General features: G+C 46.6%; 3 protein-coding genes across 3 annotated transcripts; 2 read left to right on the top strand and 1 right to left on the bottom strand.

Annotated features, from left to right (window-relative positions):
* The first annotated feature begins 9408 nt into the window (after positions 1-9408).
* LOC144601844 (rhodopsin) lies at positions 9409-28541 on the top strand. Its single transcript, XM_078414325.1, has 5 exons — positions 9409-9887; positions 19773-19941; positions 22618-22783; positions 24365-24604; positions 28005-28541. Exons 1-5 carry the CDS (start codon positions 9527-9529, stop codon positions 28131-28133), a joined length of 1065 nt encoding a protein of 354 aa, XP_078270451.1. The 5' UTR covers positions 9409-9526; the 3' UTR covers positions 28134-28541.
* A 3806-nt stretch (positions 28542-32347) lies between these two features.
* LOC144601639 (uncharacterized) lies at positions 32348-36882 on the top strand. Its single transcript, XM_078413870.1, has 5 exons — positions 32348-32444; positions 33269-33531; positions 34406-34520; positions 35902-35963; positions 36461-36882. Exons 1-5 carry the CDS (start codon positions 32348-32350, stop codon positions 36779-36781), a joined length of 858 nt encoding a protein of 285 aa, XP_078269996.1. The 3' UTR covers positions 36782-36882.
* Positions 36883-37008: 126 nt separating this feature from the next.
* Positions 37009-106490, bottom strand: plxnd1 (plexin D1). The gene is made up of 36 exons (XM_078414324.1): positions 105129-106490; positions 98685-98861; positions 98190-98318; positions 95408-95508; positions 92896-93028; positions 89595-89775; positions 87351-87459; positions 85670-85781; positions 84499-84606; positions 83806-83892; positions 82902-82995; positions 82260-82423; positions 81324-81475; positions 80860-80959; positions 78333-78472; positions 75730-75900; positions 74883-74973; positions 73503-73712; positions 69908-70054; positions 69257-69371; positions 68350-68457; positions 65673-65785; positions 64731-64853; positions 64138-64268; positions 58003-58201; positions 56942-57088; positions 55210-55366; positions 53215-53318; positions 51617-51680; positions 50998-51032; positions 47207-47311; positions 45180-45343; positions 44062-44209; positions 40503-40643; positions 40203-40277; positions 37009-39783 (listed from the first exon to the last, which is right to left on the bottom strand). Exons 1-36 carry the CDS (start codon positions 106344-106346, stop codon positions 39667-39669), a joined length of 5670 nt encoding a protein of 1889 aa, XP_078270450.1. The 5' UTR covers positions 106347-106490; the 3' UTR covers positions 37009-39666.
* Positions 106491-109766: the final 3276 nt, after the last annotated feature.

Genomic DNA, 109766 nt, shown 5'->3' with positions numbered 1-109766 from the left:
ACCGAAGATCTCGGAGAAAACCCACGCAGGTCACGGGGAGAACGTACAAACTCCTTACAGTGCAGCACCCGTAGTCAGGATCGAACCTGAGTCTCCGGCGCTGCATTCGCTGTAAAGCAGCAACTCTACCGCTGCGCTACCGTGCCGCCCTCAGACTCCCATAAGAAACTGAAGTCAAAGGAAGCCTTGATGACTACATTGCTGCACAGGTCTACGAAGGAGCGTACCTCCCTCTAGATGCTTGCTGCTCACTCATTAGGATACCAAAAGCACATAATGAAAAGAGGAATTAAATAAAAAATATTTATCTGTGCTTACTAATAATTATAAATTAAATTGTTATTAAATGTTCATCAACCTTTTACCTGACTGGCAAAAGTGCTGCCATTAAAATCTAATTTACTGTGAGTGCTGCTGCTGTTTTCTAATACGAAATGTGCAGCATAGTTTTAGTGCGGTGAACTAAAGGAACTAAAGAAGGCATGTTGCAGGGTGATTGGTCATCCAGTTGAATTGTACATGCTGAGTGTGCCAATACATCTTGCAGACGGACGTGCCAATGAGAATCTTGCTTGCCATGGAAATCATGCTTTTGTTCGCTAGGTTTGTGCGGTGCTTGCAAACATGAGCAGTTACTCAAGTTTCCATTGTGTTGTGTTAAAAAGCAAATGCTAATTGACACAGTTTCTTGACCCTTTAGAGTGCTTGATTTAGATGCTCATGTTAATAAGCACTCACTGATCTCATTATGATGAATAAAGAATTTGTCCCTTGGAATAAACCATTGAGCATTATGTTTGCAGCAGTAAGAGGATAATAAGAATTATTCATTTGACCTTGGATACAAGGAGAGTTAGATTGGAGTAGCTGTCAGCCTGATCATATTGACTTTCATAAACTCTTCAAACTGGCAGTATAGTTTCATTTGCAAATCACAAACACATTTTTGGGATATGATTTTACATTGATGTAAATACATAATGAGAAAATGTATACATTTTATTATTCTATAATTTTTTATCAGAACTCTTACAATTTTAATCTGTTGTAAACTCCCATCACATTCATAGACATCCTACTGACACCAAGATGTACTGAGAAACACCTTATGTTTTAGTTTTCTCGTTTAGAGATACAGCATAGAAACGGGTCCTTCAGCCCATTGTCCATGTCAACCATTTTGACCTGTTCACAGTAGTTCTATGTTATTCCACTTTTGCATCCACTCCCTACAGACTAGAGGCAATTTACAGTGGCCAATTAACCTACAAACCCACACATCTTTGAGATGTGGGAGGAAACCGGAGCAGCCTGAGGAATTCCTGCAATCATAGGCAGAACGTGCAAACTCCACACACAGCACGTGAGGTCAGGATAGAATCTGGGTGTCTGGCACTGTGGGGCAGCTGCTCTACCAGCTGGTCAAGTTAATTATTTTAAATACATTGTACAGACCCATATATGGTGGAGTTCCTTCCCTGTATCTATTTTATTGAAACCTGTACAGGTGAAACTGTAGAGGTGAATCCTGCCACACCTCACCTTATCAGGCAGTGTTTGTGTCTCTGCTAGAGGACAGGAGATTGAGAGAAGCAGCCTAGAGTGGGCAAGGCAGTCAAGGTTTAGGGCACATCCCCCCCCCCCCCCCTAATCTCTGTAGGGTGAGTGGATGGAATCATAATATGATTCAATGGTTCTTTATTATCACGTGTACCAAGGCGTAATGAAATTCTTTTTTGCATAGTTATTATTACCATACATAAATATAATCCTAGATTAAGTACGTATAGAAGTACGTAGATTAAGAATGTATAGATACAGTCCACTGAATCCATGTGCAAGTCGCCAAATTTTGGTGCCATTTTCAAAGTCCCAGCTGCAGTTGGCCACAAAGACCCGTTGCAGCCATCGCCATCCAGCAAACCGTCGTTCCTCTCCTCGCCCAACCACCTTCAGCTTTGTGCCCCGTGGGCGTCTCACAGCTGACCCTGAGGGCGTGGACGGTAACACCCCGGTTCTTCTTACTGGTCCTTTGTTCTCGTGTCTGTCGCCTCCACCCTTCTCTCCAGTCTTCGTTGAGAGCATCTGCTGCACGGCCTGTTGGGAGTTTAGTTGTGGCTATAGTTGCTGACATTGCACCCAGGTCTTGAGGCCAGTGCCCATCTAATATGTACACTGTAAATAGATTAGAACATAGAACAGTACAGCACATGAGCAGGCCCTATGGTGCACTATGTCTCTGCAAAAAATAATTCCAAAACTATCTGGACTTGGAACCCAAGATTTCTCTGTACATCAGTGCTGCTCAGGGTCATGCCATGAATTATATATTTTCTCTTTACATTTGACCTCCCATTTGGGGATCTTATTGAAACATAAGATTATTAAGGGATTGGACACGTTAGAGGCAGGAAACATGTTCCCAATGTTGGGGGAGTCCAGAACCAGGGGCCACAGTTTAAGAATAAGGGGTAGGTCATTTAGAACAGAGATGAGGAAAAACCTTCTCAGTCAGAGAGTTGTAAACCTGTGGAATTTTCTGCCTCAGAAGGCAGTGGAGGCCAATTCTCTGGATGCTTTCAAGAGAGAGCAAAATTGAGCTCTTAAAGATAGTGGAGTCATGGGGTATGGAGAGAAGGCAGGAGCGGGGTACTGATTGTGAATGATCAGCCATGATCACATTGAATGGTGGTGCTGGCTCGAAGGGCCGAATGACCTACTCCTGCACCTATTGTCTATTGCCTGCATTAAACTCCATCTGCTATTTCTGTATCTGATCTACATCCTTTGACAGCCTACATCTATATACTTTGACAGCCTGACTCACAGTCTTGGTGTATCTGCAACCTTACTAACCAACCCGCCTATGTTTATGTTCGTTATTCATAAATATCACAAACAACAGAGGTCTCAGCACAGATTCCTCACAGACCTCCAGTCTGAATCTTGTCATTCCATCGCAACTCTCTGTCTTCTATCAGTAAACCAGTTCTGAATCCATGTGACCAAGTTACTGTTAATCCCATGCATCTTCATCTTCTGGATTAGCCTACCATGGGGACTTTATTGAATTACCAAAATTCATGTCGACAACACCCTCATAGATCATCTTTGCCATCGCCTCAGAATATTCAATCATTAATAAGACATGACCTGCTGGGTACAAAGCCATGCTAACTGTCCCTAATTAACCTATTCTCTTCCACATGGTAGTAAATCCTATCCCGATGAACTCCAATAGCTTCCCTACCACTGACAAGAGGCACACTGTGCCATAATTCCTTGGATTCTCTCCATTTCCCTACTTAAATAAAGGAACAATATTAGCTTTTGAGCAGTCTTCCAGGACATCACCTGCTTAGTTTAGTTTAAAGATACAGTGCGTGAACGTGCCCTTCGGCCCACTGAGTCCGTGCCGACCAGCGATCCCCGTACACTGGCCCTATCTTACACACCAGGGAAAATTTACAAATTTTACAAACATAATTTCATAAATTACAAATGAATTAATTTCATAAATTACAATCATTTCCATCCAGGACCCCAGCAGCCCTTCCAGGTGAGACAAAAGTTCAAATGTACCTCTTCAAACCTTGTCTAGTGCATTAGTTTAGTTTAGTTTACTTTAGAGATACAGCGCAGAAACAGGCCCTTCTCCCCACCGAGTCGGTGGCGACGAGTGATCCCCGCACACTTACACTATCCTACACACACTAGGGACAATTTACAATTATACCAAGCCAATTAATCTAAATCTGTACGGCTTTGGAATGTGGGTGGAAATCAGACACCCGGTGAAATTCCATGCAGGTCACGGGGAGAACGTACAAACTGTACAGATAGCACCCGTTGTCAGGATTGAACCCGGGTCTAAGGTGCTGTAAGGCAGCAACTCTATCGCTGCACACCGTGCCGCTATTAAGAACTTCTGAAGTGACCTCCTTTACATTGGCGAGACCAAGCGTAGACTAGGCAACTGTTCTGCCGACGCTTGCACTCAAGGCGTGTTGGGTCTCACTGTTGCTAACGCATTGTAGCTCCACTTGCTCTTCCATCACCATTCTTCATGTCCTTGAGTCCTCTGTTGCCAGAGTGAGGCCACATATAAACTGGAGGATCAGCACCTCATATTCTGCTTGGGAAGCTTACAATGCAACAGTATGAACACTGGATTCTCCAAAGTCAAGTATTACTGCCCCACCCCCTCTTTCCTGTGCCATCCATTCCAGTCACCTTGTTTCTTTCCCCATTATACGTTCATCTGCTACCCCTGAGTCCCCATTTTCCTTTCCCCCTCTTGCCCTGTCCTTTTCTATCCACATCCCTCCCTCCAGCTTTACATTTAGTTCCTCCATTCATTTTCTGATACCCTTTCATCTTCCTTTCACCTCTAGCCTTTGTAGCTTACTTCACTCATCTTCCAATCAACCCCCCCCCCCTCACCTCTTTCCACCATCTGTCACTATCCAGGCTTTGTCCTACCTCTACCACTTTTCCAGATTCCTCTCCTCTACTGCAATTAATCTGTAGAAGGGTCCCAATCCAAAATGTTGCCTGCCCATTTGCTCCCCGGATGCTGCTGACTCACTAATTTCCTCCAACACTTTGTCTTTTGTTCAAGGTATATTGAGGGTTGGATAAAGAGGAAAAAGGAAGCATAGGACAGGTACGAGGAATCAATCACAGGAGAGACTGTTCAAGAGTATAAAAAGTGTAGAGCAATGCTTGAAAAGGAAATTTAGAAGGTAAAGGGGTCTTGAGAGATCATTGGAAGATTGGAATAAGGTAAGTTTGAAGATATTCTTTGAATACATTAAGGACATAAGAATAGTAAACCCATTAGTGTTCCACAAGGGCAACCTGTGGAACCAGAAGGTAGAAGACCTAATACTTGGTTATCATTGGTATTCACAAAGGAAACAGACTGTGTCATTGGAGACTTCAGTGAGGGAGTAGATGAAAGGCTGGTGCAGGTCTTTATAAATAAAGAGGAGGTGCTTGATGCATCAGCATGCTTAAAGAAGGATAAATCCACCGGGATGAATGGGATCCATCCCAGTCTGACAGAGGAGGGAAGAGAAGAGGTTGTTGTGGTTCTGGCTGCAAGTATTAAAATATTCACAAGACACAGATGACTGGGTGGCCAATTTGATCCCTGTTTTCAAGAAAAGGCAGCAAGGAAAACTGCGAGCCTAACATCAGATGTGGGGAAATATCGAGGAACAGGATTAATGATCACTAATCAGTGCCAGGCAAGATGGTTTTGACAGGCACGGATTCTTCACCCAGAGAGTGAATAAGTATCAGGAATCCACTGATGGAGAAATCAGTTGAAGCCAAGAATCAAGAGTGTTTAATTGTCATTAAACAACAGAACAATGATATACTAATTCTAGTGCTAAGTATACTAAGCTGGGTTGCTGGCAGCTTTCAAGAAGTGTTTAGATGAACACATAAATCTCGTAGGCATAGAAGGCTATGGACTAAGTGCTAGGCAATGGGGTGAATACAAAAGGATGCCCACTGGATGGTACAGGCAATTTGGGCCATTCTATAATATCTTCCACCATTAAAGGCTTTGTTTTCTCTGGAGCTGTTGTCCTGTTCTGAGGTGCATGACAAGTCCCTGTGGCTCCAGAAGAGAAGGGTTTTATTTTCACATAATTTTAAGAAGGCTTTGTACATGACCATAAATCTCCTTTAGGAACTGGCCTTGAAGACAGTTGAGTACTTCTGTTGTCTCTCCTCGACAAGGGTGCAATCCACTGATCAGATGGGACAGGTGAAGGTGCTCCTGCAGGATCCATGTTTGATCTACAGCCTGACACTAGAGTTCAGATCTGCCAGAGTCATCATCACCTCTGCGCCTGCTGACAACACTGGAAGGATAACAATCAGGGAGAGGTACAACTGATAAGCTTCCAGACTATCCTTGACATCATGTATGGAGACTGCTGAGACTAACAATCATACAGAAGCCAATGATCCTCATGTGTTGATGTTGCTCAGTCAGACTTTCCCATATTTTCTTTCAACAAGAAGATGACAATTTAATCAATTTTCAATACATTGAATCTTTGCTGGTTTTCAAAACATTCCTCCCAATCATTTCTACCATTTCTTCCCCAATTTAGTGCCTTCCGCCAAGGTCCCGACCTATCATTATTCATAACCATCTTAAAAGTTGGGGAGGCACAATGAACAACAGACAATAGACAATAGACAATAGGTGCAGGAGTAGGCCATTCAGCCCTTCGAGCCAGCACCGCCATTCAATGCGATCATGGCTGATCACTATCAATCAGTACCCCGTTCCTGCCTTCTCCCCATACAGATGCTGGTGTACAAAAAAAAGATACAAAGTACTGGAGTAATTCAGCAGATCCTGACCCAAACATCACCTATCCATGTTCTCCAGAGGTGCTGCCTGTTCTGCTGAGTTACTCCAGCACTTTGGGTATTTAAAAAAAAAAACTTATGGAGTTGTGATCACTGTTGCCAAATTGCCTTTCCACTGAAACTCCAGTCATCTGGCCAGGCTCGTTATGGTCCCTCCTCGAGTAGGACTATCCACCAACTATTTCAGGAAACCTTGTTGGATGCACCTAACAAATTCTGTCACACCAAAACATTTAGTACTAAGTCCCAGGCAATATTGGGGACGCTAAAATTGCCCAAAACGCCAATTATGTTGCCGCAATCTATCCACATATCTGTTCTTCTATCTCCCACTGGCTTTTGGGAGGCCTAAACTATAATCTCATTAGAGTGATCGCATCTTTCTTATATATGAGCTACCCATATCGCCTCTGGATGAATATTCCAGTGTATCCTTTCAGAGTGCCATAATGACATTCTCCCTGATTAGCAAAACAACTCCTCCACCACTTTTACCTCCTTCTCTATTACGCCTAAAAGATCAAAACCTTGGAACGCGGAGATGCTAGTCCTGTCCCTCTTGCAACTAAGTCTCCATAATGGCCACAGCATCATAGTTCCAAATTCTAGTTCCAGGCTGTAAATTCATCAGCACCATATTCCTTAACTTCTCCCTTCCTGTCCTTTGTTTGAGATTCACTAGTTCTAGCCTCCATCTTCCTAGCAATCCTTCCATTGGTTGTCACCCTCCTGTCACTCTAGTTTAAACCAAGTTGCACTAGTGAGCCTCCTGCAAGGATGTTGGTCCCCCTCCAGCTCAGCTGCAACTACTTCAGGTGTACTGGTCACCTGCCCCAGAAGAGATCCCAATGGTCCAAAAGACTAAATCCTGGCCTGCTGCACCAACTCCTCAGCCATGCCTTAATCTATCCTATATTCATATTCCTGCCATGTGAATCTGTGGAATTCTCTGCCTCAGAAGGCAGTGGGGGCCAATTCTCTGAATGCATTCAAGAGAGAGCTAGATAGAGCTCTTAAGGATAGCGGAGTCAGGTGGTATGGGGAGAAGGCAGGAACGGGGTACTGATTGAGAATGATCAGCCATGATCACATTGAATGGCGGTGCCGTTCCTGCCTTCTCCCCATACCCCCTAAGCTTCACAGCTTCAAGTTCCAAGTAATAGATGTCTCCAGCAATTTGTCCTGGACCAGCCACATTAAAGCTTTAACAAAGAAGGCACACCAATGCTTCTACTATCTTAGAAGGCTGCGGAAGTTCAGCATGTCTCCAACAACTCTCACCAACTTCTACAGATGCGCCGTAGAAAACATTTTATTGGGATGCATCACAGCATGGTTCAGGAACAGCTCTATCCAAGACCACAAGAAATTGCAGAGAGCTGTGGTTGTAGCTCAGACCATCAAAGAATCTAATGTCCCTCCTATCGATTCCATCTACACTTCATGCTGTCTCGACAGACTGCCAGTATAATCAAGAACCACTCTCACCTCGGTCATTCCCTCTTCTCCCCTTTCCCATCAGGCAAGAGGGACAGGTTTGAAAATGCATGCCTCTAGATTCATGAACAATTTCTTTCCAGCTGTTATCAGGCAACTGAAAGGTCCTTTCACCAGCTAGAGTGCATCCTGACCTCCAATCTGCCTCACTGGAGATCTTTGAACTATATTTAATCGGACTTTATTTTACCATAGTTATACAGTATGGAAACAGGCCTCTTCGGACCAACGTACCCACACTGACCAACATGACCCATTTATACCTGCCTGCATTTGGCCCATACCCTTCCAAACCTATATATGATGAAGATATGATGAAGCCTGGGAGATTTATTCACCTTCAACACCTCCTCGACTGTAATACTGACTGTCCTTAAGACACTTCCATGAATTGTCCCAAGTTTCACAGTCTTCGTATCTTTTTTTGCAATAAACACAGAAGAGAAATACCCATTAAGGACCTTGCCCATCTCCTTCACCTCCACACAGTGATAACCGCTTAGGTTTCTAAGAAGCCCTATTCGCTCTCTCATCACCCTCTTTCCCTTAATGTATGTAAAATCTATTTGGATTTCCCTTCATGTTATCTGCTAGAGCTATCTCCTGTCCCCTAATTTTTAGGCTTCTGATTTCCTTCTTAAGTATGCTCCTCAGTTCCCAAAACTCCTCTAGGGATGCACTTGATCCCAGTTTCCTATACCTGTCCATGCCTCTTTTTTCCTGAGGAGAGCCTCAATTTCTCTTGTCATCCAAGCTTCTTACTCCCACCTGTTTTACCCTTCACTCCAACAGGAACATACATGCCCTGAACTCTTGTCAACTCACTTTAAAGCATCCCACTTTCCGGACGTTCCTTGACCTGCAAACATCACTGAAAGTCAACACAGGTGGGCATGGTGGGAAGAAGGTGTATGCTGTGTGGATCTTCATCAGTCAGGGCATTAAGTACAACAGTTGGGACCTAATGTTACACTTGTATAAAACATAGGTTAGACAGCTTTTGGAGTATTGTGTACAGTTCTGGATGTAATTAAGTTCAAGAAGGCATTGAAAAGATTCAGAAGGACTGGAACGCCTGAGCTGTAATGAAACTAGGCAGGCTAGACTTGTATTCCCTTGAGCAAAGGAGGTTGGGGGGTGACTTTAAATAAGTTGATAATATCATGAGGTGCTCGCAGTCTTTCTCCCAGGGTAGGGCGTCTAAAACGAGAGGCCATAAGTGTAAGGTGGAGGGGGACGATTTAAATGGGACCCGATGGAAACCCTTTCCACAAACACCAACACGCGTTGCCATGTACTCGTTTGTCGGTGAAATGTTCTGCGCCTGACTCCTTCGGCGAAGGGTTTTGCCGCCTTCCAGCTGGCGCTGTGAACGTTAATAACTTGATGAGTTTATCATATTGTCTGATGCCGGCTGGATTATTATGGTCGTACGCTGGCCTAAATTGCGTTCTGCTGACAAGCAGGCCAGGTTAATCTGGGGCTTCGACTTTATAAAGGGGCAGGGAGCCCCCGGCGAGCAGACAGTCACTGTAGCAAGCGGCGCCGGTTTGTTTACACGCCCCCCATCCCCTGGGGTGCAGAGAAGGAGACATTTTGCATCTGCCCAGTCCCACAACCAACAGCAGCCATGAACGGCACCGAGGGGGAGAATTTCTACGTGCCCATGGTCAACAAGACGGGAGTAGTGAGGAGCCCGTTCGAGTACCCCCAGTATTACCTGGCCGAACCGTGGAAGTACTCGATGCTTGGCGCCTACATGGTCTTCCTCATTATCACCGGCCTCCCGGTCAACTTCCTCACCCTTTTCGTCACCATCCAACACAAGAAGCTGCGGCAGCCCCTCAACTACATCCTGCTCAACCTGGCCGTGGCGAATCTCTTCATGATCTTCGGTGGCTTCCCCTCCACCGTCGTCGCCTCAATGAACGGCTACTTCATCTTCGGACCCACGGCCTGCAACCTCGAGGGCTTCTTCGCCACGCTCGGCGGTAAGTGGTCGGACTCCTCCCGTCCCGCGCACCGAGCACCGAGCACATGGTCTGGGTCACCGCTCCCGCCGAGCAGCGCTCAGTTGGCCCGGGGGGGGGGGGGTGGAAGGGGTGAGCTGCTGGATGGGACGTGGGCCGGGCCGGGCCGGGGAAGGGGACACGGGACACGGGACCCGCGGCGCATTCAAACCGCACCGCGGGCATCGAATGGCTGGTGGGAAACATTCGGCCCTTCGAGCCAGCACCGCCATTCAATGTGACCATGGCTGATCATCCACAATCAGTACCCCGTTCCCACATTTTCCCCATATCGCTTGATCCCTTTAGCCCGAAGAGCTAAATCTAAAGGGCTTGTCCCACTTAGGCGATCTTTTTTGGCGACTGCCGGCGACTGTCAAAGTCGTAGCAGATCGCCGAACTTTTCATTTATCCCAGACGACAATGACCACATTGCCGAGTCAGGTCGAGATTACAGCGTCTTCTGAAACATCGCGAAAATTCCCACGCTGTCAATGCTTCTGGTTTTCGCTGAAATTACTGACAAGTCGGTAAGTACTTGAGAGTTTTGAACCATAACACCTTTGTATGGGTTACTTAAAAACCAAGCTTCACTGTAACAAGGAATAAACTGGATTTACTTCCAGTTTACTAATAGCTGTATTAAAAAATAATAATTTTAAAAGTGGTCCAGTGGATTTTTGTGAAAAGTGTGTGGGCATTCTTTGAAAATGTAAGAGAGATGTATATCTAGTTTCTGGGTTGAATATCTGGGTTTGGAGCCCACTTTAAATGTAATGGCTGAGGCCAAAAACATCGCGAAAATTCCCACGCTTACCTGACCGTCAAACTGTCGCCTCCAATCTACCTGTCAAATGTCCTGACGGTAAATAAATTGGTTAAACACAAGCATTTTATGGTATTTTGAAATGACTTTACTTATTTTGTGCTTCTAAATGCATCTTAAGAAAACCTAGCAAACCTGGGGACAGCAGGCGACAGCGCCCGCAATAAACTACGATACCTGGCGTCAAGCCAGCTGTCGCCGAGAAACTTCAAGCCGTTTGATTTCTCAGCGACGCGCCGAGATCCACTACGATCCACTACGATCTTTGGAAAAGTCCTCACGATCATGCCCGCGACACCCCAGCGAACTGTCGGCGACAGCCTAGTCGCCGGCAGTCGCCTTAAAATCGCCTAAGTGGGACAGGCCCTTAAGAGTAGAAACAGTAGGAGACTCAGTAGAGTCCAAATGCGGGAATCTGAAGCAAAAATAAACTAATTGCTGGATAAATTCAGTGGGCCGGGCAGCATCTGTGGAGGAAAATGGACAGACAATGTTTTGGGTGGGGTCTCCTCTTGCCCCCACCCCATTGCTTCGTCTCTCTCTCTACCAGCTATTTCTCCTCTGCTCCATCAATGTGGACCAGGTCTGGAACCAAAATATCATCTGTCCATTTCCCTCCACAAATGCCTCCTGACCCGCTGAGTTCCTCCAGCAATTTGTTTCATGGTCAGGAAACAATAGGGAGACGGGTGGCGCTGGGGTAGTGGAGTGAAAATAAGGAATTGGTGGGTGTAGGTGTGACTGCAGGAAGACTAAACTGGTCTTAGACCGAGATGAATTAGAATAGATGGAGTAAATGTCAGAGTACATCCTTACTTCGCACAACCAATCACTCTGAAATTTACGGTATTCGGATGGACTGCTTAGGCGCCAAAATGACCAGCTCTTGGTCGGAGAAGAATCTTCAGTCAGCAGTCGACTGATAAAAAATTGCACACGACAACTGACTCACTTAATCTGGGCTCACTTCCAACGAAGGTGATGTTGGAGGACTCTCCCTAGAAAATTTGAACAGTCAGCTTTACTGGTGCCGATTATCTTATTGCAACATTTAAAACTGATTTGCAGAGATTTACTGATTAAGGTGTGCGTGGAGCGCAGAGTATTTGGATTACAGATTAGTGCTGGGGAAGGTCGTGTCATTGACGAAGCCGGAAGATGTTCTGGGCGAGGAGAGGAGTGAAATGATGGGTTGATGGAAAATTAAATTGATGCAAACGGAAATAAATTAATAAAAAATAAAAATGATTAATTTGCTAATCGTTTCAAAATCAAGGCACATCCTCCTCTTACATCTGATTTAAATCATACATTCACAGTTTCCACAAGTTGCATTACCATCAATCAGTGGACTACTTGTCAGTGAGTCGCTGGGTGTCGAGCTGAAGAGAAGGAACATTACGGAGACCTTATTTTGATATTTGAGATCAGGGATGGATTGTGTGCTCTGACACCTTGAACACAAGAGCTGCACATCACCTCACCTCTTGCAGCTGTGAGAGGGTGCGGGTCAGTGGGTGCAAGGCTGGGGTGACTGCCTTGAGTACGTGTCTCTGGTGCCGTCCCGGAGCAGTGTTGTTGGACACTGACTGTGTCAGGTGTGCTGCCTTCCCATGAGATGTTAACCTGTTGGTCCCGTCAAAGATCCCAAAGTACTCCTCATGCGCTTTGTGCCTACTTTTTACCAGTGTCAACACTCCCAAAACACTTTATTGCTTGAACTCGCATGGGTCCCAGCTATGCCTGTCTTTTTGTGGGTTACGTCAAACTTGTTTCAGGTGTACACTGCCCTAACCCCCAACTCTTTCTCCGCTACATCGACGACTGCATTGGGACCGCCTTCCGCACCCAGGCAGAACTCGTGGATTTTAGTAACTTTACCACTAACTTTCACCCTGCCCTCAAATTCACCTGGACTATCTCTCACATCTCTCCGCCCTTTCTTGATCTCTCTGTCTCCATCACAGGGGACAAACTATCAACTGATATCTATTATAAACCAACTGGCCCCTACTGTTATGTAGACCACACCTTCCCCCCCCCCCCCCCCCCCCCCAACCTTATTCTTGCCAAAACGCTATTCCCTACTTTCAATTCCTTCGTCTCCACCACATCTGCTCCCAAGATGAGACTTTCCATTCTAGGACATCCAAGATGCCTTCTTTCTTTAGTAAACATGGTTTTCCGCAGGCTGTCATAGATGGATCCCTCACCTACGTCTCTTCCATGTCCTGTAGTCTGCTATTGCTTCCCCCTTCCCACAGATGGAACAAGGATAGAGGTCCCCTGGTCCTCCCCTTTCACCCCTCCAGCCTCTGCATCCAACACATCATACTGTGACATTTTTGTCACCTCCAACGTGATCCCACCACTAGTCACATCTTCCCATCTTCACCCCTTTCCATCTTCCGCATAGACCGCTCCCTCCTCAATTCTTTGGTTCACTCATCCCTTCCCCCCAAACCAACCCCTCCCTAGGTACTTATCCAGCAACTGAAGGAGATGTAACCTGTGTCCTTTATCTCCATCTAGGGGTTCAGCAATCCTTCCAGATGACATGCACACCTCCTCTAAACTGCATCCGGTATTCTTGATGTGTCCTCCTGACATCAGCAAGACCAAGTGTGGACTCAGTGACCATTTCGCTGAACACTTACGCTTGGTCCGCCAAGGCCTATTGGATCTCCTGGTTGCTAACTATTTTAACTCCCCTTCCCATTCCCATACTGACCTTTCTGTTCTGGGCTTCCTTCATTGTCAGAGTGAGGCCACATGCAGACTGGAGGAACAGCACCTCATATCTTATAACCCAACAGTATGAACATTGAATTCTCCAAGTTTAGGTAACCTGTGTCCTTTATTGGTCGCAAGGACATTTCATGTGGCTATGTGGTATATTACATTAACCCAACTTACCAGGAGGCAGAAAGAAGTTGTTTAGCTGCAGGATCCATATTGGCTCTTGGTCCCATAACCCCTCTGCTATTTCACTGAACTCTTGCAACATTGCCTGTTATTAACTACCCTCTACTTATTTTTGCCATTGAGCTGCATGAAGGGGTAATTTCCATCAGCTGATCTATGGGATTTGGAAGGAAACCAGAACGTTGGTGGGAAACCTGCTTAATTGCAGGAGTGCATACAAACTTCATGCAGATAGGATGCTGGTTTGGATGGGTCCCTGCAGCAGAGAGACGTCCTTCCTCTGGTGAATTGGAAGAGGACCAATCAGAAGGAGCTTGGGATGGGAGGGGAGATTCAGTTGCTGTGGGCCCTCTCAGGATCAGTGAAACAAGGAAGAAAATGGAGAAGGCCCTGGTTAGTATAAGAGTCAAAAGAACTACCCTACCACCTCCATCCTCTCCCTCTTATCCATTCTGCCCACACTCCACACCAACCTACCCACATTCTTCACTCTCCTACCAATATCCACCCACCTTCCCAACCACCATCTACCCACTTCCTCTACCCCCACCTTTCAGTCTTTCCTACCCTCCCATCACACTTCCCCACAATCTCCCCCCAATTTACCCATTTTCTTTTCCTCTGCTGTGCGGTAGGAGGGAAGAACCCTGCTGCCGTCCCAACCTTCATCACTCATTGCAAGCTCACTGCAAATAATTAAGCAAATAAAAATCACAACCTCCTCTTAAATGGTTTCCTGAACTATTTTCTGTCAGGCCACAAGAAGCACTAAACTGAAACAAGAAGAGGGTTGGAAAGAAGACAACTTGGAAAGCAAAATCGATGAACAAAATGATTCAAAGTATATAAAAAGTAACTGAGATATTTTAGGATCATAAACATCTGAATGTGTGAGTGGGATGAACAAGCAAAGATGTACAAATATTTTGGTTTCACCATGTAGAAATTACAGCAGTCTTTATACAAAGTGACCCCATTTCAGGGTACCATAATGTTTGGGACACAAAGATGTCATGTAAATGAAAGTAATCATGTTTAGTATTTTGTTGCATATGCTTTGCATGCAATGACTGCTTGAAGTCTGCGATTCATGGACATCACCAGTTGCTGGGTGTCTTCTCTGGTGATGTTCTGCCAGGCCTGTATTGCAGCCATCTTTAGCTTATTCTTGTTTTGGGGGCTAGTCCCCTTCAGTTTTCTCTTCAGCATATAAAAGGCATGTTCAATTGGGTTCAGATCTGGCGATTGACTTGAACACTCAAGAATTGACCATTTTTTAGCTTTGAAAAACTCCTTTATTGCTTTAGCAGTATGTTTGGGATCATTGTCATGCTGTAGAATGAACCGCCGGCCAATAAATTTGAGGCATTTGTTTGAACTTGAGCAGATAGGATGTGTCTATTTACATCAGAATTCATTACGCTACTACCATCAGCAGTTGTACCATCAATGAAGATAAGTGAGCCAGTACCTTCAGCAGCCATACATGCCCAGGCCATAACACCCCCACCACCGTGTTTCACTGATGAGGTGTGGTATGCTTTGGATCTTGGGCAGTTCCTTCTCTCCTCCATACTTTGCTCTTGCCATCACTCTGATATAAGTTAATCTTCGTCTCATCTGTCCACAAGACCTTTTTGCAGGACTAGGGTTGCTGTTTTAAGTACTTCTTGGCAAACTGTAACCTGGCCATTCAATTTTTACGGCTAACCAGTGGTTTGCATTTTGCAGTGTAGCCTCTGTATTTCTGTTCATGAAGTCTTCTGCAGACAGTGGTCATTGACAAATCCACACATGACTGCTGAAGAGTGTTTCTGGTCTGCCGGACAGGTGTTTGGGGATTTTTCTATATAATAGAGAGAATAATTCTGTCATCAGTTGTGGAGGTCTTCCTTGGCCTGCCAGTCCCTTTGTGATTAGTAAGCTCACCAGTGCTCTCTTTCTTCTTAATGGTGTTCCAAACAGTTGATTTTGGTAAGCCTAAGGTTTGGCTGATGTCTCTAACAGTTTTATTCTTGTTTCTCAGTCTCATAATGGCTTCTTTGACATGAATTGGCACAACATTGGTCCTCATGTTGATAAACAGCAATAAAAGTTTCCAAAGGTGATGGAAAGACTGGAGGAAAGACTAGGTGCTGAGAGCTCTCTTATACCTGCATTAAGGAGGCAATTATTACGCACCTGATCAATTACAAACACCTGTGAAGCCATGTGTCCCAAACATTATGGTGCCATGAAATGGGGGGGGGGGGGGGGGACTATTTATAAACACAACTGTAATTTCTACATGGTGAAACCAAAATGTAAAAAAATGGCCTTTATTAAAATCTGGCAATGTGCATTTTAACCACATGTGATTTTTTCTATTACGAATCTCAAATTGTGCAGTACAGAGGCAAATAAATACATAATGGTCTTTGCCCCAAACATTATGGAGGGCACTATATATCCCTTTCTCGGGCTTTACATTTCACTCCTCTTTGCTCCTTATGTAAATTGGCCAGTGTGTGTATCCAATGACCAGTCACACTGTATTTTTGGCAGTGTTGTTAAAGACAACAAATCTTTGTCTTTACCTGATCTCCTGGTTGCAAAACACTTTAATTCTCTTTCCCATTCCCACACAGACCTTTTTGTTCTAGGTCTACTTGTCAGAGTGAGGCTAAATGCAAAGTGGAGGAACAGCATCTCATATTTTGCTTGGGCAGCTTCCAGTCCATTGGTATGAATATTGATTTCTCTCACTTCAGGTAGCCCCGGCATTCCCTCTCTCTCTATCCCTCCCCCACCCATCGCACCAACTTCTCATTTTCACCCAACAAACAGCTAACAATGGACTGTTTCCTTTATCATCGTTATTTTATTGCATATCTTTTATTCATTGTTCTTTATCTTTCTACATTGTCTATATCTCTCGTTTCCCTTATCCTTAACCAGTCTGAAGAAAGGTCTCGACCCGAAACGTCACCCATTCCATCTCCCCAGAGATGCTGCCTGTCCCGCTGAGTTACTCCAGGTTTTTGTGTCTATCTTCGGTTTAAACCGGCATCTGCATTCCTTCCTACACAAATCTTTGTTTAAGTTGGGCAGTGTGTGTATCAGACAGCCAGTCCTGGTGTAGGTGTGATGGGGTGTGTATCAGACAACCAGTCCTGGTGTAAGTTGTTCAGTGTGTGTATCAGACAACCAATTACAGTGCAATTTAGGCAGTGTGTCTATCAGACAACTAGTCACCATGTTGGTTGGGCAGTGTGTTAAATTTTGCTGTATTGCCATTGATCCTTTATGATTTTATCTTCAATTTCTGAATCTAATTGTCATCGCACCCAACTGTGCAACCCTCCACCCCTGGGACACACATCCAAAATACTCTTAACACATTTCACATGGCTATTTTCATTCATGATATTCCCCAAACTAAACGGTTTCCATGGATGCATCTTTTTTGTCAGTCAAGCAGTTGTCACATCAGACACCAGCTTCCAAAATGCCTAGGGTAAGAATCTATGGATTCATCCATGAAAAACGTTCACCACGCACATGATGAATTTGACAATATGGTGCAGATTTATTGGAAAGCCTGGAGGTTTGGTTTAGAGGTGTATGGCATTAAGGAGGGTTTATATCATTTAAAGTGTATCTCCTGTGGGACATAGATTGTGTGAGGGCATGTTGGATGTGAATTATTCATGGTTTAATCTCTGCACTATGGTAACTTGCATAACTTACACATGATGTGTAAGTTTTGAGGAGATCGGATGTGCACATTCTGCATTGTGCAAACAGGCAGTGTGTAGAAAGTGAATGGTGCAATTGTGCTTGTCTAAAGTGCAAGGTCTAAATCAGGCGTGTGTGAGTCTTGTGAGGTATAATCGTGTATGAAATAACTCCATAATGCTAATCCTGCGCCGTGTAAATTGTACTCAGTGGACCTCTTGCACAGCTTAAATCTGGCCAGGTATGGTGTTCTTTAACATGGTGCAAATCATTCGGAGGAAATCATGTACCATCTAATTGTGGAGTGTAACTTTTAACTTAAAATTGTGCATTGTGTAAATGGGGTAGCATGTAACTCTGGAGTGCCTGTCTTGTAAACAGTGTATTATGTTCATCATTCAGTCTGAGTTCCAGCAGAAACCATGTTTGTACAACTCGTGCATCATCTAAGCCAGGTGGTATACAATCCTTGCACAGCGTCAACTGATCAGATTGCAATTCTAGCTGGTATCTAAATCAGATAGTAAGTCATTTTTATCTAGTCTCAATCTCGTATACATGAAATCTTGCTTAATGAAAGGAGATATGTAAATATGCATGCGACAAATAATGAATGGTGTACAACTCACAATGTACATTCTGGATAACATACTTGTTGCATGATGTAGATCCTGCACATCATTTGTTCTACATGAGGCAGATCTCGCACTTTTGTACATTCAGTATAATGTAAAAATTGCATATATACTTTGCATGGTGTAAATATTAAATAGAGACAATCTTGCATCGAGTTATTCCCTCATGGTGTAAACCTTGCAATGTTGTTGCTGGTGTTGAATGAGTTGGCCTGTTCTTGTGTTGTATATCTCTATAAATCTGTGGCATAGATCTTGCATTGTATAAAATCAACATAATGTAAGTCCTGCAGGGTGTTGATTCTTCGTGTGTAAATCCTCCGAGCTGTAAATAAATGCTAGACGGTGTAAATATTGCACTTACTGTTGCAGCATGCTACAAATTTGAAAGGTAGAAATCCAACTTTGTGTAAACAATAAATGGAGTAAAACCCGCATTGCTTTTTTCTGCATGGTGTTGATTCTGCATGTTGTTGATTCTGCATGATGAACATTCTGCATGATGTTAAATCCCACATGGATTTGATTCTGTATGGTGTCACTTCTGCATACTGTTTAATCCTGCATGATGTTTAATCCTGCATGTTTACATTCTGCACGATGTACATTCTGCATGGTGTACAATCCTTCATGGAGTAAATTCTGCATGTACTTTCTGCATGTTGTGAATTGTGCATGTAATTTCTGCATGTTGTAAATTTTACATGCTTTCTAATCTAATTGGTGTAAATTCGACAAAGTGTAAATTCTACAGTGTACATTCCACACAATATAAATACTGCATGGTATAGATTCTGCAAATGTAATTCTTGAAGGCTGTAAATACCGGATGGTGTAAATTTTGCTATGGTTGTTGCCATGTGGTACAACTTCTTTCTGGTGTAAAACCTCTGGAAATGAAACACTAAGGGGGCATAGCTATAAGATGATAAGGGGAGAATTTAATAGAGATGAGCGGGGCAAAAATATTTATACGGAGAGTGGTGGAACACATTGCCAGGAGTTGTGGTGGAAGGAGATACGGTAGTGGTGTTTGAGAGGCTTTTAGATATAGGCACATGGAAGTGCAAAGAATAAAGGGAGATGGATCATGTACAGGCAAATGAGACCAGTTTAACTTGACATCATGTCTGGCACAAACACGAACACAACGTCCTGTGTTGTACTGTTCATGTTCTTTGTCCCCTGTCTCTCGAGATCTTGTGCTTTTCAAAATATCTGGAAGTTACCTGTGTCGTCTGTGAAGACGGAACCAAAATTGTTCTGCCCTTTGTTCCCAATGGCAATTTCCCTGCCTCTGACCTGTATTTGTATTCACAAACTTTTCCTTGCCATGTATTTATAGCTGTTCTAGTTCATTTTTGTCATGGAGTCGTGTTTGCCTCCTACTGTCTTTGGCTCTGTTGCAGGTGATGTCATTGTACTTATTGTTACTCTCTTTGTTGGAGGTGGTATTGTTTTGGAAACTGTGGACATTGTCTTGTATTGAAGAAGGCAAGTTAATTTGTTGGAGCTGATGCTATCATGTGTGTTGGATATGATGCTGTTTTTCTGTTTGGAAGTCATGTTGTCATTGGTTCTTGGTGTTTGCTGTACATGACTGAATGGTTTTGGAGATGCTGTTGTCTTTAGAGGTGACTTTGCTGCCGGGTTTCTCGATTTTATCCTGTATGGGCTTAGGAGCGGAAATGATTTGGTGTTTCTTCCAAGTGCTTTTGTAACCGCATGAATTAACCACCTTTCCTCTCTGATTCTGTCCCTCAGGTGAAGTCTCTCTTTGGTGCCTTGTGGTTCTCGCCATTGAACGCTATATGGTTGTTTGTAAACCTATGAGCAACTTCCGATTTGGCAGCCAACATGCCATCATTGGCGTTGTTTTCACATGGATCATGGCCCTCTCTTGTGCATTCCCCCCTCTTGTCGGATGGTCCAGGTAGTGATACTTTGTAATTCCCTTATTGTCCTTCACCTCCCACCTTGTTTCTCATTTCACAGGAATCCTCCACCACAGCTAAGTTACTTCTCAACATTAGCAAAAAAGCAACGTGCTGAAGAAACCCAGTGGGTCAGGCAGCATCTGTGGAGGGAATGAACAGATAACATTTTGGGTCAGGACCCTTCTTCAGCCTAATTGAATTAGTGGGGAGAAAGCTGGAAAATAGAGGTGGGAGCATGACAGAGCCTGGCAAGTGCTAGGTCGGTACAGGTGACAGGAGGTATGATGGGCAGATGGATGAAGTAGGTGACAAAAGTTAGAAATGAAAAAGGAGACAAAAGGGTATCAAATAAGGAGAGAAGTGGAAGAGTGAAATATAAAGCTGGAAGGAGGGATATAAAGGAGGGATACAAGTGGAATGGGACAGGGAAGAGAGGGGGGATAAAAGGGAACCATGGGACTTGGGAATGGGTGATGTGTGTACGGAGGACGCGAAAGGAGCAGGGTGAAAGGGATGGTGAGAGGAATGTGTGTGTGCTGGGCTGGGGGGATGGAAGGGAAAAGAGAGGGGGGTAGCGGGAGCATTACTTGAAATTGGGTAGACCTCAATGGTAACAACATTGGGTTCCGCCACTTTGCGTGAGGCTTCACTCTGACAAAGGAGGAGATCAAAGATAGACACAAAAAGCCGGAGTAACTCAGCGGGACAGGCAGCATCTCTGGAGAGAAGGAGTGGGTGACATTTTAGGTCAAGACCCTTCTTCATATCATCATATCATATCATATATATACAGCCGGAAACAGGCCTTTTCGGCCCACCAAGTCCGTGCCGCCCAGCGATCCCCGTACATTAACACTATCCTACACCCACTAGGGACAATTTTTACATTTACCCAGCCAATTAACCTACATACCTGTACGTCTTTGGAGTGTGGGAGGAAACCGAAGATCTCGGAGAAAACCCACGCAGGTCACGGGGAGAACGTACAAACTCCTTACAGTACAGCACCCGTAGTGAGGATCGAACCTGAGTTTCCGGCGCTGCATTCGCTGTAAAGCAGCAACTCTACCACTGCGCTACCGTACCGCTTCAGAATAGATCAAAGTAATTTAGGTCTATTGAAATATGAAGGGGGATTAAAATAGTTAGCAATGCAGGAGATCCAGCAGTCCTTGCCAGACAGAGCATGTGTCAGGTGAAATAGTCATCTAGCCTCATCGAGCCAAACAGTCTTGCTATTGCAAAGGAGACCATATCAGAAACACCGAATGCAGTAGGCGAGGTTGGAAGAGATGCTTGGAAGGCATCGCTGTGTCCATGCGATGGCCCATGGCTGCACTATCTTGAAGGAAGTGAGAGGAGCCAAAAGAAAAGTTATTGAGGGTGACAAGTTCTACCTGGAAGAAGAGTGTTAGTAGAGGGCAAATGATTGGACCTCTGTTCTAAGCGGATCTGGAGGCCCTGAGGCTTTCTGGTGGGGAACGGAGGTGTAAATGGACTGGATGTCCACAGTAAAGAAGAGGCAGCAGGGGCCTAGGAATTGAAAGTTTTTGAAGTAGTGAGGAGCGTCTGTGTAGGTCAGAAGGGACAGGTCAAGGAGGCACAACTCACAATTGAGTTATTTGGAAATTAGTTTTGTGGGGCAGGAGCGGCAGTAATAATAATGGGTCTGCCATTGCAGTCCGGTTTGTGGAATTTAGGAAAGAGTTGGAAATGGGCAGTGTGGGGTTGGGGTATTATAAGGGTGGAGGCCGTGGAGGGTTAGATCACCGGAGACTTATTTCCCAACATATTCGGCGTCTCATCTGCATCTGATCTCTTGCACCAGAATTGTACTGTCTGAATAAATAGTTGAAATCTAATTAAAGTTCTTAAAGTAGACCCCATCAGAATTACTTACATAAATCAGCCTCCAGTGTCCATACCAGCGTCCATGGACCAATTGCATTAGTCCCATCTCCCTTCTCATTGTTTCCTTTTCTCCTGTAACATATTCTCCCTCACACATGCCCATCAACTTTCCTATGAATCTTTTGCCATTTGCACTACACTAGGAGTAATTTACCATGCCAACCAACCAACTCCACATAGACAGCCCCAGAGGTCAGTACTGAACTTAACTTCTTAGAGCTGTGAAGCAGCAGCACTAGCCATTGGCATCACTGTGTGCACCCCTTGGGACCAACGTACTCATTCCAAACAACTAGCCTAAGGTGCCAGTTTTAAGGCAGTTGAGCATTCCTGCCACTGAATTAACTGGTCCAAGGGAAGCTCCATCTCAATGACTAAGCTAGAAGGTTTAGCCTGACCCCGTAGGCAGTACTAACGGATGGCTCCATTTCATAGGTCTCGTTTCCGTGCAAGAGGCATGCTCAATGAAGGCCCGTTCAATGCTTCATTGCATATGAATATTCCATTGCATTAATTTTGAGATGTCTTACCTGCATCTGAACTAATATTTATTCCTGACCAAACTTGATAAAAACAGACTGGTCATTTTATTACTGATGTTTGAAATAGCTTTTTTTGTGAGTAAACCGATAACCACACTCAGCACATGACAATAGTGATTAAGGGCAGCTGTCATTTATTTGGGACTTTCTGAGCTTGTGAAAGGCTCTGTATATACATTTGCCTTGGTTTCTTTAACCTGGAGTCCATTTTCTTTGTAGGTATATCCCAGAGGGACTACAGACTTCGTGTGGGGTTGACTACTATACCTTGAAGCCTGAAGTGAATAATGAATCCTTTGTCATCTATATGTTCGTCGTCCATTTCAGTATTCCGCTGACAATTATATTCTTTTGCTACGGGCGTCTGGTCTGCACAGTCAAACAGGTACATTTATAAATTCTCTGTGTGAACACATACTAAAGCAGTCTTTAGTCTCCAGAAGTCATGTGGTTTGGATATGGGATCACTGAAGGCAGGAAGTTTTATAACAGTATAACAGAACTTTATTGTCATTCGGTGACTCCAAACACCCCCTCACTGTGATGGAAGGCAACAAAACTTCCACTCTCTTCCCCCCCGCGCCCATGGACAGGCAGCTCGACCCCTACCGAGGCAACCGACACGCACAGGGGATGGAAGGCCCCGCGGCCGAGCCGCACCGGGCACGGAAACGTCCCGCGGCCGAGCCGCGCCGGCGATGTTAAGTCCAGCGGCCGCGCCGCGCCGGGCGATGGAAGGCACCGCGGCCGCTGCTAAGTCCCGCGGCCGAGCCGCACCGGGCACTGAAACGTCCCGCCGCCAAGCCGCGCCGGCGATGTTAAGTCCAGTGGCCGAGCCGCACCGGGCACTGAAACGTCCCGCCGCCAAGCCGCGCCGGCGATGTTAAGTCCAGCGGCCGAGCCGCACCGGGCACTGAAACGTCCCGCGGCTGAGCCGCGCCGGCGATGTTAAGTCCCGCAGCCGAGCCGCACCGGGCGATGGAAGGCCCCGCGGCCGCGCCGGGCGCTGACCTGTTCCGCGGCCGAGCCGCACCGGGCGATGGAAGGCCCCGCGGCAGAGCCGCACCGAGCACTGAACCGTCCCGCGGCCATATCGGGCAATGGAAGGCCCCGCGGCCGAGCCGCGCCGGGCACTGTTAGGTCCCGCGGCCGAGCCGCGCCGGCGATGTTAAGTCCAGCGGCTGAGCTGGAAGGCCCCGCGGGCGGTGGAAGGCCCCGCGGCCGAGCTGCGCCCCGGGGAAGAGACCCAATAAAAGAAAGGTTTCCCCCATCCCACCCCACCCCACCCCCCCACACCCCCCCCACACATACACAGCCAAAAACAGTAACAAAAACCATCCCAACACCGACACACACAAAAAAAAGACAAACAGACTGCCAGAGAGCCGCAGCCGTTGGGCGCAGCCACACGTGACCATGCAGTGTTAATTTGGTGGCAATTCCCGAAAAGACATTTATGCCTTTGAACCTTTCACGGTTATTTTATCTACTGTTGGTTTATTGAACTCACTTTCTGAACTTTGCCAATTGGACTTGTGACCATAACCACTAGACCATGACTATGAGTGCTCTCTGTATGGAGTTTGTACGTTCTCCGTGTGGCCGCGTGGGTTTTCTCTGGGTGTTGCGGTTTCCTCCCACATTCTAAATGTGTGCAGATTTGTAGGTTAATTGGTTTATGTAAATTGTCCCTAGTATCTAGGGTAGAACTAGTGTACGGGTGATCATTGGTCAGCATGGATTTGGTGGGCCGAAGGGCCTGTTTCCATGCTGTATCTCTAAACTAAACTTTACTTCGAGCAGTGACTTGCCCTCTGAGTCACGGCCAGTGTGAATGAGGCATCAAGTAGCGTACAGATCTCAGGGCCCTGTGCCTGGCTCAGCTGATTCCTGAAGCAGGCTGTGTGGATGTTGAGACACGTACTCATGAACCAGTTTCTCCCTTTGCCCTCTTTTTTATCCATAGGCTGCAGCTCAGCAACAAGAGTCAGAGTCCACTCAGAGGGCTGAGAGGGAAGTCACCCGCATGGTGGTCATCATGGTTATCGCCTTCCTGATCTGTTGGTTGCCCTATGCTGGAACAGCTTTTTACAACTTTGTCAATCAGGGCTGCGAGTTTTCCCCAATCTTAATGACCGTACCTGCTTTCTTTGCCAAAAGCTCAGCTCTCTACAACCCTCTCATTTACATCCTGATGAACAAACAGGTATGTGTCCAACATTAACTTATTCATCATCTCTCTCCCTCCCTCTCCCTCTCTCTCTCTGAACCCGAATATCCCTGGCACTGCATATAGCTATCCCAGTCCCTCTCTGTCTTGGTGTGTAACCTCATTGTCAATTAACTTAAAACTGAACCGTAAATTTGGGTACCAACCTGTGAGATGGGTGGCCAAATTTGAAAGTTGTTAAATTATAACAAAATACCACAGTATTAAAAATGGGCCTAACTATGATCCTTTTGAGCTAATTTGTCTTTGACTTTCAAAATTTGAAGAAAAAAAAACCGTGGATTTTTAAAATATACATAAATGAGAAAAATATAGAAACCTTTCATCGATTTCGATGTTAATTTACTAGAAATTAAATCTACTCTAAATCTAAATCTAAAATCTAAATTTGCTCAGAACCAAAAGCATCTGTGCAGACAGGGGCATGCTTTCAACGATACATGATATTTTCTCGAACTCGTTCACTTTCGATTCCCTTCGCTACAGTGCACACACTTTACAACAACATAGCAACAAGCAATGGAAGTTTAACGGAATTTAAACATTTCTGTAGTAAACTAGAAGCAACATTTACGAGAAAATAATGAAAAAGTGCAAAAAGATTTTTACTAACCAATGATCACAAGCAAAAAAAAAAGTGAATACAGCGTTCTTCAGAGCTCAGAGTGACCACTGGGACACTGTCTCTGATACTGATTTCTAAGCTCCCTTGCAAAATGCCAGGACGTAACCCACCACGAGACCTGTAGTTCAGGTCAGGGTCATTACAACGGGTTGTTTGACTTTTTTTTTAAAATCACGACAAGTGCAAAAAAAAGTTTTCTAGGTCAGAAAACGGGAAGGACAACAGAATTAGACCATCGATAAAATAGGTGAGCAAACTACATTTTTATTTCATGATTTTAAGTTCTATTCATTATTAAGTATTTCAATGGAAAGCTTAAACAAAACATAAACAATTAAAAAGAAACAATAAATATAAAAACAGTTGCACTGCTTTTAAATCACACATATCACACGAGGCCAAAGGGCGGGGGGGGGCACTGCAACTCACATGTTGCTGCAAAAACTCTAGGCGCCAGAACACCATCAAATCAGGTGATAAATTATAAAAATCATAAACATAATCGGAATTTGGCTGTACAGTTATTTAATTACAAAATTAATATGATCTTTCTGTTATAAATAAGCCTAAGGATTTGATGAGATCCTGCGTGAAAAAATGTCACAAAAAAGGCTAGAAAACACAGGGACATATCTGATATTTTTCTTTGTAAAAACAGATTTATTTATTTTAGCTTCATCTCATTATTTTGGCTATACACCATGATCTATACTAGTTAAAATACAGGATATGAAACAATGGGATTATTAAATTAAAAAACAGGAAAATAAGCTGCAAGTTTGGAGACCGTCAGTTTCACTACTGAGTGCTGTATTTACGGAAACACTCATATCCCTGCAGCACAGATCCCTGCAGAACTCCACTGCGTACAGACCTCCAACTAAAATATCTACCTTCCACCACATCACTCTGTATTCTATGAATAAGCCAGTTCTGAATCCATAAAGGAAAGTCATTGTGAATCCCGTACATCTTAATCTTCTAGATCAGCCTACCATGAGAAATCATCAAAATCCTTGCTAATATCCATCCACTGCATTTCTTTAATCAGTCTCCTTCACTGCCTCCTCAAAAATACTCAATCAAGTCAGACACAATCTGCTGCATACAAAGCCATGCTGGCTATCCCTAAGCAGCCCATTCGCTTCCAAATGAGAGCAAATCCTATCTTGAGGAATTCTTTCCAATAGTTTCCCTATCACTGATGTGAGGCTCATTGACCTATAGTTCTCTGGATTCTCACCACTTCCTTTCTTAAACAAAGGAACAACATTGGCGACTCTTCAGTCTTCTGTGACCTTGCCAGTAGCTAGAAAAGAAACAACCATCCTGGTCAAGGCCCCCACAATGTCCTCTCTTGCCTCCTTCAATAACCTGGGATAGATCCATCCCATCAGACCCAGGCAACGTATCCATCTTAATGCTCTTCAAGAGCTTCAGCACCACCTCCTTCTCAATCTCAATCTCGCCTAGCATATTTATATTCTCCACACTGATCTTGCTGGCCTTCAACTCCATCTCTTTAGTGAATACAGATGCAGAGTACTCGTTTAGTACCTCCCCTACATCTTCCGACTCCGTGCTTAGATTCCCTCCTTTATCTTTCAGCAGTCCTACCTTCTCCCTGGTCATCCTCTTATTTTTAACATGTGTACAAAAGTCTTTGGGATTTTCCTTAATTGTACTCACCAATGACATTTCATGGCCGCTTTTCCCCCCTCTAATTGCCTGCTTCGGTTCTTTCCTACTCACTTCATATTCCTCACAAGTACTGTGTGATGCTATCTTCTTAAACCTGACATACGCTTCATTTTCTTCCTGACCAAGTTTACAATCCCTTTGGTCATCCACATTTCTCTCACCTTGCCGTACTTATATCTCCTCCTTACTAGAATGTTCTGATCCTGCACTTTGATCAGCTGGCACTGATTAGTAAAGCAACTCCGTCACCTAGTTTATCCCTCTCTCGCACTAATGAAACACCGAAACCCAGGCATGTTGAACTGTCAGTCATGTCCCTTTCACAACTAAGTTTCTGTAATGGCCACAACATCATAATTCCAAGCACTAATCCAGGCTTTAGTTCTTCACCTTTACCCATAATACTCCTTGCTTTGAAGTAAACACACTTTAGCCCTTAATTATCCCCATATACATGAACTTCCTGCCTGTCCTTCCTTTGAGACTTGTTTCATAAGCCCTTCTCCTCTCTCTAGTTCTCCCTCTGTGTCAGTTCTCTCTCTCACTCTCTCTCTCTCTCTGTTCCTCTTCTCTGTGTTCCTTTTTCTCTTTCCTTGCTTCCCTCTGAGCTATCCATGTCCTCCAGAGATGTTGCCTGACCTGCTGTGTAACAACAGCACTTTTTTGTTCTAAGCAAGATTCCAGCATCTGCCGATCCCTGCGACTACAACCTTTTAAATCCCCCCTTGTCTCGCTCTCTCTGTATTCCTGACTTTCTCTTTATTCCTTTCTTCCCATCTCTCTCTCTCTCTCTGTTCCTTGTCTTCCTCCAGCTCTGTCTTTTCTCGGGATCTGCACCCTTCCTGTGTACTATCCTCCACTATGCAGTGACCTTGCATTACTTCCTAGTTCCCAATACTTGCTTGGAAAATGAGATCCTCTTCCAATTTCTAAGTTGAGTATGTTAGTGGCTTTCGAGACAAGTCACAAAGGTCCTGATATTGCTCTCAGATCTGGCTCTCCCTGGACTTATTGTTGGGTACAGAATAATTCTCTCCTTCTCTCCCATAGTTCCGTAACTGCATGATCACCACTCTTTGCTGTGGCAAGAACCCATTCGAAGAGGAGGAATCCGCCTCAGCCAGTGCCAGCAAGACAGAGGCTTCGTCCGTCTCCTCCAGCCAGGTGGCCCCTGCGTAAACCCTCAGCTCGGCCAATTCAATGGAGCCAGATGCTGGCACTGCACCTCCATGCTGCCCCTTCCAAACAAACTGATTGTGTTGAGGTTTGAAGGCCCAAGATTTCCAAACCCAGAGAATTTCAGCAGCATCAGATAGTGGAACTTTCCAACTGCGTAACAAATACTTGAGCAGAGCCAATCATTTCATCCTGAGCTTTGTGATAAAACTACGAGTCCAATGGTGAACATCCGAACCAGCTATGTTGTGAAGATGTTGTAAAGTGTTTCGTACAAGCTGTCAGACATGGTCTCCCGCATTTCCCATTCTTTATTAAGTCCAAATGCTTTGTAAAAATCACCTCTTATCAGTCCTTTTAGCCCAATGTAATCTAGCAGATTTAGAACCAATACTAGTTAATAAAGAGCACATTGCAAATAGCCTGTCTTCTGGCATTATTTCTGTGTAAAGCTGCCTCTGGAGGTTACATTCGTTCCTTGGTGGGCTCCTAACTCTAATAAAGCCCAAGATAGAAACAAAAAGCTGGAGTAATTCAGCCGGTCAGAGTTAAGTCCAGGTCTTTCTTCCTATTGGAGAATCAGAGCTCTCTCAAATCATCTTCTCCCCCCTCACTTACTCTGGTAATATTTTCATGATGTCTCCATTGTGGCTTTTGCCACTTTGAAATTAGTTTCCCTAAGTTCGTCCCTGCTCCCAATAGGTTGAGGTGAAATCATCAACCGTTGCATCTTGCACTGAACTACCTTCTCCCTGGGCCCAGCCTTTCCCATACACCATGCCCCTGCCCTATCTCCCCCACCCCTAGTCCGTTTCCTCACCTCGTCCATCTCTGTCGACCCCTTCAGGAAATTCTCCCCCCTCCCCGGTCCATCTCCCCACCTCAGTCCATCGATACTTAACAGACAAAACTAAACAGCTGCAAGCAACCAGATTTAGTCTGGCTTCTTACTCTTCTTCTTCAATCGAGTCATAGTCGTAGAGCACAGAAACAGGCACTTTGGCCAACTAATCCATTTGCCTTACCAAGCTACTCCCACTTGCCTGTGCATGTCCCATATTCCCCTAAACCTTTCCTGTCCATGTATCTGTCCAAGTGTCTTTTAAATGTTGTAATTGGACCTGTCTCTATCACTTCCCCTGGAAGCTCATTCCTTATACCCACCACCCTCTGTGTGAAACATTTGCCCCTCAGGTCTTTTTAAAGTTTTCCCCCTCTTACCTTAAACTTATTCCCTCTAGTTTTAGATACTGATACCCTGATGAAAAGACCGTGTCTGTTCACATTATCTATACCTACTTGAGGGGAAAAAGACCCAGTCTATCCGACCTCCTCTTATAACTCAAAATCTCCAGGTCGGTTATCTCAATTTTTTTCTGCCATTTTCCAGTTTCAAGACATCCTTCCTATAACAGGGCTACCAGAACTATGCAGTTCACCAAATGACATCCTATCTGCTGTACTTAATACCCTGACTGATTAAGCGCAAGTATTGCCCACTCTACCTGTGTCACCATCTCCATGGAACTATGTGCCTGCACTTCTACATCTCTCTATTCCACAACACTCCCTCTAGCCCCACCATTTACTGTGTAAGGAAACATCTTGCATTTATCTGAATTAAACTCCATGTGCCATTCCTTGGCCCATTGGCTTTTCCCAAATTTGGAACTTCAACTTTTCCATTATATTAAGACTAATAGAATTATGGTCCCTGATCCCAAAGTGCTTCCCCACTGACACTTTAGTCTCCTGCTCTGCCTCATTTTCTGAGAGAGGATTGAGTTTTGGCCTTTCTCTAATTGAGTCAACTGTATAGTGATTGAAAATGTTTTCCTGAATACACTTAATAAATTCCACCCCTTCCAAGTCCTTAATAAAATGCGGTCCCAGGTGATATTTGGAAAGTTAAGATCCCCCACTATTACAACCCTCAGTCTAGCAGCTGTCTATGGTTTCCCTACATATTTCCTCCACTAATTCCGACTGACTATTAGGGGCCTATAGCACAATCACATCAAAGTGACCACCTTGTTCCTATTTCTCAGTCCCCCCCTCCCCCCCCCCCCATGTAACCTCATTGAACTATTCCCCAAAATACCTTCTCTAAGTATCACCATGATGCTCCCCCTAATCAAAAATGTAACACCCCCTCCTCTCTTAATTCCATTTTTATCCCTCCTGTAGCATTTGCACCTTGGAACATTGAGCTGCCAGTCCTGTCCCTTAAAAGAAGGTTAAAGGATTCACTGCAGGAATATTGTAAAACAGCAAGACAACATGAATGGTGCACACTGTCCTGTCCTGGGTACTACCATGACAAATAAGAAGGGCACTCATTTGTCAGTGTGGTGCTCCCGTGAAGTTTGCCAAGGGTTTGTGGCACTGTGGGGTTGTCTTTCTTTCCTTCCGTCATTCCAATATCTTCGCATTAGCCACTGACCAGAACCTCTGCTGCGTCATCCATGTAAACACTATGGCTATGAGAACATGTCAGGGATCAGATCCTGCAGTGAATGACTCACCTGACACTCCAGGGCCTTCCCAGCATTAACAAGGTACACATCAGGCAAGTGTAGTGACCTCAGCTCCAGCAGCTCTCAAGAAGCTCAACACTCTCCAGGACAAAGATCCCGCTTGATTGTTGCCGCATCCACCACCCTTGTCATTCATTCCCTCCATCACAATAACTGCAGTGAGCACCATCTGCAAAATGACTGCAGCTACTCATCCAGGCTACTCCGACAACATCTTCAAAACCCTTGACTTCTGCAGCAAGAAGGGCAAGGGCAAGAGCAGCAGACGCATGGGAATACCGCCAACACCTTCAGTACGCCGACCTGACTACGATACTCCGCCGGCAACTCCCAGACGAGCAGCTGTGGTAAGCAGAAGGCTGAAGACAGAAGCCACAAAATCAGACTGCAGCCCAACAGAGTAGTGGGTGTATGGTAATCACAGGAACTGTTAGGCCTCAGCCAGAGAATGGACAACCTAATACTTCTACAGGGAACAGGTTGGGGTTGCTGACAAGCATGTGTAGGGCGAAAGGAAGACTTCACAAGTCTTCCAGGATGTAAGTTTGATGAAGTCAACAGATACCAGGAAGCTCCCATTATTTGGGTTACCCAGAATCCTTGGTCCTCAACATTACCTTAGTTAAATATCTATAATAAAAAAATGAAATTTAGTCAGAGATACAACATGGAAACAAGTCCCTCGGCCCAAGACCATGCCAACCATTCACACTGCTTCATTGGGATCCCAATATCTCATCCACTCCCTCTACATTAGGAGCAATTTACAGAGGCAAATTAACCTGAAAACGCACACCTCGTTAGGATGTGGAAGGAAAGCCAGGAATCCAAAGGAAACCCACTCAGTCACTGGGAGACCATGCAAACTCCACACAAACAGTACCCAAGGTCAGGATCGAACACAGGTCTCTGGTGCTGTGAGGCAGCAGGTCTACCAGCTGCACCACTGTGCTACCCCTAAATTGAGTCAATACATGATTCAGTAAGTGGGCATTCAAGCCCTCACTCAGAGTGCACTCTGTATGCTTGCTGCTGTCAGTTTGTTAAGGGTTGTTCAACATGGAGGACCATGGATTCATCAGCTGAGGGATGATGGCAGGTGATCATCAGGAGGAGCTTTCCCTGCCCATGTGTGAGCTGACCATGATTTGGGGGGTCAATGAAACAAACATTGATGTTAAACTCCTATGGGAATGAGGCAGTTTAAGTGGGACAGTCAGTTCATCAAGCAGGAAGAGTCGCTGTTCTTGATACCAAGTAATTCAAGAGCATCAACAGGTATTGCCTTTAAATAATTTGATCAAGACAGTAAATACAAAAAGACAGAATCAATTCCAGAAACCACTGAACAAAAGGCAATATTGATGGTGACAAGTTCTGTTGATGGTAAAATCACCTTTTTAAATAACCCATAATTGTGATTTGAAGTTTGGATTCTGCTGATGCAATTGAATTGAATTGAATTGAATTGAATTGAGCCAGAGCCAGCACCACCCCTACTTGTTTATTTCTATTAATCTCTCAGTAAGGAAGAGCTCAGCACACTTATCTACACCTAAAGCAAACTCATTGGTAGATTCAATGAGGTTCAAGTTTAAGCCAATCAGAGACAAACTCAGTGTGACTCACTCAGTATATAGGCAGCCTCCAACTCGGGCATCTATTGCACTGTTAATCATCATGACGCCCACGAAAGCAACAGGCAGTCCAGCCAGTGGCTCTCAAGCAACTGGTGTGAAGGTGGTCCCGTCTGGGAGCCGACAACTCTCTCTTGCAGGTAGGGGCCGATTGGGTGTACTTGTTCCCTGGGCAGGAGGATTGGAGAAAACACTAGGCCCAAACATTTCCATTTAATCCAGACTCTTCTACAGGTGGCATATAACCTGGAGCAACCTAACTCAGTGCAGGCTGATGTGTTGCTATAAAGCCTTTTTTGGTAAAGTTTTAAGTAGTTTCTAGATTTGTCTCCTTGATGATTTTTGTTTCAGAATTATTTTATTCTGTGGGTCTCTTTTTGTATTCACTATCTTGATGCAATAGTTACACGTGCTGATGGATGCTCTTGAATAACTCCTTGGCATCAGGAATAGTAACTCTTCCTGCTTGAGAAACTGACTGTCCCATTCAACCTGTTCATCTCTGTACAATTTTAACGTAACACCATCCAATCTGATTTATATACTCCTTAAACTACTTCTTGGTGTTAATACCCAGTTAGGTTTAAATATTGGAAAATAATGTAAGTTATCTCAATCTGCTTCAAAAAGTAACTTTTGCAGTTGATATACCTTTATTAAAAGTTTAATTAAAACCTGCTGTATCTTCATGTGAACGCTACACTGAAACTGTGGTTAATATTTCAAATTGAGGTCCTGTAATTTCTCCCACACCTGTGGCCCAACTGCTATACTTGGCCTTCCCCTGGATTGTGGATTCATAACTGTTCTCCCTCCATTACCTTCTCCTTTGATAAACAATGTGATTCCGTTCAATAACTAGTTTTTTTAATCTGTTGGGCCTAGAATTGGAAAGCAAAATCGTCTGTAACAAAGTTGTCAACCCCCATTCTCCTCCTCTCCTCAACACTTGTTTGTCTTCCAGCGACTAGCAGGAGAACCAGTGTTATGTTGCGGTACAAACGCCCTCCCATTTTAGAAATGATAGTGAAGGCCTTGGAGAATACCAATGATCGCAAAGGTACTTCAGTGCCAGCTATAAAGAACTACATTCTCTCGGCTTACCCAACAGTGAGTCCCATCCTTCTCAAAACCAATCTGAAGAGAGCCTTGAGTGTCGGTCTTGAAAAGGGTGTTCTCATCAGGCCTGCAAGCTCAAAAGCAACTGGAGCGACAGGACGATTCAAGGTAAGCATGTTCTCTACAACTGCATGTTGCTCCTTTTAACTAATTACACCCATTGTCCAGCTGAATGAATAGAAACTTCACAAAGTGACTGCACTTGAGATTTAAAAAAATATTTGTTGTAATGGTGAATGCCATTCAACTTGGCTTAAAACTACAAATGCTTTTGATCCTTGTTATCTCAATTATTTGCTTCAATCCAATTAGGCCCCAATGCAATTTGCCATTAATTTGAATGCTCTGGAAGCTTTTGACCTGCTAACACTTTCTGACATTCACCTTGAATGTGATGTATTTGGATGATTAGAAATCAATTGTTGTGATTTTTGCATGAACACTGTACTGAACTCTGACTTGCAGAATGATGTCTACTCTGGAACCGGCATGTTTTGGCCTATTTTGCAAGATAAGGGGGAGTTCATTTACAGCTTCAGGTTGGGAATTTCTTCTGAGGATGGTGAATCTCTGTAGGCTAGACCACCTTTGAGTGGTATTTACGAGGATGTAGATACATTTTTGAAAAAATGAATTGAGGGCTGTGGGCAAGAGTTGATGCCTGGAGCTGATCCACTGACCTTAAATGATGGAACAAGCTTGGGGGGGTAGTCTGCTGTGTATTTTCCCTGCATCCATTTTGTATTTAAAGACACTGGGTGTCCAATGGGGATGCTAAATGTTGTCATGGAAACCACTCCAGCAATAATTCTGCTTTTTGCATGTTTAACAGTGCTGAAGTCCCCAGCCCACCAACCTTTCTATTCCACCCCCATCAATGCATTCACAGCTATTTTACTGATTCATAACCCTAAATTAAATAGTTTCTAAATTGAAGTGATTTTGCATGATGTATCTGAAATCTTTTGTTACCACTTCCCAGCTTGCAGCTAATAAAGCAGTGAAGAGCCCCAAAGAAAACAGCAATCCAAATGTTGACTCTACAAAAACAGATCTAAAGGTCAAAGTCAAGACAACTGAAGCTGATAAAAGATCAGGTAATGATACTCGATTCCCTCTGTTCATCCAAACTTGTTCCAACAATTGAGCCAACTATTTGATATTTTCTTTGTCTGATCCTTTATCCATGTTTCTGGGTTGAACAAGCTTTCAAATGCTCCTGTGTTTGTCTATGGAATCCAATGGCTATATATGCTCTCTTGTCCCCAAGAGTGGTGGAGTGGATAGATTGGTAACTCTAAAATCAAATGGAATTTGTAGCCTATAGTCTCCTCTATTGCCATGTGAAAGGGCCAGCCAAAAAGAGTGAAAGACAGGATGTTGGAGCATTGAACAGATCTAGATACAAGTACTTTGTTCCTTAAATGGCAACATGGGAAGACTGGGTGGTGAAGGCAAGTAAGTTGTAAACCTTCAGTTGAGGCATTGTGTGCAAGTTGAAGTTGTACCACACTACAGGAACAATGTGATTAAGCTGCAGAAAAAGTTCATAAGATATTGCTCGGGTTTGGAGGTCTTGAGTTATAGGGTGAGATGGGATAGTTTGACAGCATGGCAACAGATCCTTCAGCCCAACTTGCCCAACTGACTAATGTGCCCCATCTACACTAGTCACTTGCCTGTGTTTGGCTGATATCTTTCTAAACCTTTCCTTGTATCTGTCCAAACTTTCTATAAATATTGATAGTACCTGCCTCCACTACTGTACCTCATCTGGTAGCTTATCCAATTTACCTACACCCTTTTGTGTATTAAAATAGTTACCCCTTGGGTTTCTATTAAATCTATTTCTTCCTCCTTTTCCCACCCTTCATCTTAAACCTATATCCTCTGGTTCTTGATACAACTACTCTGGTTAAGAGAGTGTGCATTTATTCCTCATGATCAAATACACCTTCCTAAGATCATCCCTCTCCCTGCACACATCCAGCTGCAGTCCAAGGAATACAATCCTAGCCCACTGAACCTCTCCCATTAGCTTAGGCCCTCAAGCCCATGGCTACATCCTTCACTTGCAGAAAGTGAGAGGAGTCGAAGTTGAGGGTGATGAAACAATCTGCCAAGCAGAGAGTAACAGAGGGGAAGTGATTGGGTCTCTATAACGAAGAACTGGTGGGCCCCAAGACCTTCCTGGTGAGGAACTGGGGTGTAAGGGACTGCATATCCATGGTAATGAAATGGCAATGGGGGGCTCAGAATTGAGAGTTATTGAAGTGAGGTATCCTGGATGTAGGTCAGAGGGATTGGACAAGATGAGATAAAATTGAGGTGTTTGGAAATCTGTTCTGTGTGACAGGATCAGGCAGAAACAATCGGTCTGCCAGGGCAGTCCTGTTAACACTTGTCTGTCATATTGTACTCTAACTCACAAATGTGACCTCGTAAAGAAAACTCCCAACCAGCTTAATGTCTTTGCAGATTCAAAAAAGCCAAAGAAGTCAGCAGATCCTTCAAATAAAAAAGGAGTGGAATCTGGGAAAGTAAGTGATTTTTTTATAAAGTCTCCCTTTGGCATCTAAACTCAAATGTTGTTGAAGGTGAGCTTGGGCCTTGCCTCCAGGCTCTGCTACTTGCTGATCTGATTTCCACATTTAGAGGATTGTGAGGTTTGGTGCTCTAGAGATGGCCACCACCCTCCCCCAATGCACAAAGATGTCACTATTCTTGTGCCCTTCCAGACTCTGTATTGCGGTGTAGAGATCAAATGTTGTCAATGTAAAGGTTGCAGTGTCTTCCACATTAAGAATCTATCCACTTCAATCCTATAAATTTCTACCTGGTGGGGAAAAATGTGATGGTTCATGATGGGATGGATGTCAAAATTTCCACTGAAAGGTAGGCCAGCTGTGTAGCTATACACCTGCTCATTTTGTGTTAATTCGTGCTTGTACATTTGTGGCTTGATTTAGGACTGTCAGATTAGTTTAAAATCTCATTGCTTGGAAGGCTTTGCTAAAGCAAATTCTCCTGATTGTAGGCATTGGGGAAAGGCAAGTCAGAAGATGCCAAGAAATTGCCCAAGAAGCCATCTGATAAACTGCCAAAAGCTGAAGGAAAGAAAGTAGTGAATAAAAAACCTGCACAGCCTTTGGGAACAGTGAAAACAGGTAAAGCTGTGAAAAAGGGAGGGGGACCTTCAGAAACCTTGCCAAAGAAGGCTTTGAAAGAGCCATCATCTGACCCTAAGAAAGGCCCAAAGAGCCAAGGACGAAAAGGAGAATCAAGCAAGGCACAGAAACCAAGTCCAGAAGAGCCTCAACCAGTCACCAGTAAGGCTGGGTCAAGGAGAGGCTTCTGATGGACAAGATCACCACAGGGTGCACTCTGTCTGCTGGGCAGGGAGCAATACTCCAAACAAATGAATAGCAGCTTGACATTTTATGTATTTTGTATATTTCTTCAATAAAGTTCTCACCAGATGTCTTCTGAATCCTCCTCTTTAAGCCCAAATGGCTTGTTTCTGCACTGGATCTCCAAAACTAAAAATCTCCAAACACGAAGACTGAGAAAGCCAGTGTATGTAAACATTTAATTAAAACAAAAGGCAGGCAAGAGCTGGTTTAACATGGTACAATTCATCACACACACTCCTCTGTAGTGTAACTGTTTCAGTTACATTGTAAACATGCTGCAAGAACGGTGCCACTTACACCAGACTGCTAGGCACTACATCAACTCGTCCCACAGACCATGAAGTGGATACAAATGGCTTTGTGAAAACGAGGGACTCCATCTGTCCATGCCATCTCTGCTAGGTAATGATGTGAAGTATTCAGAGTATAAAGCCAATTTAATGATGTGAAATGCATGTTTCGTTGGTGAGTTCAGGAAATCCCTTTGAGATGCTGATCCAAGTTTCATGTGATCTGTCCTCCCATTGACCCTATCTGAATATTTCAGCAAGACCTAAATGTCAGCAGGTCTCTAGGCTGGGCGTCAACACAGAATGCAGGTGCTGCCCTAGTCTCTGCTGAATAGTACAAGCCAGACTCGCAGCCAGAGCCCTGGTTCCGCGAGCATCAGGATCAGCCAACACTACTAGCATGATCACCTTGTGTTGGTTCTGAACACACGTGGGTCCTGCCATCCTTTGCTGGCAAGGAATATGAAGGCAGTTTTACCAACGCAGTAGGAGCACACCCTGCATGAACACATCTGCTCTCGAGCACATTGGAAACTTGTCTGTTTTGTCTTGGCAAAGCAAGTGGTTCCATCAACTGATGCAAAAGCCCCTTCCTCTGAATATCTCCAGGTAACTCATCTTGAGTGCATGTGCATGCACCTCAGTCAGGCCTCTATTTACTGCGTACTTGCAAAATTTCAGTTTCCCACAGATAATAAATAGTTGCTCTTTGCTTATGGTTATTGTTGCACGGAACTATGATGGCCAGGACTGGTGGGCTGGTTATAGGGACCAGTGTGATGCTGGGACTAGTGGATGGGTTGTGAATGGATGGTGACGGCTCCCACAGCCATGCTACTCCCAGTGTGATTGGGGGTTAATCTGTGAACATTACACTCTTGATATTACCTTGAGCAGTGACCCTGAGTAAGAGTAGCTCAGTGAGTGACACTGAAGAAGCAGAAAAATATGTTGACTTTAGTACAATGGAAGGATTATATTGGGTCACTAAGAATGAAGGTTCATTATTGGTGCCTTACATTTATGCCTTAATGTGTCAGCTGTTCTAGTGAAAGGGAGAGGTACTGAGAAGTGCAAGTGTTACTACTGCTGATTAATCTATACTTGTAATACTTTTTTTTTTAAATGGGGGTAGCCCCAAACACGTGCATCAAGAAGCAAGGACAGGAAATGTTCCACTGGCTGAGCCAGTGACTTGAAATGGCTAAACGACTATTATACCTGAAACAGGAAGCTTGGGGAGCAAGTCTAACCAAGAAAAGTACTGTTGACGATTGAAATATTTGACTTTAAAAATTGCATCAGCTCTGCTCTATCTTGCAGATCCTTTTTCAACATCAGTGCTACTAGTTCATCTGCAATGTCAGTGAAGGTTAGTAGAAGTAGAAAATCTCAGTATTGTTTTTCAATAGATATTTGTATTGGATAAATTAGGGAGGGCACCTGTCAGCCTGTGACCTCACCCCTATTTTCCACCGCCCTTTGATGTGGCCTGGATGTGCTTCAGACTACAGACTGTACTGACGCACCACGTTGGAGTGAAGGCTTGGGCTTTATCAGCAACAAGCCCTCTGTTCTACCCTTCTACTGCAGTACCACTGCCTGCTGGGAAGGGATGGAGGTCGATTTTCCTCCTGACAGCAGAACTCCTGCCTTGTCCTGCAGGGGCCAACTGCCCTTTCCCTATCCTCCCCCCACACACATAAGACTGCAGCAAGGTTTAAACAAGCCCTCCCACTGCTTGAATCGCAGGAGATGGGTTCGTAGCTGGCTTGGTTAGTAGCAGAGTTTATAAAATAAAACAGCACATCAAATGGAAGCTTTGATTTCAAGACGTAGCAGTCAGCAGGTAGGCTCAGGACACTGGGTCAGCTGCTGAAACAAACTGCACAATATGAAAGTAATAAAATCTCATTTACAAATCACTGCCTCAGATTCAAGCCCAAGGTCAGAAATGATCCCCTGAGAATGTGGCTCCAGTGATAGCCACCCTATTCCCCAACCCTTGCACCAATCTCCTTTTGTTATTCTACTGTGGAATTAAGGTTCTCTGTACAGTGCCCTATGCTCCTTCAGAATGAACAGTGCTCTCGGCAGTAGTATTGGTCTAGACCATATCCTCCGCTCCCGCCCATGTCTTCTCTAATTATATCGGACAACTTTCGCACCACTCAGCGAGGACGCTCACAGTAGCTGGTTGTGCAGTCGTGGCCTCTCCCTGTTTAAAGGACCTCTCTTCCTCACTTTATATTTCCCCCCACCTCCATGCTGAACTTTGCATATTCTCTAATCAAGACAGCATACACTGTACTCACGATCAACCCCAGACATACCACTTTGAGTCTTGCCACCTACAGCATTGAGAAAACATACCTGCACTAACTCATGCTGCCACACCAGTTGACATGGGTGTGAAGCTCTGTGGGCTACTGAAGCCATCGGATCATTAAAGGGCAGCATGTTGTGGTAAGAAACTATCTGTAGAAGGCTTTGTGTTGGAAGGGCAGGTCCTAGTCATTCATTCTGTAAACGTTCACCAGCTATGCCTCACTACAACACTCATAAATGTTGTCCTCCATCAGTGCAATGACTTGCTCAAACTTGTGTTGCATTTGCATGCGTCTGGTCGTTGAGTTTAATTCCAAGGCATTCATCACCTGGAGGGAGAGGGGAAAGAGCATGAGTCTGAAGTTTGTTATGTGACCGGTCAACAGCATTGAACATTCACAAAGGGTCTTTCTGAAACTCATCCAATGCATCTAACATAAATCATTGACAAAATCGATGCTGGGCTTGTGTGGGAGCTTTCATGTCACTCTATGCCTGTGTACAGGTGACTACTGAAGTGCATGGTTGGGAGTGAATGTGCATCTGTCACTGTGACAACGTTTTTGTAAGTTCATGAGTCTGTGTGTGTCCCAGACTGAGTGAGTCTCATGGCTAGTGTTTGAGTGAGTGAGTGACATGAGGTGGGCTGTCAAAGAGCAAGCCTGCCTCTTTTTCTTGACTTGATTTGCTATAATAGTGCGTTCTGAAGAGTTGAAACATTTTGGAAATATAATGTTGGTGGACTTACCTGATTGCGATATCGCTTGGCATACTTATAGATTTCAGCCAATGCAAAATTGGTATTAAATTCATGTTGGTGTTTCTGTAAAGAAAGTAATGAAAATGTTTTTTAAAAATTGCAGCTTACTCCCCCCCAAGCCCTGAAGTATCCTCTTATTTAACATAACTTATCCATGGAGAAAACTGAGCAATATCCCGATATGAAGTTGAATGAATTACACTTGCTGTGCAGCGGTAGTGCTGTTTGAAATTTCCTGCTGTGTTGCCTCCTGCTGCTCTGCTCTGCTCTTACATTCTCTTTACTCACCCGGGATTCCTCTGCCAGGTGAGCATTCATTTCTTGTTCACTCAGTGTGATCATTTCCTGGATTTCTCTGTAATATCTCTGCACGGCCTTCTTGTATTCAGGGATTTCTTTGGCATACAGGAGTTTATTTGTTGGCGAATCCTAATGGAAGCAAGAAAAGGAACATGAGGATTACCAAGTGCTGCATCAAATGGCCTCTCATCAAGGGCGAGAAACTATCTGTTGAAGGCTATGTTGGAAGGGACAGATAGTTTAAGGACCTGGGATTTGTTGGCCATCCACAGCTACTTCTAGTATTATCATGAAGCAATACCATAATGATTCAATGAGCTCCAAACTGTGCTTGGGTTTGTCGCTCTGTCACAAAATGGTAGCACAAACTCCACCTGAGGCCCAGCACAGCTGGAATCTTGGCATTTGTTTAATCTTGAGCAAAACACACAGAATTGGGGGAGCTCAACCGTCAGGCAACATCTATGGGGGAAATGGAAGGGCAATGTTTTGGGTCAGGACCCTTCTTCAGAATGATAGTATAGAGGAGAGATAGCTGGAATGGAGAGATAGGGTTGGGACAAAGCCTGGCAAATGATAAGAGAATACAGCTGAGGGAAAGGGGTGATTTGCAAATGGGTGGAGTAAATGGGCGGCACTGTGGCGCAGCGGTAGAGTTGCTGCCTTACAGCGAATGCAGCGCCGGAGACTCGGGTTCGATCCTGACTACGGGCGCCGTCTGTATGGAGTTTGTACGTTCTTCCCGTGACCTGCGTGGGTTTTCTCCGAGATCTTCGGTTTCCTCCCGCACTCCAAAGACGTACAGGTATGTGGGTTAATTGGCTGGGCAAATGTTTTTTTAAAAATTGCCCCTAGTGTGTGTAGGATAGTGTTAATGTGCGGGGATCGCTGGGCGGCGCGGACTCGGTGGGCCGAAGGGCCTGTTTCCGCGCTGTATCTCTAAATCTAAAAGAAATGACAAGGGCCCACGGTGAAAAGCAGCCAAATGGTGTCAGATAAGGAGAGAAGAGTGAAATATAATGCCAGAAGGAGAGATATATTTGGCGGGAGACAGGAGGGGTAAAAGGTAAATAAGGGACACGGGGATGGGAGATGAATGTACAAAGGAAGGGAAAGTTTGACTGCTGTCTGTAAATCACTCCTGTCAGTCTGTTTTTCTAGGTTTTTGTACAAGAAGCTTGAATACAAAAAGGTACAAAAGGATTGGGAGATAAATAACACCAGAACAAGAAGAGGAAATAGAAGCAAATTAAATGAGGAGACGAGAGGTCCAAAGGGTATAGCCACAACTAGAGGACATAGGTTTAAAGTGAGGGGAGAAAGATTAAATCGGAACCAAGGGGGAGCATTTTCACATTGAAGGTGGTGGGTATATGGAATGAGCTGCGAGAGGAGGTAGTTGAGGCAGGTACAATAACAACATTTTTAAAAAACTTGGACAGATGCATGGATAGGAAAAGTTCTTAATGGATATGAACCAAGGTAAAAATAGTAAATTGAAGCTCCATTTTCAATAGAACAACTACAAGTTTGGCTCTGATGATTGGAATCAAAGCTTGGCAATGCACTGTGTTCAAGGTGGAGATATTTCAGCTGCTCTCCAGGTACATTCCCATGAGGGGAAAAGCTGTGCATCCTCTGCAATTGGATCCTTGACTTCCTCATCCATAGATCAGTCTGTTCGAATTGGTAGAAATACTTCTTCCTCTTTAACAATCAGTACGGGAGCACCTCAAGGCTGCGTGCTCAGCCCCCTGATCTACTCACTCTCTACTCATGACTGTGTATCCGGACACAGTGCAAACTCCATCTTCAAGTTCGCCGACGACACCACCGTTGTTGGATGAATTGCAGATGGTGATGGTCAGAGTGTAGAAGTGAGATCGACCGATTGACCAAGTGGTGTCAGCACAACAACCTGGCTCTCAATATCAGTAAAACCAATGAACTGATTGTGGACTTTGGAAGAGGAAAGATGAGGACCCACAATCCTGTTTATATCAACAGGACGATGGTGGAGAGAGTCAAAAACTTCAAATTCATGGGTGTGTATATTTCTGAAGATTTTTCCTGGAACCACCACACTAATGCAATTATAAATTAAGCACATCAACACCTCTACTTCCTGAGAAGATTACGGAGATTCGGTATGTCAGAGAGGATTCTCTTGAACTTCTACAGGTGTACGGCAGAGAGCATATTGACTGGTTGATCACGGCCTGGTTCAGCAACTTGAACGCCCGGAAGTGGAAAAGACTGCAAAAAGTTGTGAACACTGCCCAGTCCATCATCGGCTCTGACCTCCCCACCATCGAAGGGATTTATCGGAGACGCTGCCTCAAAAAGGCAGCCAACATCATCAGAGACCCACACCATCCTGGCCACATGCTCATTTCACCCCTGCCATTAGGAAGAAGGTACAGGAGCCTGAAAACTGTAACGTCCAGGTTCAGGAACAGCTTCTTCCCAACAGCCGTCAGGCTATTAAACACTACAACCTCAAATAAGCTCTAAACTACAATAGACTATATTATTATTGCACTACTATTGTTTGGTGTGTGTGTGTGTGTGCATATACATATATTATTTACACTGAACTTTTTTTTTCTTTCTCGTTTATCATATTGTTTACAGTATTCTATGTTTACATATTCTGTTGTGCTGCAGCAAGTAAGAATTTCATTGTTTTATCTGGGACACATGACAATAAAAAACTTTTGACTCTTGGAGAAAGCTAGTATGCAAATTGTGTCAAACTAATGATGTGATATGAAGGAACAGGGAGGATGGTTGAGTGAATCACACTGTACACAGACTTCCAGATTATATTTGTATGATGTCATATTATAGCTTTGTCGTGAAGAAGGAAGGCCATGGAGAGACAATTGGATCAGTAATAGTATTCATAGATTGGAAGTGAAAAATTATGCTTTGGACCAGAGAGACGTGTACAGTGATGTTCCCATTGGTGGGTCCTGACCCGAAACGTCACCTATCCATGTCCTCCAATGATGCTGCCTGATCCACTGAGTTACTCCAGCAGTTTGCCTCTTTTACAAACCAGCATCTGCAGTTCCTTGTTTCTACGTTGTTCTCCCTGGAATAGAGGAAATTGTGTGGATACCTGAAACAAGGATTTAAAGGGATTTGACAGGGTGGACAGAGAAAAATTGCTCCCTTTGGTGAAGGGTTCAGCAATGGAGGGTCGTAGAACAAAAGTGATTGGCAAAAAAACTAACACTGACATGCGGATTTTTTTTGTTGTGGTGAGTGATTGAAAGCTAGAATGCATTGGTGGGGGAGTAGTGAAGGTAGATTAAAATATAGCATCAAAAGGGAGTAGGTTACATATTGAAATTAAAGAATTTGCTGTGGATGGGGAGTGGCACCTGTGTTTCATTATGAGATAGAACAGGTCTGATGGAGCAAATGGTCTCCTTGCATGTTGTTGCTCATTCTTGACATCTGTTATTTTATCTGCAAACCAACCCAGCATATAAACTAGATTTGAGCTTCCCGGCTGGGATCAACAGATCGAATATTGTACCTTTCCCAACTGCAGGTCCGAGATAGAACAGGCATCGATGAAGGCCTGGGCTATCACTGACAGACAGGCATCCATGTGGTCCGTCTTCTCGATGTCAAACACAAACTGAGGATTCTTTAGGATATTCACCCAGAAGCGTAGAGGCAAGCTGGAAGAGGAGAAATCAGACATCATGTCGTCACTGTTCTGAGGACAGGCAACTTACTCCAGAACACACACAGCACACATTAGGAAAAGATCCATTGCTCACAGCCTTGATGCTGACTTTGCTGCCAAGCCTCTGCCTGGGTCAAGCAGGCTAGTGTTGGCAGGGAAACCTTTGGAACAACATTTCAATTAAAAAAAATCACACAGACCTCATGAAATGCAAATCACCTGAGAACAAGAGCAAGGAAAAAGGTAATTTTAGGAATTCAAACTAGGTTAGGATTTTCACAGTGAATAGTTTATCTCTGGGGAGTACATAGAATGTAGAACACGGTACAGCACAGGAATTGAGTATAGAAGTTGGGATGTTATGTTGGTATTGCACAAGATGGTGAGACTGCACTTGGAGTATTATGTTCAGTTTTGGTCACCATGCTACAAAAAAAAGCCCGAAAGAGTGCAGAACGTTTACACGGATATTGTCCAGACCTAGCGGACTGAGATATAGGGAGAGCTTAGGACTTTTTTCCTTAGAGCACAGGACACTAAGGGATGAACTCATAGAGGTGCATAAATCATGAGGATAAATGAAATACTCTCGGTGAATACTCTCTTCAATTTCGACAGGTGTACAGTAGAGAGCATATTGACTGGTTACATTATGGACTGATTCAGCATCTCGAACGCCCAGGAACGAAGAAAGTTGCAAAAAGTGCGGAACACTGCCCAGTCCATCACAGGTACTGACCTCCCCACCATTGAAGGGATCGACAAGAATAGCTGCCTCAAAAAGGCAGCCAGGATCATCAGAGACCCACAGCACCCTGGCCACACTCTCATTCACTTCTGCCATTGGGAAGAAGAGATAGGAGCCTGAAAACTGTAATGTCCAGATTCAGGAGCAGCTTCATCCCTCCAACCATCAGGCTATTAAACACTACAACCTACAACCTCCTGGGCCGAAGACTCACCTGTTTGTTTTCCAGATGTGAAGGGTGTCTGGGTCAGAAGTGCCCCGTTTCTCAGCTTGCTCCTCCAGGAAATCAAAGAAATATTTCACTGCAAAGGGAGGTTTCACTGTGTGGATACCAAGCACCGCACAGAACAAATCATCCAGGAACTTCTGCAGCGTGCCCTGGAACAAGAAGGGGAAAGGGCGCACGAGACAATGAGGATAAATAAATGTTTTGGTGAAAAGCACAGTGAGCAAGGAGTCCAAGGTAGTGGTGCAGGTGAGTATTGGTAGGTCAGGCATAGGGGAATTACTGGACTACAGGTGTAGTTGTGTTGGCGAATTGTTGGATGGAGAAAGGGATGCAGGGGTATGGCAGGGCTACTGGTCATAGAGCATGGAATCAGGCCCTTTAGCCCAACTTGCCGACACTGGCCAACATGTCTCACCTACACCAGTCTCCCCAGCCTGTGTTTGGCCCATATCCCTCCAAACCAGTCCTATCTGTCTACATTCTATCTTTGTCCTGCCCCCTCCCCTGACATCAGTCTGAAGAAGGGTCTTGACCCAAAATGTCACCCAGTCCTTCTCTCCAGAGATGCTGCCTGACTCCAGCATTTTGTGTCTACCAGTCCTATCCATGTACCTTTAACTGTTTCTTAAATGTTGTGATAGTCCCTCTTAAATAAAGGTACAAAGTTTGCCACCGTCAGTCTTCTCATATCTCAATTTAAGTGTTACTCTATGGGCAGCACAATGGGGCAGCTGGTAGAGCTGCTGCCTCACAGCACCAGAAACCCAGGTTCGATCCAAATCTCAGATGCTGTCAGTGTGGTGTTTGCACATTCTCCCTGTGACTGAGTGGGTTTCCTCCAGGTGCTCAGTGCTTCTTCCCAAATCCCAAATGGGTTTGGAGGTTAATTGGCCTCTCTAAAATTGCCCTGAATGTGTAGGGATTGGATGCAAAAGTAAGATACATAGAAATCAAGTGAATGGGTGATCAATGGTCGACGTGGACTTGGTCAGCTGATGGGCCTGTTTCCAAGCTGCATCTCTAAACTAAACTAAAATTGGAGAATCCAAAGTTCGTACCATAGCGTTGTAGGCTACCCAAGCGGAGTTTTGGTGCAGTTCCTTCAGCTTGTGTTTGGCTGCACTCCTCTGGAGGGAGTGTAGATACTATTGCTCCATTTAAGAAACATTTCTACAGGTACAGGGATAGGATAGGTTTAGAGGGAAATGGGCCAAATACAGGCAAGTGAGACTAGTGTAGATGGGGCATGTTGGTCGGCGTGGGCAAGTTGGGCCGGAGGCCTGTTTCCTAGCTCTATTACTCTGTCTCTATGAGTGGTCTCTGCAGAGGGTAGAAAAGTGTGTGAATGGGAACATAGAGTATAGCACAGGAACTGGCCCTTTGACCCACAATGTCTGTACCAAATATGATGCCAAGACCAACTCTTACCTGCCTGCACATATTCCATATCCATCCATTCCTTGCATATCCATGGGCCAATCCAATAGTCTTAAATGTCTCTAAGAGACTGATAAATGCCACTATCATATCTGCCGACATCACCACCCCCAGCAGCACATTTCAGACACTCATTACTACCCTCTGTGTAAAGAACCTATCCCACACATCTTCTTTAAAGATTGTTCCTCTCACCTTAAAGCTATGCCCTCCAGTGTTTGAGATTCTGACTGTCTACCCTATTTATGCCCCTCATATTTTATATACTTCCAGGCCTCTACTTAACCTCTGGATAATGTGACTGGTGTTGAGGGTCACATTGAAAGTGGCAGAAAGAATGATATGTTGGAAGCAGAGGCTGGTGGGGTGAAGGGTAAGGACCAGCAGAACATTAACCTTGTGCCATCTGGGAAGAGGGAGAGCAGAACTGCGGGATTGCACAAGTACATGTATGTGCACAATATAAGTAGGTGTACACAAAGACAGAGACATCACTAAGCTGGGGAGAGCTGATATCCCGCTGCACTTCCCATGCTCAGGGATTCCAGTGGCAATCCACCACACAAACTCCTCACCTTGGTGGAGAGAAGTCGAGTCAAGTAAATCTCTGGCAAAACCTTCTTCCGTTGGCTGTGCTTGTGTGAGCGGCTGTTTTCGGCCAGATCATCATTTGGAAGCACCTGGTGTGGAGAAAACAACAAGATTAGTCCATGTTCCTGCAGAAAGATGAACACCACTGAAATGAAATGGGATTATTGTTCTTTGGAATGAAGGAAGATTTGGGAGTTTGGGCAGGATTTAATCTTGCAAGATCAAGGGAGGGATTTACAAAGAATGGGAATTAAATACAACATATTATAACATGTTAGACAGATACAAAATACTGGAGTAACTCAGCGGGTCAGGCAGCATCTCTGGAGAACATGGATAGGTGACGTTTCACAGAGTGCTGGAGTAACTCAGCGGGTCAGGCAGTATCTCTGGAGAACTTAGATAGGTGACGTTTCACAGAGTGCTGGAGTAACTCAGCGGGTCAGGCAGCATCTCCAGAGAACATGGATAGGTGACATTTCACAGAGTGCTGGAGTAACTCAGTGGGTCAGGCAGCATCTCCAGAGAACATGGATAGGTGACATTTCGGGTGGGGGCGCATCTTCAGGCTGATTGTAAGGAGAGTGGGGAAATAAACTGGAAGCGAAAAAACCCCAGGACAAATCAGGGCTGGTAACAGATGACCTCTGGCAAGGAGGCTCCCTAGTAAGTGTGAAGATTCCCAACCCGAAACATCGATTTTATTTTCCTTCCACAGATGCTGTCTGACCCATTGCATTCCTCTGTGTTCCTTCAGCATTTTGCACAAGATCCCAGCATCTGCAGTCCCTTGTGCCTCTAATAGGAAAGCATTGGAGTTGGCATGTTGATATCAAAGCCTATCTGGAGACACAACGTCCAGAAAAGCAGCAGTGTCCTTTTTAAAACCATCATCAGCATTCACATTCTCATCTGCGGGAATGCCCTTTGAAAGAATATCATTGTTAGCCCCAGATAGGCTTGCGCTAAATTTGTTAATATCAGTGTTGTTATTAAGAATGTCAAAATATAATTTAAAAATGCTTCTTCAGATTCGCTAGTCCTCTGGGACAATCCAACCTACAGTCATCTTCCAGTCTGACTCAGTAGAAACTCAACTGTGTGTGGCTGGACAGGCAGATTTGTTTGACTATTAATTATCACTCCTATTAATACCCAAATGCATTTTATGAGGAAAGATAGGAAGAGACTTTTGTGGACCAAACTGCCCGCATGGAGTGGTTGGACTGAAGGACCTGTGATATTAGTCTTGGGCCAGATCTATTACAATTGTCATGTTCTGCATTTTGTTTCTTTTCTTTTCTTGCATTTCCTTGATGTACTTACATATGGTATGATTTGCTTGGATAGCATGCAAACAAAGCTTTTCACTGTATCTTGGTACACGTGACAATAATAAACCAGAAACTTGATGACAGTGCCTTTACACAAGCCTCCACCAGCAGCACAGGCTGCATTCCCTAGGCTCTGCCAGTTTTACAGTGCACTAAATCCCAGCTTGGCCTCTTGGCCGACCCTGTCACAGAAAGTCTGAACTGCAAGGGACTGCAAACATTTATAGTTGCAGCTGGATTACGAACAATAACAAAATGGAGTACAGGAAGGAGACAGAACTTAGTAACATGGTGTCATGATAACAATCTCTCCTGCAATGTCAGCAAGATGAAGGGTTTAGTTAGTGACTTCAGTAAGCGTGGTGGAGTATATGCTCCAATCAGCATCAATGGTATTGAAGTGGGAATGATTGAGAGTTTCATATTCTTTGACGTGGATATTAGCGACGATCTATAATTGACCAACCATATTGATCCCCAGCCAAGAAGGTTCACTAATGCTTTTAGACCGCAAGAAATTGTAGAGAGTTGAGATGTGGCCCAGTCCATCACATAGACTGGACCCCCCATCATTAATTCCATTTACACCTCACATAGCCTTGGAAAAGTACCCTACATAACCAAAACTTGTCCTACCCCAATCATTCCTTCTTCTCCCTTTTCCCATCAAGCAGAAGGTACAGAAACTTGAAAGCGTACACCACCAGACCCAGGAACAGCTTCTACTTCGCTGTTATCAACCTTCTGAACGGTTCTTCCATAAGCTAGGGTTCTGTACAATTCACCTCTACCTCATTAGAACTGATATTTGCTCTACCCATTGTACTTTGATTCATTGTATTTAGCTGATCAGATAAAAACACATGTTAGACTTCTGCTTATTGTCTACAATTCAGTGTTCAACACCATCAGTCCCTCCAAACTTGTTACCAGGCTCGAGAACTGTGTCTCTGTACATTTCTTTGGATAATTGACTTCCTCATACCGACACAATCGGTATCAATTTCTCACCTTTAAACTAGACATTAGTGAGGCCACGCTTAGAGTATTGTGTTCAGGTTTGGTCACCCTGTGACAGGAAAGCTGGTGTTAAGCTGGAAAAGGTACAGAAAAGATTTACAAGGTTGTTGCTGGGACTCAAAGGCCTGCACGATAGGGAGCGGTTGAGCAGACTAGGACTTTATTCCTTGGAATGCAGGAGGATGAGGGGTGATCATAGAGGTATGCAAGATCACGAGAGGTATAGATAAGGTACATGCACAGTTCTTACCCAGAGAAGGGGAATCGAGAACAAGAGGACATAGGTTTAAGGTGAAGGGGGAAAGATATGTTACACAAAGGGTGTAGGTGAATGAAGTGAGCTACTGGAGGAGGTAGTTGAAGCAGGCACTATCATAAAGTTTAAGAAATATTTAAACACAAACATGGATAGGATAGGTTTAGAGGGATATGGGCCACATGCACAGATCGGACTACTCTAGATGGGGCTTGTTGGTTGGCTTGGGCAAGTTGGTCCGAGGGGCATGTTTCCATGCTCTACGTTTTGATGACTTTATGAGTTGGCAACACCTTCTCCTCGATAACCATCAGCACAGGGGAATCTCAGGGCTGTGTGCTCAGTTCCCTGAGATTCCTCTGTTTGCCCCTAACTGGTTGCGCCTCCATCTTTAAATTTGCCATGGCACCACTGTTGTTGGCCGAATTAGGGGTAAGAAAGAGTAGAGTGTAGAGGAGGGAGATCTATCATCTGATTGAATAATGCAAGAACAACATCCATGCTCTCAACATCAGTAATAATAAAGAGCTGAGTGTTGACTTTTGAAGAGGAAGGCCAAAGATCCACAAACCTGTCTTCATTGACAGGTCAATGGTGGAGAAAGAACAACTTCAAATTCTTGGGCATGGATAACTTCAAGTTCCTGGGCGTTCATATCGCTGAAGATCTGTCCCAGATCCAGTACATTGATGCAATCATAAAGAAAGCCCATCAACACCTCTATTTCCTCAGAAGATTGAGAAGATTTGGTATGTCGATGAATACTCCATTGAACTTGTTCAGGTGTATGGTAGAGAACAGTTGCATCATGGCCTGGTTTGGCAACACAAACGCCCAGGAATGAAAGGGTTTACAAAAAAATGATGGACACTGTCTGGTCCACCGTGGGTACTGACCTCCCTACCATCGACAGGATCTATAGGAGGCGCTGCCTCAAAAAGGCAGCCAGCATCATCAAGGACCCACACCACCCTGGCCAGGCACTCATTTTACTCTTGCCATTGGGAAGAAAATATAGGAGTCTGAAAACCATGACCTCCAGGTTCAGGAACAGCTTCTTCCCAACAACTATCAGGAGGCTATTGAACTACAAACACCAACTAAACTTTGAACTACACAATGTGACAATGATAAACCTAAAACCAAAGAAAAAATGAGTACTCACCAAATGGAAGTATTTATCAGTGTCCAAGTCCTTCACTGTAAGACAATTGAGTAAGTTTGAATCGGACCCAGTAAAATATCAGTTTAACAGTTATCAGTGTGGAGAGCAGTTGCTGTGCAGGAGTGAAGAGACGTTCCTGGTCATGCAATGGCCACATGTGCCATTTGCGATACGCCTAGACTGCACATTGCTGGTGTAGGCTGTCCACCTGCTACCTGGATATCACTGTGCACCTGATTAATTCTGTGCCCAGAACTGAACTAACTCTTACCTACCCCAGAATGCAGGTTACAGGGACAGTGAACAATCAACCCACTATTCAACGCAATCATGGCTACTCAGGACCTTAACTCCTTCTATCCTCAACTCCAATAGCTAAAGCTGAAATTGACAGAAATTACGGCAAATGACCAATTCAGTTGAATGCAACAAGTCTAATGGACAGTCATCAAACTGAACCTTTTATAGACTGTTGTTTAAATCAATGTTGTCCAAAACCATCATTCAGTCTGAAATATTGCTAATCAGCATTCATATTTGAGTGCTGCTCACAGGTCTTTAAAACCACTCCATATTGGTCTGCTTTGTCAGTTAATCCATTCTGTTTGGTGAAACCTACCTCGTCCCAATGTGCCGTCTCTCTGGTCCTTCAAGCTCATCGCCAATGAGGCTCCATCAGGAACCTGTATAATTGTACATTCACAAGTCAATGTTGTCAAAACTCATGGAACCAAATTCAAGCAGCCTCTGGAAGGACACGTCACCCTTTCCATTCTCCAAGATTTATGGACATCCCACACTCCCATTCTCATTTGAAGACACTCACAGAAGCATTATAAACTGCGGTTTGACACTGAACCCTTTGGTGAAGAGAATAGGTTTTAGTAGCAGCTGAAGTAGGTTTAAGAAGCATCTTCCTCCAGTGCAGGAAGTATTGGAGAGACCGTGAGGTCTTCAGGGAATTGCGGTGGGAGCCAAACAGATACATCTGCTAGAAGGACTGGTGTCAGGGAGACTGGGTCAGTCGAATAGATGGATCAGTGGAACAAGGGGGTTCAGTGGGACAAGGGGGTTCGATGGTCAGTGGGTATGAGGGGTCAGTTTGGACAGGAGGGTCAGTGGGTTTGTGGGACTGAATAGTCAAAGGGACTGTGGTAGTGGGAGGCTTAGGTCAGTGGATTCAGTGGTTAGTGTCAATGGGACTGAGTGATCAAAGGGATTGTGATCAATGGGACTGGGTGATCAGTGGGACGATAGTGCAAGAAAATAACTGCAGATGCTGGTACAAATCGAAGGTATTTATTCACAAAATGCTGGAGTAACTCAGCAGGTCAGGCAGCATCTCAGGAGAGAAGGAATGGGTGATGTTTCGGGTCGAGACCCTTCTTCAGACGTGGGACGATGATCTGTGTGAGAGTGTTCAGTGGGAGTGGGGTCAGTGGGTGGGTGGTCGGTGGGTGGGTGGTCGGTGGGAGGGGGGTCGGTGGGTGGGTGGTCAGTGGGAGGGGGGTCGGTGGGTGGTCGGTCAGTGGGAGGGGGGTCGGTGGGTGGTCAGTGGGAGGGGGGTCAGTGGGTGGGTGGTCAGTGGGTGGGCAGTGGGTGGGTGGGCCAGTAGGAGGGAGGTCAGTGGGTTGGCAGTGGGAGGGGGGGGTCAGTAGGAGGGAGGTCAGTGGGTGGGGGGGTCAGTGGGTGGGTGGTCAGTGGGTGGGCAGTGCGTGGGTGGTCAGTGGGTGGGCAGTGGGAGGGGGGTCAGTGGGTGGGTGGTCGGTGGGTGGGCAGTGCGAGGGGGTCAGTGGGTGGGTGGTCAGTGGGTGGGTGGGCAGTGCGAGGGGGTCAGTGGGTGGACGGACAGTGAGATGGGGATCAGTGGGAAGGAACTCAGTGGAGGGTGAGCAGTGGGAGGTGATGGTTGGTGATCTGTGTGGTGAGTGGGAGGAGTGATCAGTGAACCTGTGTGATCAGTGGGATGAGAATCAGTGGGGGATGGTGGTCAGTGGATGGTGGATGCTGGGATGATGGTAGTTTAGCTTGCTGTGGCGTGGTGCCTCAGTATCACAGTGACTGGCGAGGAGGATGAGAATGAGGATGGCACGGTGCTCTGTGGTCTGTGCTGGGTCTGGTACCTTGTGTGACAAGAGCTGTGGTTGCCTGCCTGGGAGTCAGCAAGCATCCTGCTGCCAGGGTTTTGCTGGACTGTGCCGCTCTGCTGCTCCTTACCTTGCAATGTGCCACGGTGTTGAGCTTTTTACGACCATCCTCGACAATGGAAGTGTTGTCCAAGTCTCGCAGAATTCGGCTGTCACTGCTCGATGCAAACCACTCTGTCAATGACAGACACAAGGTCAGAACAAAGCATAACCACTGTTGAATCCAACCACTTTACCCAGTCACTCTTTGCTGTAAAATTCATTTTCTTTATTCAGGTTCTAAGTTCTGGTCAGCTTTTCATGCTCGTCAGTGGTTACCCTCGAGATGGTGGTGCCTCTTGAACAGTTACTGTCCTGGTGAAGGTATTCTCGGTGCTGTGGGGCATGGGATTTCAGGAGTTAGACCTAGTGACGAGATGGCATTTTTCCACATGAGGATAGTGTGTCCCTTGGAGAAGAGCCTGTGGGTGATGGTATTCCCATTCACCCATTGCCCTTCCACATTGGTATAGAGGTCAGTGGTTTGGAAAGTGCTGTTAATTATCTATCGCTTGTCCCCCGATGGTAGAAAGTATCAGGAGGTGTGTGACTCATTGCAGGTCACCCAGCCTCTGACCTGTTCCCTATAGCCATTGTGTACATGTGGCTGGTTCATTCGAGTTTCTGGTGAACTATAACTCTCAGGATGGTGGGGACTTGCAGATGGAGGTATTAATGAATGTCAAGAGAAGCAATTAGTGTCATTGTTGTGTGTGTTTGTCATTGCCTGGCAAATCTGTGCACAAATCCCATTTGCCACTTATCAACCCATGCCTGAACATTGTCTTGGTCTTGCTGTATGCAGGCTGGTTCATTTGCTGATGAGTTGTCAATGGAATTGAACATTGCACAGTCATCAGTGAACATTCACATTTCTGACCATATGATGGAGTCATTGATGGAGCAGCTGAAGATGGTTGGGCCCAGGTCTGCCGGAGGAACCCCTGCAATGATGTCCTGGGGCAGCAACGATTGACCTCCAATACTACTACCATTATACTACCCCACTCATTCTTACCTCCATACAATAAGATGGTCACTTTCCTGATTGTATGCTATATGTGCCTAGCCAATTGCACATTGCAGTCTGTGTGGTGAAGTTGCTCCCAAAATGCTGGTGCTGACGGAGTTCCAAGGACCTAGAGACCTAGAGATTTAAATCTCCCTGTAGCTGAAACCCTCTAATCCAAGCAGTATTCTGGTAAACCTCCTCTGCACCCTCTCCAAAGCCTCCACAACTTTCCTGAAATGCGGAGATCACAACTGTATGCAATACTCCAAATGCGGCCTAACCAAAGTCCTATCGAGCTGCATCATGACTGGATTTAATGGCCTTATCCTGCTTTATGTGAACAGGACATACCTGGGCAATCTTCCACACTGGTAGATGCTTGTGCCATACCCAAACTGGAACATCTTGGCCAGAGTTCCAACTAGCTCTGCAGTAATGCAGCTGGATTTCACCTAATCCAGGAGCTTTTGTTGTATCCAGTGCTCTAAGCCGACATCCCATAGAGTGAATGGAATTGGCTGCAGATTGCTCTATAAAGATGTGGATCACAGGAGGAAGATGGATCATAGTCCTGGCACTTGTTGTGGTAAACATTTATGAATTCCTCTGCCTTGTCCAGCGCACACATAGCACACGCACAATGACTGCGTCACTCCCATTATTGTTGCAGCAGGATCCAAAGCCACACCCCATTTGTGGGGCGTCATCACACAACACACTGCACTTGGTCTAGTCCACGACCTTGACTCTGCCTGACCGTCACGCTCAGGATAACCTCAGCCCAATCACAACCTTTGATCACTGATCCTGGGCTAAATCCAGGACTGGGCCCAGTTGTCAGGATCTCACTCTCTCGGTGCATGGTTACACCTGGCCAGCCAGTCGTGGGTGTCAGATAACCAGCTGCAGGCTGAGCAATGGCTGCCTTTTTTGTGGTGATTACCACCCTGAGAGTTGTCACTCCTTGTCAAACCCTGTTTACATATCAAGGCCTCTCGGCGGTAAAGCACATACCCAGGTCCACATCTTCCACCCTCGGCCACTGGGAAAATGGAACATTCTTGTAAAAACCTTCCAGAATCTTCTCCTTTACTTGGCTGATGGAGTCACTGTCCATCACCCGGACTGTGATGGAGTCCATACCACATCCTTGGAATGACACGTTGAGATTCTGTTGTAAAGGGAGAGATTGGTAATTATTGATGCCGGTTGCAACAACAGGAGGAGCTGCTTTGTAACGGAGAGTACCATGGACAGATCCCAGGCCTCAGACCCCAGGTGCACCGTGATGGGTGGAGGAGGCAGGCTTGGGGCCTCGTGAGCTTCCCCAGAAAGTTTTCAGATTGTGGCCATTCACTCCCTCCACTCCACATATCTCCTGATAGTGCAGTAAATGTCATACCTACAGTCACTATATCCATTGACTATCCTAAAGTGGAACATCCTTCCCGACAACACTAGATGTGCACCAACCTTGTCACTCTTCAAGTCACAGCTCGACAACTTGGACATGGATCATCTCACCAAACTTGCCCACGTAAAAATCTAAATCACCCACGCGAGCGAAACCTGCACGAGATAGCCCAGCTGTTGGCAGTTTTGCAGTAGAAACCAGAAACAGAAGTTATGCACTAAAAATATTGATCTTCTTTAGTCAGCAGGTAGTTGATCTGTGGAACTCATTGCCACAGAGGGCTGTGGAGGCCAAGTCAGTGGATGTTTTTAAGGCAGAGATACACAAATTCTTGATGACAACGGGTTTCAAGGGTTATGGGGAGAAGGCAGGAAAATTGGATTAGGAGGCAGAGATCAGCCATGATTGAATGGCGGAGTGGATTCAATTGGCTGAATGTCCTAATTCTATTCCTATAACTTGTGAACTTGTAAACTTGTAAACTTCCTCCCACTGCTTTTCCAACAGAGCATCGTATCATCTCATTTTGCATTTGGTGCATTTTACGTTCTTTGTACTGATTTATGGGTGGGAATAAAACAGATGTGAACCTACTGTAATTAGCCTCAAAAAGGATCTCCTGAAATCCAGGTAAATGACATGCAAAATAAAGTTTACAGATCATGTGGTTTCTGCAAAAGGTTCTGAATGAGGTATTGAAATCATGAAGTATAGAGAATGTCCCAACTAACATAAGGATGCAGAGTCAAAGAATGAAGATGGAGGCATTGGGAACAGAAGCAGAAGTGACATGAACCTCTATCAAGCGGCTCAGAGCTCGGATACACAGTCGGAGGCAGCGTTGGAGGTGGATTTAATTGCAGTTCCAAAGGAGGCTGGATAAGTATCTGAAAGGGAACAAGGGTTTCAGCTACAGGGAGAGGTTGGATAAATTTGGATTGCTTTCTCTGGAATTAAGATTGAGGGGAGATTTGATAGAAGTATGTAAAATGATGAGAGGCATAGATAGGATTCCCAGGGTGGAAATCTTCAACACTAGAGGTCGTAGCTATAAGGGTGAGAGGGGAAATGTTTAATGGAGAGGTACGGGGCATGTTTTTCTTTACACAAAGTGTAGAGGGGGCCTGGAACGCATTGCCGGGGCGGTGGTAGACACATGGAAGTGCATGGAATTGAGGGATATACAGGCAAATGAGATACGTTTAACTTGGCTTCATGTTCAGCACAAACATTGTGGGCCGAAGGGCCTGTTCCTGTTCAGGGGCGATGCCAGACTCCACGCGCTGCCTGACAAGATACTCCCGGCAAATGCCCCACCACGCTGCTCCTCACCGTGGCTTTGGCCTCAATGTTCTCCCTCAGCAGCCACTCTTCGTTGAGGGTGTAACGAGCCTTCCCGGTGATGGCATCCACTGAACCTTTGTTAATTTGCTGCTTCATTGCACACAACAACAGGAAAAATGGCTCCCCCACAGTTTCCTGCAAGACAGCAATAGAACAGACAAGGAAGCCTAAGAACAGTTCGACATGCAAGTGAATGTGTAGTGGCATTGTACACTGCATGGTGCGATGTGGCACAGGGTACACTGTCTGTGTCACGGGGTACACTGTCACTGTGTCACGGGGTAGACTGTCACTGTGTCACGGGGTACACTGTCTGTGTCACGGGGTAGACTGTCACTGTGTCATGGGGTACACCGTCTGTGTCATGGGGTAGACTGTCACTGTCACGGGGCACACTGTCTGTGTCACGGGGTACATTGTCACTGTGGCACGGGGTACACTGTCACTGTAGCACGGGGTACACTCACTGTCACGGGGTACACTGTCACTGTGTCACGGGGTACACTGTCTGTGTCACGGGGTACACTGTCTGTGTCACGGGGTACACTGTCACTGGATCACGGGGTACACTGTCTGTGTCACGGGGTACACTGTCACTGTGGCACGGGGTAGTCTGTCACTGGATCACAGGGTACACTGTCGCTGTGTCACGGGGTACACTGTCTGTGTCACGGGGTACACTGTCTGTATCACGGAGTACAATGTCACTGTGTCACAGGGTAGACTGTCGCTGTGCAGCGGGTAACACAGTATCATCTTCGTGTTTTCACTGGGGAGTTTACCTTGACCATGATGACCTTCCATTTTGCTTTTGTTTACCTCATGACCACACACGATTCTCCTTGTACCTCTAATGACTGCAGTAACGAAGTCCATGCAGTTAACCTGTTACCCGGACGCTGTTATTTCCTACCATATTGAGCAGGGTTATAGCCAGAGATGCCAATATGTTACCGATGGTCTGGGCAGGGTGAGCTGAGAATGCAGTGGGAAGTGACTGAACTTGTTGGTGAATGGCTGAGCAGCAGCCCAGAGGGTGCAACCTTTACCGTGAGGAAGCTGTACATGCAGATGGACATCCAGTTGGTCAGCATCTTCTCCACCACCGACTCTGTCCTCCGCAGCATCAGCTTCGGGTTCTTGGAAGCTGAGGCATCAATTAGATCCACCAGCAGGTCCTTCATGATACTTGTGAAGTACTCCAGTTTACTGTGCAGTGCAATGGTCAGCAAGGAAGCTATGTTACACCTGTGAGGAAACAGCTACATTAGGCCCAAGCTCAGCCACCTGGTTCCCAGCCTCCGGTTCGGTGAATAGATGGTCAGATGTGATACTGAGTCACGTAGCCCACTGCTTGAAGTTCCCCTCACTCCTGAGCTCACAGCCCCTGGGCTGCCTGTTGTGTTCTGGTATAGTTGAGTGCGAGCAAGAATATAATTGGCAACAGCATCCTGATAGAGTGCAATCTATATGGGTTCCTGAACTTGTTCTGCTATTTCTGGTTGCATTGTGACTCTGGACGAAAAGAAACTCCCATTACATAGGACGTAGCTGTAAAGAGGCTGTGCAACCCATTACATTGGTGCCATCGTCTTGAATGGGTTATCCATCACATTCCTTACTACCCTTTAATTATTGTCTGCTTCTACCACCTTACTGAGTGGTGACATGATCAAAATAACTTGCCGTGTGGAGATAAACCTCACACCGTCTCTGGTGTGTTCATCTAAGTCCACATTTAGTGGTTCTACTTTATCAGAGACCCTATTTGACCCATGGAAGGTCTGAGGCATTATGGGTTGAGCTCAGATATAGGAAAGAAGCAATTAGTCAAATTGTATTATATTGTAAGCCAGCGGGAAATAGAGGACCAGATATGTAGACTGATTACTGAAGGATCCTGAAACAACGGGTTTAGTGTAGTGAATCACTTTAGCTTTTCCACGCAAGGCACCATGGACTTGGCAATGATTGGTGGACATTAACTATTGTTGGTGTCCATTAACTGCACATACAAACAGAAACTCTAGCATCTTTAAAGATTTGAACTCTGAAGTTCATCCCCGAAATGTAGGAAATATAGAAACAAAGAAAATAGGTGCAGGAGTAGGCCATTCGGCCCTTCGAGCCAGCACCGCCATTCAATATGATCATGGCTGATCATCCAAAATCAGCACCCCATTCCTGCTTTTTCCCCATATCCCTTGATTCCGTTAGCCCTAAGAGCTAAATCTAACTCTCTCTTGAAAACATCCAGTGAATTGGACTCCACTGCCTTCTGTGGCAGAGAATTCTACAGATTCCCAACTCTCTGGGTGAAAAGGTTTTTTCTCATCTCAGTCCTAAATGAGGACTGAGGAGCAGAAGCAGCCAATTTGCGCAGAGCAGGCTCCCAGTGATAGTGTTACAACAATGCGCAATGAATTTTGATGCTGCTGGTCAAAGAATGAAGATTGGTACCGAGGGAAAATAGCTCCATGGGAACTCTTCCCAGCACCCAGTTTAATTAGCCAAACCTGGCATCTTGACAAGATGCACCACAAGAACCACATTCAGGTCTCAGACCCACTGGCTGTTCAATACCAAGGAGCAGGATTTGCACCCACAACCACACTAAAAGCCAAAGACTTACCAACTGAGCCGCAACCACTAGTTTCAGGCTGCTGTTAAGGCATACGTGGGAGGGGAGGAGTGCAGAGATGAGTAGATGTGTGGCTGTGTGATCATTCCTGGAACTGGTACATGTGTAGCTAGCTGCACAATAATTTCCCTCCCCCTCCCTCCATCCCTGACCTCCCCAATGCACTCAGCCATCACCAAGGTTAACCCAGGGGATCATGGCTAGCAGCAGACTGGCGACTTGATCCCACACTGCTCCATGGCGAGGCAATGCGTGGATCTCCCACTGATCCAGCTCACTCCTTCTACCAATGGTCGTAAGGATTCAGAATTGGCTTATTCATAGAAGGGTTGTGGTGGAAGGTAGCTATTCTGACGGAGGTGTGTGACTAATGGGTTTCCTCAGGGATGTGTGCTGGGACCTCTGTTGTTTGTGATATGTACATATATAAATGACAAAGACATAAATGTGGATGGGGTGGTGAGTATGGTGACAACACCAACATTGGTGGAGTTGCAGACAGTGAGGTATGCTGTCAGTGAGGAACTGACGCAGTGAGGGAGGGAGGCAGTGAGGGAGGGGAGGGAGCAGTGAGGGAGGGGAGCAGTGAGGGAGGGGTGTAGTGAGGGAGGCAGTGAGGGAGGGCAGTGAGGGAGGGCAGTGAGGGAGGGGAGGGAGCAGTGAGGGAGGGCAGTGAGGGAGAGGAGCAGTGAGGGAGGGGAGCAGTGAGGGAGGGCAGTGAGGGAGGGAGGGGAGCAGTGAGGGAGGGCAGTGAGGGAGAGGAACAGTGAGGGAGGGGAGCAGTGAGGGAGGGGTGTAGTGAGGGAGGCAGTGAGGGAGGGCAGTGAGGGAGGGCAGTGAGGGAGGGGAGGGAGCAGTGAGGGAGGGGAGTGAGGGAGGGCAGTGAGGGAGAGGAACAGTGAGGGAGGGCAGTGAGGGAGAGGAACAGTGAGGGAGGGCAGTGAGGGAGAGGAACAGTGAGGGAGGGGAGCAGTGAGGGAGGGGTGTAGTGAGGGAGGCAGTGAGGGAGGGCAGTGAGGGAGGGGAGGGAGCAGTGAGGGAGGGGAATGAGGGAGGGCAGTGAGGGAGGGGTATAGTGAGGGAGGGGAACAGTGAGGGAGGGGTATAGTGAGGGAGGGGTGTAGTGAGGGAGGGGAGCAGTGAGGGAGGGGGGCAGTGAGGGAGGGGAGTGACGGAGGGGGACAGTGAGGGGGGGGCAGTGAGGGAGGGGTGCAGTGAGGGAGGGGAGCAGTGAGGGAGGGGAGCAGTGAGGGAGGGGAGCAGTGAGGGAGGGGAGCAGTGAGGGAGGGGGCAGTGAGGGAGGGGGCAGTGAGGGAGGGGAGTGAGGGAGGGGGCAGTGAGGGAGGGAGGCAGTGAGGGAGGGGGCAGTGAGGGAGGGGGCAGTGAGGGAGGGGAGCAGTGAGGGAGGGGAGCAGTGAGGGAGGGGAGCAGTGAGGGAGGGGAGCAGTGAGGGAGGGGGCAGTGAGGGAGGGGAGTGAGGGAGGGGGGCAGTGAGGGAGGGGGCAGTGACGGAGGGGAGCAGTGACGGAGGGGAGCAGTGAGGGAGGGGAGCAGTGAGGGAGGGGAGCAGTGAGGGAGGGGAGCAGTGAGGGAGGGGAGCAGTGAGGGAGGGGAGCAGTGAGGGAAGGGAGCAGTGAGGGAGGGGAGCAGTGAGGGAGGGGAGCAGTGAGGGAGGGGGGCAGTGAGGGAGGGGGGCAGTGAGGGAGGGGGGCAGTGAGGGAGGGGGGCAGTGAGGGAGGGGGGCAGTGAGGGAGGGGGGCAGTGAGGGAGGGGAGCAGTGAGGGAGGGGAGCAGTGAGGGAGGGGAGCAGTGAGGGAGGGGAGCAGTGAGGGAGGGGAGCAGTGAGGGAGGGGAGCAGTGAGGGAGGGGAGTGAGGGAGAGGAACAGTGAGGGAGGGGGCAGTGAGGGAGGGGAGTGAGGGAGGGGAGTGAGGGAGGGGAGCAGTGAGGGAGGGGAGCAGTGAGGGAGGGGAGCAGTGAGGGAGGGGAGCAGTGAGGGAGGGGAGTGAGGGAGGGGAGCAGTGAGGGAGGGGAGCAGTGAGGGAGGGGAGTGAGGGAGGGGAGCGGTGTGGGAGGGGAGCGGTGAGGGAGGGGAGCGGTGAGGGAGGGGAGCGGTGAGGGAGGGGAACGGTGAGGGAGGGGAGCGGTGAGGGAGGGGAGCGGTGAGGGAGGGGAGCGGTGAGGGAGGGGTGTAGTGAGGGAGGCAGTGAGGGAGGGCAGTGAGGGAGGGGAGGGAGCAGTGAGGGAGGGGAATGAGGGAGGGCAGTGAGGGAGGGGTATAGTGAGGGAGGGGAACAGTGAGGGAGGGGTATAGTGAGGGAGGGGTGTAGTGAGGGAGGGGAGCAGTGAGGGAGGGGGGCAGTGAGGGAGGGGAGTGACGGAGGGGGACAGTGAGGGGGGGGGGCAGTGAGGGAGGGGTGCAGTGAGGGAGGGGAGCAGTGAGGGAGGGGGCAGTGAGGGAGGGGGCAGTGAGGGAGGGGGCAGTGAGGGAGGGGAGTGAGGGAGGGGGCAGTGAGGGAGGGGGCAGTGAGGGAGGGAGGCAGTGAGGGAGGGGGCAGTGAGGGAGGGGAGCAGTGAGGGAGGGGAGCAGTGAGGGAGGGGAGCAGTGAGGGAGGGGAGCAGTGAGGGAGGGGAGCAGTGAGGGAGGGGGCAGTGAGGGAGGGGAGTGAGGGAGGGGGGCAGTGAGGGAGGGGGGCAGTGACGGAGGGGAGCAGTGACGGAGGGGAGCAGTGAGGGAGGGGAGCAGTGAGGGAGGGGAGCAGTGAGGGAGGGGAGCAGTGAGGGAGGGGAGCAGTGAGGGAGGGGAGCAGTGAGGGAGGGGAGCAGTGAGGGAGGGGAGCAGTGAGGGAGGGGGGCAGTGAGGGAGGGGGGCAGTGAGGGAGGGGGGCAGTGAGGGAGGGGGCAGTGAGGGAGGGGAGCAGTGAGGGAGGGGAGCAGTGAGGGAGGGGAGCAGTGAGGGAGGGGAGCAGTGAGGGAGGGGAGTGAGGGAGAGGAACAGTGAGGGAGGGGGGCAGTGAGGGAGGGGAGTGAGGGAGGGGAGTGAGGGAGGGGAGTGAGGGAGGGGAGCAGTGAGGGAGGGGAGCAGTGAGGGAGGGGAGCAGTGAGGGAGGGGAGCAGTGAGGGAGGGGAGCAGTGAGGGAGGGGAGCAGTGAGGGAGGGGAGCAGTGAGGGAGGGGAGCAGTGAGGGAGGGGAGCAGTGAGGGAGGGGGGCAGTGAGGGAGGGGAGTGACGGAGGGGGACAGTGAGGGGGGGGGCAGTGAGGGAGGGGTGCAGTGAGGGAGGGGAGCAGTGAGGGAGGGGAGCAGTGAGGGAGGGGAGCAGTGAGGGAGGGGAGCAGTGAGGGAGGGGAGCAGTGAGGGAGGGGGCAGTGAGGGAGGGGGCAGTGAGGGAGGGGGCAGTGAGGGAGGGGAGTGAGGGAGGGGGCAGTGAGGGAGGGAGGCAGTGAGGGAGGGGGCAGTGAGGGAGGGGGCAGTGAGGGAGGGGAGCAGTGAGGGAGGGGAGCAGTGAGGGAGGGGAGCAGTGAGGGAGGGGAGCAGTGAGGGAGGGGAGCAGTGAGGGAGGGGAGCAGTGAGGGAGGGGTGCAGTGAGGGAGGGGGCAGTGAGGGAGGGGAGTGAGGGAGGGGGGCAGTGAGGGAGGGGGGCAGTGACGGAGGGGAGCAGTGACGGAGGGGAGCAGTGAGGGAGGGGAGCAGTGAGGGAGGGGAGCAGTGAGGGAGGGGAGCAGTGAGGGAGGGGAGCAGTGAGGGAGGGGAGCAGTGAGGGAAGGGAGCAGTGAGGGAGGGGGGCAGTGAGGGAGGGGGGCAGTGAGGGAGGGGGGCAGTGAGGGAGGGGGGCAGTGAGGGAGGGGGGCAGTGAGGGAGGGGAGCAGTGAGGGAGGGGAGCAGTGAGGGAGGGGAGCAGTGAGGGAGGGGAGCAGTGAGGGAGGGGAGTGAGGGAGAGGAACAGTGAGGGAGGGGGGCAGTGAGGGAGGGGAGTGAGGGAGGGGAGTGAGGGAGGGGAGCAGTGAGGGAGGGGAGCAGTGAGGGAGGGGAGCAGTGAGGGAGGGGAGCAGTGAGGGAGGGGAGCAGTGAGGGAGGGGAGCAGTGAGGGAGGGGAGCAGTGAGGGAGGGGAGCAGTGAGGGAGGGGAGCAGTGAGGGAGGGGAGTGAGGGAGGGGAGCAGTGAGGGAGGGGAGCGGTGAGGGAGGGGAGTGGTGAGGGAGGGGAGCGGTGAGGGAGGGGAGCGGTGAGGGAGGGGAGCGGTGAGGGAGGGGAGCGGTGAGGGAGGGGAGCGGTGAGGGAGGGGAGCGGTGAGGGAGGGGAGCGGTGAGGGAGGGGAGCGGTGAGGGAGGGGAGCGGTGAGGGAGGGGAGCGGTGAGGGAGGGGAGCTGTGAGGGAGGGGAGCAGTGAGGGAGGGGGGCAGAGGAAGGGCTTGACCTGGTGATGTAGGTCAGCTGTGCTGTCAGGTCCCATGGTATAAAGGCATCAGTTCCCCTACCTATAATCCTATGTGGCTGTGGCTAGAGATAACATGGTCCCGTACCCCCCCACAAAATGATTCTCACACCTGTCTCTCACAGCGAAGTCCTTCTGCTGTTCCAGAGAATGTACAAACGTGATGAGGAAGTGTTTGTTGCCCAGCAGCAAGGAGAACAAGGCAATACCCTCTTCCATGTTGTGCCGAGAAGTTTCAGGGACCTGAAACAAAGAGGGAGAGAAAGTGAGTGAGGACTCTGCTCCTAGCCTCCCACACTCCAGTGGGGCACAATGCCTGTATCTGGACCGGTCGCCACAATCCCACTCCACCCCACAGCCAGGATCTGCGTTCCAGAATCTGACCCAAGGGTAGAGCCCCACTCCTGTCAGCTGTCTGGCCTCCACAGATTGGCCACCCGCTCACAGGACAGACACAGACCCAGCACACACGTACACCGTCGCTCCGTTCACTCCGTCCGCTACAGCCAGATCTCCCACACCCCCACAAGAGAGGCTCGGACTTCTAGAGCTGAGAGGTACGATTCCTGACCAGACCCCCACAAGTAGTCAGACCAGAAACTGCCAGGAAAGGTTTTGAATGCACAACTGCATCATCTTTCGAGGTCTACCTCAGCCCACCAAAACATCGGTCCTGTCCCAGTGCATTCCCCAGTTGTGGCTCACCTTCCACTCAGGCTGCAGCAGTGGGTGGGTCTCTGGCGGGTTGCTGGAGATGTTGGCCTCTCTGGACTGGGCATTCAGCTGATGGAAACACTCAGGGCTTCTGCTTTCACCGTCAATTGAACACTGGAATGAAGGATTGGGTTTGGTGAGTCCTGAAATTCCTTTAGATAACCTGTCTCTCCTGTACGTCATCTGTCACAGGAACCGTCCCCCTGGCCTGAGATGTTGGCTGCTCATTCCCTCCACAGCTCCTGCCTGACCCATTGAGTTCCCCTAGCACTATGATCTTTGCTCAAGATTCCTGCATCTGTTCTCCCCACCAGTCTCTTACTCTGATTGCTTTCAATTTGTTCTTTCCAATTTATGCTACCCATCCAAATACGTTCTCCCAGATCATATAACATATAAAAACATTATCACACATTACCCTAAAACAAACTTAAAACAATCACAACCATTATACCTGTTATAAAGTCGACATCTCCCAGACAAAATAAATCTTGCCAATCATTTAGGAAAAGTGAAAGGAGAAGAGGAGGCAGATGGAGGGAGGGGGGAAGCTGCCTACAGGTTGGATAGAAAACCTCTCAATGTCAGGGTAAATTAGGGGAAGGGGAGAGACAGGAGGGATGGGAGAGAATGAGGGAAAAGCTGGGGATATTCAAGGTGGAGTATGAAAGGGGGGGAGTAGAGAGAGTGGAGGTCCTAGAAATTGGACCACCTATAAATGACATGTTAAACAGGAGCTGCACAAGGTGCTAGCTCACAACTCAGTGACAACGCCCACCCCCGAGAATTGTGAAATTAGCGAGAAAAAAAAAGCATTAGTGGGAGTGGGAAGGGGTACACTGGTTAAAAGTTTGAGAGGTAGCTAAGTTCAGGAGGACCTAGCCTGAAATTGGTGGGAGAAAGCAGAGTGGCAATGAACACAAATAGACTCACTTTTGGGAAAAAGGTGCGAATGACAAAGTACTTGTACTCGAGGAAGGGAATACCCTGGCTGCGGTTTAGCTCCTTGGTGAGGTCAGTCATATCAGTCTGCAACTCAGCAAAACCTGCAGCATAAGAGAAGGCACAGGGTAAGTACCTGCCTCTCAACAAAGAGAAGCACTTGCATCTATGTTGCACCCTTAATATCCCCCAGCTTATTGTAATCAACAAGGAGCTTTGCAGACTTGGCCTATTGCACTGAGTTACTCCAACATTTTGTGATACCTGGCCTTATTGCAATATCAGAGTTGTAACATCTAATTTTGAGTACAGTACACTCCCATGAGCAACAAATAAAACTGACCAGATCATTTGTTTAGTCACCATGCACTGTCTCTGCCCAGCACTGACTGGGATTTTCAGCTGCAATGTTAACTCGACTTTTCTTTCCATGGATGCTGCTTGACTAGTTGAGTATTCCAACATTTCCTCCTTTTATTTCAGAAGCTGTTTTGTGGCAAGTGACTCAGCATCTGGCACCAGAGATGCCTCCAGCAGATACAACGCCTCAATTGGGAGTATGGTGCCTGGATGAGTGTATCCTCAGCAACTCAAGAGAGGTGAATACTATCCAGGACAAATCAGCCCCTTACTTGGTACCCCTCCCACCACCCAAAACTTGCATTCTGTCCACCACTGGTACACAGAGTCTGCAGTGTGCGCCATCTACTAAATGCACTGCAGGTACACACCCATGTTCGCTGACAGCACCTTCCGAGTCCAACACCAAGGAAAACATGAGCAGCAAATGCATGGGATGTCATTGCCTACAGAGTAACACTCCATCCTGAACTACTGTATATTGCCAATCCTTCATTGTCATGGTCTAAATCCTGGAAGCTCTCCCCAACAACATTGTAGGAGCTGACAAATCCTGGAAGCTCTCCCCAACAACCAGATGCTGAAAAATGATTCAATCATTACAGTACCAGAGACCTTGGTTCAATCCTGACCTCGGGTACTGTCTTAGTGGAGTTTGCACATTCTCCATGTCTTCCGGCTGACCTGGTTTTCTCCCACATCCCAATGATGTGTGGGTTTGTATGTTAATTGGCCTCTGTAAATTGGATGAGCCACGGTTGATGTGGACTTGGTGGGCTGAAGAGCTTGTTTCCATGCTGTCATTGATGGATCCCTCATCATCCAAGTCTCTTCCATGTCCCTCGCTCCCTCTTACCCCAGACACAACAAGGATTGAGTTCTCCTAGTCCTCACCTTTCTCCCCACCAGACTCTACATTCAACACATCAACACAACTCCTTGCTTCACTCATCCCTTCCCAATCAAACCACCCCCTCCCCAGGTACTTTCCCCTGCAACTACAGGAAATTTAACACGTCCTTACACTTCCTCCCTCAGTTCCATCCAGGAACCCCAGTCCTTCCAAGTGAGTCAGATGTCTACATAACCTCATCTACTGCAGTGTTCCCATGTGGGCTCCTGTACATCGGTCGACACCAAGCATAGACTCATCAACTGTTTTGTGCTCAGTACACCAAGGCCTCGGGGATATGCCGGTTGCTAACCATTTTAACTCCCCTTTGCATTCCCATACTGACTTTTCTGTCCTCCTCCATTGTAATGTGAGGCCATAAGCTAAATGGAGACTTACAGCCTTTGCTTTTGGTTCACATTTCATATTCTTTCTTGGCATAGAAACCAACCCACTGAATCTATGCTGGCTTTGAAAGCAACCCCATCAATTGCATTTCCCCACTCATTTCCCTGCAAACTATTTACTGTCACATATGACCATCAACTCCTGCGTCAATGTTCAGCCACCCACTTACACCAGTGGTAATTTACAGCAGTCAATTAATCTACCTCTCCCTTCTCCACTAGAAGAGTGAGGCCACACACACACACTGGAAGAACAGCACCTCATATTCCACTCGGGTTGCTGACTAGGTCGAATTCTTTAATTTCAAATAATATCCCCTCTATCTCCCCCCCTTTGTGGTGCACGTTACCCTGTTCTTAGCCCCTCCTCCTTATGCTCATCTCCCAGCCCTCCCTACTCTGATTCCTCTTTTTTTTTTTTAAATCATGCTCATTCCTCTCATCTCCCATGTCCCTCCCTTCGGTTTTACATTTTTCTCGTCTTCTTTCCTTACCTAATTCTCTTTTGTTTCCTTTACACCTCCAGCTCTGTCACTATCTGCATCCAAGTGCTAATCACCCCCCTTGCCTGTATCCACCTATCATTTGTCAGACTTTTCCCCACCCCCATCTCTCCTTTCCAGCTTTCTCGCCCTTATTCTATCAGTCAGAACAAGGGTCCTGACCCAAAACATTGTCTGTCAATTTCCCTCCACAGAGACTGCCTGATCTGCTGAGTTCTATCAGCACTTAGTTTTTAATCCACCACATTACTTGAGGAGTGCATTTAAGGCAGATTACCACATCGGACTGTATCCTAATTTGCTTCTGTCCATTATTGAACAGAAAGAAATTCGAAGGTGTGCTTTTGAGTGTAGTGTATGGTTGAACATGCCCACTGGGCTTAACACTATGATTGAAGTTTACTGTTGTTGTTATCCCATCTAGAACAGGTACTGTCCATGTACTTTGTTGTCCAGTAAATGGGACCTATGGGCTGCTGGTCCCCTACGGCCGGCAAAGCTCTTACCTTTCCGAATCTCCTCCCTGATTTGAGCCTCCATCTCTTCCATCTGAATCAGAGTCTTCTGCCAATATCGCTCAGCTCGACGGCTCTTTGTACAGAAGATGATTAAGGCTAGAAAACACAGAATAGTTACAAAATGGAGACTATTTACCCGTCCAATCAACACAGGCTCTGTATTTGAGTGATCCAGCTGGACTAGCTCCCCTGCTCTCTCTTGTCCGCAAAGAGGGAGAGTTGAAAATGGGGGTTGGATAGACAAAAGATATTCCCACCAGTCATGAACAGTTGTTTCAGTCCAGAACACTGGATCATCCCCGGGAAAGAGGGAGCAAGGTGGGAACGCAGGAAGCCATTCAGCCTGTGAACCAGTATGCAGGAAATAGAGTGAGAAGGAAGGGGGCATGTGTGAGTTTAACAAGGAGGGTAAGTGGGAGTGAAGAGTGTAGGAGAGGTGGGAGTGCGGAGAAGGTGGGAGGTAGGAGAGAGGGGGGAGGAAAGGTGGGAGTGAAGAGGGTGAGAGTGAGGGAGAAGTAGGGACAGAGAAGGGAAGGGGTGGCAGTGAGGAAGGAGGGAGTGAGGAGCAGATGGGAGTGGGAGCGAAGAAGGAAGAGAAGTTAAAGTGAGGCACGAGTAAGAATGGAAAAGTGGCGTGAGGAGGGAGGGGGAGGTGGGAGGGAGGAGAGAGAGGGAGATGGGAGTGAGATAGAGGTGAGCTGGGAGAGAGGTGGGAGGGAGAGGTGTGAGTGAATGGGGAGGGGGATGTGAATGTGAGAAAACAGAACAATATCTGGGCATCTGATATTTGCTTCAGTGCCAGTCCTGGAACATCAGTTGCTTCTCTCCACAGATGCTGCTCACCTTGCTGAGTGTTTCCAATAATATTTACAAAGCAGGTGGGTGAATTTCTTACCGATGCCACAAGCCAGCAGCAACAACAGGCAGACCACGATCGATATCACAATTGAAGTCTCACTCTCTCCCATTTGTACCATCGCAATCGTCTTATTGTAATTTCCCACTTGCACCTACAGCAGAGTGCACAAGAGGGGAAGGTCATGTGAGCAAGGAGGACAAGTGGGAGAGGAAGCTGCTCTTCAAGTCCCTGTGCATAGATTTACCCTATCTGTCCCCCTCATGATCTTATGCACCTCTTTAAGATCATCCCTCATCCTCCTGCACTACAAGGGATAAAATCCTAGCCTGCTCAAACTGTCCCTATAGCTCAGGCCCTTCGTTCTGCAGAGATGTTGCCCAACTTGCTGAGTTACTTTTTTCTATTTAAACAATAGGATTTATGCAAACGTTGCTGTTGTCCAGTTTCTGTTGTTTGCCATGAACCCAAGCCCTGTGCTGAGTGAGCAGCACTGTATTCACTTCCAACAACTCCCAGTACTCCACTGAGCGTCTGTTCCCCGAGACAACCCGCAGTCCAGCAGTCACCTCGCATCTGAAGACTTGCACCAAGTGAGAGTGAAGAGGGCAGGAGAGGTGGGAGTGTGGAGAAAGTGGGAGGTGGGAGGAGATGGTTCAAGTATAGTTGCTCTAACTTCCTCTTACTTACCATGACAGGCAACTGTTGTTCATTAGAATCGATCGAGACATTCATGGTACAGTGAATCTTTCCTTTAACAACGTAGATGTCACATGGAAAAGGGCCAATCATCACTTTGTATTCCTCAGGAGCCAAGTTCAAGTTGTCTGGTATCTTCTGTGAAAGGAGAAAGCTAGCAATGAAGGATGTGAGGAAATAGTCATTGGCCAGAAGCAGTTATGAACCAGGGAGGAGAGAGTGAGGGGGCAAAGAGCAGCCAGAATGCGGAGAGATGGAGGCAGTCATGAGAGGATATGTCCCCATTCTCCTCCCTCTGTCCTCTGTCAATGAGGGAGGAGAGAAAGGGCAGATTTCTGAAGAAGGGTCGCGACACAAAACGTCACCTCTACCTTTTCTCCAGATATGCTGTCTGACCCACTGAGTTAATCCAGCTTTTTGTGTCTATCTCAGATTTTTTGTCTAACTCTATGATCAGAGACAAGACCTCATCTGATTCTCCCTTCTTTTCGGCAGGTTTCCAGAGCAATGATCAGGAGGAGGAACCCTGGATAATACTTCTCTCTTGCTCAATGCTGTCATGCCAGTTAGTTGGGAGCAGGGATCCTGCCCGTCTGTCTTCCTCGAAAATGCTAAAACACAGCAGGATGATTCAGGATTCATTGATCAGAAAGAGAAGGTGGTTACACAGGAGACACAAAAGCCAGAATCTGGATCAAAAAACAAGTTGGTGGAGGAAAAGCTCAGCAGATCAGGCAGCACCTGTGGAGGCAAAGAGACGGCCAACATTTTGGGTGAGAGCATGCCTGAGAATGCAGAAGGGAGATAGCCAGTATAAAGAGGAGATTGGGTGATGTGTGGAACAGTGAAGGGGTGGATGATGGGCAAATGGCGCCAGGGGGAGGAGGGCGGAGTTTATAGGGAGAGGGACTGCAGGTGATAAATGTAAACAGAATAGGAAAAAACATTAGCAGATTAAACCAGATGGTTCAAGGGAGGGTGAAGGTAGAGACAGAGGTCATAATGTGATAGGTGGACCAGGTAAGGGAGGAATGATGGGAAATGGAAACAGGTAGGGAAGGGTAGTCAATATGAGGAGGAACAGGTATGTAGGCAGATTTCCGAAAGATGCCAAAGTGACAGGGTTGTCTTAGTGGGTGACTTTAAACATCCCCAATAATGACTGGAAATTGCTCAATGCCAAAGGCTTAGATGGGGCAGAGTTTGTGAGGTGTATCCAACAGGGTTTCTATAAACATTATGTGGATATTTCAATCCGAGAGGGGAACATCTTGGACTTTGTGTTGGAAAATGAGCCTGGCTGAGGTTCCCCAGAAGAGCATTTTGGGGATAGTAATCGCAACTCCATAGAAAATTGGTTGGCGGACAGGAAGCAAAGAGTAGGAATAAACGGGTCCTTTTCGGAATGGCAGGCAGTGACTAGTGGGGTATCGCAAGGCTCAGTGCTGGGACCCCAGTTATTTACAGTGTATATTAATGATTTAGACGAGGGAATTGAATGCAACATCTCTAAGTTTGCGGATGACACGAAGCTGGGTGGCAGTGTTAGCTGCCAGGAGGATGCTAGGAGGCTGCAGAGTGACTTGGATAGATTAAGCGAGTGGGCAAATGCATGGCAGATGCAATATAATGTGGATAAATGTGAGGTTATCCACTTTGGCGGCAAGAACAGGAAAGCAGAGTATTACCTGAATGGTGACCGATTAGGAGAAGGGGAGATGCAACGTGACCTGGGTGTCATGGTGCACCAGTCATTGAAAGCAAGCATGCAGGTGCAGCAGGCAGTGAAGAAAGCGAATGGTATGTTGGCATTCATAGCAAGAGAATTTGAGTTTAGGAGCAGGGAGGTTCTACTGCAGTTGTACAGGGCATTGGTGAGACCGCACCTGGAGTATTGTGTGCAGTTTTGGTCTCCTAATCTGAGGAAAGACGTTCTTGCCTTAGAGGGAGTACAGAGAAGGTTCACCAGATTGATCCCTGGGATGGCGGGACTTTCATATGAAGAAAGACTGGATAGACTAGGCTTGTACTCGCTGGAATTTAGAAGACTGAGGGGAGATCTTACAGAAACATATAAAATTCTTAAGGGGTTGGAGAGGCTAGATGCGGGAAGTTTGTTCCCGATGTTGGGGGAGTCCAGAACCAGGGGTCACAGCTTAAGGATAAGGGGGAAGTCTTTTAGGACCAAGATGAGAAAACATTTCTTCACACAGAGAGTGGTGAGTCTGTGGAATTCTCTGCCACAGAAGGTAGTTGAGGCCAGTTCATTGGCTATATTTAAGAGGGAGTTAGATGTGGCCCTTGTGGCTAAAGGGATCAGGGGGTATGGAGAGAAGGCAGGTACAGGTTACTGAGCTGGATGATCAGCCATGATCATATTGAATGGCGGTGCAGGCTCGAAGGGCCGAATGGCCTACTCCTGCACCTATTTTCTATGTTTCTATGTTTCTAAGTTGTAAGATTGTTTTGAAGAGGGAGAAGGCTGGACCTTGCGGTAATGTAGCAAATTGGAACAAAGCGAACTGCAACTTTATTTGGCAGGAGGTGGGGAAGCTTCACTGGGAGCTATTGCTATCAGGCAAGTCTACATCTACATCTGGAATGGAGGGATATGAATTTTGGACAGGTAGGTAAAAGGTGGTCTTGGAATCATGTTCGGCACAGACATTGTGGGCCAAAGGGCCTGGTCTAATGGTGCTCTTTTCTAGTACTAGGTAAACCCAGATGGTTAGGTGTGTTGCTGATGGGCAGATGGAACCAGGTGGGGGAGGGTACCAAATCTGGGAATTAGGGTGGAGATGGAAAAGATGAAAAGAAGAATACAGAACATAGATAGACCAGTAGGACTGGGAAAGGAGCACTGGGGTTGTGGCCATGGTGAACACATGGTGTTCTGCAAAATGGTCACCTAATCTGCACTTGGTCTAGATGATGTAGAGGTTGCCACATCGGGAGCACCAAATGCAATAGAACAGTTTGGAGGAGCTCTTCTTCAATCTCAGTCTCACCTGGAAGGACTATTTAGATTTGTGGAATGGTGAGGAAGGATGTAGGGACAGTCATTGCACCTCCTACAGTCACAGGGGAAAGTGCCTGGAGAGGGACAGGGGTCGATGGGGAGATATGAGCAGACCAGGGAGTCAGAGAGAGAGAGAGAGCTCCCTGCACAAAACAGAAAGGGGGTGAGAGGGGAAAATGTGTCTAGTGGTGGGATCCAGTTATGAAAATAGCAAAAGATGGATTGCTGGACGTGGAGACCAGTGGAGTGAAAGTGTGGACCAGACGAAGGTGGGAATGGGATGACGTCTTTACAGAAGACAGGGTGGGAGGAGGTGTGGTAGTCGAGTTAGTGGGTTTACAGTGGATGTCAGTGGACAGATTATATCCTGAAATGGAGATGGGGAGATCCAGAAAAGGGAGAAAAGTGTAGGAAATGGTCCAGGTGGATTTGAGGGCAGGAGGGATGTTGACAGCAATGCAGAGTTCGACACACAGAAGATGTCTGGTGGATTTCCAACAGTGCATTAATGAATTTGTGTGTGTGTGTTGAATAAATGTGTCAAGGCTAGTTGCAAGGATCACTCACCTCAATCACCAGAGTGAGAGGCTCTCCCCGATGGTGCTTGATAAACTTTTCCTTGCGGGAGAACTGGGGATTGTTGAAATATTCCATGAAGAACCCTGGGCTGAGTTTCTGATAGAGAATCCCATTGATATAGAAATGAACGTTCACTTTGGAAACCGAATAGGCTGGAGATGGACAGATGAGAACAGAATCACTCACAACTTCACATGTCTGAAAAACAAAAAGAAAATCTGTCTCATTAAAAGTAAAACTAGTTTCTTTACTTCGCACACCTGCATGAATAGGAAGAAAGATGAAACACTTCTAATTTGTGGCTGAACCTGTGGGTGTGTGGTTGGAAAAGATGTCGCAGGAACGCACAGGTGCTGGAGTTTTTGAAACGTATTCTTAAAGGAGCCGGTGAACTGAGTGAGAGTTAAGAGTGTTTTATTGTCAAATGTCCCAAAACGGAAAAATGAAATTCTTACTTGCAGCAGCACAACAGATATGTAAACAAAATAACTGAGGTTCAGGCAGTGATGAGATTGTACAGTCCATGAAGTGAGCACAAGTATGGCTTGTGCAACATCACCCAGTGAAAGCTCAGCATTATCCACATGGGTCTTAGCTCCATGGCAACTTCAGGTCAACAAAGTGCCGAGCTGCAGGAAGATAAAGGTGTGGCACACAGGACGCTGACCCAAAGAGCACATACATAGAATGAAGAAAGAGCACATACATATTTGAAGAAGCACATACATAGAATGTGTTTGCTGTCATTGTAGTATTACAATAGAGCTTGCGTGAAAGCAGAGCAAGAGTCATACAGTCATCCAGCATTAAGAGCCCCTTCGGCTCACCATATTTATGCTGACCATGCACTATTCCCATTTTATGAGCATTTGGTTCATAGCCTACTGCAAAGCAAGAGGGGACCTCAGAATGCAGTAGTCAGAGGTTAGACATGTCTGTGAATACCTCTTCCAGCTGATCCACCATGAGGACACAGCCAGGGACTCCATTTGGGCCAGTTGCTTTCCAAGCATTCACTCTCAGGAAGGCTGATCTCACATCTGCCACTATGACCGTCAGTACAGATGCACCCAAGAATGACGGAACGGGTGGCATTCCTCAACCACCCTTTCTCCACATACCCCTCCCCATACAATAAAAACACAGGTGCCAATAAAAGGAATGTGTACTCCATCAAAGCAAAGCCTCTGAGCTTTAACCTCACAAAAGGCAACTTTAAAACCTCATGCTCTGCACCAGTTCCGCATCCATAACCTGATCCATTGAAAGCACAAATTCAGGTTGTACGCACACTTTATATTGATGTCAAAACTATCTCAGTTGACTTAAGAAAAGTTCATATATTTATTTTCAACTAGAATAACTCACCGACTGAGCCCACCCATTGCGTTTAACCATCATGACGACGTTCTGTATCAAATTGAATCGCTGGCCTTTTGCTGTGATCTCCCGTCCACCACTGCAGAGAAAGCAGGAGGTTACGAAACAGTTAGTGACTTGTACTTCAATGACACGGGAACCCAAGTTCTGTAGCCTGATGCTGTAGTAACAGCAGCTTACAAGAGTGCGACAGACCAACATCATGATACAAAAGTGACTGACTGTTACCATAAATACAGGCAAAGAGACCACCTTTTGATTAACACCTTCTGCTCTTCCGCAGATGATGAACAGAGTCATAGAGTCATAGAGTGATACAGTGTGAAAACAGGCCCTTCGGCCCAACCTGCCCACACCGGCCAACATGTCCCAGCTACACCAGTCCCACCTCCCTGCGCTTGGTCCATATACCTCCAATCTAAGGGCGGCACGGTGGTGCAGCGGTAGAGTTGATGCCTCACAGCGAATGCAGCGCCGGAGACTCAGGTTCGATCCTGACTATGGGTGCTGTACTGTACGGAGTTTGTACGTTCTCCCCGTGACCTGCGTGGGTTTTCTCCGAGATCTTCAGTTTCCTCCCACACTCCAAAGACGTACAGGTTTGTAGGTTAATTGGCTGGGCAAATGTAAAAACCGTCCCTAGTGGGTGTAGGATAGTGTTAATATGCAAGGATCGCTGGGCGATGCGGACCCGGTGGGCCGAAGGGCCTGTTTCTGCGCTGTGTCTCTAAATCTAAAAATCTAAATCTAAGCTCTTCATGTTGAACAACCATATGTAAGAAGCGCTGATAGTAACAAACCTTGTTTCTACTGTTTATACAAAATTCCATCTTACCTGGTGTAGCTGGTGATTGGGCTGATACTTTCTATCAATGGGTTCTCTCGATACTTGAAGGTCATGGTCTTGCTAATGCAGCCTCTACTCTCAAACTGGACACACATGGGAATGGCTCCCTCAGCTACATGTAAGGCCGGCATTATACAGACAATGTCACTCTGGGTCCGCCTGTGAAAAGAAAAGCTTGCATTTTATAATGTGGTCGTCTGCGCAATGAGACCAAGAATAGACGCGGCAACTGTTTCAGCAAATACTTTTACACGGTCTGCCAAGGCCTGTTGGATCTCCTCGTTGCTATCTATTTGAACCCATCTTCCCATTCTCATACTGACCTTTCTGGCTTGAGTCACCTCCATTGCCAGAGTGAGACCACACACAAACCAGAGGAATAACACCTCATATTCCACTTGGGTTCCTTAATGGTTTGAACATTAAATTCTCCAATTTTAAATAAATACATAACCTTCCACCATTCCCTTCTTCCCCCATAACCTCCCCACCTGGACTTGCATCTATTTTTCTCTACCCCCGACCCTTCCACCTGCATTCCTTCCTCTAGCTTCACAATTCGCAACTGCAATCCTTTTGTCTCACACCTTCTGCCTCTTCATCTCTGGCCTTTGTCTAATCATCTGCCAATCAAATAACCTCCTCACCTGTGATGGCCTTTTACCTGCCAGGCTTCGTTCTGCCCCTCCTCTCTTCCAGCTTTCTTCCCCCCCACGATCAGTCTGAAGAAGGGTCCCGACCCGAAATTTCACCTGTCCATGTTCTCCTGAGATACGACCTGACCCACTGAGCTACTTCAGCACTCTATGTCTTCACTCTTTGCAATTATATAACATCTCTCGGGGGCTCATTACACCGTGAAGCACTTTACAGCCAATGATGTACCTCTGAAGTTTAGTTCCTATAGAAACCATGGCAACCAACATGTGGCCAGAATCCTCAAATTATTCACTGAAGAATATTTTATTTATTTATTTTTCAGGATTTGCGCATTGCTGGCAAAACCAACATGACCTGGGTGATCATTCCAGAGAATGCTGGAAGGTCTGAAGTCATGTATAGGTGACACAAACTAAGGAAACCAGATATCTTCCCTAGATGGGCATCAGTGAACCAAATCAGATTTTAAAGTAGCTTTGTAGTTTTGTTATGGTGGAATATAAACCAGTCTCTCTTAATTGTTAGATTCAGATTAGTTTATTAGTTTATTAGTTTATTGTCATTTGTCATTTATACCAGGGTTAAAATGAAATTCCTTATTCACATGAACCTCATATAGTAGATGGGATACATAATGATAAATGCAACAATAAATGCAATGATGAATGCACCACAGCAAAACAGCAGAATGTTGCAGTGGAATCCGAAGTAGTCTGGACCTTAGGGCTTTCAAGCTCTTGTATCTTCTCCCAGAAGGTAGAAAGGAGAAGATGGAACAGATAGGGCTGTAGGCATCTTTGATATTACTTCTAGCCTTCCCGATGCAACACACCAAGAAGATGAACTGAGAGGAGGTGACAAGCCTATGTTCCTGAACAGGGCTGTGTTCAGGAACCTCTGAAGGTTCAGCTGGGGAGATGGAGAGGAGGAGAGAAGACCCTAGTTGGTGGAGGGGTGGAGAGAAGATCTTTGTGAGGATGGTCCGGATAGCCTCTAAGATGTGATCTTTCTGGTGGGTGGAGAGGGTCGATGTAGCTGAGGGAGTAAGTGTTTTGCTGAGGTGGTTTACAGACTGCAGTTAAGGAGAATTGGAGAGGATGCACTGACTAAATTTAATTTAGGTCTGCTGAGTACATTTGGTGAAAGACTCAATCTGAAATTGTTTTAAAGCAGAGATAAAATAGTCATAGAATCATAAAGCATGGAAACATTCCCTTCAGTCCAGCCTGTCCTTGGTGACCAAGATGACCCATCTAAGGTTTCATTTGACGGCGTTTGGCCCATATCCCCCTAAACCTTCCCTATCTATGTGCCTATCCAAATATCTGTTAAATGTTGTTATTGTACCTATCTCAACTATTTCCTCTGGCAGCTTGTTCCAAAGGTTGCCCCTCGGGTGTCTATTAAATCATTCCCCTCTCACCTTAAACCTATGTCCTCTAGTTCTTTATTCCCCAACACTGAGAAGAAGGCTTTGAGCATTCACCCTATCTACGCCCCTCATGATTCTATACAAGTTTATAAGATCACCCCTCTGTCCTCGATGCTGCAAGGAATAAAACCCTGCCCAACCTCTTCCCGTGGCTCAGGGCTTTGGATCCTGACAACATCCTCCTAAATCTTCTCTTCACTCTTTCCAGCTAAATGGCATCTCTCCTATGGCAGGCGACCAAAATTGAACACAATACCACAATTGCGGCCTCACCCACATCTCATACAAAACAAGATACTCAAAACCGGGGCCAATCTGAGAAAGTGTTACATCAGTAGATCTCTCAAAAGCTTCATCTGAATATCTTTAAGTTCTGCCTTTACACCTTTCTTCAGTTGCATTCAGTGATGTTCTGTTTCACATATCCTTTGTGCTGCCGTCAAAATGTGAATGGGTTGATCCATCAGTAATTATTCAGGCTGCTGTTCAAGTGACTTACGTTACATTGGTACAGTCCTTGGTATCATTGACAATGATCCTGACTGAAGAACCAATGTGCAGATTTTTGCCGCTGATGGTGACTTTGGTGCCTCCAGCTTTGGGTCCTTGATCCGGCACCACCAAGATGGTCTCAGGAACCTATTCAGGAAAAACACAAGTTGAACGGATAAAAATCTGAAATAGAAAATCTAAACCATGCCCACAGATAAAAACAAACATGTAAGCATTCAACAGCAATGACAAACGGTGCGAAGAGGTTGAGGGGTAACTGGGTAGAAATCTCCAGGACGATTCAGTGTTGCTTCATCAGGGACACTTTGCAAAATCCCATGACACCCAGACACTGGTTATGGACATTCACTGCAAATGTGCACAGCCTTATGTGCATAACATGCACACACCCTCAATATGTATTAAAACTATGCATTCCAGGAATTAGTAGGTTAACCTTTGATGAGCTTTTTTCCGCACTGGGCCTGTACCCGCTGGAGTTTAGAAGAATGAGGGGGGAAACCTCATTAAAACATACAGAATAGTGAAATACTTGAATAGAGTGGATGTGGAGAGGATGTTTCCACTAATGGGAGAGTCTAGGACTAGAGAACATAGCCTCATAATTAAAGGACGTTCTTTTAGGAAGGAGATGAGGGGAAATTTATTTAATCAGAGGGTGGTGAATCTGTGGAATTATTTGCCACATAAGGCTGTGGAGGCCGTCCGTGGATATTTTTAAGGCAGGGATAGATAGATTCTTGATTAGTACAGGTGTCAGAGGTCATGGGGTGAGGGCAGCAGAATGGGGTTAGGAGAAAGAGATAGATCAGCCATGATTGAATGGCGGAGGGGACTTGATGGGCCGAATGGCCTAAATCTACTCCTATTTCTTATGACCCTATGACCTTATGCACCAATGCACATTGCAGCTTCTAGTTATCAACATGCATGCAATGTACAATACATGAACATACACTACTGTAGACTCACCCCACTCTACGTTTATCTCAGATCACTCAATCAAGCCAACACTTACCCCGTTGTTATATGTTATTTATACATATCATCACTTCACACATGTATCCATAATATATTTCAGATTCATATACTGATAATGTACCGTGAATGTCCCTAGAAATGGGAACGATATGGAGGATTGGGAGATCAGTGTGGAGAATATGCTGGGCAGTTTGAGATCAAGAAGCACATGGTTAATGGTTGGCATGGACGCAGTGGGCTGAAGGGCCAGTATCTGTGTTCTATTTCACTATCCCACCAAGCCTATCCAAAATAAATCCCGATTAGTTTAGTTTAGTTGAATTTAGTTTAGTTTAGCGATACAGGCGGAACCAGGCCGTTCGGCCCACTGAGTCCGTGCCGACCAGCGATCACCTTGTAAACTAATACTGTCCAACACACTACGGACAAGTTACAATTTTTACCGAAGCCAATTAAAATGTATGTCTTTGGAGTGTTGGAGGAAACCGGAGTACCCGGAGAAGACCTAGGTGGTCACAGGGGAACGTACAAAGTCCGTACAGATAGCACCCGCAGTCAGGATTGAACCCGAATCTCTGGTGCTGTAAGGCAGCAACTCTACCGCTGCGCCACTGTGCTGCCCTAATTACTTAGGCTGATATGATTACTTATCTGAATTTAAATGCCACAGTTGATGGGTTTTGAACAGGGGACCGTAACGTACAATTTTATCGTTATCCCATTATAGGCCGATCCAGAATGTTGGGGCAAAGAGATCTGAAGCAATCTGGCAAATTGCATCTAAAACTGGTCGGGTGATAGGAGGCCATATAGTGGTGGATAGGTGTTTTTCCAGACTTGGATATACTGTATGTAACAAGTGGTGTGCTGCGGGGGTTAGTGCTGAAACCATTGTTGTTTGTATTATATATAAATCACTTTGCTGAGGATGTAGCAGTCTGATTTGTCAGCTAGCAGATAACACAACGGTTGGGGGTGCTATAGATAGCAAAGAAAGCTGTCTCAAGGCAAAGCAGCACATAGATCAGAGGAGAAGTAGGGTGGCACGGTGGCAGATGCAATTCAATCCAAGATAACTGTCAGGTATTGCACTTTGGGAAGTCAAAATCTGGTAGGACATAGAGTATATGGCACGGACATCTGGAGCATTGCTGGACAGAGAGACAGTGGGGATCAAGTCCGCAGCTTCTTGAAAGGGGCGACCAGGTGGACAGGATAGTGAAATGTATTAGGTGTGCTTACCTTGCAGACAAGACACGGGCCAAGGAATGTCATGTTGCAGCTGAACAAAACATTAGTTAAACAGCACTAAGAGTATTAACATAGAGCATATAGAACAGTTGAGCAGAGGCCCCTTGGCCCTCAAAGTCTGTAGTGATCATGATGCCAATTTACCCAGTCCCACCTGCCTGCACATGGTACATATCACTCCATTCCCCACCCAAAGGGCCTGATCCATGCTGTGACTCAATGATTCTACGCTGTCTGTTTCCTTACCACGTTTTGACGATCTTATTGAAATTGAGACTTACCAGGAAAGAGAATCTTTGGTTGGAACTTTTTTTCTCCTGGACCCTAACGCTTACCGCATTGGTGAGCTCACTGTTGGCCCTGTCAGTTATGCACACAATCCTGAAAGACAAACAAACATTCAGTATCGCTCTACTCAGCTTCTCTTTATCTCCATCTGCTCCTCTTCCCAACTGCATATTCCTTCCCCAACCCCAGCCAATCTTGTGCATACACAGACTCAGTTCAAAATGATGAAGATTGCACACATAAAGAAACAGATTGTGCCACCCACGCACAAACCACCATAACACGCATGGACCACGTTCACACATAGAAAATCACCGTTCTCACTGAAGCGGCACTCACTGGCAAGTGTGCAAGGAGCCTGTGATTGCTCAATGCATTAAGGGAGGGGTTAAGTAGTTACCATTATCACATATTATCATGCACAGAATGGAGAAAAGGAAATGGTGAAACAACATACTGTGATGAGACAACGTAATCTTCCTGTACAGGGGTACATGAAATACCACCAATGCGAACACCATCAGCGATGTCACTGAACCTGCGGCCCAGGTTACGGCCTCTAATAGTGAGGCGCGTGCCACCATGCACAGGGCCAGTCAGAGGTTCTATCTGAAAGAAATAGAGCCTTCCATCACCCTGCTGACATAGTCCTCAGCGCAATACTCGATATACGCTATGCTATGCTCGATATACGCAATACGCACAAGTGGTCAAAATTCTGCAGTCACCCAGATTCTGTCACCCCACAACATAATCAAAAACATGAGAGCTACTGCGGGACCCTCACAGGTACACCAACCCAACACACACACTCACTCACCAACCCAACACACACACCCACTCACTAACCCAACACACACACTGACCCCATAACACCCTCACCCACTCACCAACCCCGCACCCTATCCCACTCACTCACTAACCCAACACACACCCACTCACTAACCCAACACACCCACTCACTAACCCAACACACACACCCACACACTGACCCAACACATACACTCACTCACTAACCCAACACACACACCCACTCACTCACTAACCCAACACACACACCTACCCACACACTGACCCAACACACACCCCCACACTGACCCAACACACCCACCCACTCACTAACCCAACACACACACCCACACACTGACCCCATAACACCCTCAACCACTCACCAACCCCACACCCTCACCCACGCACCAACCCCACACCCTAGCCCACTCACCAACCCCACAATACCCTCACACGTCTGAGGTACACCTGGAACATGAACAGAATAGGCTGTGATATGGAGAATTGCCTCCCTGGGGTGGGGAGCACAGGCAGAGAGGAGATGGTTGGTGCAAGGCGAGGCTGAGGAAGTGTGAAAGGCATGGGGTAGAGAAGGCATACTCACCCTGTGAATCTCAGGAGCGGGACAAACATCTGCGATCTGCCTGCATTCACTTTGTAGCTTGCAGCTCTGGGTGGTCCCACACCAGACACACTGATGGCCGCGGTCCTGTCGCCCCCAGCACTCCGAGCAGTCTGAATTCCCACTCTCACAGTTATACACCTCCACTGCAGAGACAGAATGACCCAGTCACAAGTCTCATTCCCTCGTTTTGTGCCCAGACTAAATGAGCTTTGCTAGCAGTTGAATAACCAAAGTTTGGTGATTTCCAGCCACCACTAACAAACCATATTCATCCTATTTTTAGCATCTAATGTCATTTCAAGAAATCCAGCTCCTTTTCCAGATTTCATATCCTAATTGTGTCAGGTGTCTTAATTCCCAATGCAAACTCCTGCAAGGATCATTTGAAGAAATCTCTCCACTCCTTGCAGGATCACCCAAGGGGATCTCCACTCCTTCAGGGATCTCGTACAGTAAACTCTCTGCTCCAATAGGGCTCACCAATGGAGATCTTTCCACTCCTGCAGAAGATCTGCAGCATGTAATTCCATTCAAAATAATGTAGGGAGAATCAGTCTATCGAGACAAGACCGGGCAACCTGTAGTACATGCCAAGGTGCATTAACACACAGTTTACCAAACCTGAAATGGCGCTGGGATTGTCAATCAGCTTCTCTGGGTCTTCCTTCAGCTTCAGACTGATGGGAAAGTGGTGGCTTGAGTTGGTTGTAAACAACTGTGAACAAAGGAAATGATGAGCTGCAGGGACTCCAGGAGGCAGCATGGATCAGAGAGGGGTAAAGGTGTACAGGTGAAAGCCAGATAGGTGCAATTGTACCAAACCTTTCCCATCAATGCACAACCACCTATGGACCATCACCGATGCACAATTCCCCGTGCACCATATGTTCCCACGCACTGTAAGCCTCCAACCACCAGCTTCCATCGCAAGCTCCCAGTGAAAGTTCTAGTGCACAACCACCCATGCATCACAAGTTCCCATACACAAGCTCCCATGCATGGCAAGCCCCTGCACACAAGCTCCCACATGCAAATTCCCATGCACGCTGCAAGCTCCAACATATATAAGCCAATAGGGACGAGATAAATTATTTTTGGAAATACTAGTTAAGGGATAACTATTGGGCGAGGTGCCTGGGTAAGTCATCTACCCCTTTTCAATTAGTACCATGGGCCATTTGCGTTCACCCGAGGGCTGACGGTTTCAGTCAGTGTACTTTTCTCATGGCTCATTCCACACGCGGGAGACCCACGAAATTTAGCGGGAAACCCAGACTTAGTGTGGTGCTCGGATCCCTGGGATATTCTTAAAGGGGAGATCCCACCAACAGGGTCACATCTGACAGGGGTGTTTGAGAGGCCGATGAGGTTGGTAACTGATGTTATAATGTTAGATCAAGGAGGCTGCTGAGTCCAGTGTGCTGCTAAGGGTTGATAGATCTCCTTTGCCATGCAACTATTTAATGCCAATTGTTTGTGGTCAAGGCCCTGTGGAAGAATAGTAAAGGTACAGCACTGTACTCACCCTGACATCCTCACACAACACCTGGTAACTTTTGAGCCACTGCGCCTCGTATACCCGGTGTCCAAAGTCACACTGCAGTTTACAGCCCTAGAGTAGAGAAGAATACTCAAAGAATGGCATCTACTCTCACCCAGGTCAGCCCCACACCCTGCCCTTGCCTCATTCTGCTCCATCCCGCTAATGCCACAGTCTTAACCCTTAGTCCCTCGTCTCTTTACCTGCACCATCAGCACTCTAAGGCCCTCAGATCCAACCCTTCTGGTCTGACCAGCTGCTTCACTCACCTGTCTCCACCCCCACCTATCTTCTCTGAACCCTATCTACACCAGCCTTGGTATGGACCTTCAGATCAATCTTAATCCCCTCCTCACCAGTCAGTTCCCTGAGCTCGGACTCTCTTCTACCACCCCCACTATGTGTGCTGATATAGTGATGTGGAGAGGAATGTGCATGTGATGGTGTCCCCCTGCTCCTGTTGCTCTGCTACGGCTCACGATCCTGTCGTTTGGGGTTGGGGCAGGTAAGGTTATAACAAGCAGCGTGAACTCATTGACATCTGTTACTGGCTACGCTCCAAGATCACCTGACAAGTTGCCCATTGTCAAATGTTCTTCAGGCTTCATGCCCAGTAACACCTTTATTCTGGCCATTGTATGCTGGTTATCTAATCAAGGAAAAGTCTGCAGTGGTTACCTGGAGCGGTGCACTGTTATTTATGGAGACCGGGAAGCTTCGGGTACTCCCAGTGGAAACTGGCAGGACCTTTTCATTTGGCATCATTTGGGGACACTGTGTGAAAGTCTGCAACAGAAAGAAGCAGAGAATTAAAGCAAGCACTCAGAAACCTATCCAAGAGCACCTCTTCAGCACACATTCCCAGTCCTCAGCCCCGTGAGAGGGGAGGTTGGACTGGTAATCGTGCAAACCTCCTGCTTCATTATTCATTGACCACAGATAAATAAGATTGAAGACACTGTCACCAAGAAGTGGAAGCTGACAAAGGCCATTCAGTCCCAAATCTGCTCCCCATTCATTTATCTTCTGCCATTTACCTGATTATTTGATTTTTTTTTGGAGAGTAAAAATTTAATGTTTGACCTTAAATATGCACAAACAATGAGTATTACAGCTCCCCGAGAGAAAGTGCAAGGTGTTACTCCAGTACTTTGGGTCTTTTTGTGTATTAACCAGCATCTGCAGTTCTTTGTTTCTACTGTATAATATGTTTGCCTTCATTGTTCAGGGCATTGAGCATAAGGGTCACAAAGTCATGCTACTGTATTATAGGACTTTGGTTCGCCTGCATTTGTTTGAGGTTGTAGTTGTCCCATTGCAGGAAGGATATGGAGAGGGTGCAGAAGAGATGCTGCCTAGACCTCTGGGTAGTAACTAGACCAAGAGGCTGGCAAAATTGGATTGTTTTCTCTGGAGTGTCAAGAGATTGTGGGGAGACCTGACAGAGGTACAGGGTAAATGAAATTTTAAGAGGCATTGATCGAGAAGACCTTTTTCCCAAGATGGAAATGTCAAACACTGGAGGGCAGAATTTTAAGATTAGAGGGGGAAAAAATTAAAGGAAATGTGCAGAGCAAGCATTTTTTACACAGAGAATGCACTGAATGCCTAGAAAACACTGCCAGGGTGGATACAGATTTGATTGTGGCATTAAGGAGACTCTTTGATTGGCACGTGGGTATACAGGGAATGGAAGGATATGGATCACATGCAGGCAGAGATTATTTCAAAATGGCATCATGTTCAGCATGGGCATTGTGGGCTGAAGGGCCTGTTCCTCAGATGTATTGTTCCATGTTCTCTGATTTTTAGGAAGCATTCCTCTTCACAAGTGCGGACACTACCTTACCTCAGGTACTGCACCTGTTATACTGCTCTTGCACTCTGCTTTCTGTGAGACACACTTGTGCTTGGGTACGCACCAGAAGCAGGTCCAACGAGTCTGTAAGCAACTTCTGCATCTGCAAAATCCAAAGAACAGTAACACAATGACAAGGCACAGAAATAACAGACGCCTAACCCCAGCTGCAATCTCATTGGAAATGTAAAACAGACACATTAACCTAATAATCAAGTGGAATTAACTAGAACCAATGATGTCCTAAGTGTGGGAATGTCACACCATATTCTTACACAATCCCACTGCATTTTGCCCCTCCATTACAACATGTCATGGTGATACAGCTCCATCACTGCTAGACCTCCCCTGCCTGACAAACATACGCATATACTATGACTTTAGGGATGCAGCACGGAACAGGCCTTTCGCTCCACCAAGTCTGCACCAACCAGCAATCAACCCGTACACTAGCACTATCCTATGCACACTGGGAACAATTTACAATTTTACTGAAGCTTATTAACATCCAAACTTGTACCCCTTTGGAGTGTGGGAGGAAACCGGAGCACCTGGAGAAAACCCACGCTGTCACAGGGAGAATATAGAAACTCCATAAAGACAGATCCCAGGATGACGAAGGGTACTGTCTGTATGGAGTTTGCACGTTCTCCCTATGACCGCGTGGGCTTTCTCTGGCTGCTCCAGCTGCCTTCCACATTCCAAAGATGTACAAGTTTGTAGGTTAGTTGGCCTCTGTAAGTTGTCCCTCGTGTGTAGGATAAAACTAGTGTACGGGTGATCGCTGGTTGGCATGGGCTCGGTGGGCTGAAGTGTGCGATACTACACTTTGGTAGGAGAGAAGTACACAGTAAGGCGGGACCCTTGGAAGCAGGGATGCACAGAGGGGTCGGGCTGAAAGTCCACAGCTCCCTGAAAGTGGCACAAGTAGATAAGGTGGTAAAAATGAGTACAGAATGCCTGCCTTCATTGGTCAGGGCACTGATAATAACAGTTGGTAAGCCATGTTGAGCTGTTTTTGGAACATTATGTGCAGCTCTGATTGCCACATTATAGGAGGCTTTGGCAAAGGTGCAAAAGAGGTTTACTAGGGTGTTGCTTGGATCGAAGAGTGTTTAGCTATATGAGAGGCTGAACAAAGTTGGTTTCTTTTTTCTGGAATATTGGAGGTAAGGGGCGACTTGATAGAAGTTTATAAAATTATGAGAGGCATAGATAGGGTAGAAGGTCTGTGACTTTTTCCCAGGATGGAAATGCTGAAGAATATCTGTAAAGTGGGAGGGTGGATGGTTAAAGGAAATTTACAATTTGTTTTTTACACAGAGGATGGAATGTGTTGCTACAGGAATGGGTAGAAGCAGATACCATCGCAATGTTTAAGACGTATTTAGACTGGAGGAAATGGAGGGATATGGATCATGTCCAGGCAGATGGGATTAATTTAATTTGGCATCACGGTCAGTGCAGATGTCAGGAGTCGAAGGGCCCTTTCCTGTGCGGTGCTGTTCTGTGCTCCATGTTCTCTCTGGGGTCAGTGATTTCCTTCTCTTGGGTTTAGTGATAAAGGATATTCAGTTTCCCCAGGGTCAGTGATTGGCCGTGCTTCTGTCTGAGAATCGATATAGATATAGAACATGAGTATAAGCAAGAATGGTAACAATGGGTAACTCACGCTGTCTTTGCATGAACCTTTCCTGTTCTCTCACAATCATAGATGGTTAAATTCCCAGACACGATCAATCGATTGCCCACCTCGATTGCCACTGTTACAATGACATGATCTAAATATTAAATAAACAGTATTAATCAAGGCCGTGTCAATGTTACACCAGGGTGTGATCATAAACAGAAGAACACAGAGCTAAAATACACAGTGCCTGGAGGAACTCAACGGGTCAGGCAGACGACATTTCGGGTTGGGATCCTTCTTCAGACTCAGAGGGGGAGAACTTCCTCAAAGTAGGCATACTTTGAGGAGATTTCAGAGTGGAGCACTGAAATGGAGGGTTTTCATCAAGATTCCTGCACTTTAACTCCCCCTCCCATTCCCACACTGACCTTTCTGTCCTGGGCCTTCTCCATTGTCAGCCCCAGCGCAAATTGGAGGAAAAGCAACTCATGTTTTGCTTGGGTAGCTTACAGTCCAGCAGTATGAACATTGGCTTCCCTAACTTCAAGTAACCCTTCCTTTCCCCCTCTCTCCATCCTTCTCCCTTCCCATTTCTCCGACCAGTCTTACTGTCTCCAACAATATTTTACTGTCTCCAACTATATTTGTTGTTACCTTCTCCCAGTTAACAATTATCTATCACAAACTTTCCTTGATTTCCATTCCCTTTGTCCTGTTTTCACACCTTACACTTCCTTATCTATGTATCTCCCTCTCCCCTGTTATCAGTCTGAAGAAAGGTCATTCCTTCTCTCCAGACATGCTGCCTGTCCCGCTGAGTTACTCCAGCATTTTGTGTCTATCTAAGATTCCTGCATCTACAGTTTTGTGTAACTACAGAGCTGTGAGTTTAACCTCGGCAGTGGGAAATGTTACAGAATAATTATCAGGAATAGAACTTGCAGTGAATGAATTTGAGAAAGCTGGGATGAATGTGTTAAAGGTAAAGCGACTCTCAATAGCAGCTGTGTTTTTGCTGAAGTTTTAGATGAGGCAGCACAAGAGTTTGGAAAGAGAAATGTGGATGATGTCATAAAATATGGGTTCCCAAGGATGTTTGATGAAAGTCACATATATCTGTGTCATCATATGTAAAGGATGTGGAATAAACGAGCTGTGGCAGCTTTTTGGGAAAAGTACAGTGAAGTTTGCTGAGGGGACTGGTTTGCCTAATATGTTAATGACCTGAACCTAGCTGTAAAGGAACACAAAACTCGAAGGTAGAGTGAACAGTGAGGAGAACAATCATACACTTCAAAGAGAAAGGCTGGGGGGATGAGTAAGCACACACCAGGTGAAACAATGCTGAGAAATGTGAAGTGTTCCATTTAGGTTGTGAACAGACAATATAAACAAGAGGGCATAGTCTTACAATGGTCAAAGGATAGGGATATCTGGAGTTCATGTGCACAATTAATTGGAAGGTGCAGAGCAGGTTGTGAAACTGGTTGAAAAAGCACTTGTGATACTGACCTCAAGATCTCATATGCTTTAGTAAACGCTCGCTCGACTTTAATGAAGGAACAGAGTACAAAAGCAAAGCAGTGATGAATAACCTTTACAAAACATGCAGAAACAAGAAACTGCAGAGACTGGTTAAATACACACGAGGACACAAAGTGCTGGAGTAACTCAGCAGGTGAGGCAGAATCGTTGGAGAACATGGAGAGGTGATGTTATGGTCAGGAGCCTTCTTCAGACTGGAATGTTGGGGGGAGAAGAAAGCTGGAAGAGGGGAGAGGCAGCACAAACAGGGCAGGTAATCGACCGACACAGGTGAGAGGAGTTTTTTGATAGGCAGATGGTTGGAACAAAGGTCAAAGATCAAACGGTGTGAGACAGGATTGAAGAGTTGCGGATTGTGAAGCCCGGGGGAGTAAAACAGGGGTGAGAATCTGTGGGCACATGGGAGGGGGAAGAGAGGGGGGGTGGGAGTGAGAAAGTGGGTTGTTGGAGAGGGTCAGTTAAAGGTTATCTAAAATTGGAGGATTCAGTGTTCATACCATTGGGTTGTAAGTAACCCAAGCGGAATATGGGGTGCTGTTCCTCCAGTTTGCGTGTGGCCTCACTCTGGCAATGGAGGCCCAGATCAGTATGGGAATGGGAATGAAAGTTAAAATGGTTAGCAACCAGGAGATCCAGTAGGCCTTGGCGGGCCAAGCGCAAGTGTTCAACAAAATGGTTGCCGAGTCTACGCCTGGTCGATCAATCAGCAAGAAGTCAAGCTTCTACATAGACTCTGCATACCTTTATCCGACAAGAACGCTGGGTACTTGTACTTCTGTAGGAAAGGACAGTGCACCAACTGTGACGAGCCTGACATAGTTTCAGAGATGGTGGCTGAGGTCTTCTCCACATTAACATAAATACAGCGAACATCCCTGCCCATTAACTGTGGGACATGTCCATTGATGATGATTTTAATGTTCTACAACAAAAGGAAGACCGCTTTCAGCAAAAGTGGAATAGGCAGAGACAACTTGTATAAACTACATATCTTTTGACATAGATCTTCACAGGAGACTTAGCACACAAAATTAATATTGACCACAGACTGTGGTAAGAGGACTGCCGACCAAATGCTTGGTAAAAGCAGAAGGTTTTCAGGACTAAATTACAAAAGTGAGAAGATAAGAGGCTAACTTTTCAGGAGAGAATTCAACATATTCAACAATCATGGACAGCAGAAATAAAAGATCTACATTCCTTGCAGGGTTCTAGTCCCAGAAGAGAATGCAGAGATAGAACGAAAGACCATAGAGAGATCAGAAAGCACTATGTTGCTGGAAGAGGAGCACTAGATTACCAAGAAGATGGGACCCAAAGCTGTATTCCGGCAGGTGGGAGGTTGTAAGTCAATACAGAAGTCAATGACTGCAAAAGACAGAGCGGGTCAAGCAGTACTTCTGGAAGGCATGGAGAGGTGAGGTTTTGGGTCGGGACCCTTCACCAGACTAATTGTAGTAGGGGGCTTGTGCCAAGGAGGGTTTTTTTTAAACAGATAAGTGGACCAGAGATGAAAATAAGATTAAGGCTGTTAAGAGAGAAGAGGAGTAAACTGTGAAGCCAGAGTAAGCGATATAAGCAGAAGGAGGCCAGGTGAAGGAAAAGGGGGGCAGTATAGTGAGAGAATGGTGTGTGCATCTGGGTGGGGCCCAGGGAAGAGGAGGAGGAAGGAAAGCTGGGGGGGTGTAGATGGGTAGTTTCTAAATTTGGGTGCCGTCTGTAGAGCTTGCATGCTTCCCCTGCGACCGCATGGGTTTCCTTTCACATCCCAAACACATGCAGATTTGTTGGGTAATTGCCCACTGCAAATTGCCTCTAACATGGAGGGAGTGGATGAGAAAGTGGGATAACAGAGAGCTAGTGTGAATCTGTGGGCCAAAGGTCCTGTTTCTATGCTGTATCTCTAAACTCCTACTCTGGCAATTGACGGAAGCCAAGGACAGAAAGGTGAAATGGGAATGGGAAGGTCAGCTAAAAAGGTTCGCAACTGGGATACCCAGCAGGCCTTGGCGAACCAATCACAATGGTCACCTAATCTACGCTTGGTCCCACTGATGCAAAGGAGGCCACATCGGGAGCAGTAGATGTGGTTGGAAGAGGTGCATGTGAACCTAGTTGGAAGTGCTCTAGGATCCCTGGGTAGTTGTGAGGAGGAGGTGTAGAGACAAATGTTACATCTCCTGTGGTTGCAGGGGAAAGTATCTGGGTTGGGTGGGAAGGGGTGAGTGCACCAAGAATTTGCAGAAGAAGTGGTCACTTCAGAAAGCAGAAATGGGTGGGGATGGGAAGATGTGACTGGTGATGGGATCATGTTGAAGGTGGCAGAGAATGATGTGCTGGATGCGGAGGCTAGTGGGGTCAAAGGTAAGGACCGGGGGAACTCTATCCTTGTTCTATCCGGGGGAAGGAAAGCAAGAGCAGAACTGCGGGACAGAGGAGACAGTAGGTGAGGGCTCCATCGACCACAGCATGAGGGAAACCTGCAGGAGGGAAACCACGTTTACTAACGAAAGAGGACATCTTGGATGTCCGAGAATGGAAAGCCTCATCTTGGGAGCAGATACGGCGGTGACAGTGAAATTCTGTGTATGGGATAGCATCCTTGCCAAAGACAGGGTGGGAGGAGGCGTAATCCAGATAACAGTGGGAGTCAGTGGTTTATAATAGACGTCAGTCAATAGAAAGTCTGAAGAAGGGTTCTGACCCGAAACGTCACGTATTATTTTTCTCCAGAGATGCTATCTGACCTGCTGAGTTATTTCAGCATTTTGTGTCTATCGTCAGTCGATAGCTGACCCCAATGATGGAGACAAAGAGATCGAGAAAGGGAAGAGAGGTGCCGGAGATAGTCAAAGTGAATCTGATGGCAGGGTGTTAGTGGTAAAGTTTATGAAATCAACGAGTTAGCTATAGCCATTACAGATTACTGGCTAAGGGTGAGACAGTACTGGCAGTTTAAATGTTAAAGGAGAACAACATAGCAGTGGTCTGTGATCACATTACTAATGGTTCGTTCAGTGAGGCTATGTGGGTGAGCACCTTGTTGGGAGTGTACTGTCGGCCCCAAATAGTCAATAGGAATTAGAGGAAGAAATATGCCGGAAGATTGCAGCCAACTACAAGTTGTAATGGAAGGGAAATGTAACTTTCCCAATATAGACTGAGGCAGCCATGGTACTAAGGGTTTTACAGGGAGGAATTTGTCAAATATGTTCAGGAACATTTCTTCAGGCAATAGACAGAGCACCATAGAAGGTAGATGGCAAACCTTGACCTAGGGGAATCAAGAACGAGAGGGCATAGGTTTAAGGTGAGGGGAAAGATATAATAGGAACCTGGGAGGCAACTTTTTCACACAGAGGTTGATGGGTAACCATGGTTGCCTCAGTCTATATTGGGAAAGTTACATTTCCCTTCTATTACAACTCGTTGGAGTTGGCTGCAATCTTCTGGCATATTTCTTTCTCTAATTCCTATTTATTCAGGTACAATAACAACATTTGGACAGGCACATGGATAGGAACGATTTGGAGGGATATGGGCCAAATGCAGGCAAATGGGACTAGCTTAGACAGGGCATCTTAGTCAGCATGGATGAGTTGGGCTGAAGGGCCTGTTTCCATGGTGTACGAATCTATAACTCAGATATAAATGCAGCCTTGCAGCTTCCAGACGAAAAAGACTGATAGACCTGAGATGAAAAGCAGCCTCTCAGTATAATAACAAAGACACAGGTTATTATTGCCATCCTGACTACAGTCTATATTGTTTCTGCTGCAGTCAATGATAGCCTTAGTTCATCCAAACCATTCTCTAGAGTCATCAGGTTTACAATGTCTCACGCTCAATACTACCTTCTGTTAGCAATATCCTTTGTGACCCCAGCCCTCTTGCACCATCCATCATATTCACTGCCTCTGGACAGTTGTTGGTGCCCACAGGGTCTGATATAAATATATGTTTAAAATCCATTCAAAACTCAGAAAACACCAAGCATTCAGTCAATGTTATCAGGAGAGAAACCAAGAGAGATATACAGAACCTTTGTGGCGGCAAGGCTATTGTCGATTTCCGACGGAGTAATGTCCATGGTTGGACATTTTGGTATTCCAGAGTTGAGGTCGATCCAGAATGAGGGCTCAGTGGAATTAGCACAATCCTGTTGTACAGCGCAGCTGGGAAAGAAAAGTCATAGTGTGGGTTATACATAGGCAGCTCAAAGACTCTGCACAACATCGTCTGAGGCATGCACAGGTTGTACCGAGGACTTTTTAGCAGAAACTGAGACTAAGCACAATGGGGTATCGGGTGAATATCATACACAGCACAGATTGAGACATATACAGACCACAAAAAGCTGGCACCCCAGCAGTACGAACATTGACCTCTAATTTCAAGTAGCCCTTGCTTTCCCTCTCTCTCTCCAACCTCTCTCCCTTCCCAGTTCTCCTCCAGTCTTACTGCTTCCAAGTACATTTTATCTTTGTACCGCCCACTCCCCTGACATCAGTCTGAAGAAGGGTCTCGACCCGAAACGTCACCCATTCCTTCTCTCCAGCGATGCTGCCTGTCCCGCTGAGTTATTCCGGCATTTTGTTTCTACCCACAATGCTCTAAATGTCACTGACTGTGACATAGGCAGGCTGTTCGAACATCTTACCCACAAAGACTGAGATAAACACAAACCATTCAAAAGTTATACATAGCACAGACTAAAACTAATACACGCTGCTCAAATACACAACTGAGAGATCCATAGTCTGCACCAACAAGATACGCAGCATAGACTGAGACATCCATGGTCTGCACTAACACTATACACAGCACAGACTGAGACAGGCATGGGCTGACCAATACTAGACCCAGTAGGGACTGAAACCACACGAAATGCACTCAAACACTATTCAAGGCACCAGTGGGTATAGGATACTTCCTGGCGGACTCTTCGGAAGTGATGACCACAAGATACAAGATACAAGACTGAGGTAGACATGGGCTGACCAACACTATACACAAATAGACTGAAACCATACACAAGGTACTCAAACACTATTCAAGGCATAGACTGAGACAGATGCTAACTGTATCTGTGACTGCACAACATAGAATGAGACATCCACAGCTTCTAAATTATACTCCTTCTTCATGAACTGTGGCATTCCCTCCATCAAAATGGAGAGTCTTAATGGTATCTCATCCGTTTCACACACCTCTGCCCCTATCTCCTCTCTTCCCGGTCAGAGGAAGTACAGAGGGTCCCTGGTCCTCACCTTCCACCTCAGCAACGTCTACAGTCAACGGATCATCTTTCACAATTTTGTTTCAGCTCCAATATGATTCCACTCTTGAACATAAACTTTGAGCACTCAGTGTATGCACAGCAGTGTGAGTGATACACACTGGGCAGTCACCATGTGTCAATCTGAGTGACATTTACTAGTCATTTATTCTATAGAGAACACATTCTATGACATTCCTTTAATGAAGGCTGCTGATGCTTAATCACTGCGATGGGTTAACTCAAACATTTGGCATTGGTGGAAATAACAAAGTGAAGATTTCATCTGCATTAGATTTAGATTTTAGATTTAGATTTAGAGATACAGCGCAGAAACAGGCCCTTCAGCCCACCGGGTCCGCGCCGCCCAGCGATCCCCGCACATTAACACTATCCTACACCCACTAGGGACAATTTTTTAACATTTGCCCAGCCAATTAACCTACAAACCTGAACGTCTTTGGTTGCATTTACTCAGGGACACATACCCATAAAATTTGTAACTATTTTTTTTATAGTACTTTTATAAAGACGTCGAGCAATATTGAGTCATGGCCCAAAACATCGACTCACCATTTCCCTTCACAGATGCTGTTTGACACATTAAGTTCATCCAGCAGTTTGTGTTTTGCTGAGTATTTCCTTCTTCTTCATCTATCAGTCTCAGTCTGACTACATTTCCTGAATAGGCAGGACAGAAATATCTGAAGATTTCTGCAAATGCTTCTCTGCAGCTTGGACAAGCTTGCATGGCCAGATCTCTAATCTCTTCCTCCTTAACAGCATCCCATGCAGCAACACAGATGACTGGGGATTTCCAGCAACCTCTCTTATTTCAAAATTCTCTATCCCACAGATCGCACTGCTGTTTTTTTTTTCTTTCCCTTATTTATCTCTCTGTGTTTACACCACCTCAAGACAGATGAGCCGTAATTAACAAACCTTTGCTGCTCTCACCTGCTGTCATCCTGTCACGGACATTCCCTTTGCTCCCTCGTCCCCTCCCCATTTACTGCAACTGGTTTCTCAGTTCTGATCAAAGGTCATTGTTCTGAAACATACTTTGTTGCTCCCTCTGCCCACTGATGCTGCCTGGCCTGCTCTGTCCCTCCATCTGCAGTTCCTTCCTACACATGTCGCTCCAGCATTGTCTGTTTTTATTTTAAGACTTCCAACATCCGCAGTGTTTTGCTTTTTGCAGATCCAGCCGTAATCTGATTGAGGTTTGGAACATGTTTAAAGAGAAGAATGACCATTTTCCTAAATTCTTCCGTACCGGCTCTCCAAGGTACACCAACCGCAGTAGGCATCATGTGCTCCTAAACACTCCTGGCAGGACTGGAACTGGTTGCAGGAAGCAACGCTCACCCGACTGATCTGTGAAAAGCAAAACAAAGCTGAGGATTCAGTGGTGAAACGACCAGTGGGGGACCTCCTAGTGAACTTAATCAACCGGGCAATAACCAATGTGACAATGCAAGAACACTGGACCACACATCACTCAATGAGCAGCAGCAAAACTTGTGGGAGATCTAAGCAAATCACATCACCAAACGTTTAATGAATAACAGAGCTCACAAGGAAACTAAAGCCTTTACCAGTTGTGCATGGGGATGGTAACTGCTGGAGTTTGTGGTGGTCCACTTGGTGCTGGATTGTGTGGTCCTGTGTCAACATCAGCCACAATGAGCAGAAGCAAATCCCAGGACACGAGTGAGTGAGTGAGTGAGTGAGTGAGTGAGTGAGTGAGTGAGTGAGTGAGTGAGTGAGTGAGTGAGTGAGTGAGTGAGTGAGTGAGTGAGTGAGTGAGTGAGTGAGTGAGTGAGTGAGTGAGTGAGTGAGTGAGTGAGTGAGTGAGTGAGTGAGTGAGTGAGTGAGTGAGGGAAATGACAAGACATGCAGGGATAGACAGGGCTAACATTCAATATTAATTAAATGGAATGGAATAAGGAGTTACAACAAATCAGTCCAGGTCTGGATTTAACCAAAGATAGGCATAAAATGCTGGAATAACTCAGTGAGTCTGGCAGTGTCTTTGGGGAAAAGGAATAGATGACGTTTTGGGTCAAAACCTGAAGAAAGCTATTGACCAAAATCATCACCTATTCCTTTTTTCTAGAGATGCTGCCAGATGCGCTGAGTTACTCCAGCATTTTGTGTCTATCACCGGTGTAAACCTGCATCTGCAGTTCCTTCCTACTCAGGTCTGGGTTTAGTTTAGTTAATTTTTTTAGTTTAGAGATAAAGCATGGAAATAGGCCCTTTGGCCCACTATGCCTGTGCCGACCAGTGATCACCTGTACACTAGTTCTATCCTACACACTGGGGACAATTTTCAATAGCCAATTAACCTACACTTGCAGGGAGAACACACAAACTCCGTATAGGCATCACCTGTAGTCAGGATTGAACCCAATTCTCTGATGCTGGAAGGCAGCAACTCTACCACTGCACCTCTGCATCCTGGATATTGGGGGAAGGTACTTAATTGGGACAAGGCAGATTATAATGTCATTGGGCAGAAGCTACGGAGGGTCGTTTGGAAGCAGTTGTTATTGGATAAGTCCACAGATGACATGTGGGAGCCGTATAAAGGCCAGCTGATCAAAGTGCAGGATCAGCATGTTCCAGTAAGAAGGATGGGTAAGGACAGCAAGGTAAGAGCCGTGGATGACCAAGGAGGTTGGAAGAAAAGAGAAGCGTTTGACAGGTTTAAGAAGGTTGTTTCAGATGGGGCTTATGAGAAATATAAAGCTGTAAGGCAAGTAGGAAAGTACTCAAGTGGGCGATTAGAAGGCTCAAAACGGGCCAAAAAATGTCATTGGCGAGTCGGATTAAGGAAAATCCTTTTTATACGTATGTTAAAAACAAGAGAGATACCAGGGAGAAGTTAGGACTGCTCAAGGATAAATGAGGATGTAGATGAGGTACTAAAGGAGTACTTTGCATCTGAATCCACTGAGGAAAAGGACTTGTGGAGAATACAAATATGCTCGGGCAGTTTGAGATCGAGAATGAGGTGGTGCCGTGGCTTAAAGAGCGTTAAGGTGGATAAGTCCCCAGAGCAGAGATGGGATCTATGCCAGGTGATGGTGCTGAAGTTTCTGCAATTGCCTGTTCAATGAATAAAGTGTCATTTGTAAGGATAGGCCTGGGAGATAACGACAGCTCTTTCCCAGGATCAGAAGCTGGGAAAGCCCAATCATCTACTCAGGACTCAAAATGTAAGGTGCTGGAGGAACTTAGCAGATCAGGCAGCATTTGTGGATCGAATGGATAGATGACGTTTCAGGTTGCGTCTCTTCTTATACTGATTGTAGTAGCGGAAAGAAAGTCGGACAATAGGTGGGGCAGGACAAAACCTGCCATTGTGTTTGTGATACATGTAATGGGGATTTGATTGGCAAATGGGTGAACAAAAGTGAGAGATGAAAAGGAAATAAAGATTGTCATGGAAGGAGAGATGATAACTGAAATATTAAGGCAAAGGGAGGGATAGAGGTGGAAGGGGATTGTGGAGAAGGGGGGCAGAATAGTTGGATAAAGGGGGCACACCAGGATTGGAGGGCACAAGAAAATGAGACTGGGAATAGAGGGGTGTTACTTAAAATTGGAGAATTCAATGTTCATTCCATAGGGTTGTAAGCAAGTGGAATATGAGATGTTGTGTCACCAGTTTGCATGTGGCCTAATTCTGGCAACAGATATAGAAAGGTCAGGATGAGAATGGGAAGGAGATTTAAAATAACTAGAATTGGCTCACAGGCTGACAAAAGACTGCTTGCTATTTAACAAGATGTACAAAAATGCTTCCCATTACGTCAGCACAATGATCAGCAACATTGACTTGGCCAGCGAACATTAGCTAGCACATAGTAACAGTGGCCGGCCTGTTTCTTTGCTGGTAATAAATGCTGGTATGGCCATCAATAACAACAATATCTGCAGTTGAGGGTGTAATGTATGTAATGGTTCCTTCCTCTTTTAGCAACGTTCCAATAATTTAAACACTGAAGTCAGATGACCATGGCAGAAGTAGGCTTTGAAAGTTCACAGACCTGGTACGTAGTCATCACGTAGAGATAGTTCTGGTCCTCCGGGTCAAAATGCATGATGTGATGGACAGCCTCATCCGATGCCACAAGAAGAACCTCTCTCTTCAAAATCAGGTTATTCTGCAAGTTCAGCTGGAAAAGCAGGACCAGATCATCAGACAGGTGTTGGGCCTCCAACCACTGCCACCTCCCCCCAACAGTTCTCAATTCCCGTCCCAGCTACCACAGTGCAAGGCCAGTCACGCGGCACACAGGGGCCTCCAGCCTCACACACAATGAAGAGCTGCTCTGAAGCACTGACCTTCGCCCAGCTTGAATATGTTAAGGAAAAGTGAAGCAATGGGGCAGGATGAGTGTCACAGTGGCTGCCCACAATAAAAGTGGGAAAAGTGGGTGCTGTGGTCTGTTTGGCCAGCAGACAGCAGAGGTGATTTCAGGAGAGATGGAAGTCAGTGCTGCCTGTTGGATACAGCAAACAGGCCTGGAGAGTGAACATACCTTTAGGAGTTGACCATTGGCTGTGCCTAAGAACACCACTGTATGGTTATTCAGACTTGACACTGCCACTGAGGTCAAGTCACTCTCCTCCAAGACCGGGGAAGCCTTCACTGGGTCCCTGATGGCTAGAGGGTGCTGCAGGTGGGCAGCCCCACAATCCAGCTGTTCCTCATGCAGCTGCAAAGAAAGGAAAACACATGGCTCAGATACTTTTTGGGAAAATGTTAGGATGGTCATTATGTTACCAAAATAGAGGAGAACAATATGTTTTAATTGATGTATTTTGATAGGTGCTGATGTTTGGAGAGGCATGGTGCCCTTGCAGGTGAATCAGTATGTTAACACACAGGTCTAGCGAGCAATTAAGAAGTTCTTATAATATATTCCTTTATTCGCCCCACACCGGGGAAAATTATTGAAAGAGGATTTAGTTCAAAGTGGAAGATTGCACCAAGAATATTGTTAACATGTTGGGCAAATTAGCTCAGTTCAGCTGGGTATGTTCAGCACAACCATCCAGAGCTGAAGATCTGGTTGGTGTTCTGTTCTACATTCAAAGTTCTATGGGTCTCCCTACTAAAGGAAGGATTTACTTGCAATAAAGGAAGCCTGGCAAAGATTCACCAGATTAATTCCTGAGACTGATGTAGAAATTAAGCAGAACAATTTTATAATCTCGAGTTTTGAATGTGAAGCTATCTAATTGATATATACAATATTCACAGACAGCTTTACAGAATAACTGCAGGGATAATGTCCTTGTGCAGAACCACGAACCTCTATCTCAAAATAAGGAGTTGGGCAAAAGACCGAGATGAAAGGGAATTCTTCATAAAGAGAATGGCAAATCTGGACACTAATTCAAGGATAGGCTTTCATCAAATCAACAAGGACTAGAGGATTAAGAGTACTAAGGACACAACAGGATCTGTCCAGGGGATTTGAAGAGAATTGGTGACAGCATCAGAGATGGCCTGACTTTAATTTCCAAAAATTACTCCATTTGGGAACCCTTTCTTTAGATGGTGCAAGTCAATTTGCTATTTATGAAAGGTGAGAGGAGAAAATCAGGGAATTATAGGTCACCCAGTTTAATATCTCAAAATTACTAAAGTCTATAATTAAGGGTAGAACGCTGAACACCATAATTTTTCAGAGGATTGGAGAGAACCCAATGTACTTTCAAAGCTTTTTGAAGGGATGACTAAAGTGGTTAATCTATGGATGTGATTTATATGGATATTGATAAAGTCCCTCATACGAGAATGCCAAATGACACTATTCATAGAACCGAAGACAGTTTCTATGACTGGGTGAGGATTTGCTGAGTGGCAAATCTAATTAATATCAGGTTAATAGGCAGCCAATCAAGCTGACATAATGTGCAAAGTGGTGACCATCAAGGGCGAGTACTGAACACTAATTCTATTCAACTATTTATAAATGGCTTGACAATGGGTTTGAAAACTGCACATTTACAGCCAGATAACACAACGGTGGGTGGCATTGTAGTAAGTGTAGATTAACCATTGTATTGCAGACAGATATAAATAAGAAAAATGGGAAACGGGGGAATTGAATTTCAGTGTAAACATCTCAGAGGCCCCAAATACTTTCTTAATAATGTAATGTAGAAACAGTGTACAACCAAAAAGGCCAGAATACCAGGATTCATTAAAATGTCATTGACAAGAGACCAACAGAGGACATGAAATGAAGCTGCAGGCAAGGTAAATGAAGTTGCAGAAAACTGGAGGGTGGCTAATGCTGTAGCTATTTAAGAAAATCAAAAGAAAAGGATAAGCCAGGCAACTGCAGACCAATGCACCTGACATCATTGGTGGGAAAATTATTGGAGGATTTTTTAGGGATATGATCCACCACATTTGGATAGACAGCGACTGATTAGAGATAGTCAATGTAGCGTTGTGTGTGGGGAATCGTGTCTCACAAATCTAATGGAGTTTTTTGAAGAGGCCATCAAAAGGATTGATGAAAGCAGGGCAGTAGACATTGTCCATATGGAGTTTTGCAAGGCCATTGACGAAGCCACACATGTTAGGCTAGTGGAATGCTGGAGAGCATGAACTCTTGGGCAAATGGATTCAAAATTAGCTCGGAGGAAGGAGTCAAAGGGAGGGTTGTGCAGAGTTGTTTTTCTAATGGAGACCTGAGACAAGTGGAGTGTCACAGAGATCAGAACTGGGCCCAGTATTGTTTGTTATCTACATTAACGATTTGGATGACAATGTAGTTAACATTGTTAGTAAAAATGTAGATGACACCAAAGTTGGCACATGGTAGACAGTGAGGAAGGATATCTAAGTTTACAACAAGATCTAGATAAGTTAGGATGGTGGGCAAAGGAATGGCAAATGGAATTTAACTCTGACAATCGTGTGGTGCTGCATTTAGGTATATCAAACTATGGCAGGACTTGCACAGTAAATAGTGGACCCTGGAGAGTGTTGCAGAACAGAGAGATCTGGAAGAACAGGCGCATGATTCCCTGAAAGCAGAAAATCAGGTGGACAATGACCTACATCTCCATAGAACTACAGTACAACAGAATATATCTTGGTTAAACTTCATCAGGTGAAACATGGACATTCCTAGCACCATATATTAGGAAGGAGAGGCTTCTGTCTGATTTATGAGAATCATGTCTCAACTCAAGGAAAATTGCAATGAGAAACTATACAAAGACACAGTTCTATTTTAACCCGTTCACTGCCAAAAAAATTTTTCACTTGTGTACTCTGACTCGAGTATACTGGGGGGGGAGGGGGGTTGACACTGAACAGGTTAAAGTTTTAGGTAAAGTTTGAAGCAACCCAAAACATTGCCTATTCATGTCCTCCAGAGATGCTGCCTGAGCTGCTGAGTTACTCCAGCACTTTGTGTCTTAATTGAATCAAGGTTTACAAGATATTTTTGTACCACTGAAAGGAGAAACTGAAAGGAAATACGTTGACCAGCAGAGGAGTTGCCGATCCCTTCCGCCCATGTGAAGGTGATGGTGAGTCTCCTTATTGAACCTTTGCAGTCCTTCAGCTAAAGGAACTCCCAATGTTATTGGGGAGGGAGTTGCAGGATTTAGACATGCATTTCTAAACAAGAATAGTGTGTAATTTGAAGGGGGCTTGCAGGTAGTAGTGCTGTGGTGCTGCCCTTACCAGAATACAAAATGGGCCTTTATGACTCACCAAGAAGAGAGTCGCTGACACAATCATCACAAATGGGTTAAATAGGCAATGTTAGTATTACTTGAGAAATGATAAGAAATATACATTACTTCCAATACTGCCCATTGCACTTGTTGGTAGGGGCTTGGATTTGGGAGATATTGTCAGAGTTGGATGTAGGACATTACCCTGAGGAACATCTACAGGTTCCCACTGGCCACCTTCCTTTGTGCGAGGCATGACTCCACTTATTGGAGTGTTTCCCCCATGATGCCAATTGACATACGTTTTACTAGAGTGCCTTTATGCCATACACAGTCAAATGATACCTTGATGTGAGGTAATTCAGCCTCACCTCATCTTTGCTATTCAGTTCTTGAGTTCAGGGTGGAGGAACAGTGATGGAGCCAGAGAGGGTGACGTGAGACAGAGAAGATAGGAAATGGAGGGGGAGGTGAAGGAGAGAGAGGGGAAGAGGGGGAAGTGATGGGGAGAGAGAGGAAGAGGGGTGATCTGGAGGTGCGGAAAAAAAAAAGAAAATGACAATGAGACAAGAGGAGAGATGATGTAGCGAGGGGGAAGGGGAGGGCAAGGGTAAGGGGGAATGGGAGGGCATGGGTAAAGGGGAAGGGGAGGGCATGGGTAAGGGGGAATGGGAGAGATTGGGTAAAGGGGAAGGGGAGGGCGGGGGTAAGGGGGAATGGGAGAGATGGTGTAGAGAGGGGGAAGGGGATGGCATGGGTAAGGGGGAAGGGGAGAGATTGGGTAAAGGGGAAGGGGAGGGCATGGGTAAGGCGGAATGGGAGAGATTGGGTAAAGGGGAAGGGGAGGGTGGGGTTGAAGGGAAAGAGAAGGTTTGGGCCTGGGAGAGTGAAGGGGTGATGATAAGAGCATGAGAGGTTGAGGACTTAATATTCTGAGCCAGACTATCAAAAGGAACCGTGAAATACTTTACTAAAATCCATGTAGACCATCTACTGTCCTATTCTTTGTCACTGCCTCATAATAGTCAATCAAATATGAGACACAGGACCTATCCTGCACAAAGCCATGCTGACTATCCCTAATAAGTTCATGCTTTTCCAAATGCAAGTAGATTCTATGAACCTTCCCCAATAATTTCACTACCACTCATTTAAGGTTCACAGGCTTGTAAATTCCTTATTTTCTCCCTGATTTCCGTCTTAAACAAAAGAACAACATTGGCGAAAAACAATTTGCTGGATGAATTCAGAGGGTTAGGCAGCATTTGTGAAGTGAAATGAACAGAAAACATTTGGGTTAGTAACTTTCTGTGAGACCAAGAATAGTCCCAACTCGAAAAGCCGTCAGTCTATTTCTCTCCACAGATGCTATGCGTGACCCGTTCGTTGACTGCCTCCACCAGTTTGTATTTTGCTCACAATCCCAATGTCTGCAGTTTTATGGTCTCTGAACAATGCTGGCTATTCTCCAAATCTCTGAGACCTCCACCATGGTTAAAGTAGATGTCATAGCCATTGTTTCCCTTGCTTCCCTCAGTATCCTGGGATAGATCCCATTAGGCCTTGGATATTTAGTCACCATAATATTTTTGAGATTACTACTTCCTCCTTAACATCTACATTCTCTTGAATATCAACATATCCCTGTCATCCACGTTCTTCCCAATGCAAGATACAAGATACTCATTAAGGATCTCACTCATTTCCTGTGACTCCATGGATAAATTCCATCTTTTCTCCTTGAGACAACCTATCCTTCCCCTAACTACCCATCTGCTCCTAACATACGTATAAAATGCCTTGGAATTTTCCTAATCCTACTTGCCATTCCATGGATTTGTTTTAGCCTTTCTTGTTTTTCTTTCCTGCTTCCTTTATATTCCTCAAGGGTTTTGTCTGATTTCAGTTTCCTAAATTTCATATTACACTTCCTTTTCATTTTTGACAACTTGCGATGTCTCTTGTCATCCGAGGTTCACAAACCTTGCCATCCTTACCTTAAAGGAACATGATAGTTGTGAACTCCATCCAGCTGGCCTTTGAAGGACTCCTACATGACAGGTGTGGACTTTCTTCCAAACAGCCGCTCCCAATCTACCCTCCCCAGATCTTGTAATAACCCCTCCAACTTAGTACTTTCACCCACGGACAAGTCTTAATCTTATCAGAACTATCTGCAAATTTATGGAATTATGTAACTGTTCCTAAAATTCTCTCCCATTGAAACGTTGATCATGTGGCTAGGCTCACTTCCCAATATAAGATCTAGTATGGACTCATTCCAAATGGCATTATCTAAATATTGTTTCAAACAATCCTCCTAAATGCAGCCAACAAATTCTGCCCATCTGAGCCCCTGGCACTGAGAGTCCCTGTAAATAATGGAGACGTTAAAATCACCCAACAAAAAAACTGTTGTTGAGACACCTTTTCGCGAACAGTCTGCATCTGTGTACATCAAGCTCGTCCATCTATTGGAAGCCATATATGGTACAATCATAATGACTGCACTGCTCTTATTTACGAGTTCCACCCACATGGTTTCACTGGATGAGCCCACCAAGATGTCCTCGCAGTCATGACATTCTCCCAGATTAGTACTGTAACTCCCCCACCTCTTTTACATTCTTCTCTGTCATGTCTGAAATATCCAGACCATGGAACATTGAGCTGCAAGTCCTGTCCTTCTCTCAACTAAGTTTCTGTAATGGCTAAAATATCAGAGTTCCCTGTACTAATCCATCTTCTTTACTCACTATACTGTGTCAGCACTCTCATGCCCGAGAATGCGTCCTGCATCTACGGGTGGCACCAGTGTATCAGTAAATGCTGATAGCCCTGCCAATGATACCTGCCTTCCCTTTGCAGGTAGAAAAGAGGAAATGCAGATGCCGGTTTACAAAAAAGAGACACAAAGTGCTTGAGTAATTCAACAGGTCAGGCAGCATCCCTGGTGAACGTGGATAGGTGACGTTTTAGGTCAAGGACAACTTCTCCAATCTGAAGAAGGGTCCCGACCTAAAATGTCACCTGCAGGTGAGTGAGATAGCGGGAGATGTCTCAATGACTGATACATTCCGACTCTGCCACACACTGATTCCATACACAGGCCCAGAACCTGCTTTCAGTTCCAGGAGCAACTTCAGGTCTCCCGCCTGGGATTTGATTCATGCCTAGAAGGTCTGCACCGCGCAGTGCTGTTCCAAACCCCCCATCACCTCTACCTCACCAAGGTCCGAGGCCAGAGCCCCCTCCCCTCCCCTCCCTGTACTCACTGTGATGTTGCGTTGGATGCAGGCTGGTCCACTTCCTTGGATCACGCTGTCCAGGACGGTCACCTCTTGGCTATGTTTCTCCTGGAAGCACTGTCGCCGGGCGCTCCGCATGCTGCGGTCGATGTCGCTGAAGCTGAAGATGCAGAGGGCAGTGAGCTGCTCGCTATCCTCGGGCCCCTGGAACAGGCCGTACAGGCGGTGTCCCGGGCCCGGCCACACGGACAGCAGGCGGCCGAAGAGCCTGGGGCCGGCGCTACAACGCAAGCCCAGCTGGATGTAGGACTCGGTCAGTTTGCGGCTCTCAGAGGGCCTGGGGCCACGGGCTCCGGTACAGATGCGGGCCAACACGCTGCGGGCGCGGCCTCCCTTGGAGCCCGAGTCGGCGTCGTTGTTGAGCGCCAGGTAGGTGTAACTCTGGTGACTGAAGGCCCGCACGAAGCTCAGCCGGTTGCGGCCTTTGGCCTCAGCCTTCACCTTGAAGACGTTGTCCTCGGACGGGTTGATGTCGTAGGTGAAGAGGCGGGACAGCTGGCGGATGTCCAGGGCACGGATGGCGATCTCGGGTGTGTTCTCGAAGCGCAGGTCCTCCCGGCTGCGGTTGGTGGGGAAGTAGCGGGTCCCCAGGCCGGTGTAGGTGGCTGCCACCAACAGCCTGCTGCCACCCTGACCACCCAGGCCGGGCAACACCAGCCCCACTGTGGAGGCTTGCGGGTGGTTGGCCGCCACGTACAACATGCTGGGGAAGACCAGGCCGCTGCTAGAGACGGGCGGGAATGGCACGGCCAGCCGGCTGATGTTGGCCAGACTCCACAGCTGGCAGAAGCCCTGGTGCACGGAGCCACACACCACCAGCAGCCCCTGGCTGGCGTCGGGCAACAGCAGCTTGTTGTAGCAGTCGGCCCGCAGCCGCTGGTGGTCGCAGCTGCTGTGTGGGAGCTGAGGTGCGTGGCACAGGGCGTTGTCCTGCTTCGGGCCCGTCTCCACCCTCACCTCCAGCCCCAGCGCCCAGCCCAGCTGGTAAACAGCGTTCACCGCCCCCACGTAGACCCGGCCCCCACCTGGCCGCGGCCCGGCCAGCACCGCCAGGTTGTTGGTGGGGGTGTCGCTGCGGAAGTGCTGGCACACTTGCATGGGTAGTGTCTGGGGCACCATCAGTACCAACATCAGTACCAGCACCACCCCGGCACCGGGCAGCATTCTCCCCAGGCCCAGCAGCATCCTGCTCACACGCACTCTCCTCAAATCCCGGGACCCCCTCCTCAAATACCACTCGCCCTCGAATCCAGGGACCCCCCTCCTCAAATAACACGCCCTCTCCTCAAATCCAGGGACCCCCCCCTCTTCAAATACCACTCGCCCTCGAATCCAGGGACCCCCTCCTCAAATAACACGTCCTCTCCTCAAATCCCGGGACCCCTCCTCAAATAACACGCCCTCAAATCCAGGGAACCCCCCCCCCCCCCTCAAATACCACTCGCCCTCGAAACCAGGGACCCTCGCCTCAAATAACACGTCCTCTCCTCGAATCCCGGGACCCCCCCTCCTCAAATAACACGCCCTCGAATCCAGGGACCCCCTCAAATACCACTCGCCCTTGAATCCTGCAACCCCCTCCACAAACTCCGGGACCCTCGCCTCAAATCCCGAGACTCGCTCCTCAAATACTGGGAACCTCTCTTCAAACTCCGGGACCCTCGCCTCAAATCCCGGCCACTAACCCTCGAGTCCTGGGACACTCTCGCAACTCCTGGGATCCTCTCAAACTCCAGGGTCCGTGTTCGACAGATCCCGCGGTCCCTGCTGCCCCTCCAACCTCGCTCGCTCGCTTCCTCAGGGACCACTGGTGTTGTCCTTGGGACGGGGTGTGCTGCCTTGTGTGGTGCTCGGGACGTTGCGGCCAAGTGGGTGCCTCAGTCTCTCACCAGCATCCCTCTCTGCGCCTTCCGATCTCTCGCCGCGCTGGGACCCATCTCTCTCGGTTGTGAGGAACAAGTTTCCCCTCCCGATGCGGGACACTCTCGCTCTCCCACGCCGTCAGACTCCCCAGCTCTGTCCCGCTTCCACACCCCCCTCACCCTCTCCCGGCGCGGGTCTCTCTCTCTCTCTCTCTCTCTCTCTGATCTCTCTCCTGGTGCGGGCTCGGGGTTACTTGATGCGTGCCCCGCTGCCTCCGTCTGCTGTCTCCCTGACGATGTCCCCTCTTCCAACAAGCCTACAGGAAGTCTGCTTCCTGTCAATCCTTCCTCGGCAAAAGCCGAGTCACAGCTCCGAGCACCTCACAGAAGCATTGCCCGCAGCCCGAAGACCCCGTCCCCAGGCAGGAAACACAGAGGTGAAGCCCCCTCGCTCCATGACCCTCCGGTGAAGCCCCCTGTCTCTACTACCCTCCAGTGAAGCCCCCACGCACCATTCCCCTCCAGTGAATCTCCCTTACTCCATTGCCCTCCAGTGAAGTTCCCTCATTTCACTACTCACTGATGGAACTCCCTCACTACCCACTACCCTTCAGTGAAACTCCCTCACTGCCCACTAGCCTTCAGTGAAACTCCCTCACTGCCCACTACCCTCCAGTGAAACTCCCTCACTGCCCACTACCCTCCAGTGAAACTCCCTCACTGCCCACTACCCTCTGTTGAAACTCCCTCACTACCCACTACCCTCTGATGAAACAGGACTGTTCCTGCAGTCAGCTGGTGATGCGCTGTTCCCACAGTCTGCTGGTGTTGGGCTGTTCCCACAGTCTGCTGGTGATGGGCTGTTCCTACAGCCTGCTGGTGAGGGACTGTTCCCACAGTCTGCTGGTGAGGGACTGTTCCTACAGCCTGCTGGCGATGGGCTGTTCCTACAGTCTGCTGGTGATGGGCTGTTCCCACAGTCTGCTGGTGATGGGCTGTTCCCACAGTCTGCTGGTGATGGGCTGTTCCTACAGCCTGCTGGTGAGGGACTGTTCCTACAGTCTGCTGGTGATGGGCTGTTCCTACAGCCTGCTGGTGAGGGACTGTTCCTACAGACTGCTGGTGAGGGGCTGTTCCTACAGTCTGCTGGCGAGAGGCTGAAGCCCACAGTCTGCTCACTCTGAATCTGAAGTATGGTCCTGACCCGAAATGTCACCCATCCATGTTCTCCAGAGATGCTGCCTGACCTGCAGACTCCTTACTTCAGCACTCTGTGTTTTTTGGTCAACGTTCCAGCATCTGCAGCTCCTTGTGTCTACTGTTCCCATAGTCTGTTGGTCAGGATTGGGCCCTGAAACCCACATTCTGTTGGTGGGGGACTGAGGTTCTCCAGGGATAGAACATTTTAGAGTTGGTCTCCACATGGCTGAAGGAAAGTCAGAGAAGGAGTGGGTGGTCAGGCTTTGCTCAGAGTCGTCTGATTGCTCATGGATCATGTCCAGTGTTTTATGGCAGTGAGTACAGGAATGGGAAGATCATTAGATGAATGTGTGGCCAAAGGGCTGGTGTAAGAGGGAGTGCTTTAAATTCCTGAATCACCAGGACTGTTTCTGTGGAAAGTGGGACCTGTGCAAGGAGGGTGGATGACACCTGAACTGGGGGGGGGGGGGGGGGGAGGGGTTGTGGGAGGAGCAGTCAAGTACAGAAGGGAAACCAAAACAGTCTAGCAGACACAACGTAATGAGGCACAAGGAAGGAATGCAAGGCTGGATTGTATATATTTTGATGCAAGAAGTTTAACTAATAAGGAAAATAAACTCGGATGGAGACACAAGAGAGATGTTAGAATCTGGAACAAAAAAAGATGCTGAAAGAATTCAGTGGGTCAAGCAGCATCTGTTGACAGGAGGAGGAATTGTGGATGTTTCATTTGAGACCCTGCATTAGGATTTGAACTTGCAGCTTGTAACATTGATTGGTACAAGCAGAGAAACATTTTTGAAAGAAGAGCAATACTGGTAATTCTATGTTCCAGGGTGTAGAGGAGGTAGCAATGCGATATCGATAAGGAATCTGTTACTAAAGTAATGAGGGGGGATTATCTCAGATGGTTCTTCAAATGAGGACCAGTGGGTAGAGTTTAGGGACAAAAAGGGGACCAATCATCCGGGGTGAACAATAGACCTCCTAACCATCAGCAGGAGATACAGTATGAGCAGATACGTAGATAAATTGCTGAGAGATGTAACTGCAAGAGGGTTGCCTGATGTTATCTGAGATCGATTTAGTGAGTTAAGTGTAGGGAGGATGGAATTATTAAAGTGAGGGTTGTGTTAACCCATATGTAGATAGTCCTAGTAGGAAAGGACAGTACTGAACCTAACAGGGAATGTATCCCAGCAAGAGGTTGAAGAGCCAGGGGGGAGCATTTGGAGATTGTGACCATGACTCTGTAGGTTGCAAGGCCCAGTAAAACTATGATAATCTGCTATTTGAATATTCAGAAATCCCAGAGGTTTGGCATCTGGCTCGCTGAATGACGTTTGCCGCATTCCCTTCTAATTTACCAGATCTGTTTCTTAATTCCCTTCCAATTTACCCAATCTGGTTCCTGAACTCTTGTCCAACTTACCAGGCCCTGGTTCATGAACTCCCTCCCAATTTATAAAGACTCTGATTCTGAGTACAGCACAAGAACATGCCTTTCGGCCCACAAAGTCTATGCCGAACATGATGCCTAGAC

This window comes from Rhinoraja longicauda, chromosome 17 (assembly GCF_053455715.1).
Source record: "Rhinoraja longicauda isolate Sanriku21f chromosome 17, sRhiLon1.1, whole genome shotgun sequence".
Taxonomy (NCBI): domain Eukaryota; kingdom Metazoa; phylum Chordata; class Chondrichthyes; order Rajiformes; family Arhynchobatidae; genus Rhinoraja; species Rhinoraja longicauda.
Note: the sequence above shows the minus strand (reverse complement) of the source record. Positions and strands in the feature narration are given on the sequence as shown.

What these genes read in the sequence shown, in the direction of transcription:
- LOC144601844 (XM_078414325.1), top strand. Translation starts at nt 9,527, where the DNA reads ATGAACGGCACCGAGGGGGAGAATTTCTACGTGCCCATGGTCAACAAG. An exon ending in CTTCTTCGCCACGCTCGGCG is followed by an intron (nt 9,888 to 19,772) that starts GTAAGTGGTCGG and finishes TCTGTCCCTCAG; the next exon opens with GTGAAGTCTCTCTTTGGTGC. An exon ending in ACATCCTGATGAACAAACAG is followed by an intron (nt 24,605 to 28,004) that starts GTATGTGTCCAA and finishes TCTCTCCCATAG; the next exon opens with TTCCGTAACTGCATGATCAC.
- LOC144601639 (XM_078413870.1), top strand. Translation starts at nt 32,348, where the DNA reads ATGACGCCCACGAAAGCAACAGGCAGTCCAGCCAGTGGCTCTCAAGCA. An exon ending in CCGACAACTCTCTCTTGCAG is followed by an intron (nt 32,445 to 33,268) that starts GTAGGGGCCGAT and finishes TTTGTCTTCCAG; the next exon opens with CGACTAGCAGGAGAACCAGT. An exon ending in TGAAGCTGATAAAAGATCAG is followed by an intron (nt 34,521 to 35,901) that starts GTAATGATACTC and finishes ATGTCTTTGCAG; the next exon opens with ATTCAAAAAAGCCAAAGAAG.
- plxnd1 (XM_078414324.1), bottom strand. Translation starts at nt 106,346, where the DNA reads ATGCTGCTGGGCCTGGGGAGAATGCTGCCCGGTGCCGGGGTGGTGCTG. An exon ending in ATAGCCTTGCCGCCACAAAG is followed by an intron (nt 89,776 to 92,895) that starts GTTCTGTATATC and finishes CTTTTGTTGTAG; the next exon opens with AACATTAAAATCATCATCAA. An exon ending in ACACCGTGGCACATTGCAAG is followed by an intron (nt 51,681 to 53,214) that starts GTAAGGAGCAGC and finishes ACAATTATACAG; the next exon opens with GTTCCTGATGGAGCCTCATT.